Source organism: Rhinatrema bivittatum, chromosome 1, assembly GCF_901001135.1.
Source record: "Rhinatrema bivittatum chromosome 1, aRhiBiv1.1, whole genome shotgun sequence".
Lineage (NCBI taxonomy): Eukaryota > Metazoa > Chordata > Amphibia > Gymnophiona > Rhinatrematidae > Rhinatrema > Rhinatrema bivittatum.
This window is the reverse complement of record NC_042615.1, coordinates 509,367,594-509,511,772: the sequence shown is the minus strand read 5'-3', so window position 1 is coordinate 509,511,772 and position 144,179 is coordinate 509,367,594. Positions and strand designations below refer to the sequence as shown.

Below are 144,179 nucleotides of genomic sequence, written 5' to 3'. Positions count from 1 at the left end.
CCCCTCAGCCATCTCTTCTCCAAGCTGAACAGCCCTAACCTCTTCAGCCTTTCCTCATAGGGGATTTGTTCTAGCCCCTTTATCATTTTGGTTGCCCTTCTCTGCACCTTCTCCATCGCAACTATATATTTTTTGAGATGTGGTGACCAGAATTGTACACAGAATTCAAAGTGCGATCTCACCATGAAGCGATATGGAGGCATTGTGACATTTTCCATTTTATTAACCATTTGCTTCCTAATAATTCCTAACATTCAGGCCGATTCAGTAAAGTCCGCAGGAGAGTGGAGCGTTGCTCCTTGGCTCGTGGTTGTAGGCGGCGGTCGATGCGGGCAGCCATCTCGATCAAGGCGTTGAGGTCCTCCGGCAGATCTCGAGCAGCAATTTCATCCTTTATGCGTCCGGAGAGGCCTTCCAGGAAAATGGCCTTAAGAATATCATCTTGCCAACCTACTCCCTGGGCTAAAGTCCGAAACTCCATTGCATAATCTGCCAAGGAGTGAGCCCCCTGACGAAGTTGCCGCAGGTCAGACGTAGCTGTGGCTACTTGGGCGGGCTCATCAAAGGCCTGGCGAAAGTTCGTGATGAACAGTTGTAAGTTCGTTAATGAGGAATCATTGTTTTCCCAGAGGGGAGAAGCCCAAATTAAGGCTTTCCCATCAAGCAGGGACAGGATATATGCCACTTTCACCGCATCCGAGGGGAACTGCCAGGGCAACAAGGAGAACCGTACAAACCATTGGTTCAAGAAGCCGCGCAGGCCCTTAAATCACCAGCATAACGAGAGGGTGCCGGTAGCTGAGTCACAGAGGAGCTGTGACCCTCGGGGGCCCCGCCAGCGGAAGGCAAGGACTCCAGGCGCGAGGATAGCCGTTCCACTGTGGCTGCCAAAGTATCCATGCAGCTCTGGTGTTGTAGCATCCTCCGAGCCATCCCGGGCAGATCCGAGGGAGCGGGTGCATCCGCCGAGTCCATGGCCTTGTAATCTGTTATGGGAGTCTCTGTTTAGTGGACCCTTGGGCCGACCTGCTGGAGACTGGGAAAGGTGGTCAATGTCCTCTAGTGAATAGCAGGCCGGGAGGCAGATCTTCAGGCAGGACGTAGTGCTCTTCACCCTGGAAGCTGGTACTCCCCGGGAGGAGCCCTAGGAGCCCAACCGCTGGACTAGGTGGCTTCACTCTTGGAAGCCGGAGCACCCCCCGGGAGGAGCCTGTAGGGACCCGGCCGCTGGGACTTAGGTGGGTTGTGGATCAGGAGAGGTAACTGGAACCCAGACTAAGTAGCAATACTGTAACTGGGTTCGGTTCTGGAACCAGACAGGAACTGTAGCGAGACTCGGGTACTGGAACCAGGCAGGAACTGTAGCAGGCAGGCAGGAACCAGCAGGTACTGTAGCAGCAGGCAGGCAAGAACCAAGCAGGTACTGTAGCAAGCAGGGCAGGAACCAAGCAGGTACTGTAGCAGGAACGGAGCGACGAAGCAAAGTGAGTCACTCCAGGGGCACAGCGCAACAGGAAACCGGGAGGCTAACCCGTTGCAAGGCAAAGACTGGATGGCCGCGGCCGGCTTATCAAGGCCGCGTCGTCTGACATCAGGAGTTGGGCGGAGTCACCACTGGCGGGAAACGGCTTAGAAAAGCACCCAAGTGGCGCGCGCGTGCGCCTAGGAGCTGGGCGTCCACGGGAGGGCTCGCAGCGGCGCAGCCCCAGCGGGGATGCCGCCAACCAGGCCTCTGGAAGTGGGAGCAGGTCCGGGAACCTGGAGGTAAGGGCCTGGCCGCGGTGCTCGCGGCCAGAACCGCAACACAGCCGATGCTCAATTTTGCCAGCATCGGTTCTTGAGCCCGCTGACAGCCACGGGCTCGGAAACCGGATGCCGGCAAAATTGAGCATCTGGTTTTCAGCCCGACAGCCGCCGGCCCATTTAAATTTTTTTTTCTTTTTTTCTTTTTACTTTTTTTACCCTTCGGGACCTCCGACTTAATATCGCCATGATATTAAGTCGGAGGGCGCACAGAAAAGCAGTTTTACTGCTTTTCTGTGCACTTTCCCGGTGCCGGCAGAAACTAGTGTCTACCTTTGGGTAGGCGCTAATTTCTGAAAGTAAAATGTGCGACTTGGCTGCACATTTTACTTACTGAATCGTGCGGGCATACCTAATAGGGCCATCAACATGCATTTGCATATTGAGGGTGCTATTAGGTGCCGCGGGTTGGACGCGCGTTTTCCACCCCTTACTGAACAAGGGGTAAGGGAAAACGCATGTCCAAGAGCAGGTTAACAGTGCGCTCCAACGGCTTACTGTATCAGCCTGATTCTGTATCAGCCTGATTCTGTTTGCTTTTTTTACTTTTGCAGCACACTGAGCCGACGATTTCAAAGTATTATCCATTATGATGCCTAGATCTTTTACCTGGGTGGTAGTTCCTAATATGGAACCTAACCGTGTAACTACAGCAAGGGTTATTTTTCCCTATATGCAACACCTTGCACTTGTCCACATTAAATTTCATCTGTCATTTGGATACCCAATCTTCCAGTCTTGCAAGGTCTCCTGTAATGTATCACAATCCGCTTGTGATTTAACTACTCTGAATAATTTTGTATCATCCGCAAATTTGATAACCTCACTCGTCGTATTCCTTTCCAGATCATTTATATATATACTAGCCGTTAAGCCCGTAACAATGGGCTACATTTAAAAAAAAATTTTCGGTCCATTTCCTTCCCACTTCCTCCCCCCTCTAGTCTCCCCCTCCCCCCCCTCCCCCTCTCCTCCCCCCCCTCCCTCTCTCCTCCCTCCCTCTACTTCCCTCTCCTCCCTCCCTCCCCCCACTCTCATCCTCCCTCCCCCCTCACACTCTCCTCCCTCCCCCTCCCTCCCCCCTCACTCTCTCCTCCCTCCTCCCTCCACCTCACTCTCTCCTCCCTCCCCCCTCCCCTCACTCTCTCTCCTCCCTCCCTCCCCCACCTCACTCTCTCCTCCCTCCCCCTCCCCCCTCACTCTCTCCTCTCTCCTCCCTCCCACCTCACTCTCTCCTCCCTCCCCCCTCACTCTCTCTGCCCTCCCCCTCCCACCTCCCTCTGTCCTCCCTCCCCCTCCCCCACTCCCTCCTCCCTCCTCTCTCTCCTCCCTCCCCCCACTCTCTCCTCCCTCCCCCACCTCACTCTCACTTCCCTCCCTCTCCTCCCTCCCCCACCTCCCTCTCACCTCCCCCCCCCCCCCTCCCTCTCACCTCCCCTCCCTCCATCTCATTCTCACCTCCCCCCTCCTCCCTCCCCCCACCTCATGCCCCTCCCCCACTCTCTCCTCCCTCCTCTCAGCTCACTCTCTCCTTCCTCCCCTCACTCACTCCCCCTCTCTCACTCCCCTCCCCTTTCAGCTCATCCACACCCGGCAGACAGGGGGTGTCCCTCCCTCGTGCGCGCCGCCGCCACTACTGCTCCTCCCTCCCTCGCGCGCGTCGCCACTGCTCCTCCCACTCCTGCTTGTTGTCGTCGTCGCCGCCGCCACGGCTACTGCTCCTTCCGCTCCTGCTCGTCGCCGCCACTCCTGCTCGTTGCTGCTGCCGCCACCGCTCTTCCTCCTAAGGAGCAGGCGCCATTTTTTTTTCAGGCATGCTCCGCTCTGGCCGACGTGCTGCCCGCGCATGCGCAGTAGAGTTGCTCTCTACTGCGCATTTGCAGCACGTCGGTCAGGGCTCCCTTATCTAGTAGATTGAAAAGCACCGGTCCAAGTACAGATCCCTGCGGCATTCCACTGTTTACCCTTTTCCACTGAGAAAATTGACCATTTAATCCTACTCTCTGTTTCCTGTCTTTTAACCAGTTTGTAATCCACGTAAGGACATAGCCTCCTATCCCATGACTTTTTAGTTTTCTTAGAAGCCTCTCATGAGGGACTTTGTTAAACGCCTTCTGAAAATCCAAATACACTACATCTACCAGTTCACCTTTATCCACATGTTTATTAACCCCTTCAAAAAAATGAAGCAGATTTAAGCAAGACTTCCCTTGGGTAAATCCATGTTGACTGTGTTCCATTAAACCATGTCTTTCTATATGCTCTACGATTTTGATCTTGAGAATAGTTTCCACTATTTTTCCCGGCACTGAAGTCAGGCTTACTGATCTATAGTTACCCGGGTTGCCCCTGGAGCTTTGGGGTTACGTTGGCCACCCTCCAGTCTTCAGGTACAATGGATGATTTTAATGATTGGTTACAAATTTTAACTAATAGATCAGAAATTTCATTTTGAGTTCCTTCACCACCCTAGGATGCATACCATCCGGTCCAGGTGATTTGCTACTCTTTAGTTTGTCAATCTGGCCTACTACATCTTCCAGGTTCACAGTGATTTCGTTCAGTTCGTCTGACTCATCACCCTTGAAAACCATCTCCGGAACTGGTATCTCCCCAACATCCTCATTAGTAAACATGGAAGCAAAGAATTAATTTAGTCTTTCTGCAATAGCCTTTTCTTCCCTAAGAGCCCCTTTAACCCCTCGGTCTTCTAATGGTCCAACCGACTCCCTCACAGGTTTCTTGCTTCGGATATATATATATATTTTTTTTTTGTATAAACAATTTTTATTGAACAAACAGAATAAACAACCACACCGCCAGGGGGGGGTTTACACTGCGCCTCCCCTGGCATCAATTCCATACAATATAATGAGATGTTCAAATAATAGCCACTTTTCTCCCCCCATTCCCCTACCCTCCACCCGCTGAATATGTAGGGTATGACCAAAATGAGTCCAGATAGGTCTATTACATCCCACTATCCCCTTGTCAGCTATAATGTTTCACCCTCCCATTACCACCCAGCCCTCCCTTCCCCCCACCCATCCCGCCCTACCTCCCCAGTATACTAAAATAATAAGTAAAAAATGTCACAAGTGGATGATTCTGTAGTTCCCCAACGCCTCAATGGTTAAGAATTAGGCTCCTCGCCCGATGTGGTAAAGCCTGTATGTAGTCATGCCAAATCTGAAGAAACTTCCCACGCTGCTGCGGACATCCAGCTGACGCCATATGATCCATCTGCATCATGCGATGTAAATGAATCCTCCATGTCCAAAAAGAAGGTCCCTCTACCTCTTTCCAGGCAAGTAAGATACTCTTTTTCCCCACTGCAAATGCTTTTCGCAGAAACCAGCGAGTCCCAAATCCCCGGATTAAAGGTCGAGGAATACAATCAAAAAGAATCAGATAGGGAGAAAGAGACAGGTTGATACCCAACAATGTACTCAGATAGCCCACAATTCGTCCCCAAAAACGTTGAATCACCGGGCAAGCCCAAAAAACATGTGTGAAATTGCCCGGCATACAGCGGCATCTAGAACAGTTAGCATCAGGTACCAACCCGGCATAATGTGCAACCTGTGGGGTAATATAAGCTCTGTATAACAACTTCACCTGCATTTCTCGATAGTACATATTAGTCGTAGTTCGGGTGATCGTGCGCATGCTGGACCGGAAGACCCCAATGGGCACTTGAAAGACCCCGTCCCGATTCCATCTACTCACTGCTGTGGAAAACACATCTTTGTTTAAACCCTGGAGAAGACTCTGATAATAGCGAGACAGGGAAGGCACATGAGGACTACTCAACTGAAAGAAAGTCTCGAGAGTTTGAAGTTGCGAGAGGGATTTAGATATGTCTGGTAATGCTCTCCAATAATGGCTAATCTGTAGATACCCAAATAAATGAGTTCCTAATAGCCCATAAAGTGATTTAAGGTCAGTAAAGGAAAAAGGCGTCCCAGAAGCATCGAGCAAGTGTCCCATTAACGTAATCCCTTTTCCTGCCCAATGGCGAAATATCGAATTCTGGGTGCCCGGAGTAAAATCTGGGTTTCCCCATATAGGGACCAAATAGGCACAACAGGCGGAGATACCCAGCTGTTTGGTCATCACCTGCCAAGCGAACCGTAATGGCGCTACAAGTGGGTCTTGTCGGACCGATAGAGCCAACTCCCGTTTAGGACACATGAGAACAAAATGAGGATCTAATGGGTCAAGTAATGTCTGATCAGCCAACAAAACTACCGAGGTAGAGGTCCCCAAAATCCAGTCTCGGACAATGCGCAAACTCGCCGCTACCGAATATCGATACAAATCAGGGACTCCCATCCCCCCAGATCCCCACTTGGATTTCAACCAGCGCAACGAAATGCATGCTTTTTTCCCCTTCCAAAGGAAGGTTCGCAGCAGAGTATCAAAACTCCCCAAATCTTTCCGCTTAATCAGGAAGGGAAAATTCTGTAATACGTATAACCATTTTGGCAAAATGATCAATTTGAACAAATTAATACGCCCACCTAAAGAAAGTGGGAGACCCCCCCACAAGGCCAATCTATCGCGCGTCATACCAAGCAATTTTGGGATGTTTAAGGAATATATCGTGGTCGGGTCTGTGGATATATAGATACCCAAATATTTAAAGGAACTCCCAGCCGCCTTTAAGGGGAAAGTCCCCTGCCAAGTCTCAATTAAGGTGGGCGGGTACCCCAAAGCCTCGGATTTATCCCAATTTATACGTAAGCCAGAGAATGTTCCATAGTCTCCAAATAAAGCCAGAAGAGTTGGCAGGGAGCGTTCCGGAGAGGTGAGGAAGACCAGGATATCATCTGCAAAAGCAGAATATTTGTAGATCTCTTTTGTCTTTTGGGTGTAAAACTGTATTCCCCGGATGGTTGAGGTGGCCTGCATCGCCAACAATAGGGGTTCTAAGGTGAGCAGAAATAAAAGAGGGGATAACGGACACCCTTGTCTGGTACCTCTATGTATAGAGAATGAAGCAGATAGCATGCCATTCACAGAAATCCGAGCTTGAGGGGCACTATAAAGTAATTGAATGGCTTGTAAAAAAAACCCCTCGAACCCCATTTCCCTAAGAACTTGAAATAAAAACCCCCACTCCACCCTGTCAAAGGCTTTGTCAGCGTCCAGGCTTGCCATCAAAAAGGGAAAACCGGATCGTCAACATAAGGTCATTGCCGCTGTTATCCAGCGAATATTGGTCAGGGCATACCTTTGTTTAACAAATCCCACTTGACCCGGTTTGACCAGGTTAGGTAGCAGAGCTCCCAAGCGGTCGGCTAATATAGTGGCGAGCAATTTATTATCTACATTTAACAGAGAGATGGGCTGATAAGCCGTGGGCTCCAAGGAATCCTTTCCAGGTTTGGGGATGAGAGTCACGTGGGCCATATTACCATAGGGTGGGAACGAGCCCCGTTCCACTAGCTTCGAGAACACCTCTGGAAGGAAATTAGTGAGAGGTTGTACCAGACATTTGTAAAATTCGGAGCTAAAGCCATCTGGTCCTGGAGCTTTAAGTTTTTTAGCGTTTCGTATGGCTTTTCGCACTTCCTCCTGAGTGATAGGCTCATTGAGCCATCGTTGTTGCGCCACGGTAATCGAAGGAAGTGCTATCCGGGCGGAAAAATCCTCCCATCGATCCTGATTCCAAGTACCCGCTTGATAAAAAGTGGCAAAATAATCCTTAAAAGTTGCTAGGATATCGGGAGTACTATTAACTACCCGACCTGTCCCAGATTTCAGAGCCGAAATATGGCGTGACCCCCCCACCGACTTCACCAGAGAAGCTAACAATTTCCCAGTCCGATTCCCATATTGGTAAAGTTTAAAGCGATAGTGCTGGACGCTTTTTTTTGCCCTTTGATGTAACAATGAGTTTATCTCAGCCTGTAAGGAGACATATAAAGTAGCAGAGGGAGTAGCTATTAAAGCTTTCTTTGCCTTTTGAAGCTGAGCGCTAAGCTGTAAAAGTCTACTGTCAACCGACTTCCTCCAATGTGCTACGTAGGAAATGATGTCGCCCCTCAGGACCGTTTTAGCTGTATTCCAAAACAAAACAGGGTCTCCCAGATGCTGTGCATTATTGGTTGCAAAGTCCTCCCACCGTCCCTTAAGATACTCCTGAAAAGCCGTGTCCTCAGCTAAAAAGTATGGGTACCTCCACTGTCGCTCCCTCCGTTCAAGGGGGTTCGCCTGTAACTCCAGCCATATCGGGGCGTGATCGGATATTAAAACATCCCCGATCCCCGCTGACAGAACCTGAGAGAAGTAGGAAGCACTCACAAAAAAATAATCTATGCGAGATTGGGTCGCATGAGCCCGTGCGACATGTGAAAACTCTTTATCAAAAGGATGAAGCATTCTCCACGAGTCAATCAAATGAAGAGTGTTTTCCAGCGCCAGGAGATCTTTGCTAGGGGCCCCAGTATGAGGTATAGAGGAGATCCTATCCCATGCCGGGTCTTTCAAGGCATTAAAATCCCCTCCCACCACCAGATGCCGACCTACATAGGGGAGAAGCACCTGACGTAAATTTGCGTAAAAACTCGCCTGCTGGGAGTTGGGAGCGTAAACGCAGCAAAATACCAAGGGGGCGTGATAAAATTCCGCCTCCAATACCAGATATCTCCCATTGGGGTCCTTTAACACGTTAAACACTCGAAAGGGAATATTCTTCCGTACCAACAGCGCCACCCCCCCAGATCTGGAGGTTGTCGATGCAAAATACACCTCACCCACCCAGCCTTGCCTTAATTTGACATGTTCTTCGTCTGTTAGATGAGTTTCTTGGAGCATGACTATATCTGCGGAATGTCGCCTCATGGCTTGTAATATCTTATATCTTTTGACAGGGGAATTTATGCCACATACATTCCAAGACACTATTTTAGGCCCTGAATTAACCATTCTCTAAAAGAAAAAATCGAGGAAGCACAGTATGTTCTTGTTGTGTATAGGGAGCTGGCCATCCCAGCAGGACCAGGTCCCCCTCCGAATCGATCCACCCACTCGTGAATACAAAAATTAGCAATCCCCTTTCCCCATCCCCTAATACCACCAAGACATCATACTCCCTAAAGCCCCCAGCTCCCACCCAGCCCCCCCCAGCCCTACACCCCTCCCCTTCCCTCCCAGCACAGCCATTCCCCCCCGCCATAGCTATGCGTACAATAAACCCCCCCATTGGATCACGTTTGACTTTAAACTCCCAACACCCCCTCCCCCATCCACCTCTGTCCCTCGCCCCTCGTCCTCGGAAGCTGCTATATCTAGATGGATGCCCCCCAACAAATCTAAACAGAGGATTTGCAAGTAAGGATGAGAACGCCATACAATGAGGGAAAATAGAGAAAACGAAAAGAAGTATTCCAACTTAGCATTCTCTTCCAAAGGTTACAAGAAAAAGGTCAAACCCAGGTTTGGTAGGAAAACTGTATTTAAACAAGGTAATGCAACTGAAACCCCATAAGGGGTCCACTCCCTCTCAGCCAGCAAGCAAGCATGCAGCGAATGTTTAGCTCACAAAGGCCCACGGAAACGTCTTCTGTGACCAACAGCTCCAGGGAGGAACACAGCAGTTGTTAGGCCTTGATTTGGTGTGTTATCGGGTGCCCAGCTGCAGTGCCACCCTAGGATCCCTTGTAGATTATCTGCCACAGGAGCATAGAAATCGACCAGGACACCTATCTGCTCCCACTCAGTACAATTTAGAATGTCTGCTAACCAGAGAGGGAGCGTAGGAACAGCCATCCGTTAGGAATTGGGCCCGATACTGGAAGCAAAAGGAGCCCCCGCAGTAGTATATGTAATCGCTCTGCATTGTTCGTTGTGGTGACATTGTCATTTAAGCTTGCCAAGTCTTCAGTTATGATGCTGCATCGCCAAATCATGCATGAGGCGGATAACCATCTATTAAAAACCTATTGACCAACAATAAACCTAGAAGAGACTTGTGCCTCTCAACAAAAGCGTAAGCCTACAGGCAACGAAGGTCAGAACTGCACAAAAAAAACTGGCCCCCGACAGCCGCTCCAAACAGTAGGGTTTTTTTTTTTTTTTTTTTTCCTTTGCCTGCACTTTTAATCATTGATCCGGCAGTCCCAGGGCGATCAAGCCACCCAGAAGCAGGAAACAGAAAGCAACTTAGTTCTCCGGCAGTTGTACCGTGCCGCTAGAGCAAACCGCCGTTACTCATAAGCCTGCAAATGTAGACCAGACCCACGCCACAAATTAATCAGGGAGGGGGGGAAGAGCTGCTCGATTCCCGCTGTAGCCCTGCTATGTAGTTTCGCAACTCCCCCACTTCTGTGAACCAGCGAGGCCCAGTCGGAGCCGCCACTCTCACCTTTGCCGGGTATACAATGACCGCCCGCTGGCCCAGATTGTGAAGCTGCGTGCACAAAGGTGCCATAGCTCGGCGCCGTGTGGACAGAGCTACCGAGAAGTCTTGAAATACCAAAATCTTCTGGCCTTCGAAGCACAGGGCCGTCCCCTTCCGCAGCGTTTGTAGTATTTCCATCTTGTGCACGTAGTTCAAAATCTTCGCGATGACGACGCGGGGTTTATCTGTTGGCGCTTTTTTGTTGCCGAGACGGTGCGCTCGCTCGATCCGAAGAGGCCCACCCGTTTGACTGAGAGTTAACTCGGTTGAAAGCCAGCGTTCCAGGAAACGGGGCAAATCGTTGTCTACCACAGATTCTGATAGGCCCACAAATCGCAAATTCGACCTACGGGACCTATTTTCCAGGTCCTCCAGGCGCTCCGTGTGGAGGGCCAGCTCCGTCTTCATCTTGTCCACATCGGACCGCGTGTCACGGAGGCCATCTTCCGCGTCCGATATCCTCTGCTCCGCCTCGCTAAATCGCTTCTCATAACCCGCCATGGAAGAGGTAAGATCTTCCATTTGGGTAGACAACTTTTGGAATTCCGGTTGTAAAGCCGCGACCACCGCCGCCTGCACCTCGGCCCAATTTGCCGGCACCTGGGATTCCAGAGCCCCGCCATCAGCCTCCATGTTGCTGTCAGGGGGTCTCTGTCGATCTTTAGGATTTTCTTTCTCCTTTTTTGCGAATCTGGTCGACATTTTTATCACTTTCGATTCCGAACTGTAAGCGCTACTCACACGTCGCAAAAGGGGGAAATTTGAGCCCGATTTTGAATGTGGATGGGGTTGGAAGCGTTTCCTAGGAGCTCCCGAGGAAAAGCTACATCCGCCTTCCCTCAAGGCGTCACGTGATCCTCTCGGATATATTTTAAAAAGTTTTTATTATGAGTTTTTTGCCTCTATGGCCAACTTCATTTCAAATTCTCCACCAGCTCCAGCCTCCCCAGCTGTGTCAAAGAGACCATGTAGATGGGTCACAGCCATCTGGCCAGTAGGGGGCACCACATATCCCAATGCCCACTGAAAGTGGGAAACTCCAATGCTTAGGGTCCGGTGGGGAAGTGACCCTAGGCCTTTCCATTCCAGTTCCTCAATTACTATTGCCTATCACTATAGATTTGGACTCCCTCAGCTTTCCCACTCAAGCATTTGTGGACTCAGGTTCTGGTGGGAACTTCATTATGAAAGAACTCATGGACCACTCCTTATTCCCATCATCCAAACGGACTCCCCATTAATAATTTCCTCGATCCATGGAGACCCTCTCCTCAGCCAGCTCACCTTAATTACCACACCAGTTCCTCCATCAGGAAAGAATCACCTTCCATGTGATCCCCAGGGCCATTCACCCCATCATGCTGGGCTTACCCTGGCTGCAAGAAAACCAGCCACAATTCGATTGGGCTACCTAACAACTCTCCAGGTGGAGCCATGAATGCATGAACTCCTGCCTAGAGCTGGTAAAACCTCCTCACTGCCTAACCTGGGCAACCACCCTCCCGGGGCTTCCTCTGCACTAGGCAGATTTCAAGGATGTTTTTTTCTAAACAATAAGCTGAGACACTACCACCTCACCAGTCACCTTTCTTTCTTTGCACCTCCTCTCGCTATGGATGGACGCCTGGCTGCCGCGGCGTCTGCCTGCCGTCCTCTCCGGCGTCCCCGGACCGGCTTGGGCGCTGCCTCCTGCCATGCTCCGCTGGTACCTTAGGGCGCGCGCGCTGCACGGCCCTCACTCTTATTTCCTACTTGGTGCGAACCTCAGGGGCATCCCCCTGTGATGATGTCACGCTGCCCGGATATTTAAAGCCTACAGTGTTTGCTAGCCTTTGAGTTAGCAAGGGAGAATCTTACGGATGGGATTCACTCTCCGTACCCAGCTACTCTGCCTCTCCAATTTCCATTGGATTCTTAACGCTAACGGGGTACCCGCTTCTCAGGGGCCTCACTTGCTTTTCAGGTCGCTATCAGGAGATCGGTACTTGCTCCTCGAGGGCCCATGTTCCCTGACTCGCTGCCTGCTCCTACCTTCTCTTCTGCCTGGAATGATTTGCTATCTTCAACACCAGTGACTACTACCATCTTCACCTCAGAGCTGTTCCCTGGAATCAGGTACTCGCTCCTCGAGGGCCTGCCTCCTTTCCAACCCTAGTGCCATCTCCTACTTGGAACCGCTGTGTGAGTACATTACCTTCAAGCCTCTCAGGGACCAGGCACTCGCTCCTCGAGGGCCTGTTCTCCCTATCCTGGGGTTCTCCATACTGGGGCTTTGTGCATATTCCACTGTACTCATTATTCTCAGTTCTTTCCACTACAGCACTGCTACCGGAGGAGTCGTTGTTCCAGCGCCTGAGGGATACTAGCCCAGCCGGGCTACTTCTGCTGCTCACTACTGCCACCTCTGGTGGCTTCATCACATTGTTTAATAAAAGATCAATCTCGGTGTTTGTGTGTCCTAAGCTGAGCCTGACCTGTGCCCCTCACGGGACTTCCCCCTGTGAGCGTGGTCAGCTGCCACAGTGTCCAAGGGTCCACCCAAACCTCACTAATTATAACACACACCTCCACAGGAAAGGGTCTACCCCTCGTCTATTCCCAAGACTCAAACCATGACAGAGTATATCAAGGAAAACTTGGAAGCATGGCTTTATCCACCCTTCCTCCTCTCTGGCTGGAGCTGGCTTCTTCTTTATGGTGAAGAAAGATGGCTCTCTCAGGCTCTGTAATGATTATCTGGGCCTGAACGCAATCATGAAATAGGACCGCTACCCCTTACCGTTAATCTCCGAACTCTTCGATCACCTCCAAGGCATGAAGATCTTTACCAAACTAGACCTCACAGGGGCATACAAACTGAATGGTTGAATGCTTTATTACACCCTGCATACACCACAAAGAAACCTTCGTTCTTCAGATAAATGTTTATTATCTGTACCATCAATTAAAACTGTGCTTCTAGCAGAAGTCAGGGAGTGAGTCATCTCGGTAGCAGGGCCAAAATTGTGGAACTCATTACCTGAGGAACTTAGACTGCAAAAAGATTTAAATATCTTTAAAAAACAATTAAAAACGCTTTTATTCAGAAATGCATATGATTTGGGTAAACAATTCAATGTGTCTGTGCAATCCTTTTACTGGCTATTTCTTATTGTTTTAAAGCTATAATATCTTGCTTTATTTTGTTATGTTGATTGTTTTACATTATGAGTCCCAGACTCAAAACTGCTATAGAATTGACCTGGACACAATAGTCATCACACTCATTTAACAACTAGCATTGATTAAAAACTATGTTACCGAACCTAATGGCACCTGTGTAAACTGTTAGATTTTAATAAAATTACTTTTTGTGCCTTACTGTAAACCGTTGTGACGGTATCCACCTTAATGACTGTATAGAAAAGATTTAAATAAATAAATAAATAAATTATGTTGGTCTTATATTATTTTATGCTTTTATTTGTATTATGATTCTGCTTTTTATGCTTTTATTGTATTATTATTTTTACATTTTTATTGTATTATTATTGAGTTTTATTATGTTCTTATATAGTGTTCACTATATAATAGAGTGTACACCGTCAAGATTGTTCCAGATTGACGGTATATAAAACAAATAAATAAAAAATAAATAAATGTGGATCAAGGCAGGCGTTGAGCGGAAAACGCCTTTCAATGCCCATGATGGACACTATGAGCATCTCGTCATGCCCTTCAGCTTGTGTATCACACTAGCAGTTTTCCAAAAGATGGTCAATAAAATTTTTCATGACCTCCTTTATACCTGTGTAGTCATGTACTTAAACGACATTTTAATTTTCTCTCAACACCTCAACACCCACCGCCGAGATATACATACAGTGCTGCAACGCCTGTGAGAGAACAATCTGTTCACCAAGCTAGAAAAATGCATTTTTGAGCGGGAAGAATTCTTCTTCCTGGGATATATCGTTTCACATGGTAAAAGCAATCAGAGATTGGCCCCACTACATAGGCTTCTGTGCTATACAGAGATTCCTTGGATTTGCCAACTATTACCGACAATTTAACCCAAACTACTCCACCTTGGCGGCTCCCCTCACTGCTCTCACCTGCAAGGGCACCAATACTAAGGGCCTCATTTTCCAAGCACTTTACCGCGTGCGATAAATTCGCAAATCGCGTTAACAGCTGTTAACGCGAATTAGTTATTTGGTATTCAGGGGGCGGAGCATATGTAAAGCGGGAACCTGTGTATCGTGTGCGGCGAAACAGCCGCATTGTTAGCGCGGCTAATAACTACAACTCAAACCTCGCGTTATGGGCCTGAAAAGGATTACCGCCATCCACGATAGTTCCGGACAGCCTGTTGTGTGAGAGAGAGAGAGAGAGAGAGAGAGAGAGAGAGAGAGAGAGAGAGAGAGAGAGAGAGAGAGAGAGAGAGAGCACGCGCCTTACTATAGTGCCTATGCCCTACATAGGTATTTTAACCCCTATGGGAGGGCCACCTACTAACTCGGGGTGGGGATTAGGTATGAGCGTCGGGGGTTGGGGGCCACTTTCGCATTCCACATGAGACCTACGGACAGAACAGTGGTCTCTAGTGCAGATTTGCTGGCTGTCGGAGTGAGGACGCTCACTCCAAGAAGTGGTTTGGGCAACGTTCTCTCTACCTAGCTTGATGGACACTCTACCTGGGCAACAACATGCTAGGTGGAGAGAATGTTGGCCAAATCTCCGCTTGGAGTGAGCGTCCTCACTCCGACGGCCAGCAAATCTGCACTAGAGACCACTGTTCTGTCCGTAGGTCTCATGTGGAATGCGAAAGTGGCCCCCAACCCCCGACGCTCATACCTAATCCCCACCCCGAGTTAGTAGGTGGCCCTCCCATAGGGGTTAAAATACCTATGTAGGGCATAGGCACTATAGTAAGGCGCTCTTGCTCGCTCTCTCTCTCTCTCTCTCTCTCTCTCTCTCTCTCTCTCTCTCTCTCTCTCTCCCTCCCCTGAAACAGGCTGTCTGGAACTATCGTGCACCACGATAAGGGAAACCGGCAAATATCGTGCACTGCGATAAAATTCTGAAAGAATCATCGTGCACTGGGAAAACATCACGTGCGGCGCTACTGTTTTCGTGAATGGCGAAAACATCGCCGCACGCGATTTTTCCCCACTGCACGAAAGAAGCCTCATTTGCATTGGTAACGCCCCCTAATGCGTTACCAATGCGATATTGGAAAATAAGGCCCTAAGTCTGGGATTCTGAAGCCTTAAAGGCATTCTAAGACTGTTGCGTGCCCCGTCCAAGGCAGGCCCGCGACTGGGTCTACTCACCTCCGGCGACTAGCTCCCAGTCCTGGCCCGTCTCCCCTCGTGACTGTCGGCAGCTGCCTACGCTCCCGAGCTTCCCCTGCCTCCTCAGCCATCTCTGGCTCCACTACGGACCTCCCCAGCTCCCGGTGGGTCTCCCCACATGTGCCGCGGGGAGACTCCCCCGTCCAGCATCCTGCTGCTCTTTAGGCGTGCACGTGCCTTTCCGTCTTTTAAAGTGGCCGGAGCGGGAATCCAACCTGCGGCCCTGGATGATGATGTCACCGGGCCCTGCTTTATATAGGCAGGGCCCACCACTAGTTCTTTGCCTTGGCAACAGGTCTCCACGCTTGTCATGTGCACGTTGCTTGTTCATGACTTCGTTTCTGGTTCCTGTTCCTGACTTCATTCCTGGTCCCTTTCTAGTCTAGTTTGGCCTGACTTCTGGCTTTCACTCTTGCTACGCTTCAGATCACGCTCAGGACTGACCTCTGGCTTTGACCCTCATTCTACTTGACCTCCGTACCTTGCTTCACCCACTGCCTGCCTAGATGCCCTTGTCTCCTGGTATCTTCCTGGACTCGGCCTTCTCAAGCTCCAACCTACTACTACCTGGGCGCCACTTGTTCTTGTTCCTGGCCCTTCTTGACACTCGGGTCTCTAGTTCCCTGCCTAGTCCAGATCTGCTGCAGTCCTCCTATTACCTCTTCATGTTCCTGGCTCACTAACACCTCTCCAACTGGGAGTCATCTGACGGAAGCCCACCTAAGACCAGCCAGCCCTGGCACCTAAGGGCTCAACCTGCGGGGAACGTGAGCTGGTATTGGCGAAGCTCCAGCCGGCCCTTATCTCCCAACCAGCTCTGCATCCCGACGGTGGGAACCTGTAGGGCTCCCTGCGGGTAACGTCAACCCCACCCTGCTGGTAACATCAACCCCACCTCGGGCCAAGGGTCCACCTCTGATGCAACAGGTTGCCAAGGCCATGGACTCGGTGGAGCCCTCCGCCTTCCAAGCCATTCTGGGCCTGGCCCTGAAAATCAAGGAACAGCAGCGGTTCCTGGAGGCGCTGGCTTCCTCCGTTGAGTGCCTCCATGCCCAGCTTGATACCCACACGGGCTCTCCAGCACTGACATTTGCACCAGTCAGCCCTCAGCCGTTGCCCTCACCCTCTAGGGCTCTGTTGGCCCAACCCGCTCCACCCTGTTTTAATGGGGATTCCAGACTCTGCAGAGGGTTTATCAACCAGTGCTATATGCAGTTTGCCCTGCAGCCTTCTATCTTCCAGGATGAACTCACAAAGGTCACTTTCATTCTGTCTCGTCTGGAAGGCAAGGCGCTGGCATGGTCTTCTCCCTTCTGGGAGTGTTCAGACTGTCTCCTTCAGGAACTGTCATGCTTCGTGGCTGTCTTCCGTCGAACCTTCGATGATCCTGGAAGGCAGGCAGTGGCTAGCTCCAGCCTTCTACATTTACTGCAAGGTCAACGAGCTCTCAACGATTATACAATCGAATTTCGGTCCAAGAGGATTGCCTCCGAGCCATTTATTTGGATGGTTTGTCAACCCAGCTTAAGGATGAGCTCACAGCCTGCAAGCTTGCCTTCTCCCTTGAGGACCTTATTGATCTAGCAGGCCGCATAGACCATCACCTTCAACAGCGTCACCATGAAGTTCGGACGCCCCGACAATCCACTGTGGAGTGTTCCCGTTTGCCACCAGCAGCAAGGTCCGCTGTTAGCAGACCTCCGCCATCTGCTAAAATTGAAGAACCTTTGCTAAGACAGGCTAAGAGAGAATTTGAAAAGAAGTTGGCTGTAAAGGCAAAAACTCACAGTAAAAACTTTTTAAAATATATCCGAAGCAGAAAGCCTGTGAGGGAGTCAGTTGGACTGTTAGATGATCGAGGGTTTAAAGGGGCACTTAGAGAAGATAAGGCCATCGCGGAAAGATTAAATGATTTCTTTGCTTCGGTGTTTACTGAAGAGGATGTTGGGGAGGTACCCGTAATGGAGAAGGTTTTCATGGGTAATGATTCAGATGGACTGAATCAAATCACGGTGAACCTAGAAGATGTGGTAGGCCTGATTGACAAAATGAAGAGTAGTAAATCACCTGGACCAGATGGTATACACCCCAGAGTTCTGAAGGAACTAAAAAATGAAATTTCAGACCTATTAGTAAAAATTTGTAAGCTATCATTAAAATCATCCATTGTACCTGAAGACTGGAGGATAGCAAATGTAACCCCAATATTTAAAAAGGGCTCCAGGGGCGATCCAGGAAACTACAGACCGGTTAGCCTGACTTCAGTGCCAGGAAAAATAGTGGAAAGTGTTCTAAACATCAAAATCACAGAACATATAGAAAGACATGGTTTAATGGAACAAAGTCAGCATGGCTTTACCCAAGGCAAGTCTTGCCTCACAAATCTGCTTCACTTTTTTGAAGGAGTTAATAAACATGTGAATAAAAGTGAACCAGTAGATGTAGTATACTTGGATTTTCAGAAGGCGTTTGACAAAGTTCCTCATGAGAGGCTTCTAGGAAAAGTAAAAAGTCATGGGATAGGTGGCGATGTCCTTTCGTGGATTGCTAACTGGCCAAAAGACAGGAAACAGAGAGTAGGATTAAATGGACAATTTTCTCAGTGGAAGGGAGTGTACAGTGGAGTGCCTCAGGGATCTGTATTGGGACCCTTACTTTTCAATATATTTATAAATGATCTGGAAAGAAATATGATGATTGATGAGTGAGATAATCAAATTTGCAGATGATACAAAATTGTTCAGAGTAGTTAAATCACAAGCAGATTGTGATAAATTGCAGGAAGACCTTGTGAGACTGGAAAATTGGGCATCAAAATGGCAGATGAAATTTAATGTGTATAAGTGCAAGGTGATGCAGAGTATTGGTAGTGGAGTACTGACTTAGGAAGGTTCCTACCCCTTCCGAGGAGGCATCAACTTCGATAATGAAAGGCCGCCTGGGGTTGGGATGGCGGAGGCAAGGTTCGCTGAGGAATGCGGCTTTTAGGTTGAGAAAGGCCGTAACTGCTTCAGGCGACCACTGTTTGGGGTTGGCCCCTTTTCGGGTAAGAGCGGGAAGCAGAGACACCAAGGTGGAGTAGTTCCGGATAAAGGATCTGTAGTAATTAGCAAAACCTAAAAACCTTTGTAGCGGGCGGAGATCTGTGGGCTGGGGCCAATCGTGGATAGCTTTGAGTTTCTCAGGATCTATGCGGAACCTCTGACTGGACACCACATATCCCTGAAAGGGCACTGTTCTCTTTTCATATAAGCATTTCTCGAGCTTAGCATAGAGTCGGTTCTCACGCAGCCACTGGAAGACCCGGACGACATCCTTGCGGTGCATTTCCAGGTCCTTGTAAAAGACCAATATGTTGTCTAAGTAGTCTACAACACAGTCATATTGCATGTCCCTAAATACCTCATTCATCATATTCTGGAAGACGCCGGGGCATTGCAGAGTCCGAAGGGCATCACAAGATATTCATAATGCTCGTCCCAGGTGTTAAACACCGTCTTCCATTCATCACCCTCTTTAATGCGAATCAAGTTGTAGATGCCCCTGAAGTCGAGTTTAGAGAATATCTTGGCTCCCTGGAGCTGGTCAAAGAGCTCAGAAATAAGCAGTAGAGGTTAGCGATCCTTGAGGGTTATGGAGTTTAGGCCTCGGTAGTCGATGCATGGTCGGAGGCTACCATCCTTCTTCCTGACAAAAAAGAATCCTGCCCACGCCGAAGATGTAGAACAGTGTATGAAGCCCTTGTTGAGGTTTTCGCAGATGTACTCCAACATGGCTCTAGTCTCGGTAGGGGATAATGGGTAGGTACACCCACGAGGGGGCTCTGAATTAGGCTGCAGGTTGATGGCACAATTGAAAGTGCGGTGAGGAGGCAGAGTATCTGCTGCTTTCTTTGGAGAATACGTCAGCAAAGGTGGCATACTGAGGCAGTAGGCCCAGTAACCGGGTAGCAATGGTGACACAGCAGAGGGGCATGACTAGTTCTAAACACCTGGAGTGGCATACGGGGCCCCAGTTGGAGAGCTGCATAGTGGACCAGTCAACTCTCATGGGAAACCGGTCTCCTATATGCATTCCCTCCATTTCCACTTCTCTTGAAGACTCTCGTGAAGCTACGTCAGGACAAGGGAAGCATGATCCTGATAGTACCTCACTGGCCATGTCAAGAGTGGTTTCCGATTCTTCAGGACCTCTCCATTCGCAGGCACATTCCCCTGGGGAAGGACCCACTTCTGATCATGCAGAATGGGTGCCTACGCCACCCCAGTCTTCAGGCCTTGTCCCTGACTGCCTGGATGTTGAAAGGTTAATCCTGCAGCCTCTCAAACTTTCAGAACCAGTTTCCCGTGTCCTGATTGCTTCACGGAAACCTTCCACGAGAAAATCTTATCTTTACAAATGGAACAGGTTTAAATCATGGTGTTCTTCACTGTCCCTAGATCCTTTTCCCTGTTCTACCACAAAGTTTTTAGACTATCTCTGGTTCTTGTCAGAGTCAGGTCTGAAAATTTCTTCTATCAGAATGCATGTTAGTGCAGTAGCTGCCTTCCATAAAGGTGTCGGGGATGTTCCCATTTTGATACAACCCCTTGTAACACGTTTTCTAAAGGGCTTGCTCCACCTCAAACCTCCACTGCGCCCTCCGGCCCCTTCTTGGGACCTCAACCTGGTTTTGGGTCGGCTCATGAAACCACCATTCGAGCCTCTCCAATCCTGTGATCTTCGCTATCTCACATGGAAAGTGATTTTTCTTTTAGCGATCACATCAGCTCGCAGAGTTAGTGAGTTACAGGCCATAGTTACCTACCCACCTTATACAAAACTTCTGCACGACCGGCCAGTACTCCGCACTCATCCGAAGTTCTTGCTTAAGGTAGCATCGGAGTTTCACATTAATCAATCCATTATACTACCCACCTTCTTTCCCAGGCCCCATTCCAATCCAGGAGAACAGGCTCTGCATACCTTCGCCTACAAATGGGCTCTAGCATTCTACCTAGACCATACAGCTGCCCACAGGGAGCATGCTCAATTGTTTGTTTCCTTTGCTTCATCAGATTGGGTCAATCTGTGGGTAAGCAGACTCTCTCTTCCTGGTTAGCGGGCTGCATTTCCTTTTGCTATCAGCAAGCAGGCATTCCACTTCAAGACCATGTTAAAGCACACTCTGTCAGGGCCAAGGCAACTTCTGTAGCGCACCTTCGCTCGGGGCCGCTTCCTGATATTTGTAGGGCTGCTACCTGGAGTTCTCTCCACACCTTTACAGCCCATTATTGTTTGGATAAGGCTGGAAGACAAGATTCCATCTTTTTGCAACTTGATGTAACACCCTTCCGCTTGCCCGTTAGGGTTCAGGATGCCCTTTACCAAATTCCACCCCAGTTGTTGTGCCTGTTGCACGTCTTTGGATACATTTGGTGCATATTCGGACATCCTCAACTCGGTACTCACCCATATGTGAGGACTATCATCCTGCTTGACCTGTGAGAAAGCAAATGTTGCTTACCTGTAACAGGTGTTCTCACAGGACAGCAGGATGTTAGTCCTCACGAAACCCACTCCGCGGTGTTGGGTTCGTTACTTTTCTTATTTTATTTCTTGGCACATACATTAGCTTTTGAACAAGACTGAAGGGGGACCCCTGCTGGTTGCAGGGTTAGTGCCATCCTGGGCATGCCCAGTAGGTGCCAGTCAAAGTTCTAGAAACTTTGAAAAAAGTATTCCGTGATTGGGCTCCATCCTGTGATGTCACCCATATGTGAGGACTAACATCCTGCTGTCCTGTGAGAACACCTGTTACAGGTAAACAACACTTGCTCAACAGTTGGTCCCACCCCGGAACGCTCATGCCCCGCCCCTTTTCCATCTCCTTATTTTTAGCGTGTGCATGCGCATATATGCGTGTAAATCTTGGCTTTTAAAATCCACGTTGCTTGCATGCAGCCTACATAAACGCATATGTGGGCATTTTTTCTCGACCAATGCTTTTAAAAATCAACCTCTTTGAGTTTTTTAGTGCACACTTATCTCCAGGAACTTGAGTTTGCTCTCCTCCATCTGGGTCCAGTCATCTTTCTTCTTAAATATCTACTATACTAGCTTTAATGAAATAACTAAGAAATAATAGCTATCTGTCACCATTTATCTTCTAAAATTTACTATCTACCCTGTAACCGTAGGGGTAAATTTTCAAAAGGTTACATAAAACAAAAATGCACACAATCACACATATGTGAAGCATAATAACATGATAATATAGTAATGACGACAGAAAAAAACCAAATGGTCCATCCAGTAGGGATGTGCAGCCAGAAAGTATTCGTTTCATTCGGGATACGTATTCTTCGGGGGCATATTCATTGCATTCATACTATGGCGCCCTGTTATGTTGATACGTGCATTCGTTTTCCGGTTCCCATTAAAGTCAATGGGGGAAGTATTTGCAGCCCATTTTTTTGGGCTGCAGAATTGAGGTTTTATTATCAATTTTGATGAAACTTCTGGGGAGCAATCATCAGAACAACAAAACAGCTCCAAGGTTCTTAGACTGTGGCAAAGTGGCACCAAAGTGGCATGAATAGCCTAAAGTACTTTAAAGGGGCAAAGGGGTACCAGGAGTGGCAAAAAGAGTGCTTTAATAGAGGCAAAAAGCAGCAGCGAGAGTGTCAAAAACACACCACAGCTTCAAAAGAGAGCACCGATAAGAGATGCATGAACCCTCTAAGGCAGCACGACAGGCAAAGCGGCAAGACAAGTGGCATCAACATCCTACAGCACAATGAAGGAGGAACATACATAGCAAGCAGAAAGACTAGCACCAACACACTGAGCAACCATGATATTGGCAAGAACACCACAAGGAGTTAAGTGAGTCATCTGGTGTATGGCAGCAAGGCACAGAGGCAGAGGGTAGATACAGGCTGGCTACACCCGGGGAGAGTTCCCTTTCCTTTATGCAGGAAAGGGCTCCCTAGAATGGGTTCGCCCCTAGAGTGGGGTGTTTCCTTTGGCGTCTAGTGAGCTCTCGCTGGGCTTTTAAAATCTGGTAGAGTTAGCAGATATACAAAAGAGAATTTTCAAGGCCAAGGTGGAGGAGGTTACCATGTAAACAGCGTTTCAACATGTGTCAGAGTATAGATAAAGGATGGCTACACCCGGGGAGAGTTCCCTTTCCTTTGAGCCAGGAAGGGCTCCCCGGAATGGGTTGGCCCCTAGAGTGGAGCACGAGCCTTCAAAGCGTGGCGGCCTCGAGCAGGGTCTCACTGTGTTGTGTTTGCCACAGTCTAAGTACCTTGGAGATCTTTTCTTGTTCTGAACATGGGTCAACAGGTGATAAGAGATAGGCTGCAACAACAGGGAGAGTTCCCGCTCCCTTGAGCAGGAAAGGGCTCCCTGGAATGGGTTGGCCCCTAGAGTGTATAATGGTACAAATTGTTAGGATTTAAGCATTTGCAAACAGATCATGACTTCATAAGCAAGACGGAGGAAGTTCTCTTCTCTGCCCTGAAACTAAAGAAAACTGTTTGTTTTATTTAAGGATCCATGCTGTGAAGGATTACTAGTTTGAATTGCCAGAGACTGAGGTTTCCCTTTGCAACGAGGGTTCAGCCGTTAGGACTGGACATAAGGCATGGACGAATAGGCACAGCAGTCGAGGACAGAGATCAAGCCCACATAGGAACATAAGGCCTGGACAGACAGGCACACCAATCGAGGTCAAACACTTGTAGGAACATAAGGCCTGGACAAACAGGCAAAGCAGTCGAGGACAGAGGTCAAGCCCACGTATGGACATAAGGCCTGGACTGACAGGGACAGCAATCAAGGTCAAACACTTATAGGAACATAAGGCGTAGACAAACAGGCACAGCAATACAGGACAGAGTCAAGCCCACGTAGGGACATAAGGGCTGGACTGACAGGCACAGCAATCGAGGTCAAACACTTGTAGGAACATAAGGCCTGGACAGACAGGCACAGCAATCGAGGTCAAACCCTTGTAGGGACATAAGGCCTGGACGAACAGGCAAAGCAGTCGAGGACAGAGGTCAAGCCCAAGTAGGGACATAAGGCCTGGACTGACAGGCAAAGCAATTGAGGTCAAACCCTTGTAGGGATATAAGGCCTGGATGAACAGGCACAGCAATACAGGACAGAGTCAATCCCACCTAGGGATATAAGGCCTAGACGGACAGGCACAGCAGTCGAGGACAGAGTCAATCCCACGTAGGGACATAAGGCCTGGACAAACAGGCAAAGCAATCGAGGTCAAACCCTTGTAGGCACATAAGGCCTGGACAAACAGGCAAAGCTATTGAGGTCAAACTCTTGTAGGAACATAAGACCTGGACGAACAGGCAAAGCAATTGAGGTCAAACACTTGTAGGAACATAAGACCTGGATGAACAGGCAAAGCAGTCAAGTACAGAGGTCAAGCCCACGCAGGGACACAAGGCCTGGACTGACAGGCAAAGCAGTCGAGGACAGAGGTCAATCCCACCTAGGGACACAAGGCCTGGATGAACAGGCAAAGCAGTCGAGGACAAAGGTCAATCCCACCTAGGGACATAAGGCCTGGATGGACAGGGATAGTAATTATTTTTTCTTAATTTATTTATATTCTTATTTTCAAACGTTTCCAGCACTTCATAGTTGATTACACTCAGGTACTGTAGGTATTTCCCTATCCCCAGAGGGCATACAATCTAAGTGAAACCCTTGTAGGACACAAGGCCTGGATGAACAGGCACAGCAATCGAGGTCAAACACTTGTAGGAACACAAGGCCTGGATGAACAGGCACAGCAGTCGAGGTCAAACACTTGTAGGAACACAAGGCCTGGACTGACAGGCAAAGCAGTCGAGGCCAAACACTTGTAGGAACACAAGGCCTGGATGAACAGGCACAGCAATCAAGGTCAAACACTTGTAGGAACACAAGGCCTGGACTGACAGGCAAAGTAGTCGAGGACAGAGGTCAATCCCACCTAGGGACACAAGGCCCGGACTGACAGGCAAAGCAGTCGAGGACAGAGGTCAATCCCACCTTGGGACACAAGGCCTGGATGAACAGGCAAAGCAGTCGAGGACAGAGGTCAATCCCACCTAGGAACACAAGGCCTGGATGAACAGGCACAGCAGTCGAGGTCAAACACTTGTAGGAACACAAGGCCTGGATGAACAGGCACAGCAGTCGAGGTCAAACACTTGTAGGAACACAAGGCCTGGACAGACAGGCACAGCAATCGAGGTCAAACACTTGTAGGAACATAAGACCTGGACAAACAGGCAAAGCAATCGAGGACAAACACTTGTAGGAACATGAGGCCTGGACGAACATGCAAAGCAGTTGAGGACAGAGGTCAAGCCCACGTAGGGAAATAAGGCCTGGACAGACAGGCACAGCAATCGAGTCAAACACTTGTAGGAACATAAGGCCTGGACGAACAGGCAAAGCAGTCGAGGTCAAACACTTGAAGGAACATAAGGCCTGGACGAACAGGCAAAGCAGTCGAGGACAGAGGTCAATCCCACATAGGGACATAAGGCCTGGATGGACAGGCATAGCAATACAGGACAGTCAAGCCCACGTAGGGACATCCCTGGACTGACAGGCACAGCAATCAAGGTCAAACACTTGTAGGAACATAAGGCCTGGACGAACAGGCAAAGCAGTCGAGGACAGAGGTCAATCCCACCTAGGGATATAAGGCCTGGATTGACAGGCACAGCAATTTTTTTTTTGTAATTTATTTATATTCCTCTTTTCAAGCTTTTCCAGCACTTCATAGTGGATTACACTCAGGTACTGTAGGTATTTCCCTATCCCCAGAGGGCTTACAATCTAAGACAAACCCTTGTAGGGACATAAGGCCTGGACGAACAGGCAAAGCAGTCGAGGACAGAGGTAAATCCCACGTAGGGACATAAGGCCTGGACGGACAGGCACAGCAATGTGGGACAGAGTCAAGCCCACATAGGGACATAAGGCCTGGACAGACAGGCACAGCAATCGAGGACAGAGGTAAATCCCATGTAGGGACATAAGGCCTGGACAGACAGGCCCAGCAATCGAGGTCAAACCCTTGTAGGAACATAAGGCCTGGACAAACAGGCAAAGCAGTCAAGGACAGAGGTCAAGCTCACGTAGGGACATAAGGCCTGGACTGACAGGCACAGCAATCGAGGTCAAACCCTTGTAGGGACATAAGGACTGGACGAACAGGCACAGCAATACAGGACAGCGTCAAGCCCACATAGGGACATAATTCCTGGACTGACAGGCACAGCAATTGAGGTCAAACACTTCTAGGAACAAAAGGCATGGACAGACAGGCACAGCAATCGAGGTCAAACCCTTGTAGGAACATAAGGTCTGGACGAACAGGCAAAGCAACCGAGGTCAATCCCACCTAGGGACATAAGGCCTGGACGGACAGGCAGAGCAATAAGGACAGAGTCAATCCCACCTAGGGATATAAGGTCTGGACGGACAGGCACAGCAATTTTTTTAAATTTATTTATATTCCTCTTTTCAAGCTTTTCCAGCACCTCATAGTGGATTACACTCAGGTACTGTAGGTATTTCCCTATCCCCAGAGGGCTTACAATCTAAGTCAAACCCTTGTAGGGCATAAGGCCTGGACGGACAGGCACAGCAATACAGGACAGAGTCAATCCCACATAGGGACATAAGGCCTGGACGGACAGGCAAAGCAATCGAGGTCAAACACTTGTAGGAGCATAAGGCCTGAACAGACAAGAGCCTTGTCATTTTGATCGGAGAGACAAAGAATTGATGTTTCATTGTTTGAGCTGCACAGCGCATCAAGTGATATCCCTGAAAATTAAGTGCACAAGAGAACAATCAGGATGTGGATTTAGAATTGTACGGTGCATGCAATTCCCCTGATGCAGCCCTATTGAAAGAGGGCGAAACTCGGCCAGAGTCGGGCTTGTTTGCACAATTTTGTCTCTAAATAATAAAGAAATCCAGATCGGACATTTGGCTGCTTATTCTGTATTGTTGCCTCCACGGCTTTGTTAGGCAGCCTTCCTTGTTGTTTCTTCAATCCTATGTGGGGACATAAGGCCTGGACGAACAGGCAGAGCAGTCGAGGACAGAGGTGAATCCCACCTAGGGACATAAGGCCTGGACAGTGGATGGACAGGCACAGTATTTCAGGTCAGGCCCTTGTAGGGACGTTCGGCCTGGACAGTGGACGGTCAGGCACAGCATTTCAGATCAGGTACATGTGCTGCAGTGCTTATATTATCTGGAGCATAGGAGGCAGTTGGAGCTGCTGTAAGGCTTTCAATTACTTTTATTTATCTTGCCATTCACAGGGAAAATTTGGAAACCCAAGCAAAGGCAGGTTTACTTTCAAAAACACTAGCATTTCCATCAACTCTGGTGCCAGCCTTGAGCGGTGAGGGCTCATGATATCCCCTGTCATTGAAAAGACACATTCACTGGGCACACTGGTTGGTGGACATGACAGATATCGCTGAGCCACTTTGGCTAGGTGTGGCCAGACAGTGGACTTGTGTGCCCAATATGCCAGCGGATCTGTCTGCATGTTCTCTGTCGGCTCTGAGAGATACAGTGTCACTGACAGCTGTGCTGGTGTCTCCTTTGCTTGGGTGGGCTGAGAGTCACTCATGCCAGCTGCTTTCTCTCTCACCCGTCGCACAACAGATGAATTTTTATGGGCAACATGCCTTTGGCATTCTGAAGTGGAGGAGGAGGAACTATCTGTCGCTGACACAGTGCTGCTCCTGCTTGGGCTAGCAGCACAACTCTCTGAAGTGCCCGCTGTTTCCACTTCTGCTTCACGCCTAATCTGTCTCTGCCTATGGCGCTCCTGTTCACGGACTTTTGATAACAGCAGGTTCTTCACCAATAAGAGACAATCGTACTGTAGGGCGAGTTTCCTTTTCACACGGGGATCACAGACTGTGGCGAGCATGTATGTGTTCTGTGCTGTTAAAGGCCTTAATCTCTCTTCCACCTGCTTCTGCAAAACATCCAGACAATGCAGCACCTCAACTGTCATTCCCTCTTCCTGTTTAAAGGCCTCCAAATGTTCATCCAGGAAATTAACTATAGGGATGATGTCAGCCAAGGTGGCACTTCTGGAACTCAGCTCCTCCATGACATCCTTGAAGAGCTGCAGGATTTTTACCAGCTGACTCATGACTAACCAATCATGATGCCCTAGGGGATTCTGCACACCTATGTCCATTGTACCAGAAAGTTCATGAAGGGGTGTCTGCAGCTCCACTAACCTCTCCAGCATCATAAAGGTGGAATTCCACTGGGTGGCAATATCTTGAATGAGACACTTGTGAGGCATCTCCAAATCAGTCTGCTCTTGTCGGAGAATCTGCCCCGCCTTCACACTTCTGTGGAAGTGCGCTGCTATGTTCCTGCACTCTGTATTAACCTATGCAGATATTCATTCTTTTTGTCATTGGAATCCAACCCCAGAGCTGACTTCACTCCCAGGTGCAGAGTGTGTGCAAAACATCGGATGTTCTTAAAGCGCCCATCATTTATTGCCTTAACCATGTTTGCACCATTGTCTGTGACAAAGAACCCTGCCTGAGGATTCCTGTCTCGCTGGTGTAGTTGCCAGCCCTCCAGCATCTGTTGGAGGGCTGCGGTATGGGCCTGGTCCTTCAGGTGGGTATGCAGTAAAAACCACCTCCACCCTGATACTTGTTCAGTAATAGAGCTGCTGGCTGCCCCTGCCTCAGCCAGGTCCCTCCAATGTGCTGTCCAGGAGAGGTAAGAGTGTGCAGCATTCATGGCGGTCCAGATATCGCAGGTGAAATGCACTCTCCCCTCTGCCTTAGCTAGCAGCGCTTGCATGCGACTGTGACACTGCTTGTACAGGCTGGGGATGACCTTTCTGCTAAATGTGGTTCTGGAGGGGACTTTGTAATTTGGAACTATAACCTTCAGAAAACGCTTGAAACCCACATTCTCCACTAACTGCAAGGGCTGGTCATCAAAGGCAATCATTTCCCCAATGCTCCTGGTTACAACTTTTGAGGCTGCCTGCCTCCTATACCGGGATAGCGTTACCGCACTCCACCTCATTTCCTCCATGTTGGGTTGTCGCTTCTGCCACTTGTCAGGGGGTTGCTGGCCTGCTAGAAGGGGATGAGGGCATGGGCTGACTCTATTGCTTTTGAACCACTTTACAATGCTTGGAAGGGGTCCCCTGACTGGTACTGCCACCATCCCCAGATGGCAGTAATCTTGTTGGGTGTTGCCTCTTCATATGATGCGTCGTGCCAAAAATTTGTAACTTATCATTAAAATCATCCATTGTACCTGAAGACTGGAGGATAGCAAATGTAACCCCAATATTTAAAAAGGGCTCCAGGGGCGATCCGGGAAACTACAGACCGGTTAGCCTGACTTCAGTGCCAGGAAAAATAGTGGAAAGTGTTCTAAACATCAAAATCACAGAACATATAGAAAGACATGGTTTAATGGAACAAAGTCAGCATGGCTTTACCCAGGGCAAGTCTTGCCTCACAAATCTGCTTCACTTTTTTGAAGGAGTTAATAAACATGTGGATAAAGGTGAACCGGTAGATATAGTATACTTGGATTTTCAGAAGGCGTTTGACAAAGTTCCTCATGAGAGGCTTCTAGGAAAAGTAAAAAGTCATGGGATAGGTGGCGATGTCCTTTCGTGGATTGCAAACTGGCTAAAAGACAGGAAACAGAGAGTAGGATTAAATGGGCAATTTTCTCAGTGGAAGGGAGTGGACAGTGGAGTGCCTCAGGGATCTGTATTGGGACCCTTACTGTTCAATATATTTATAAATGATCTGGAAAGAAATACGACGAGTGAGATAATCAAATTTGCAGATGACACAAAATTGTGCAGAGTAGTTAAATCACAAGCAGATTGTGATAAATTGCAGGAAGACCTTGTGAGACTGGAAAATTGGGCATCCAAATGGCAGATGAAATTTAATGTGGATAAGTGCAAGGTGATGCATATAGGGAAAAATAATCCATGCTATAATTACACGATGTTGGGTTCCATATTAGGTGCTGCAACCCAAGAAAGAGATCTAGGTGTCATAGTGGATAACACATTGAAATCGTCGGTTCAGTGTGCTGCGGCAGTCAAAAAAGCAAACAGAATGTTGGGAATTATTAGAAAAGGAATGATGAATAAAACGGAAAATGTCATAATGCCTCTGTATCGCTCCATGGTGAGACCGCACCTTGAATACTGTGTACAATTCTGGTCGCCGCATCTCAAAAAAGATATAATTGCGATGGAGAAGGTACAGAGAAGGGCTACCAAAATGATAAGGGGAATGGAACAACTCCCCTATGAGGAAAGACTAACGAGGTTAGGACTTTTCAGCTTGGAGAAGAGACGACTGAGGGGGGATATGATAGAGGTGTTTAAAATCATGAGAGGTCTAGAACGGGTAGATGTGAATCGGTTATTTACTCTTTCGGATAGTAGAAGGACTAGGGGACACTCCATGAAGTTAGCATGGGGCACATTTAAAACTAATCGGAGAAAGTTCTTTTTTACTCAACGCACAACTAAACTCTGGAATTTGTTGCCAGAGAATGTGGTTCGTGCAGTTAGTATAGCTGTGTTTAAAAAAGGATTGGATAAGTTCTTGGAGGAGAAGTCCATTACCTGCTATTAAGTTCACTTAGAGAATAGCCACTGCCATTAGCAATGGTTACATGGAATAGACTTAGTTTTTGGGTACTTGCCAGGTTCTTATGGCCTGGATTGGCCACTGTTGGAAACAGGATGCTGGGCTTGATGGACCCTTGGTCTGACCCAGTATGGCATTTTCTTATGTTCTTATGTTCTTATAGATGTCCCATTTGCTTGCCTTTGCTAATATCCCTGGCACAGTAATTACATCGAGCAAAACGCGGGTCATCCATCACTTTAAAGTGGCTCCAGATCGCAGATGTCTTTCGTGATCCTCCCTTCTCGAAAGCCTTGGGGGTGGATGTTGGCACTGGAGCTGAGGTAGTGGGTGCACCCTGAGAAGCAATGCCAGGGGCCTCAGTCACCCTCTGTGCCTGCGCTGACTGCTCTTCCTCCTCCTCATCAGTTTCATCTCTCCCCTGCTGCACTGAAGTGGAGACTAAGACAGGACTTACTGATCCTCCTAAAGCTTCGTCAGCTATTACTTCTTCCGTTTCAGATGAGAATCCCACACAAGATGATTCTTCATCTGAATCAGAAGCAAACAGTGACTGCGCTACATTTTCAATGCTAAGTGTTAGTCGAGACTTCTGTCCCCCTGCTGCTTTTGGGTGTTGATATTTTGTCTGGCATGACTCAGCCTCCCCTTACCTCACCTCCAAAACTACAGGGCCAGAAACAGGTGGTGGCGATGGCGATGCATCATGGTCAGATTTCATTTTTTTCTGGATGGAACTGCCTGCCCCTACAAAGAGTTTAGATTGCGACAGGTGCCTTTTTAACTTTAATGGGGGAGTGGCACTAGTGTTTTTTGAAGTGCCTCCTCTGCCAGTACCAATCACTTGACTACATCTAGCTTTCCCTGACATTATGGATTTAATGTCACTGCATAGTGCCTACCGGCTGCCCACTATCACGGTGCCTTGCTATGCACTAATGTAACATGTGTGTGGTGTGCACACACACGCAGCTTGCTTGTAAGCATAAAAGAGGCAGACTGGGGATTTTACTGCACAGACCATCCCAATAATAAAGTTCAGTCTGTTAAACTACCCACTGCCACGGTGCCTTGCTGTGCACTAATGTAACGTGTGTTATGTACACACACACACAGCTTGCTTGTAAGCACAAAAGAGGCAGACTGGGGATTTCACTGCACAGACTGTCGCAATAATAAACTTGAGTCTGCTGAACTGCCAGCCCACTGGCATTGATGCCCAGTGCACAGAGAGACTGAGCGAGTTCAATTAAACAAATTCAGTTTAAAAAAGCTGGAATTGTTGGCACAGCAGGAAAAGGGATGAAATCTATTTTCCAATGCAAATTCTACCAAAATTGAATATATCTCTCCCAGCCACAACACCAAAATCGTGACTCACAGGAAAGGGTCGGACAGGTTGGCATGGATACCGGAATGCAGGGTATGAGCGCTGACATTTTGTGAAATGATTGCAAATGGCGGCAAAGAAAAGCGCGCGTGCCGCGCAACATATTAAACTGATGATAAGTTATATTCGTGGGGAGTCGCAATGCGTTTTGCCTCCCCACGAATACAACGAATATTGACATATATGTTGCAGATCACCGATATGGCGAAAACGAATGCACACCCCTACCATTCAGTCTGCCCAGGAAGTTTCTAATGGTAGTAACTGCCTCTCTGTGTAGGTTACCCCCATCATTTTTCTAAGGGTAATAACTGCTGTTCCGTGCAGGTTACCCCCAAGCCTTATGTTAAGGGTAATAATATTTACAATCAAAACCAGCAACTGTCAAACTCATTAAAAAAAATTACCGCTAGCAACATTTTAATGGGTAATTTAAATGATAATTCAGGCAATGCTGCTTGAATGTGCCGTGCTTTTGGACTTAGCCATAGAAGCGGTCCTGTGCTTTTTCTCTAATGTTTGCATATCTCTCCCTAACCATTAAAGTCGGGGCACAGCATTGGCTGTTGTCTGAATCCAATTCCCTTTGTTCTCCCTGCTACTGAAGTGGAGTGCTCATTTACACACAAAAGTTCAAACTTTCATGGTGATTTGCAACTTGTGTTTGGCAGATTGGCTTCTCTGGCTAGGTATAAAGGGCAGCAGACTAGGGGGTGGGTTGTAAGTGTACAAGGGACAAACTGGCCCATACTGGGGGTTAACTGGGACATACTGGGTTATACTGAGAGGTGGGAGTGAGTATCAGAGGCATATAAGGCCATACTGGAGTTTTCCTAGGACAGGCTGGGCTATACTGAGGTTTAACTGGGACAGACTATGCCATACTGGAGGGTGGAAATGAGTGTATTAGGGCCATACTGGAGAGTCCCTGGGACAGAATGGGCCATACTAAGGGGTGGGAGAGAGTGTACCTATGGGGCCATATGAGGGGGGGGGGGGGAGAATCTATTTTCAAAATTACTCTAATGGGCTTATGGATACTCATGTCAAAACAGTTGATGAGGGAGAGAAAACAGAGGCGGAGGAGGAGGTATCCCTTACAGGGAATTTACAGTACTAGGGCCCAGTTTTTGGGTTTGTCAGAGGAGCAAGTCAGGCACAAGTTCAGATTCAACAAGGAAATCATACTGTACCTATGTCAGTAGTCAAAGCAGGATTTGCAACATTCCACCCACAGGGGCCACACCTTGCTTGTATTTGTCAAGGTACTACTATCCTGGTATTTTTTGCCACCGGCACCTTCCAGACACCTTTAGTGGATCACAGCTGGAATAAGCCAGTCTGCTACCTCCATTCACTTCCTGAGTGCATTTCTCTTTTCTTTAGAGCAGACAGCAACAGCAAATAATGACTGACTTATACAATATAGCATGCTTCCCCTCTGTCTTGGAAGCTATCAATTACACTCAAGTCCCTATAAAGGAACCATGGGACGAGACCACCTTCTGCAACTGCAAGGGCTTCCACTCCCTCAAAACGCAGGTGTCCTGCGATGCTAAAGGCATCATCTTGAATGTTGTACACATGTTTCTGGGATCCAGTCATGATGCCTACATCTTCTCACAGACAGGAATTTATGAACACTTTCGGGAAGGGTACATCACCGGAAGCTGGCTTTTAGGTAGGAATGCACTTACCACTGCCACCACACAGCAACTAACCTCTGTATTTGGGTCTCTCTCACATCTAGGTTGACTTCCAGCATTGACCCAGAAGGTCCGCTCCAACCTGGACCAGAGAACTACCCCACTGCCCAACACTAAAGGATATCTAACTCGGATCTTCTCTGTGTTCTCTCCTATAAGTAATAGAGGATATCCACTCAAAACCTAGCTCATGACCCCACTAGCTAACCCGCAGACTGCTGCAGACGCTCACTACAAAAGGGCCCACATGCAGACCCAGGCAGTCATCGAGAGAGTCTTCAGCTTACTCAAAACGTATTTTGGCTGCCTGGACAGATCTGGGGATGTTTTCTCTACAGCCCCTCTAAGGTCTGTGAGATGTTTCTGGAAGTAGAGGAGGAAGAGCAGGCACACAACCTAAGCCAGGAAGAATTGAATGAGACATATCACCAGACTCAACAGAAGGCTATTCAGGAAAGGAACACCAGGCGCGAACAAAAGTACGCTGGATTTTATAAGATACGCGCGTAGCCGCGCGTATCTTATAAAATCCAGGGTCGGCACGCGCAAGGGGGTGCACATTTGCGCGCGCTGCCCATTCCCTCCGAGGGAACTTTCCTTCCGCCTCCCCCCCACCTTCCCCTCCCTTCCCCTACCTAATCCACCCCCCCAGCCCTATCTAAACCCCCCCTATCTCTGTCACAGAAGTTACGCCTGCTCGAAGCAGGCGTAACTTTGCGCGCGCCGGGCCGGCTGCCGCGCACCATGCTCGGGTCCGGGGGCTGGTCCGGAGGCCGCGGCCATGCCCCCTGATTGCCCCCGGGCCGACACCACGCCCACGGCACCGCCCCCGGATAATGTGCCGACCGCGTCACGCCCCCCCCGACACGCCCCCCGATGACGCACCGTCCACGTCACGCCTCCCGACACGCCCACCCCAAGAAAGCCCCGGGACTTACGCACGAGCCGGAAGCCTATGCAATATAAGCTCGGCACGCGCAGGGGTGTTTTAAAAGGGTTACGCACGTACCTTATGCGCGTAACCCTTTTAAAATCCAGCCCATAGTGTGCTAAGACATTGTAGAAGGTGAAGGTGCATTTATTTACATGGTGTGCTCAATGTGATGAAATATAGATAAAAGACATTTAGTGCTTAAAACTTACTCTTAAAACATTAACATAGTTATCTAATCCTAATGTTATAAATATACTATTATTCTTGATTCCCTTTATAGCCATGTTATGCTAATTTAATTGTGCGAACAGACCTATAACCGTCAGCTGACACGTTATATCAATTTGAGCTGGGGATCAATCATCACACTGTATTCATAACACAACCCTCCTGCTCTATATTTTACCACTAATTAGCGCCACCTCTTTCTAATTGACCTTCATAATAGGCATCATTGTGCGGCAACTTGTACCAACTTTTCACTCTGCCTTATTTTTAATCATCGGTCAGTCCATATTTTTTGAAAATTTTTTTGTGCTTAAAACTTAAAGTGCTCCGTGCTTTTACTTTTCTTGATAAATTATAAAGTCTCACTTAACTTGTGATGCCGATATTTCAAGCTGTTTATGCCCAGGTTACTCATCCGATAATAAATGGCAACGTGATGACTCTCCACATTGCCGTGTCTGTGCCCCGGACGAGATCGTCCTTCTTCAAGGGCAACATTCTGCGCCAAAAAAAACTTATATTAAACGCTGAAATAACTGTATTAACACTGTCCTCACCTGCAGAACTACTTACTCAGTCTTTCCACCATTGTAACGTCTCGGCGTTTTTTTTGATCTTCTCTTCCGGTTTACCACTTCCCGCCACCATTTTAAACCCCTTGCATACGTGACGTCACCACGTTTTTCACAGTCATTATAAAGAATACCACTCGATCATACTGTTTAAACCATTTGGGCTCACTGTCCGCATCCAGAATATCCATTGTTGCTCCTTTAAATTAAGCACTGTATTGGGATCACCCCCACGTTGTTGTAAAGTTACTACTTCCAGAACTCGCCATGTCAGCTGTTGAAAACTATGCTGTTTTTCTAAACAATGGGCCACCATTGGAGCCATGAGTTTACCTGTAGCTATGCAACTGCGATGTTCAATCAAGCGCACACGGATTTGGCGTTTTGTACGTCCTATGTAATACAGGTTGCAGGGGCACACTATGATATATATCACGTGAGATGTATCACAACAAGAATACTGTCTTGATTTATGTACCTTACCATATTTATCAATCCATTCTACCCCCTCGATCACTTGACTACATAAAGAACAGTGTTTACATGGCCAATGCCCTGAGATTTTATTCATATCAATTGGGCTATCAATAGACAAGAAAGAATGCGTGACCAAATCCCCCACGTTTCTACTTCTACTATACGCTATGATTGGAGATTCTTTAAAAATATTATGAATCCTCAAAATTGGCCAATGATAGCGAATCAACTTAGCTATGTTATCTGATAGATTAGAATAAGGGATAGTGCAAACTACCCTTAAACCTTCACTTTCTTTAGGTGTATCAAGAAGTAACCATTGACGTTCCGCATTGTATGCACGCTTGTAAGCTTTTTTAATATATCGCGCTGGATAGCCTCGTACAAGTAGGCGTGTTTTAAGAATGTCTGCTTGCCGAACAAATTCAGCCTTTGTGCTGCAAATTCTCCGTATCCGGAGAAACTGCCCAATCGGAAGGTTATTACGTAACTGTTGAGGATGGAAACTAGAATAATGTAATAGGGTATTCCTCTCGCACTCCTTCCTGTATAATGTGGTAATGCAACGTCCATTGACCAAGCGGATAGCTATATCCAAAAAATTAATGGCTGTACAATGGTAAGTGCTGGTAAATTGTAAATGTACATCAAGGGTATTTAACCACTGCAAAAAAAGTTCTAATTCCTGTACACTTGAATGCCAAATGAAAAATACATCGTCGATGTACCGTGTCCAATCAGAGACTGGTTCAAACTGTGTATGAGAAAACAATTTTTCTTCTTCAAATTGTCGTACGTATAAATTGGCCAGACTTGGGGCCATTGTTGCGCCCATTGCTGTGCCACTGATTTGTTTGTACCAATTATTCAAAAAGACGAAAAAATTCTCACATAATGCCAGTCTAGCTATAGCCATTAGGAAAGAAGTTGGTATTCTGTGTGGACGTTCTCTGTTCTCTAGATAGTTTTCTAAAATTACTAAAGTGTCTTCCTGCGGTATCGATGTATACAGAGATTTTATGTCTAAAGTGACTAATATAACTGAATCTGGCACTCGGATCTTCTGTAATTTTGATAACATATGCTTAGTGTCTTTGCAATAGGATAATGCTTCTTCTACCATTGGATGTATGATCACATCAATGAGGGTGGAAAGTGGTTCCAGGAGGGATCCTATCGTGGTTACAATGGGGCGCCCCGGCGGATTCTGCATATCTTTGTGAACTTTGGGAACCATATACAGAGTCGGAGAAATTGGAAATTTTACTCGCAAAAATTTAAGTTCCCTGCTGGTTAAAAAACCTTCAGCAAAAGCATCTTCTGTTAGTTGATCAATTCTAGATTGTAGTTGTGCAGTCGGATCTTGAGGTAGTGCTTCATACGTGGACGTGTCTTGCACGTGTTCCATGACCATGGCCTCGTATTTATCCCTAGCTAGAATGACCACTGATCCTCCCTTATCAGCTTTTTTGATAATTATGGTATTCTCCATTTTCAACGAGTGTAGAGCCTCTGTTTGTGCACGGCTTAAATTGTATCGTGGGGATGTTTTTGTTTGCTCAATTTTTTCTAAATCTAACATAACTAAATCGATAAATGTCTTTATTGCAGCATCTATAGTGCCAGGTGGCATCCACTTTGATTTAGGAAATACTAATGAACAATCTTTCTGAGTCTCTGTTTTAGAAAAAAACAGTCTTAATTGTAATTTCCTAAAGAATTTATACAAAAATCGGCGGCTCATGAAAGCATCATATGATTTATATGGAACGAAAGATAATCCTTTCGATAAAACCTGAGATTGAAAATCAGTTAAGATGATATTGGACAAATTGATTATGTTGGATACTTGGTTTGAGACCTCGTCCATGGGCGGTCGGTCAAGTCTGGAGCTGGTGGTTGTCGTGATGTCCGAAAAAACCTCCTATTTTGAGGCCGAAATGATGATCGATAATTTCTTCGCCCTCGCTGTTGTAATTGAGTGTCTGATTGGGGAGGGTGAATTCCTTCTTCTTCAGATGTAGAGGACGACATGTCATCCGAAGAGCCCGCAAATGCTACTTTTCTGGGAGGCCCTATTTTTTTACGCTGCCAAATATAAATTTGTCCTGTTGCATAGTCTTTTTCGTCCCGTTGAAATTTTTCAATCTTGCTTTGCTTTAAATCCGAACGAAATTTATCTATTGATTGATTCATTTCTTGTAAATGCTGGTCATAGATTTCCAATGACTCAGCGTGTTGTAAACCTTGTTTGATGCCATCACACTCGATACGTACTGTTTCACCAATTTTGTTAGTGGTCTCAATCAGAAGCAACATGATATCGAGCGAACATTTGTTTAAAATCTTAATCCACCGATCTACAAATTCTTTATCATCGGCATAAATAGAAGGTGCTATACTCATACGGAGACCACGTGGAATCATTTCAGTTTTCACATATTGTAACAGGGTTGCTGAATGCAACTCTAGCCGAGTTAGACGTTTCTTTGTTGTCAACAGTTGGTCCCATGTATGAATCTCACTAGCGACTTCATGATCTTCCAACAGAAGATGACCCTGAAGGGCTTGGGCGATTTGTTGGTCTGAGTAGCTATACACGTTGGACCACATGTTTGTGTCAGTATCTGGAATAAATTGTGCGAACAGACCTATAACCGTCAGCTGACACGTTATATCAATTTGAGCTGGGGATCAATCATCACACTGTATTCATAACACAACCCTCCTGCTCTATATTTTACCACTAATTAGCGCCACCTCTTTCTAATTGACCTTCATAATAGGCATCATTGTGCGGCAACTTGTACCAACTTTTCACTCTGCCTTATTTTTAATCATCGGTCAGTCCATATTTTTTGAAAATTTTTTTGTGCTTAAAACTTAAAGTGCTCCGTGCTTTTACTTTTCTTGATAAATTATAAAGTCTCACTTAACTTGTGATGCCGATATTTCAAGCTGTTTATGCCCAGGTTACTCATCCGATAATAAATGGCAACGTGATGACTCTCCACATTGCCGTGTCTGTGCCCCGGACGAGATCGTCCTTCTTCAAGGGCAACATTCTGCGCCAAAAAAAACTTATATTAAACGCTGAAATAACTGTATTAACACTGTCCTCACCTGCAGAACTACTTACTCAGTCTTTCCACCATTGTAACGTCTCGGCGTTTTTTTTTGATCTTCTCTTCCGGTTTACCACTTCCCGCCACCATTTTAAACCCCTTGCATACGTGACGTCACCACGTTTTTCACAGTCATTATAAAGAATACCACTCGATCATACTGTTTAAACCATTTGGGCTCACTGTCCGCATCCAGAATATCCATTGTTGCTCCTTTAAATTAAGCACTGTATTGGGATCACCCCCACGTTGTTGTAAAGTTACTACTTCCAGAACTCGCCATGTCAGCTGTTGAAAACTATGCTGTTTTTCTAAACAATGGGCCACCATTGGAGCCATGAGTTTACCTGTAGCTATGCAACTGCGATGTTCAATCAAGCGCACACGGATTTGGCGTTTTGTACGTCCTATGTAATACAGGTTGCAGGGGCACACTATGATATATATCACGTGAGATGTATCACAACAAGAATACTGTCTTGATTTATGTACCTTACCATATTTATCAATCCATTCTACCCCCTCGATCACTTGACTACATAAAGAACAGTGTTTACATGGCCAATGCCCTGAGATTTTATTCATATCAATTGGGCTATCAATAGACAAGAAAGAATGCGTGACCAAATCCCCCACGTTTCTACTTCTACTATACGCTATGATTGGAGATTCTTTAAAAATATTATGAATCCTCAAAATTGGCCAATGATAGCGAATCAACTTAGCTATGTTATCTGATAGATTAGAATAAGGGATAGTGCAAACTACCCTTAAACCTTCACTTTCTTTAGGTGTATCAAGAAGTAACCATTGACGTTCCGCATTGTATGCACGCTTGTAAGCTTTTTTAATATATCGCGCTGGATAGCCTCGTACAAGTAGGCGTGTTTTAAGAATGTCTGCTTGCCGAACAAATTCAGCCTTTGTGCTGCAAATTCTCCGTATCCGGAGAAACTGCCCAATCGGAAGGTTATTACGTAACTGTTGAGGATGGAAACTAGAATAATGTAATAGGGTATTCCTCTCGCACTCCTTCCTGTATAATGTGGTAATGCAACGTCCATTGACCAAGCGGATAGCTATATCCAAAAAATTAATGGCTGTACAATGGTAAGTGCTGGTAAATTGTAAATGTACATCAAGGGTATTTAACCACTGCAAAAAAAGTTCTAATTCCTGTACACTTGAATGCCAAATGAAAAATACATCGTCGATGTACCGTGTCCAATCAGAGACTGGTTCAAACTGTGTATGAGAAAACAATTTTTCTTCTTCAAATTGTCGTACGTATAAATTGGCCAGACTTGGGGCCATTGTTGCGCCCATTGCTGTGCCACTGATTTGTTTGTACCAATTATTCAAAAAGACGAAAAAATTCTCACATAATGCCAGTCTAGCTATAGCCATTAGGAAAGAAGTTGGTATTCTGTGTGGACGTTCTCTGTTCTCTAGATAGTTTTCTAAAATTACTAAAGTGTCTTCCTGCGGTATCGATGTATACAGAGATTTTATGTCTAAAGTGACTAATATAACTGAATCTGGCACTCGGATCTTCTGTAATTTTGATAACATATGCTTAGTGTCTTTGCAATAGGATAATGCTTCTTCTACCATTGGATGTATGATCACATCAATGAGGGTGGAAAGTGGTTCCAGGAGGGATCCTATCGTGGTTACAATGGGGCGCCCCGGCGGATTCTGCATATCTTTGTGAACTTTGGGAACCATATACAGAGTCGGAGAAATTGGAAATTTTACTCGCAAAAATTTAAGTTCCCTGCTGGTTAAAAAACCTTCAGCAAAAGCATCTTCTGTTAGTTGATCAATTCTAGATTGTAGTTGTGCAGTCGGATCTTGAGGTAGTGCTTCATACGTGGACGTGTCTTGCACGTGTTCCATGACCATGGCCTCGTATTTATCCCTAGCTAGAATGCAGGTGAGGACAGTGTTAATACAGTTATTTCAGCGTTTAATATAAGTTTTTTTTGGCGCAGAATGTTGCCCTTGAAGAAGGACGATCTCGTCCGGGGCACAGACACGGCAATGTGGAGAGTCATCACGTTGCCATTTATTATCGGATGAGTAACCTGGGCATAAACAGCTTGAAATATCGGCATCACAAGTTAAGTGAGACTTTATAATTTATCAAGAAAAGTAAAAGCACGGAGCACTTTAAGTTTTAAGCACAAAAAAATTTTCAAAAAATATGGACTGACCGATGATTAAAAATAAGGCAGAGTGAAAAGTTGGTACAAGTTGCCGCACAATGATGCCTATTATGAAGGTCAATTAGAAAGAGGTGGCGCTAATTAGTGGTAAAATATAGAGCAGGAGGGTTGTGTTATGAATACAGTATGCTAATTTAATTTCCATATTATCTAACATGGACAGTTGCAAATATTATATTTTATTCTTGGTTCTCTGTAAAGCCATGTTTCGCTAATTTAATGTTTCATGTAAACCGATATGATGTTCCCATAGAATGTCGGTCTATAAAAATGTCAAATAAATAAATAAATAAATAGTGCTTCCTTGACCTCCCTCTTTTACATAGTTGAAACTCAGTTCCTTGGCCTGACAAGGTTTCGAGCTCCTACATAGTGGGTTCTTTCACAGCTGGTTATACTTGGAGGACCTGGGAACTGGGGGCCGTAGTACATCTTGATATATGCTGGAAGGTCCTGGAGGCTGTGAGGTGGCAGAGAAGAGGGGCTGAGAGCTGTGGTAGATCCCTCGGAGAGGGGGTGGCAGGGGTGATGCTGGAGGTGACCTTGGTATGGGTGGCAGTGTTGGCACTAGAGGAGGTCGTATCATAATGGATGGTGATGGAGCAAGAGGTTGAGCTGACAGCAGGGTAGGTGGAACTCCAGCCTACGGAGGAACCATCCAGGGTAGTGGTGCTGCAAAGGCTAGTGGGGGGCTGCATTCGGGGAAGCATCACATAGTAGCGAGCATTCAATGTGGGTTTTAGGTGGCGGGGGGGGGGGCATATTCTGCATCTCCCTCCACACTATGGTCTGGGCCTCCATTTGCTCATGAATGCCCGCTAGCTCCAGCTGCACGCCCTGTATCTCCTCTAGGATGACATCCCTAAAGCCCTGCATGTCAGTCCTGGGGCCTGCAACCTTCTCCACCACTCTGGCATTCAATCCCATTATACACTTCTCCGCTGGAGTGGCTTGTACATCCTCTTGTGTAGCAGTGCCAAGGTCTTTATCACCTGATCTGGGCTCCTCCTCAACAACAGCATGCCACCAGAGAACTCCCACATGTGACAGAGTGGCATTAGACTGGATGTCTGTCTCCTCCTCCATCACAGGGGTTCGAGCTCAGGCAATGGGTGTTCCTCAGCTGGTTCTCCTCCTCACTGTTCTCTTCTGGGCTAGCAGGCAGCACCTTTGAATGCTGCTTTGTCCATCGGAGGCCACTGGGTCCTCGCCTGGCTTCTCCCCTGCAAAAAGAAAAAGTGCACTATGAGGGAGTATATAGCTGTCTCCCCTCCCTGTTCGTTTATGTCCCACATTGCGACTGTGTTGTCTGTCTGTATCAATACAGTCTTGTATGAGAGGCAGTCCATGAAAGCATAAAGGGCATATCTGATCGCTTAAAGTTGTAAAAAGGTTATTTGACAATTTTTTTTGAGCGGGGTCCACGTACCTTGAGTTTGAAGGTTGTTGACGTGGGCTCCCCATCCCAAGTTGGATGCATCTGTGGTTAGAGTTGCTTGAGGAGTTGGCTGTTGGAACGGTAAACCGGTCCGCAAAGCCGATTGGTCTGTCCACCATTGAAGTGAGAGATGTAACTGGTTGCTGATTCGAATCAGGGTCAACATAGGCTGAAGAGCTTGCAATCATTGAGACTTCAGGGTCCATTGAGTCTTTCTCATGGATAACTTTGCCATAGGTGTTACATGGACTGTGGACGCCATGTGGCCTAGTAACGTCAGGAATTGATGAGCAGAGGTGAAATTGCGGGTGCTCAAGTAGTTTGCAAGATTTGCTAGATTGTTTGCACGGTCGCTTAGAAGAAAAGCTTTTGCGACTGTGGTGTCGAGGTCTGCTCCGATGAAAGTAAGAAGTTGAGATGGGTTCAAATGTGATTCCTGATAATTGATTAGAAACCCCAGGGAATGCAAAAGAGATATGGTGGTCCGAAGGCAGCAAAAGCTCCTTGTTTGGATGGATTCCTGATGAGCCAGTCGTCTAGGTAGGGAAAAACATGAATGCTGTTTTTTCTCAGATGTGCAGCCGCAACTGCCAAGCATTTTGTGAACACCCGAGGTGCTGAGGCCAGTCCGAATGGAAGGACTCAGTATTGGAAATGTCTTTTTCCCCACTACAAATCATAGATACTTTCGATGTTGTGGGGAAATGAGGATGTGAGCGTAAGCTTCCTGAAGATCCAGAGAACAGAGCCAATCCTCTCGTTACAATAGGGGAAAAATGGTTCCTAGGGAAACCATGCGGAATTTTTCTTTTTGAAGAAATTTGCTGAGATTGCGGAGGTCTAGGATGGGTCGGAGACTGCCTGTTTTCTTTGGAATTAGGAAATAACGGGACTAGAACCCCCTGCTGTGTTGAGACTGAGGAACGGTTTTGATAGCCCTGGTAAGCAGCAGGGTAGAGAGTTCTGATTGTTGTTGAGATATTATGATATTGTGCGACCACAGAGGAATGGGTGGAGACTCCGGGGGTAACTTTTGAAATTTTAAACGGTACCCCCTGTTCAGGATAGCTAACACCTACTGATCTGTGGTGATGAGGCTCCATTGATGTTGGAAGTAGTGGAGTCGACATCCAATAAGTAGATTGGGTTGAGGGTTGTTGAAAAGGCTGCTGTTCTCTGGTATGGATTTCAAAAACTAGATGCTGGTCCTGTTTGTGGGGGTGGCTGAGTTTTTGTCTGCTTTGGTTGACGTGGACGTCCTCTCTGGGATTGACGGAAAGGGCGTGTAGAAGTAGTAGGCGGATAGTACCTATGAGGCCGATAGAAGGGCCTTCTAGTGTCATGTCTTGCAGGTTTTCGTACTGAGGATGGTTGGTCTGATGGCAGCTTAGACAGCTGGAGGAGTGTCTCGTGATGATCTTTAAGCAAAGAGACAGTAGCTTGGATTTTCTCTCCGAAGAGGTTGTCTCCTGTACATGGCAGGTCCACCAGTCTCTCTTGGATTTCCATTCTGAGATCTGAGGCCTTCAGCCAACCCCATCTACGTGCACTAATACCTGTTGCTGATAGACGGGCCGATGTTTCAAAAGAATAATATGCGGCCCTTACTTCATGTTTCCCTGATTCCAGCCCTTTGACAATAAGAGCATTGAGTGCTGTTTGTGGTTGTTGTGGGAGGGTATCCGCTAAATCCTGTACTTGTTTCCATAAGTTCCTTTGATACTGTGTCATATATAACTGATATGCAGCTGTATGGGACACAAGCATGGATCCTTGGAATACTTTCCTCCCTAAAGAATCCAGAAATCTATGTTCCTTTCCTGTAGGAGCAGATGAATGTGGCTTCTGCTTCCTTGCTTTTTTCTGGGCTGATTCAACAACAAATGAATGATGTGGCAACTGTGGTTTTTGAAAACCTGGTGTATGTTGAACCAGGTATGTTGCGTCCGTTCTCCTATTGATGGCAGGCACAGAACAAGGATGCTCCCATAGGTGATGCTGAAGCTCTAAAAGGATTTCATGGATGGGTATCGCCATGACCTCTTTCAGTGCATCTACAAACTGTAGTACTTCAAGTGTCTTATGTCTGGTATCCTCTTCAGCCAGCAATTCAAAGGGGATGGTATCAGCCTTTTCCTTTATGAAATGTTGGAAAGATAGGTCCTCTGGTGGGGATTTCCTTCTTTCCTCTGGTGGAGAAGGTTCAGATGCGAGGTCATCAGTATCAGTGTCAGTATCAGTATTAACATCCTCCCAAGGATTGAGCTGAGGTTGGAAATGGGATCCAGAAGGATATAAGGGATCCTGTGGAAGAGGATGTTTTTTCATCGATGCAGATTTTGATGGTTGTTTTGGAATCTGCTTTGGCATCGATGGAGGCAGAAAAGGCATCAACGGGGAACCAAAAGGCATTGATGGCATCGATGAGAACCGATGTGCAGAATCCCCGATGGACCAGGCAGTAAGGGCATCAATGAACCCAGGAATGGCATTGAGGGCATCGATGGAAAGCGGGGTTTTTGTAAGCCCGATGGTCCTGGAGTCAACATCTTCAGATATTGCTGGAGCCGTCGGTAGCTGCTTTGGTATGGTTGGCACCAATGAGGGCATTGGGGAACCCGTCGATGGTATCGGTGCCGGGAGACCACCGAGTAAGGCATCGATCTTTGTCAGGAGAGGAGCAAATATGGTCGGGTCTGGTGTCGGTGCTGATGGAGGCATCGGCGTCGATGGAAGTTTGAATTTTTGCCAAGCTTCGATGACTGCCTGTTGAATCATTGAAGTCACTTCTTCTCTGGAAATTGGGACTTTGTCCTCTGTCACAGGAGAAGGTAAGACTGGCGCTGCTGGCACTTCCACAGCAGGGTGTGGTGGCACAGCCTCTGACACCGTTACCGGTGAAGAGCACCTCGGTGCCTCAGGTACAGAGGATCATGGTAGCTCTTGTACCTGGACTCACTTTTTCATCGGTTCGAGATCCCTCGAAGCCGATGCAGACACCAATGGTTCCGAAGGAACGGAATTGGAACGGTGCCGATGGCATCTTTTTACCTCAATGTTTTTCAACAAAGGAAGGCATTATCTTCGGTGACGCCGCCGAAGATGAAGATGGAGTGATGTTTTTGAAAAGTTCCTCCATTTTATCCAGTCAGGCACGCCTGCCCTTCGGTGTCATCTGGGCACAGGTGGAACATGCGTGGACATCATGGCCTGATCCCAGGCAGAGAACACAAATCTCATGCGGGTCTGTAATCGACATTGTCCGGGGACAATTTGGACATTTTTTAAAACCTGTGGCCATTGTTGAAACTTTCAGGCCTGGTAACGGTCAATGGCTCACGGTTAGTGATAAAAGAGTATCCAGAATCGACGGAAAAAAGACTCCAAAGAGTACTCACTGAACGGGATGTCAAAGGGAAACCCGAGAGGGAAATTTTGTGACAGAAATCTTATTGTTATAAGTAATATTCCGTGAGGAAAAAACAGTGAGACGATCTCACAGAGCTCCTTCAATGCGAGGCTAAAAGCAGCACGGAAAAAAAGAGACTGAAGGGACACCCTTGTGGCTGCAGGGATCATGGCATGCTGGGCATACTCAGTGGGCTCAGTGTGCCAGCCAAAAGTTTCTAGGAACTTTGACAGAAGTTTTCCGTGAAAGGGCTCCATCGACGATGTTACCCATATGTGAGGACTATCATCCTGCTTGTCCTGGGATAATGGTCAAATCCAAGCAAGTGCTGAGCCCCACTCCCCAAAAATAGAAAACAAAGTTGTACTTATGCGGTCAGTGGCCCCCCTGAATTCCAAACCCACGGCCCCCCAACAGCAAGATCCCCCAGCTCCAGCCCCCCTGAAGGCAAGATCCCCCTGCCTCCCCAAGCCTGACAGCAAGACCACCCTCCTCCCACCCCAGCCTCCCAATGCTTAAGCCCTCACCCTCACCACTGCCCCCTCCTCCAAAGCCCCCCTTACCTTATCCTGGATCCTGCATTAAGGATGAATGTAAGCTTGCACCCATCTGGATCGGTGTCATTTTTCAAAATGGTGATGACCTGACCTTGCCCCAGCCATGTGACTGCCGTAAGGTCTGGTGATTGGACCCAAGCCATGGGGGGGGCCAAAGGGTGGGAGGTGAGTGGGTCTTGCTGTCTGGGTTTCTGGACAGCAGGGGGGTGAGGGGAACTTGCTTTCAGAGGGGCTAGAGCATTGGGAGTGTCCCAGTATGGCATGTTCTTATGTTTTTATGTACGGCCTGGACAGTGGACGGACAGGCACAGTGTTAGAGGTCAGGCTCCTGTAGGGACGTACGGCCTGGACAGTGGACGGGCAGGCACAGCATTAGAGGTCAGGCCCTTGTAGGGATGTAGAGCCTGGACAGTGGATGGACAGGCACAGCATTTCAGGTCAGGTACCTGTGCTGCAGTGCTTACATTATCTGGAGCATAGGAGGCAGTTGGAGCTGCTGCAAGGCTTTCAGTTACTTTTATTCATCTTGCCATTCACATTGAAAATTTGGAAATCCAAGCAAAGGCAGGTTTACTTTCAAAAGCTCTAGCATTTCCATCAACTCTGGTGCCAGCCTTGAGCGGTGAGGGCTCATGATATCCCCTGTCATTGAAAGACACGTTCACTGGGCAAACTGGTTGGTGGACATGACAGATATCACTGAGCCACTTTGGCTAGGTTAGCCAAACTGTGGACTTGTGTGCTCAATATGCCAGCGGATCTGTCTGCATGTTCTCTGTCGTCTCTGAGAGATACCGTGTCACTGACAGCTGTGCTGGTGTCTCATTTGCTTGGGTGGACTGAGAGTACTCATGCCAGCTGCTTTCTCTCTAGCCCCTAGCACAACAGATGAATCTTTATGGGCAACATGCCTTTGGCATTCTGAAGTGGAGGAGGAGGAGGAGGAGGAGGTACTAGCTGTCACTAACAGAGTGCTGCTCCTGCTTGGGCTACCCCAACTCTCTGAAGTGCCTGCTGTTTCTACCTCTGCTTCATGCCTAATTTGTCTTTGCCTATGCCGCTCCTGTTCACGGACTTTTGATAACAGCAGGTCCATCACCATTAGGTACTGTAGGGCGAGTTTCCCTTTCACACGGGGATCACAGACTGTGGCGAGTATGTATGTGTTCTGTCCTGTTAAAGGCCTTAATCTCTCTTCCACCTGCTGCTGCAAAATGTCCAGACAATGCAGCACCTCAACTGTCATTCCCTCTTCCTGTTTAAAGGCCTCCAAATTTTCATCCAGGAAATTAACTATAGGGATGATGTCAGCCAAGGTGGCACTTCTGGAACTCAGCTCCTCCGTGACATCCTTGAAGGGCTGCAGGATTTTTACCAGCTGACTCATGACTAACCAATCATGATGCCCTAGGGGATTCTGCACACCTATGTCCATTGTTCCAGAAAGTTCATGAAGGGGTGTCAGCTCCACTAACCTCTCAAGCATCATAAAGGTGGATTTCCACTGGGTGGCAATGTTTGAATGAGACACTTGTGAGGCATCTCCAAATCAGTCTGCTTTTGTCAGAGAACCTGCCCCGCCTTCACACTTCTGTGGAAGTGCGCTGCTATATTCCTGCACGTCTGTATTAACCTATGCAGGTATTCATTCTCTTAGTCATTGGAATCCAATCCCAGAGCTGACTTCACTACCAGGTGCAGAGTGTGTGCAAAATATCGGATGTTCTTAAAGTGCCCGTCGTTTGCACCATTGTCGTGACAAAGAACCCTGCATGAGGATTCCTGTCTCGCTGGTGTAGTTGCATGCTAGAATATTGGCTGTGGTATGGGCCTGGTCTGTCAGGTGTGTGTGCAGTAAAGCCCACCTCCACCCTGATACTTGTTCAGTAATAGAGCTGCTGCCTGATCTTGCTCTTCCTCCTCCTCATCAGTTTCATCTCTCCCCTGCTGCACTGAAGTGGAGGTTAAGACAGGACTAACTGATACTCCTAAAACTTTGTCAGCCTCAGCTATTACTTCTTCCGTTTCTGATGAGAATCCCACACAAGATGATTGTTTATCTGAATCAGAAGCAAACAGTGACTGCGCTACATTGTCAACCCTAAGTCTTAGTCGAGACTTTTGTCCCACTGCTGCTTTTGTGTGTTGACATTTTGTCTGGCATGACTCAGCCTCCCCTTCCCTCACCTCCAAAACTACAGGGTCAGAAACAGGTGGTGGCGATGCATCATGTTTAGATTTCATTATTTTCTGCATGGAACTGCCTGCCCCTCCAAAGAGTTTAGATTGCAGCAGGTCCCTTTTTAACTTTAATGGGGGATTGGCACTAGTGCCTTTTGAAGTGCCTCCTCTGCCAGTCCCAATCACTTGACCACATCTAGCTTTCCCTGACATTATGGATTTAATGTCACTGCCTAATGCCTACTGGCTACCCACTGGCACAGTGCCTTGATATGCAGTAATGTAATGTGTGTAGTGTGCACACACAGAGCTTGCTTGTAACTACAAAAGAGGCAGACTGGAGATTTCACTGCACAGACTGTCCCAATAATAAACTTGAGTCTGCTAAACTACCCAGTGCCTACTATCACAGTGCCTTGATATGCACTAATGTAATGTTTGTGGTGTGCACACACAGAGCTTGCTTGTAACTACAAAAGAGGCAGACTGGGGATTTCACTGCACGGACTGCCCCAATAATAAACTTGAGTCTGCTGAACTGCCAGCCCACTGGCACTGATGCCCAGTGCACACAGAGACTGAGTGAGTTCAATTAAACAAATTCAGTTTAAAAAAGCTGGAATTGTTGGTACAGCAGGAAAATCAATGAAATGTATTTTCCAATGGAAGTTCTAGGAAACTAGCTAAAAAATTGAATATATCTCTCTCACCCACAACACCCAAATGGTGCTTGCTTGCAGCCTATCCCAGAGGGTGAATTAAACAAAATGGCACTGCTAGCAGCTTCTCTCCCTGGCACAGAGAGACCGTCTCAGATCACCTAAATAAACTACTTAAAAAACAAACAGGGCTAGCTGGCACTGCAGCCAAATAAAGAATAAATATCTTTCTCTCTTAAGTAACTAGCCTAGCTAGCAATTCAATACAGATTTCAGAACTCAGACTAGCTCTGAGTGCAGCCATCTTCCACAGAGACCACCTCCCCACACCAAAGAAAGTGCGTGGCATGCCACTTGCTTAAGTAAATATAGTGCTGGGTCATCAGGAAAAGCGTCACGAAGCGCTGAATGATAGCGCGATTGGCTGCATTCAGTGCATTTCAAAAAATCTTATCGCTGATATGTTGCATTCTGGTATCCATGCCAACCTGTCCGACCCACTCTGACAGGGCTGTGAGGTCACTGATGACTCACAGGAAAGGGCTGGTTTTTGGCTCTGGATACACCCAAATGGCGTTCTCCAATTGCAAATGGCGGCGAAGAAAAGCGCACGGTGCCAAACGTATGGAACGGATGATATGTTATATTCGTGGGGAGTCGCGATACGTTTCGCTTCACCATGAAAACAACGAATAGGGACAAATACGTTGCAGATTGCCAATACGTCGAAAACGAATGCACACCCCCTAATGGTTACATTTGGTTACATAAACCAGTGACGGCTGGATCTGATGCATGCTAAAACTCCTATGTCTGAACCCCAGATCCACTTTAATTAGCAATGTCATCCTTCTTCCATCCCCTGTGTAAACAGTTTGTCAGAACTTGTCTTTCAGTACCAGTTCCTGGGTGAAAAGCTTGTCTGAGCCAGTTAGTTCAAACCATGGGAAAAAGGAGACTGACTACCACCTAAGTCTACTCCCCCTTAATATCTTGGTCCACTCCACTGGGGACGGGAGTAAGTACAGTGTCTAGGTAGGGATGTACCTTGGAGAGGCTGGGTGATACTGAGCTGCTGTCTTCTGCCTGAAGCAGCTGCCATTCTCCGTGTTATAAAATCAGGGGTCGGCACGCACAAGGGGGTGCACAGTACTGCAACTTGCGCACGCCGAACCTTCGGGGAAACCAGCTAGCTTTCCCCGTTCCCTCCAAGGCCGCTCCGAAATCAGAGCAGCCTCGGAGGGAACTTTCCTCCCCCCCCCCCCCACCTTCCCCTCCCTGTCCTGCCCCCAGCCCTTAAAAAACCCCCCTTACCTTTGTTGTGGAAGTTATGCCTGCCAGAGGAAGGTGTAACTTGCGTGCGCCAGCCAAGTGCCGGCACGCTATCCCCTGACCTAATGGCCGTACGGAGGCCTCTGGCCATGCCCCCACCCCCAGACCGCCCACTCCCTGCCCCTTTTTTCAAGCCCCAGGACATACGCGCGTCCCGGGGCATTATGCGCACCACTGGGCCTTTTGAAAATAGACCCGGTGTGCGTAGGGCTTTTAAAATCTGCCCCTAAATTTGGCCTTAATTCAGGATAAAAAGTTGATTCATAGGAAAATAGGGCAACTGGAAAATTATGCTAGATACCTAAATTTGAGGTTTCTGAATTTTCCTAAGACTTCTTTTCTGTCTTCACGAGATTTGTTAAAGAAATATTGTTTGGAGATTCTTGGAATTCCCAAGGCCAATTTTCCACCTTTGAACAAAGTCTTTTTTTTTTTACCACCGGGATCCAGACCCAGAGGAACTCTGGATTCTTCTGAGACTTTGAATGCTCATCTTCAAGATCTGGACATTTCCGCCTTTCTAAATACCTTTGAGATTGCTTTAGAAGAAAGAGGGACTCTGCTTGTATCATTTGTTTTTGAACAAAATTTAAATATGTTTTTGAAATTGTTTTTCCGCAAATCTCAGGAACTATTCTAAGACAAAAAAAAATGGACATATCCTGATGTATCTCAAACTACTCAGGATAGGAGGAAATTGTTTCTTGCTATGCATCAAGAAGTGTTGAATTTGGTTGATACATTTCTTCTTAGATACCCCTGTAAATGTATTATTAAGTATCTTGGAATTAGGTACCAATTTTTTCCCCCTGATCAGTTATGTTTCTTTCTTGATCAAAAGCAAGTGATCGTGAGCACATTTGTTGAATCTTAATAGATGTTTAATCTATAAGTCTCTGGTTCTTTATTGCTAAGCCTTTACTTCGATATAGTTTCATATCTAGTTTCCCTATATATTACAATTCTCCACCTTCTTATTGGGGGACTAATGTATGTGAATGTATTTGTTTTATTTTATTTCATTATTTCCTATGTAAATGTTTGTTTTTTGACAAGATTGTTCTTGTTCATGCATATTGAAAAGCAATTAAAAAAAAAAAAAAGGATGATGACACGGTACCTTGTTACATGTGCATTCTTCACAAGAAATGACATACTCTGTTATATCCAGGCTCCATCTGAGCCCCAAAATTCACGAGCAACTAGTTCTTTAGTTTTGTAGCAACCAATAGGGAATAAAGGCAACTTCGAGGTACTTCCAAATGTGAAGAGCCCTTGGGTACATAGAATCAATCCTTTCTGTAAAGGAATGTTTCTTACCAGCTCCATACAGTATCCTCTTTTCCCTTTTCCAGTTCCTGCAGTTGGATCGGTGCGAACTCATCTTGATGCAGGTTTCCAAGTACTACCTCCATCAGATCAGAATTACTGGTTCCGAAGGCGAAGCTCTCTGGTTGGAGGATTGTGGTGGAAGTTTCCAGTTCTGCAGATTCTTCCCGTTCTCTCCAGGTCAAAGCATCTACCTTGCTGTTCATGAGCCTGGGCGATATGTTAATATAAAATCACAGAGCCGGGACTGGAGCGGGGGGGAGAGAAGAGGTGGTCGTCTGCCTCAGGTGTTGTCAGCAGGGTTGCTTTAACATATGGGCATAAACACACAAAGCTCCACCCTGATGACTCTACTGGCCAGTGCCCTGAATCTTAGGCAGCCAAGAACAGCTCCTCCACTCCCAGGTAGCATGCAAGGATCAGTTTGGGGCAGAGATGAGCCTGGAGCAGTCAGAGTAAAGTGCAAAGAAAAACTGCCTAGTCCCTAATCCAGCTTCTCCTCTTCTCTTGTTCACCACTGCAGGGAGCAGAAATGGTGGGGATTGGGGGTAGAGGAGTTTTGAAACTGGAGTGAATAGCAGAACAAAGAAAGAATTCAGTTTGTCTGCATATTTCTATTTCTAATTTGTGATCCCTTATACTGTATTTGGTGAGGGTGTGTGTTCTGTATGTGTGCTACTAGGCTCTTCAAGAGAGGGATTTGGTCGAGGTACCTCATCGGTGGGACTAATCGAGGCAAGCTTGGGGGAGCAGTGAATTGCAAGCAGTAGCCCAGTTGAATTATTTTCAATACCCAGCGGTCTGATGTTATTAGGGACCGTGCTGAAAAGTGATTGCATATTCTGCCCCCAACCAGAGCAGATGGCTGTGGCTTGGAATCTTTCAAACACCCTGCTGGTTTTTAGGGTTCGTCTGCTGTTGTGGTTTTATTGCCTGCGGTATCACTAATGTCCTCTGTGCAATGGTTGTGGAGGCTGTGGGCAAGGTTGCTCGTAGACTGGTTTCCTATACTGGGTATATTGTTTATAGGGCTTTCAATGGTAATAAGGTTTTTTGTACTGTGAGAACAATCATCTGAATGGGCTGGGTTGTCTGTTTGCAATGTGAGGGATTGCACCACCACATTTTGTTCTTTTATTTGCACTACTGTTTTACAGAGCTTGTCTCCAAATTATCTCCAAAGCACAGCAGATCTGCTAGTTTTTTGTTTGCTCGTAACCAGGCGGTCCTATGGGCCGCTACAGAAGATGCTGAGGTTCTTGAAGTTAAGAACATAAGAACATAAGAAAATGCCATACTGGGTCAGACCAAGGGTCCATCAAGCCCAGCATCCTGTTTCCAACAGTGGCCAATCCAGGCCATAAGAACCTGGCAAGTACCCAAAAACTAAGTCTATTCCATGTAACCATTGCTAATGGCAGTGGCTATTCTCTAAGTGAACTTAATAGCAGGTAATGGACTTCTCCTCCAAGAACTTATCCAATCCTTTTTTAAACACAGCTATACTTACTGCACGAACCACATTCTCTGGCAACAAATTCCAGAGTTTAATTGTGCGTTGAGTAAAAAAGAACTTTCTCCGATTAGTTTTAAATGTGCCCCATGCTAACGTCATGGAGTGTCCCCTAGTCTTTCTACTATCCGAAAGAGTAAATAACCGATTCACATCTACCCGTTCTAGACCTCTCATGATTTTAAACACCTCTATCATATCCCCCCTCAGTCGTCTCTTCTCCAAGCTGAAAAGTCCTAACCTCTTTAGTCTTTCCTCATAGGGGAGTTGTTTCATTCCCCTTATCATTTTGGTAGCCCTTCTCTGTACCTTCTCCATCGCAATTATATCTTTTTTGAGATGCGGCGACCAGAATTGTACACAGTATTCAAGGTGCGGTCTCACCATGGAGCGATACAGAGGCATTATGACATTTTCCGTTTTATTCATCATTCCTTTTCTAATAATTCCCAACATTCTGTTTGTGTACAGAATGGAAGAGATGCTAGTTGCCTTCTTTTAGGTCTTGTAGTGGCTGGGGTGTTATTTGTTCGTCAGTCTCAGAGCATACAAAGGGTTTGAGTTGTTGTAAGCACTCATAGATGTACTGTACCATAGAACATTGATACTGCTGAATGTGTGAGGTTAACATGGTGCTCTGAAAGTTCTTTCTAGCAAAGTCATCCAGGATTTTGTTGCCTTTACCTGTAGGGGTGTTTCCGTGGAGTTTCAATTTCTTCATCCTCTTCATGGCTACAACTGATGTATGAGGTAATTGCACCAGGCCATAACATTGAGACTTTTTAAGACAAAATTTTAAGTCTAATTTTCTGGCACCGGGAGAGATTGGCTGTGGGGACTCCCAAGATTTGAGAAGTACGGAATCTAAAACTGTACGAGATGGCAGGGCTGCTGGCTCAGAAGAAATGTCTAAGATCTTCAGTATTATGAAGACCTCCTTGTGGGGGTCCGGGATTTTCCCGATTTCCACTTTTAGAGTTTCTCCCATTTTTTCTACAAATTTAGAATATATCAGATCCTCCGGAGGGGAAGAATGTTCTGGGGGTTCCTCTGGTTCGTCAGACAGAAGGCCTATAGATGAGGTCGGTGACAATTGTGGGGAGTGGTAAAACAGAAGGGAGTCTACTTTACCTGGTTCTTCCCTAGGGGCAGGGGAGCCTTCTGGTAATCTAGAGCTCTTCGGACTATCTTTTATGGGTGAAAAATAGTCTCTCCCCTGTTCTTCTCGGCTTTGGTTTGGGATGGAAAAGTGAAGCTTTGGTGGGCTGATGTTCGGGTGCAAGGAGAAAAGCCACCTTATTATTGAAGAGATATGTTCCATCGCCTCTGCTGATCTCCTAGTCAAAGAAAGTGGCCCTGAAGAACAGCATTTCTTAGAGTTGGGCTTCTTCATGTTTTCACTCAACACCACTGAGAAGTCATAATAGACCTGAAGACCACTCTGGGATGATCCTGAAGAAATAATCAAAGGTGAGCTTGTTGGAGATGACCATAGTATGGGCATATAAGTTTGTAGGACAGGTTCCACTTCCACTGTGACGTCTTTGTCTTGTTGTGGCTTCCTTCTTGGTGATTCTCTATGCGATGATTGCTCCCTTGTCCTGTCATGATCATGGAACTGATGGACAGGTCATAAATGTAGCTCTTGCATCATCTGCGTGGTCACTGAGCTTGAGTTTTCTTTGGGTGGCTTCAGGCGGTCACTGCGTGGTCACTGAGCTTGAGCTTTCTTTGGGTGGCTTCAGGCGGTCTTGTGTCGCATGGCGGCTTGGATGGCTTTATTTTTGGTGCGTCTACATCGCGTGGAGTTAACTGCTTTGTTTCCAATTGATGTGTGTCACGTGGTTTGGATGCTGCTGTGCAGTGCGTCGATGGTGCTGTGCACAACAGGCGCATTGCCAGCGCACAGATTTTTATTGTAATTTTCCCTACAGGAGAAAGATAGAATCTGTCTGCAAGAAATCAGCAAGAACTTGCCAGCCATTGTCTCCGGATGATGCAATCTAAATTGTTAAACAATGCTATCTTTCAGTTCCTATTGACTGAAGGATTAACTCCTTGGGTGCAGTTCTTTTCTTTTGAGAAACACTGCTCCTCCCCCCCTTTTCTGTCTTTCTGTTAACTCTTGCTTGCCACTCATGGGGGAGGGAGGGAGAACTTTTGAAAAGAAAAAAAAAAAAAACTGGACTTAGTCCTGCAGTTTCTCTCTCTAGTTTCTATATGTTATAACTCAGACAGATTGATCAGACCTGCTGATCCAAATCTTTTCCCTCAACCTTCAATGCATTACTGCACTTGCCCTTCCTCGTCTCACTCTCTGTTAATCTTTTAATACTTTCAAACTTCGTTAATACTGAACTGAGATTACTGAACAGCGTGTTTAATTTCCTATTCTAATAATTATAAGAAGAAATTGTATTCTGATATTCCACATTGAAAGTAAGCTCAGAGTATTATTGATTGCAACCTGGAACAATAGTTGCAATCTATAAAGTAATGATGGGGTCTCCACTAGGAGGCGCTATGCTATTCTACCAGTTATATTATATTATTGTTTTAATAATTCTGTTGTATACTAGTTTTTATTTTTCAGATCTGCGGTCCTCATGTCTTAAGGACACTTCAGTTTTATTTTCTTTTTCACAAATTTTTACAGAATTCTGAACCTTAAAATTTTTACTGACAGAGGTTGCTACATATAAAGCAATCCCTCCCAAGCCTTTTCTTGCAAATCCAAATTGATTTTATTAAATTGAATGATAGAATTGATTCTCCAAGGTTAAGAAAGTAAGAATTTCACTTTAATCCTTACCTTAATAAATTTTTGCTGTATGCCAGTTTTTAATATTTTCCAGATTTATAGCCTTCCTGCCATGAGAGATGTGAAGATTAACACTTTGCAGTTTATTTTAACATTTTTCTAACACCTTTTGACTTTTGATTTTTGATCCTTGATCTAATTTTGTTTTTGATAACTTTTTGCTAAGATTTTTAGCTCATATTATGTGTTATCTGTTGTCTGTCTTGAGGTCAAGAAGACTATGAATGAATATTTGCAGGATGGATGAATATGTGTCAGTTTTGTGTAAATTAATATTTGCAGGATGAATGAATATGTGTCAGTCTTGTGTAACATATGTTAATGTAATGTCTGAAATACTTGTTTGTGATTCAGCTTACTACAAATGACTTTTCCTTTAAATGATTAATTTACATTTATTGCTATTTTACTGAATGAAAATTGATCACTGCATAAAAACTTTCTTGATAATGGGGTTACCCTCTGTTCTGAAAACTGATAATGGCTCTATTTACTGCAGCCATTCCTTTGCATGAATTTTGTCAATAATTGAACATTAAATACTTATTTGGCATCCCCTACAACACCACAGGGCAAGCCATTGTGGAGAGAGCCAATCATACCCTTAAGAGCTCTTGAAAACAAAAACAAAAAGGAGGGATTGCCCCTGGACTTCCCCCTAAGAAGGACTGGCTGAACAAGAACAAAGTATTGTTTTAAATCACTTTAAATCATCTAAACATATCACATATAAGACCACAGCCATGAGTAATCATTATGGGACTAGGGTTAGTCACCCACAGCCATCAGTTTTGTATAGAATATTTAATGTCTGGCACGGTCCTGTCCCCTTATCAAAGGGACGAGGATATGTTTCTGTGCTTGCTCCCACAGGTCCAATCAAGCCGTGGAGAGATGGAAAGGTGTCCAGGTCTACAGGACCCGATCCCCAACTTCTCCCTGAGCCTCCACAGCCCTCAGAAGGACAGAGACCGGACTCCTCGCAAAAAGCAGCACCACATGACCTGGGGACAGATCAAGGCCCTATCCAACCAATCTGCACAACTCTTAGAACAGCAAGGCCTTGAGAAAACTCCAGAGAACTTGTTAGCCGCCTTTTCTTGCCTGAATGCCTACTCATTAACAATTGTGTTCTGCACCCTCATCTTTTGCCTTATTTCTCCAGCTATGGCGATTTCAGAACAAGGACTCTGACAGAACAACATGTACATCCTCGATGCACAGAACTTTTCACACCTGTTGAATCGAACAGACTGTTGGATCTGCACACACATGCCAACCCAAGCCTGCGGAGAACGACTGATGCATGCTGTACCATTTAACCTTACAGTATGGACTAATTATCCTTTAGAGAGAGGTGTTTTCTTTAACTCTCCAGTTAATAATACCATACTACACATTGGTAGCTGTATTCAAGAGACTGCCGCTCTTTGTTGGGACTATGATACAGGGGATGGGAAAGGGACTTCAGGTGGGAAATATCCATATTGTAACCGAACCTTTGTATTAATCACTGAACACTTACATAATTATACCACATATATGTATGCAATTGGCAGATTTCAGGATGTGCAGTGGGAGACCCAAGCAAGTACAGAAAGTATAGAGGGGATGAAGGATTTACCCTTTGTAGTTATATAGCCCAAATGATAACCAATGACATGTCCACTAATCTGTTAGGAAACATATGGATGTTATGTGGGCGTAGAGCATATATGTACATTTCCCCAAGATGGATAGACAGATGCACTTTAGGCTACATCCTCCCCTCATACTATGCAGTCAAAAATTACCCAAAGCAAGGCTCCGTAACAAAGGGGAGGCGATAAATAATCCCATAGAAAAGTATACAGAAACTCAGATAGCTAGAAGCCTGTTTCCCCCAATGGGGACAGATATGAATTACAGAGACTTACACATCCTAGCTAACTGGACGACTGCCATATTTAATCAGACAGTCCATGCATTAAAACTACTCACAACAGAAGTCTCTCAGATTAGAGAAGTAGCATTCAGAACCGCTATGCCTTAGAAACCATTTTAGCTTTAAAGGGTGGTGTTTGTGCATTAATTGGATCTCATTGCTGTGTGTACATATCAGACTATAAAGCAAACCTCACACATACCATAGAGCAGATAGAAACCATGGTTGCTGATGCACCACTTTCAGACAGAATACCAACTTCTCCATGGGATTGGCTATGGTCCTGACTCCCTGATATTTCTGGTCTCAAAAGGGTGATTTCTATTATAATGACCATAATTGTCTTAATTATCTGCCTGTGATGCTGTATTCAGTGCATACCCAACCTCATATCCATACTGAAACCTTGCTCTCAGCCCGGATACAAAGATGTCTTGTAAGATGCCTAATAGGGAATCCTGAGCCCTGCAGCGTTGGCACACCACGCTGCACCAGCTCTGGGTGATATGGAGATTCAGGAGCTCATCGGCAGCTGGCACACCACGCCGAATCAGCTTTCTTCTCTCCATATTCTCCTTCCCCTATCTCCAGCCCATACCAAGACATAACAGATTTCAGTAAGGGTCTAAAGCTTTATTGAGCTGCCTAAACAAAAACAGAAAGGGTGAGATGTGGGAAATATGAGCTTTGCCAGCAAGCCATTTCATCAGGGTTAAACACTAACTTCCCTTCTCCCTGACATTTGCCTGAATAAAAGCATCACTTGTGCTTAAGTCTCTGCCTGGGAAAGGATACCTGACTGTCATGTATTTCTCTAGTTTATAATTAATCCTGATAGCCTGAAAGTAGGGCTGGGTGTTCCTTAGTCAGAGGCAGGACAAAGTCAGGAGGTATAGATTTCAGCAGCCAATGAAATGATCCGTGCACACCCCCTGAGCCAAAGCCAATAGTGTAGAGACATGTCTATTGCTATGGGGAAAGTAGCCAATCATGTAATGACACATCATCTGCCTTTGTATGAATGTACAATAAAAGAGGGCGCTGAATTGTGCTCAAGTCCTTTTCCTGCCTGCGATGAAAGCTGCCCGAAGTGTCTTCTTTTCCTCCATATTCAACAGTTTGGCCTTCCTTCTACCTTTCTTAATTCCTGGAATACATCTGGACTGTGCTTCTAAGATGGTATTTTTAAACAATATCTATGCCTGTTGTACATTCAACCTTTGTAGCTGCACGTTTTGTTTTTTTTCTATTTTCCTCATTTTATCAGTCTCCCTTTTGAAAGTCTGGTGCTAGAGTTGTAAATTTACTTATTGTCTCCCTTCTAATTATTAAGTCTAATTTGATCATAAAATAAAAAGAAACTTCTTTCTGAAGGTAATGCAAACAATGCAGTCTGTTGAATACAGACAAAAGCTGACAAATATATATATATAAACCAGATCTCAAAAGAGCTTATGAATTTTTATTTAAAAAAATGAGAAAAATCAGTGATGAGAGAAGCGAAAAATATGCTTTTACAGATCTGTGAGACCATGTCTGAGGGATTTTCATGGTTCTGGATTTCCACCGGAAGTCCCAAATCTTCCCAAGGCATGAGTCAATGTCCTAAATTTCCAGGTCAAAGATTCTTGTGTGTCCCTGCACATTAACCCCACTGGGCTGTGAGATGTCACCTGTTTTAATATAGACAAACAAGACAGGCAGTTATGGTTCTGTCAAAAGAAAAAGGAACAAGAAAACCCACATAAAAGGATAGCTGTCCCCCTGCTCAGGCTGTGATTTTGCTTGCTGTGTAAAGGAGATCTGCCAGGGGATGGAGTGGCTCACCTGTAACAGGTGTGCTGCGTGAAGTTGCTTACCTGTAGCAGGTGTTCTCCATGGACAGCAAAAAAAACCCAAACAGCTACACAAAATGGGTGACATCATCCAACGGCACCAAGTCAGTCCTTTTTTTTTTCTTCTCATAGCTCAGAAAGCAACTTCAGCTACTGAGCATGCATGGGACTTCTCGCGCTAGAGTCCCTGGAAGCGATTCTGCCTCAGTCTTTTTCCAGGCCAGGTAAACTTCCCAGAGAGGAGGCGGGGGGGACAGTGTGGCTGTTTGTTTTATTGTCCCCGGAGAACAGCAGTTACAGATAAGCAACTTTGTCTTCTCTGTGGACAAGCCCACCAAACAGCCTAGTTGACTCCCTAGTTGAGGATTGCTTGAAATAAATATCTTTGACTGACATTCTTTGTTTTTCCTGCAACCCATCTGATGTTTTGTGGGAAATTTGTTTTGATTATTTAAAAATGTTCTTAAGAACTACTTTTCCCAAATATACTGTCTTTGTGTAAATCCTTATCCCAATAGTAATGCTTTGCAAAAGTCTGTATTGTTGACCACATGGCAGCTTTACAGATATCTTGGATTGATAAGAGTTTATTTGCACGATCGATATAGACATTGCTCTTATTGGTTGTGGCATGTCCAAACCAACAGTTACATAGCAACGAGAAATGCATTGAGTCAAACCACCTTGATAATGTTTTGTTTTTTTGACTATTATAAATTTTTTAGCTGTGTTGTACGATATGAAAAGTTGAATTGATTTTCTGAGTGTCTGCACTGTCTAAATAGAACAAATGTGCTCTTCTGCAATCAAGGGTATGTAATACCAGTTCAACTGGTGTTGCTTGCAATTTTGGAAAGAACGGTGGAAATACTATTTCTTGATTCAGGTAGAACTGTGACAGTACTTTTGGCAAGAAGTTTGGGTGAGTTCTGAATAGTATTCTATTTTTGACTATCTGTGTGTATGGTGTATAGATTACTAGTGCTTGTACCTCACTTACTCTTCTGGCTGATGTTATTGCTATTAAAAACAAGTTTTCCATGCCACAAATTTCATTTCCATATTAGCCATTAACTCATATGGTGACTTCATTACCTGTGTCAACACTATTTAAGTGCCATTATGGTGCTGATTCTTTCAGTGGAGGATTTAGGTTATGTATACTTTTTATGATTCTGGCCACTACTGGTTAATGAGAAACTGGTTTTCCTTCAATCAGGTTGTGAGAAACTTCTACTGTATTTAAATGGACGCTGAAGGAATTTGGCTTTAGTCCAAAATCCATGAAGGGAAGTAAATACCAAAATATTTTCTTGATTGTATATGTAAATGGTTGATTTTCATTATTTTTACACCAGTTATTTTTTATTTATTGTATTTATATTCTGCTTAGTTAGTAAATCTTTTCCACTTGAAGTTCTATGATTTTTATATGGAAGCCTTTCTGCACGTTAACAAAATTTCATTAACTCTTTGTGGCAATTGTAATTGCTTGATTATGTTACTCTCAATATCCATGCTGTTAATGCTAGAGACTGAATGCTGGGATGAAGAACTGTTCCTCATATTGAGTTAACAAGTTTGGAACTGTTGGTAACCTTATCGGTATATCTACGGCTAGCCTGTGTAACCAAGGGAACCAATTCTGTTGAGGCCAGTAAGGGATTATCAGGATCTTTGTTCCCTTGTTCTTTCTTAGTTTTAGAATTGTTTTTGCTATTAGTGGTATTGGAAAACATGAATAGACTTATGTTGCCTTTCTATGGAATCAGAAGGGCATCCTTCACTCTCACATCTTGTGATGGTCTTTTGGTTCAATACTGTGGTAGTTTGTGATTGAACAGAGATGCGAAGAGGTCTATTACTGGTGCTCCCCAAGTCATGAAAAAGTTCTGCAGTATGAGATTGTCAAGAGACCATTTGTATGGCTGTAGTTGACGGCTTAATCTTTTGGCTATTATGATTTTTTCCCTAGTAGGCAAATTGCTGAAATCTGCATTTTCCTTTTGGTTGCCCATTTTCATACAGCTATCAATTTCTTGCAAAGGTGGTAGGATCCTGTTTCTCCCTGCTTGTTTGTATAGAACATGGCTACTTGATTGTCTATTTGTATTCATAGCACTTTGTATAAAGGAATGAATATCAAGACCCTCTTAAAAGACCAGGACCAGACATTTATTCTGGTTCACCTTAAGGCACCACCCAGAAGGAAATCCTGGTCCCAGGGTGTTTAGTTGAGCAGGCCCATGAAGGAACGGAGAGGCCCTGAGGTGGAGAAAGACAGATATCCTGCCAAGTATGAATATTGGAAGTCTTGATTTATGCTGCTGAGATAAGTAGGCTGTTTCTGTTATTGTTCTGCTTCACTGTGAATAACACATTTTCTGAGGAGAATGGCTGGAATCCAGACTGTTCTGTCTTCAAGCCTCCTTCTAAAGTCTAATACTGCTCTCAAAAAAATCACATATGGTGTAAGCAGTAGGATTTCTGTTCTAAGCGCCAGCATAGAACAGAGACCCACGACCAAAAAAAAAAAAGAAAGAAGAATTTTTTTCCCTAGAGCCTTGCTGCAGAGGCAACCAGGACTTGAGTAAAACAGGCTATGGGGGCTAGCCCTGCCTGACAGATAAGAAAAGGGTGGTGAGTTAGAGCTAGACAGGCTAAGGATTTTTCCTTCCTTTCTCCGAGGCCGAAGACAGCAGCCTCTGTAGCACCAGAGCACATTAAGCCAAAATGGAGTGTCTACTGGAGGTCCTCACAGAGGGACAACAACAACTACAGAACCGGCTGGTGCTACAGAAACAATTCAGTCAGCATCAGCTGTTACTGACCCAGAAAGCAGAAGTGCTACAAGCAACTATAGCAAAGCCTAACCCCTCTATCTCCCGTGATATTTAAGATGGCTCCAGGTGAGGAGTCAGACTGTTTCTTGGTCTATTTTGAGCAAACTGCCTGGCTGTCAGGATGGTCAGAATCTATGTGGACTACATACCTCAGGAATCTACTGACAGGCAGCAGCCAGATTGCCTTTCAAGCTGCAAAACCTGATGAATGAGCTAGCTAAACAGAAGTTAAAGCCACCAAACAGAGAGCTGGATGCACCCAGAAGTATACCTGCAACAATTTCAGCAGGACATCCTTCAAACTGGGAAGAGTCCACAAAACATTTTCTACCAGTTTAAAGATGCAGCCTGAGGGGAAAATAGGCTCTGAAGTAGTCGAGCAGTTTGTGGATGGCTTAGATCTTTCTATGCAACAGTGGGTATGCCAGCACCCAAAGATTATCATAGAGGCAGCCTTAGAAATAGCTGACACTTTCCATTTGGAACATCCAGTGCTACAGTGCCCCAGGCCGCCTGGGGGACCCAGATACTACAGCCCAAAAGCAAGAAACTGTCATGGGAACCAAGTCCACCACTCTGCTTCAGCAGTGAAAAGAGAGAGAGCCCTTCACCCATGACTGTCCTTGAGCAAGCAGTGACCCTATAAATGACAATGGAAGCACCTCACATGTTTGCAACTTTGTGAGCAGTCCCCACTTAGGTTTCTCTACCTTTGTGATTCCAGTGGAACAGATGGCTTTTCCCATGCAAGTGCTTGTGGACTTGGAAGCATTTCCAGAGGCCCCACACCCTTTGCAGTAGAAAAGGATCAGAAGACTCATCTGTATATTGTTCCCAGCATCCCCCGGGAGAGGACTCCATAGTTCACAGCAAGCGATCCAGTTTTTGAACTCCGCAGCCCCAGCTTCCAGAGGTCCTGCACCTTTTGCAGTAGAAGAGGACCGGAAGTGGACACCACTAGGTGCGCGAATCTCAAACCTTTCAATCCTTTGAGTGAAGATCAAATTAATGGTGGTTGAAGAGGATTGGTAAGTAAAGTTTTAGAAATTCTTGCACTTAAAAAAGTCTGGAGAGAGGTTTAATAGTGGGATATATTCTTTAGAGTTTGTGTGTTTCTGAGATAATAAGCAAGCCAGAGGGAGTTATTTCTAGTGTCTGTCTTTCCCTCCAACCCACTCCTTGCTCAACCCTTGATTTTTAGGTAAAATACATTTTCTCAGTAAAAATCTATCAGGCTCTTTTCTAAATCAAACTATTGCACCAGCCCTTATTGAGAGTTTAGTCAGCCCCTTGTAGGTCACTAGCAGATTAATTAGTGAATACACCTATAAATTTAAAGTATTCTAATTCCTACTCCCTTAGCAACCTAAACTTAACTAGGAACTCAACAAAATTAAGATGAAGGCAGCAGTCCACCAGCAAGAAGGGGGCTTTCCAGTCTTTTGCATCGAGTATCACATGTATGATTTTTTACCCGCCAGTGAGAGATCGTATGTGTGCACCCGGTGCAAAGAGCTCCTGGCTCTCAGAGAACGAGTCCAATATCTGGAGGTTAGAGTGGCAGATCTGTAGAAGCTGAGGCAGACAGAGAGGTACATTGATGAGACCATCAGGGACATAGTAGCCAAGTCCCAAATCAACTCTGATAGCCCCGGTGCTGCCTTGGATCAGAAATGTCTCCTAGTTGGAGAGCATTACCTGGTGTAGCAAGAAGTGATCCTGCAGCAAGGACTTGCTCTCCAGGTGATGTGTTGTTCTCTCGCATTGAGGACAAGTCTCCCAGGGCTACTGCCCAGGAGGGAAGGTTTAGGTCGGCCATCATATTTGGTGATTGGATTATTAGAAATGTAGATAGCTGGGTGGCTGGTGGACATGAGGACCACCTGGTAACTTGCCTGCCTGGTGTGAAGATGACGGACCTCATGCATCACTTAGATACAATTATAGACTGTGCTGAGGCGGAGCCAGCTGTCATGGTACATGTGGGCACCAACGACATAGGGAAATGTGGGAGGGAGGTTCTGGAAGCCAAACTTAGGATTTTAGGTAGAAAGCTGAAATCCAGAACCTCCAGGGTGGCATTCTCTGAAATGCTTCCTGTTCCACGTGTAGGTCCCCAGAGGCAGGCAGAGTTCCGAAGTCTCAATGCGTGGATGAGACGATGGTGCAGGGAAGAGGGATTCAGTTTTGTAAGGAACTGCACAACCTTTTGGGGCAGGGGGAGACTTTTCTGTAAGGACGGGATCCACCTTAACCAGAATGGAACCAGGCTGATGGCACTAACTTCCCAAAAGAAGATAGAGCAGCTTTTAAACTAGAACAAGGGAGAAAGCCGACAATCACTCAGCAGTGCATAGTTCAGAGGAATGTATCTTTGAAGGATACTAATGAAACAGGAGAGTTAGGGCATCCCAACAGAGAGGTTCCAATAAAAGCAAAAGTAGCCCATGTGCCTATAAGTAATGAGTCACCTGAGCTAAAGAATTCCAAATTATCCATATCAATGGAAAAGAAGGTTGTTATTACAAACAAAAAACGCACTTTGAAATGTCTGTATGCTAATGCCAGAATGAGAAGTAAGATGAGAGAGTTAGAATGTATAGTAGTGAATGATTAGAGACATAATTGGCATCTCAGAGACCTGGTGGAAGGAGGATAACCAATGGGACAGTGCTATATTAGGGTACAAATTATACCGCAATGATAGGGAGGATCAACTTGGTGAAGGTGTAGCACTTTACGTCCAAGAGGGCATAGAGTCCAACAGGATAAAGATCATACAAGAGACTAAATGCTCAGTAGAATCTATATTAGTAGAAATCCCATGTGTGTTAGATAGGAGTATACTATCATCCACCTGGCCAAAATGATCAGACAGAAGATGAAATGCTAAGAGAGATCAAGGAAGCTAACCAATTTGGCAGTGCAGTAATAATGGGAGATTTCAATTACCCCAATATTGACTGCATAAATGTAACATCAGGACATACGAGAGACATAAAATTCCTGGATGGAATAAATGACTGCTTCATGGAGCAATTGGTTCAGGAACAAACGAGAGAGGGAGCTATTTTAGATTTCTTAGTGTAATGCAGGATTTGATGAGAGAGGTAACGGTGGTGAGGCCACTTGACAATAGTGATCATAACATGATAAAATTTAAACTAATGACTGGAAGGGGGACAATATGAAAATCTAAAGCTCTAAAACTAAATTTTCAAAAGGGAAATTTTGATAACATGAGGAAAATAGAAAAAAAACCGAAAGGTGCGCCAGCAAAGGTTAAAAATGTACAACAGGTGTGGACAATACCATCTTAAAAGCGCAGTCCAGATGTATTCCATGCATTAAGAAAGGTGGGAGGAAGGCAAAACAATTACCAGCATGGTTAAAAGGTGAAGTGAAAGAGGCTATTTTATCCAAAAAAACATCCTTCAAAAATTGGAAGGAAGATCCATCTGAATAAAATTAAAAAAAAGCATAAGCATTGCCAAGTTAAGTATAAAACATTGATAAGGCAGGCTAAGAGAGAATTTGAAATGAAGTTGGCCGTACAGGCAAAAACTCATAAAAACTTTTAAAAATATATCCGAAGCAAGAAACCTATGAGGGAGTCAGATGGACCGCTAGATGACCAAGGGGTTAAAGGGGCTCTTTTGGGAAGATAAGGCCATTGCAGAAAGACTAGATGAATTCTTTGCTTCTGTGTTTACTAATGAGGATGTTGGGGAGATACCGGTTCCAGAGATGGTTTTCAAGGATGATGATTCAGATTAATTGAACAAAATCACTGTGAACCTGGACGATGTAGTAGGCCAGATTGACAAGCTAAAGAGTAGCAAATCATCCGGACCAGATGGTATGCACCCCAGGGTTCTGAAGGAACTCAAAAATGAAATTTCAGATCTATTATGTTGCACGTCCCAGCCGCACTGGTGCCATGGCCGGCCCTGCTCACCTTGGACTCCCCTCCGCAAGGCCTGGTCCATCCTTCCTTGCAGCTGCAGCCGCAGCCAGCCCCTGGCGTCCCGCGGCCTATCCCGGCCTTCGACCTCGCATTGCTCCTCATGTCAGGGCTCAGCGTCCTCACTGGCGTCGGGTCTGCCCCTAGGCCAAGCGTGGGAAACTCCTCCGTGGCGCACGACAATGACATCATCTGAGCCCTGTATATATGCTTTGGCAAACGGGTCATCTCATTGTTGAGAAGCTAGTTGCCGTCCTATGTTCCTGCGTTCCTTGTTCCTTGCCTGATCCAGTGTTACTGTGTTCCTGTTCCAGCACTTGTTCCTGTGTCTTCCAGTGCTCCTGTGTTCCCTTGGTCCTTCCTGTGCTCTAGTGTCTGTTCCTGTTCCACTTCCCAGGTTGTACCTTCTCGGACTGATTCACGGTATTGACCCCTGCTTGCCTCTGACCACGTTTGGACCGCTGCCTGGAACTGACCTGTGCTTGCCTCTAACCACGTTTGGACCGCTGCCTGGAACTGACCTGTGCTTGCCTCTGACCACGTTTGGACCGCTGCCTGGAACTGACCTCTGCTTGCCATTGACCATGCTCGGACTGATTCCTGGAACTGACCACTGCTTGCTACTGACTACACTCGGACTGATACCCTGGCTTTGACCCTTGCGCGCCACTCGGACACTCTCTTTGCTTCTCCCGTGACCACCAGGCCTGCCTGCTTTGACGCTAACCGCGGCCTTCTACAAGCTAGACCACTAGGCGCTGCCTATCCAATCCAGAGGACCTTCAGTTCCGGTTCCCTCCAGTATACTCTGCTCCGGTCTAGCTCACCTATTCTCCATTAGCCGCGCAACCTTGCTCGTGGTGGGCACACTTCTCCGGGAGATCCTCCGAGGCCCATCTAAGCCCAGGCGGTCCGGGTACCCAAGGGCCCAACCCGCGGAAACCCCGGACTGTTATTGGTGCAGCTCCAGCTTGCCTCTGTCTCCTCGTGTGCTCCGCCTACTGGCGGCAGGCGCCCTCTGGGACCTCCCTGAGGGCTGTACCAATCCTGTGCCAGGCCAAGGGTACACCTCCAGCGCAACATATTAGTTAAAATTTGTAACCTATCATTAAAATCATCTATTGTACCTGAAGACTGAGGGCGGCCAATGTAACCCCCATATTTAAAAAGGGCTCCAGGGCGGATCCAGGAAACTAGACCAGTGAGCCTGACTACAGTGCCGGGAAAAATAGTGGAAACTATTCTAAAGATCAAAATCACAGAGCATATAAAAAGACATGGTTTAATGTAACACAATCAGCATGGATTTACCCCAAGGTAAGTCTTGCCTCACAAATCTGCTTCATTTTTTCGAAGGGGTTAATAAACATGTGGATAAAGGTGAACCTGTAGATGTAGTGTATTTGGATTTTCAGAAGGCGTTTGACAAAGTTCCTCATGAGAGGCTTCTAAAGAAACTAAAAAGTCATGGGATAGGAGGCGATGTCCTTTCGTGGATTACAAACTGGTAGAAAGCCAGGAAACAGAGAGTAGGATTAAGTGAAAAACAGTAAACAATGGAGTGCCTCAGGGATCTGTACTTGGACCGGTGCGTTTCAATATATTTATAAATGATCTGGAAAGGCATACAGCGAGTGAGGTAATCAAATTTACAGATGATAAAAAATTATTCAGAGTAGTTAAATCACAAGCGGATTGTGATAAATTGCAAGAGGACCTTGCAAGGCTGGAAGATTAGGCATCCAAATGGCAGATGAAATTTAATGTGGACAAGTGCAAGGTGATGCATATAGGGAAAAATAATCCATGCTGTAGTTACACAATATTAGGTTCCATATTGGAGCTACTACCCAGGAAAAAGATCTAGGCATCATAGTGGATAATACATTGAAATCGTCAGCTCCGTGTGCTGCAGCAGTCAAAAAAGCAAACAGAATGTTAGGAATTATTAGGAAAGGAATGGTGAATAAAACGGAAAATGTCATAATGCTTCTGTATCGCTCCATGGTGAGACCGCACCTTGAGTACTGTATACAATTCTGGTCGGCTGCATCTCAAAAAAGATATAGTTGCAATGGAGAAGGTACAGAGAAGGGGAACAAAAATTATAAAGGGGATGGAACAGCTCCCCTATGATGAAAGACTAAAGAGAGGAGAAGAGATGGCTGAGGGGGGATATGATAGGAAGTCTTTAAAATCATGAGAGGTCTAGAATGGGTAAATGTGAATCGGTTATTTATTCTTTCGGATAATAGAAGGACTAGGGGGCACTCCATGAAGTTAGCAAGTAGCTCATTTAAAACTAATCAAAGAAAATTCTTTTTCACTCTCTGGGCCCAGTTTATGACTAGTTCGACCAGTTCAGACTATAGTGAGTCATCTCTCCTGGAGGCTTTCCCATTAGACGAGCTGAACTTATACATCAGGGAACCTAAATTGTTCAGACCACGCCGGCAACACCGGAGGAGAAAACTCAACTAGTTCCAGTTGAGGGGATAGAGTTCCACCTGGGGTAGAGGAGGTTCCCTAAACACTCCATGATCCCATAGCTTCACTAGAAGGCAATGGGGAGAGTAACCCAAATAGTTTTAGAGAACCCAAGAGGGAAGATGAGCTAGTCAGGTCTGCCTAGGAAATGGGTCCAAAGGTCATAATCAAACTTCCCTCTTATTCTTAATGATGAAGAAAGAGATAAAGCATTGAGCAGTCTGGAAAAATCTAGAAGACTAATCCTGTTCCAGGATGGGGGCTTGTTCTAGGAAGGTCAAATTAAGGGGAAGGATATATAAAGGAGTATATATTAAGATCCCCTTAAAAAACCAGGACCAGACATTTAGCCTGGTCCATCTTAAGGCACAGCCCAGAAGGGAATCCTGGTCTCAGGGTAGTTCCCTGAACAGAAAATTAAGCGTGCAGGCCCAGGAGGGAACAGAGAAGACCTGGGGTGAAGGAGGTCAGATATCCTGCTGAGACTATGAATTTTGGAAGTCGTGATTTATGCTGCTGAGGTGAGCAGGCTGTTTCTGTTATTATTCTACTTCATTGTGAATAAAGTATTTTCTGTGGAGAAAGGCTGGCGTCAAGTGTTCTGTCCTCCAGCCTGCTTCTAAAGCCTAAGACCCCTCGTACAGCATCAGTTTGTTTTTCAAGGTTTGATTGTCATTAGAACACTGAATATTGTTCTGAGTTCTAGTAGATTAATATGAATAATGGCTTCCTCTTGTGACCATTCTCCCCATGTACAGATTTTGTCAAGATGTTTCCCCCATCCATAATTTTCTGTATAGCGGGTGGGTGAAAACTCTGACCACAGACAAATTTTGTGGTCTTTGTCCATGTCAATGAACCTTTTACTTCTTTTAGTTGGATTTTGCAGCCAAGTGGTTGAATACTCTGATTCCATCTCTTTTTTAGATGCCATTGTGCTTGTCTCATTTTCAGTCATGCTATTGGTATCACATGTACTGTTAATGCCATGTGTCCCAGTAGTCTAAGTATTTTCTGGTTGTTATGCATTCCTTTGATTGTGCTTCTCCTGCTATGCTGATTAACTTGTTTTCTCTTTTCACTGAAAGGTATGCTTTTGTCTTGGTCATACAACTAGATATGACCAAGGCAAAAGCCCTTCTATACTTGCTGCTTTTCAATGTTTATTTTTCATACTTTATTACAAAACCTAGATAGTTCATTGTTTTTATTAGTAAACTGGTATCTTCAAGTGAATATCTGTAGGGTAGACTTGATATTAGACAGTCATCTAAGTATGGAAATACTAGTACATGCTGTTTTAAGAGGTCAGCTGCTACAACTGCTAGGCATTTGGTGAATACCCTGGGCATGACTACAAGTCCAAAATGTAATACTGGTCTTGTAGATATTTCCAGTGAGCCTTATTGATTGGGATATCTGCATATGTGTCTTTTAGATCCAAGGATGTAAGCTAGCACCCTTTTTTGTAGGAGTTGTAGTATTGTAGCTAATGAGTTCATTTTGAGCATTTCTTTTTTTTTTTTTTTAGAAAATTTAAATCTACAGGTCAAAGGTCTCCTGTTTTCTTTGGAATCATGAAATATCTGAAATAGAATCCTGTTCCTCTTTGTGTTTGGGGAACAGGTTGTCTTGTTTTTGCTTGAAGAAGTGATTGTAACTTTTTCTGTTATATGGTGAGTAGTTCTATTGAGTGTTATTGGTAAACTGGGGGATTTTGTGGTGACACATATTCAAAGTTTAGGAAATATCCTTTGTTTATTTTCTTCAAAACCCATTTGTCTGTTGTTACCTGACTCCAGTGATTCTTGCAAAACTGTAGTCGTCCCCCTACTTGTAGTTTGGGAAATGGATTTTGGTATTTTTCTTGAATGGCGACAAAAAGGACGGGGTGGATTTCTGTCAAGGTTGCTGGTTCTACCTCTGTTGAAAACTATTCTGATTTTATTGTCTAGTTTGTGGTTGTTGCCCTTGTTACTGTGTCTGGAATTGCTGCTGTCTGATGAATGGGCACTGTCTGTATGAATAGTAGGGATTATACTTTCTTCTTTATGTGTAGAATTATGACCTCTTGAATGGTCCTTGTTTAACTTCTTTGTATTGATGAGTCCAGGTGCAAAGAAATCAGAGACCGCAGAGCTGTATTCTGTTATTTTTTTTTTATTGCTTCTATTGTCTCTTTCACTTTATCTCCAAATAAGTTCTCATCTGTAAATGATATCTATTTTTTCATGGACATCAACTCTTAGGCCTGAAGCTCTTAGCCAAGCTAGCTTTCTTGATGCTATAGTTGTGGCAAATACGTTTATGGCAGTATCGCAGTTGTAAATTGACCACATCATATGTTTGGACCAACAAAACAGGAAGGGAGGTGATCTATGAAAGCCATAATGGTATTAACAAACAGGATAGATGCCAGATGACCTTTATATGCATTTATTGTGGTGGAGACGTAAAAATGCCTGACTCAGGCCGAGTTTCGCCACTACCCAAGTGGCTGCCTCAGGGGCCGACTTGTTCAAGGATTTGAACATGCATATATCGTATATTATCAAGGTTTAAACCACCAGTCAAAATATGTCAGTATGATACAATTCAAAAATGTAGGCTACAGTTTTGAATTGTATCATACTGACAGATTTTGACTGGTGGTTTAAACCTTGATAATATACGATACTCTCTTTCCCACTGTATCAATGAGCTTAGGTCTTTTTCTGGAAATGAATTTGAATAGGATTTTGTTTTCCTGGCTGTTTTCATCATGGACTCTACAATTACGGAGTCATAAGAGATTTGTACTCTCTTATGTCCAAGGCACTTTTGTATCCTATATTTCACATTGATGTTTTTTTTGCTACTGGTGATCCAGTGAAAGGTGTTTTAGATTTTTATTTGAACTTTCATTAATGCGTCATGCTTTGGAGCGCTTTATACTGCTTTTGTGGTTGGATGAATCTTAGGGCTCCTTGTAATTCACTGGTTTCTTCAGCAACCTCTACTAGGCTGAATGTCAGTGATTCTGAAATTTTCTGCAGAAAACTGAGGTATGCTGTATCTTCCAGTGGGGTTAAGCTCCTGGGTTGTTTGGGTGTAGAGTCTGATGGTGGACCTGATGATGGAGCATCTGTTTCTATTTGCTATGGAGTTATACAAATTCTGTGAATATTCAGATGTGATCTCTATGAATGAAATTGTGTCTGACTTTTGTTTCTTCTCTGTTTTTTCTTCTCTTTTTTTAAAAAAGGTGGAAGTTCTGCTTGAAGATGCTTTCACAACCTTTCCAGTATTGGTTGTGTGAAAGGCTTTTCAGTTTGAGGCATTTCCTTAATGTATGCCTTTAGGAAGTCTGCACCTAATTTATGCATGAAGGTAGGGGAGTCATTAGTACTAGGCACAAGAGGCCCATGCCAAGTCTCTTCCTTGATGCCCTGAGTCTCAAGCTGCGGGTGGAGCAGAAGAGGCCCTGCAAGGCCACAGTGTTTCCTGGAGCAGCCAAAGAAGAGGACCTGCAAAGTTGCCAGCAGCAGCGAAGCCCCTGCAGGGCCGATGGCATTTCCTGCAGCCAACGGCCAAGGAGCAGGTCCTGTGTGGCCGTCAGCATTTCCTGTAGCTTAAGAGGAGGTCCTGTGGGGCTGTCAGCATTTCCTGCAGCTGAGGAGGAAGCCTTGCTAGGCCACTGGCATTTACAGCAGCTGAGAAGGAGGCCCTGCAGAGCCACAAAAATTTGCAGCAGCTGGAGGCCGAGGAAGAGGGAAAAGTCCAGAAACTGCCTCTCTGTGTTTGTGTGCACCTGTATGTGTATGGGAGTGCTCCTATATATGTATGTGTGTCTGTATGTGTGAGAGTGCTTGTTTGTGTGTGAAGTGTCTGTAAGGAGAGTGCCTGTGTGCATGTGAAAGTGTGTGTGTGCGCGCACTCAAAAGTGAAAGTGCCTGTGTGCGTGTGAGGGTTACAAAGAGTGCCTGTATGTGTGTGAGAAAGTGTGTATGAGAATGACAGTGCCTGAGGTGTGTGAGAAAGAGAGAGAGTTTCTCTGTGTCTGTGAGAGTATGAGAGATAGTGTGTATATGAGAGAGATAGAGGTTAAAGTTTGTGGGCTGCCCTCCAATCTACAACAATCTCATGGTGACTGGAAATCTAAAGTTCCCAGGTATGGAGAGTGGGAGAATATTTTAACCTTATCAGTTTTAATTATTGGATGTGATGTGTCTTCTTTGAAATATTTTATTGGTATTTGTAATTTTTTTAAACATTTTTTATGTGTTTTTAATTATTGGATGCTGTTCTATTCATCAGCCTGATATGTTTTAATTGGTATGGTTGATGTTTTATATTTCTTGATTGTTTTTGATGTTTAATGAGGAATTATGTTTCTCTTTTTCCATTGCTGCACTGCAGAGTTTGGCTTGTAGTTTCCAGTTCAGTTCTTGTCTGTATATTTCTAATTATACTTTATGGTCTATTTATTCTGTGTATGGCGAGGGTCTGACTGGGTTCTGCATGTAGTTTCTGTGTAGAGATCTATAGCAGCCGGATTTATTCTGTTCTCCTAACAAGAGGTGTATTGGTGTTTTAGGGCCTGGTGATATTTGCAGTGTTGCCTTTTCATGGGTAGGGTTGTGATTGTTAAGAGTCTGGCAGCTAGTGTTATGGTATGGCAGATTTGTATTGATTCTGAGTACATTTTTTGCAGGTATTACACAGTGTAACTGAGGTGTGCTAATGTGTTGCTGTTACACCAGTGTTTGAGTAATATTTTTCTGTGGGGAATGGTAAGTGAAAGTGTCCTAGTTCTGATCTGCATTCTTTGTTGAAGGGATTTCTGTGATTATAGGGTACTGCAGAACTTGAGGCGCAGGGTTTATATTATTCTTTCCTATCCTATAAATACTCCAGACTTCACACCCAAAAGAAGAACTTTATTGATTGATGCTCTTGAATAATTTTAGTGGTAGTTTTACAAGACGGTTGAAACTAATCAGGGGTTTCTTTGTTGCATATAAGGTCATTCTATCTAGAGAGGTCACTGACATATATCCCCAGCACTCTGCGACAATGGTGCAAAATGTTTGTAGCAGTGCCTTCTGTTTTATGAGCAGGGTTATCCTGTCTCCATATGGATGGAGGTACTGTAAGAAGTGGGTATGGAGAGAATCATGGGGCCCCTGCCAGGACTGAACTAACTAGGCGGTTTTCCTGTCATAGGTCATACAGGATTATTGTCAGGTGACAGCTGCACGGGAATGTAGAATAGATATCATTTATAATTTAATTTTTTAAAGTATGATGTCCAAATATGTGTTTTTACAAGTTTGTTCTGGGGAAGGCAGACAGCTGTTGATCATGAGTTAATTATCAAAATCTAAGGGCGAGGGATAGGGAGAGCTTATGGGCTGTGCCCTGGATCTTTTAGGTCCCTAGCAACGCTGTTGCACAAAGGCATGACATTTCTATATTGGCTGTTGCGGTAGGAAGCCTGGACTTTAGAGTTTTGATGACTCCATTTGAGGATCCAATAAAGGAGGTAGATACGTTACTTTTATTTTATTTTTTTAATTGTATTTATTTGATTTATATTCTTTCATGCACTTGTTGATTGCATGTGTTTCCTTTTCCTTGTGTATTTTCTTCCTGTCTCAATCACATCTGAAGCCAATTCGCGGTATCTCAGAATGTCAATGCTGAGCTGGTGATGATGAAACTCGGCACTGGTGTTTCTGTGCTGAAGGTTCTTCTTTGTGTTTCTTCGGTGCTGGTGTTTTCTCAGCACCTATCATTCCCAGCATCAATGCTTTGGCACTGACAGCTCAGAGGAAAGCTTGCTCGGCACTTATAGTTCTCAGTTCTGAATTTTAGAGCTTAATGGTTCACTGCCGTCATTCTTGTTTCCAATGTTTTGGTGCTGATGGTTCTTTTACCTCCAACAACTGCTGGCATCTATATTTCTTCAGGATTCAATTAAATTGATGGTGAAATTAAACTTAACGGATGCCAGTTAATTTCCTTTCTTTTAGTCCTGCCAGACCAGTCCAGACAATCGGGTTTGTCCCTCCTACAGCAGATGGAATGAGAGGGCAAGTTCTTTTTTCTGACACTTCTTCCTATAAAGCCTGGTGCAGTAGGGAAGGCAAACTGATGTGAAGAATTCTTCCTAGACTTAATCTAAAACCTTCAAACACAGAGATGATCAAAATAAAAAAGACAAATTAAGAAAAAATTGACAAAAGCAATTGTATTTGGCTCCGCCTTTCTCCATTTTTTTTTTTCCAGGATGTATTGTCCTCTGGGGGGAAAAAAAGGGTGCGTCAAATTGCAGAGTTTTCTGGTTGAGAATGTATCTCTCCTTCCTCTTCCTCCTCTGGTGAGTCCCCAGGGGAGGTTCCTTCATCTCTCCCTGACAGGGTTGAATCCCTATCCTCTAGAAGCTTGTCCAGGCTGAGCTGGAGCTTCAACCTCTTTTCTGGCAATTCTCCCTCTTCCCAGCTCTTAATTCCTGGACTTCATTCACAATATGCTTTGTGTCTAATTTTTACAAATTCCACTGAGAAGCCTGTACCTTCCGTTGCCCTACGCCTTTGGAGTTTGGGGAGTTCCTTGCCACTAAACTGTATCTGCTCCAATGCCTCAAAGAAGTGCCTCAACCTATCTACTGCTGTTGCATTTGTCTCCAGCAACACTGGGTATAAATTGGCTGAACCACCTCTCTGCTCCTGCTGTGCGGTGCAGACCATTTCTTCCCCACCTCCCGGCTGCAGCCCTCCTTCAGCCCCATCACGCTTCTTACAGAATGTGCTTGCTACCAAAGCAGTGCTAAGATGTAACGTCAAAATTACCTTAGGTAGAAAAGAAGGCACTGTGCCCAAAGATACTCCTGAATCCGAAATCTGTAGGAAGGGATCTCGACACTACAGCACCTGAGGCTCCGAAAATCCCCTGGCTGAACAAATAGCCACCAGGAAAACCACCTTAAGAGTCAGGTCCTTTAATGTTGCCTTCTTTAGTGGTTCAAACAGAGCCTCACACAATCTAGATTCAGATTCCAAGATGGACAAAGCTGCTGTACCTGAGGACGCAAGTTGTTAGCTCCCCGAAAGAAATGTATGACCTCTGGATGTGTGGACAGAGGATACCCCTACACCTTACCCTGGAGACAACCCAATGCCACTACCTAGACTCTCAGAGAGTTAAAGGTAAGCCCCTTGACCAGACCTTCCTGTAGCTTGAGCAGGCTGCACTCCTTAACAGCAGATCAGGTCTCGAAGACCCTCCATATTCATACTTACGTCAAGGATGTAGACGGTTGCCTAGCCTGCAATAAGGTTGTAATAAACTGCTTCAGAATATCCCCTCCATCCCAGTCGTCGCCTCTCAAAAGCCAAGCCATGAGACAGAAGTGAACTGCTTGATTCGAGAATATTGGGCCCTGGAGGAGAAGATTCGACAGATGTCCAAACCTCAGCGGTCTTTCCATGACCATGCTGATCATATCTGTAAAATCATGGTCGACGTGGCCACTCTGGAGCTACCAGAATCATGTTGTCCGGATGTTTCTGTATCCACTGTAACACCTTGCCCACCAGAGGTCATGGAGGGAAGACATAAAAAAAGAATCCCCCGAGGCCACAGCAGAACCAGAGCAGCAATTCCTTCCACACCAGTTCCATTTGGCAGCCATAAAAACTGCAATGCCTTGATGTTCTCTTTGGTCGCCATCCAGTCCCTATGGGGATACCTCCCATCTTCCGTGAATGAGACACATCGCTGCCTCTGACAGTTCCCATTCTGGGGTCTAACTTCCTCCGACTGAGAAGATCTGTCTGAACATTGTCCCCTCTGGCAATATGAGAATACCGCCAGCCATTCCAAGCACTGCTCTGACCAGAGAATCAAATCGCAGGCCTCTTGAGCCACCACCTGACTTTTGGGTTCGCCCTGGCAGTTGATGTAGTGTCATTGCATTGTCTGATAGAACCTGTACCAAATGGCCGCATAACTGTGGCAGACCTGCAAGCAACGCATAGAAATGTAAGCAACGTGAAAGCACCACTCTCATCTCTAGCCAACTGATGGACTATGAGGCTTTCTGTTTCGACCACTGGCCCTTGCCGACTGATCTTGACACCCTGCCCCGATCCAGAGAGGCTGCCATCGGTGGTGACTATTACGCAATTCGGAACCTCCAATTCCATGGTGCGAGTAAGCCCCAAGAAAGACTGTCCCTGGCTCCCCTCTCTAATGGAAGGGGAAGATGAAACTATTTTGATAACTAATTCCAGCAGGAGAGAAGAGCCCACTGAAGAGGCCACATATTTGCAAACGCCCAATGCACTAATTCCAATGTCAATGCCAAAGATCCCAGGACCTGTAAATAGTCCGAAACCCTGAGCACCAAAAGCCTTAGCAGATGCTGAATCTGACTCTGCAAGTTCAGCAATCTCTCCTTCATGAGAAACACTCTCTCTGCCAGTGAAACGAACCACGCACCCAGAAACTCCAGAGACTGAGAGAGGACTAAATGGCTCTGTGCCAGGTTCACCACTCATCCTAGATACGGAAACTGCATCAGTACCCTTTGTACTGACTGACGAGAGGTCTTCTGATTTCACATGAATGTGCCAGACGCCCAAATACGGATGCAACAGCACACCCTCCTTTCGCAAATGCAGCCACCACCACAACCATCATCTTGGTGGTGATGCGGCGCAGTCACCAAACTGAAGGGAAGGGCCTAAAACTGAAAACGCTCCCCTAGGACCATGAACCTCAGGAATCTCTGGTGCTCCAGCCTGATGGCTATGTGCCAATATGCCTCTGTCAAGTCAAGAGATGCTAAAAACTCTCTCTTGTGTACCACCGCTATGACAGACCTCAGAATCTCCATGCAGAAAACGTGGAACCTTCCATTTTCAGAACCATGAAATAAATGGAATATCTCCCCGTTCATTGCTCCTCTTGAGGAACAGGCACTATAGACCTAAATGACGCAAGCGGTCCACCATGGGGAAACCACAGAAGCATCTTGAACCGGATGAGAAAACTGTAACGCATAGCCACTTATCATCACACTTAAGACCCACTGATCCTTTGCCATTTTGGCCCACTCCTCGTGAAAGAGTGCCAAGCACCCTCTGATGGCTGGAACTGCCAAGCGCTATCCAATTGCTGGAACAGAAGCGTGGACTTTCCTCGCTTCATTGTGAAGACTTCTCTCCTCCTGCACCCAGACCAGGGTTATCCCGGATGACTTCCGACCAACCCAAAAGAACTAAGGTCTTGTTGCAGTTTGCCTCTTAGGGCCCAAAGAATCCTCAGCTGGAAAAACCTCCGATTATCCTGAATCCAAGCCCAAGCAGGAAAAAAAAAAAGCGTGCCCTTTGACTTGTCCTCTGGCCCCTTGTAAACTTTGGATTCTCCCAGATGCTTCTTTATCTGTTCCAAGTCCTCTCCGAACAAAAGTCTTCCTTTTCATGGAAGAGCTCCCAGCTGAGACTGATCATCTGTTGACCAATTCCGTAGCCACAGCAATCTCCCGGCCGACATCGCAGACATTATAATCAGGCCAGATCAGGCCATACAGAGCATGAGCTCCATAGGCTATAGCTGCTTCCAAACATTCAGCCTGCTGCGCTGCCAGACCCGATCTAGCTTGCGTCTCCTGCAACTGCTGAACCCAACACAGAGAAGCCCTCTGCATAAAACTACTGCTGCCCATATACTCAGGGCCGACACTTGAAAACTCCTCTTGAGGTGAAGCTCCAGCTTATGATCTTTTACGTCCCTCAGAGTGGACGATCCCGCTAATGGAATGGAGATCTTCTTAGGGACCACTGACATTGAAGCGTTTACCTTAGGGACTGCTAAAAGGTCGAATGTCCCTTCTGGTAATGGCTAAAGCAACACCATAGCTTTGTCAACCCTTAAGCCAGACTTCGAAGTGTCCCACTCCTGATCTACCAGCTTCTTCACCAACTTCTGAAAAGGGAATACTTTAGGTGGACCACGCAAACCAGCCAATACAGGATCAGCTCCCTATAGGTCAGTCTCCTGTTGCGACATCTTGATCCCCAGCTCCTGGAACACAGGTGGAATCAAGGGCCAGCATTCCTCTCTTTGGAAAAGGGACCATTCCCTTCTGCTATTGGGCCCTCTTCTGGATCCTCAGCGGGTCTGCCCCAAGGGAACCCCCTGTTGCAGACTCTGGCACGTCTGAGTCAGCTGAATCCCCCGCTATAACTGCTTGCAAGGAAACACACAGAACTTGGCGAACGCTCACCAAGCTCTTCCTGGGCTGCGATTCAGCCCTGTATCGCGACCAGTATCGCGACTCAGTGGAGAAAGCGAGAGGCCCATCTGAGTCCATATCCAAAAGGAAATCGTCCGGGTTCAAGTCTCCCTTATCCAGGGGAAAATCATCATCTCCAGTGCCTCTCCAGTCATCTACTGTGCCAGCAAACAGCGGGAGACAGCCATGGTGAGAACCCCTGTCCTCCTCCACTGAAGCAGAAAGCCCTGCTGAACCAGCAAATATGGTTGTCGTTCCCACACTGACAACAGATGCCTCCGCGGATGGCCCACACACCTGGGAGATCATTACTGATCTAACTGCAGTGGTAGCAGACCATTCTGAAGTGCCTTCACCTCCCGAAGGCATCCATACCTCAGGCCTGCCCGATTCAGCCTCAAGTATGACTCCTCGCAAGTGCAACAAGTTTTGCAGCGTGCCATGCCACGAGGCTGGGCCATGCACCACTAACACTGCACTCACCAGGGGAGGCTGGAAAATAGCCCTGCACCGACCCGCCACTAAATTGCTGATTGCTGCTGCAAAATGATCTGCAAGCCCAGCTGCTGTGAGTAAAGAAACTCAAGGCACCTGCTGTCTTTTCTCTCTTTTTTTTTTTAAACAAACTTTATATTGCGGATAGCAACTTAGCCCTGGCCATAAGAAACAAAAGGAATTCTTCCCTGTTCCTCTGGGCTGAAACTGCAGAACAATTGGTGGGTCCCTAAGCTGCTTCTTGGGGGATGAGGGGATCTGTTCCACCAGATGTCCACACCACGGACACTCAGATCGAACTAAAAAAGGGGCATCAACCCCTTGCTTGTCTGCTTCAAACCAGAGAACATGACCAGACCATGACCTCACAGCTTCCTGGGTCATTCCAGCACTCTTATCATTGTTTTTTTCACTCCAGACTGCAGGTTTTGCACCATCTACCATTTGCTGGAGACAGATAAATACTAAGGGACTGCAGGTGGCACGCTGGGTTATGTACAGTCAGTAAAACTTTCTCTGCCTCCATCTGCTGGCAGGGATGCCAAACCCAGGAGTCTGGACTGATCTGGTACGTATAGGGAAAGTCGTGCTTGTAGTTGCCTAATTCCCAAGGGAGGATGGGTTGTGTCTACGTGCAGGGTCCAGCCATGCTAGCATTTCTGCTACTGCTGCCGCTATTTGGTTTTTTTTTTTGGTTTTGTTTTGGTTTTTTTTAAAGAAGACGCACCCAAGCTTTGACCAGTGTGGAAAATGCAGGAGCACTAAGCCCTCTGATCGCTCTGGGGGAGGAAGAGCAGTCCTTTCTGGCTGTCATCCAATTGCTGCTCCCTGACTCAGTCCTGGACTTGTACTGCCCCTAGAATCTAACAGATTTTCTCTCCTGCTGTACCAGTTGACCTACCATCTGCTGGAGGCAAAGGACTACTGATGCCTTCCCTGCTGCAGCAGACTATATAGGGTTTAGCATTTTATTTATTTAATTATTTATATGGTTTTTATATACCGATGTTTGGTTGGAGTACCATCTCCTCGGTGCACAAAGCATACAATTTAAAAATTCATTCTACATACATCAATAAAATCATATCTCAAACAATAAAAATTACAAAAATGAACTACTCATACATATATAGACAAGATTTCTGCATTATAGCTTTCAGAATATATCTCTTAGCTTGGATTGGTATTAAACGCCTGGTTGAAAAGCCATGTTTTCAAAGCTTTTCTGAAAGTTTTTAAATTGGATTCAAGTCTTAATTGTTCTGGCAGGGAATTCCAAAGCTTAGGCCCAGCTAATGGAAGGGCTCGATCTCTAACGGATGTTAATGTGGCTGAGGTTAGAGATGGAACATCCGGACAAAGAACTTGACTTCTGCCTCCATCTGCTGGTAGGAGGGAGAAACCCAATAGTCTAGACTAGTCTGGCTTGGACAACAAGGAATTTGGTGTTTTTTCATTTTACTCCGGTTACATCAGCTTAGTGGCTCATATTTTAGATGGAGTTCTCTGTAAGTCAGTGCCCTCGGGGATATTCTTCTGCAGGAGCCACAGTTAGTTATATCATGGTCCATCCGAGGCAATTAAGGCAGAGTGAACATAAATCCAAAATGGACATTTTGTGCCAATGTTTTTTATATTTTTTTGAATGGGCTTTTCCATTTTCTTTCAGAAAAGGTTTTACCTGTCAACATAGCCTAGTGGTTAGAGCAGTGGACTATGAACCAGGAGACCAGGGTTCAAGTCCTGCTGTCGCTCCTTATGACCTTGGGCAAGTCACTTTACCCTCCATTGCCTCAGGTACAAAAACTTAGATTGTAAGCCCTCTGGGGATAGAGAAATACCTACAGTACCTGAATGTAAACTGGTGTGATATCTCAATTGAGATCGAATGTCGGTATATAAAAATAAATAAATAAATAAATAAATAAACATGGTGACACCGTGCGAGAAGATTTTTCCAACCATTCACTGAGCTGACAAAATTAGACTGAGGCAGAATTGCGCATGGGGATGCTAGCACAGGAAGTCATGTGCATTATCAGTAGCAAAAGTTGAACTTTCTAAGCCATGAGAGAAAAAGGACCTGACTCAATACCATTGGATGACATCACCCATTTTGTATGGCTGTTTGTTGGCATTGTCCACAGAGAAAGGTAATCAGAATCAGATCTGCTAAGTATTTTTCCCATGAATACAAAATGGGTAAACCCCTTTAGTACTTCAAGCACTTCTTGTCCTAATTTTATTAGTGTAAGCTAAAATATGCTAGTAACAGGGGTCAATATTCATGAGTCATTTTATCTGATAAACAGCAGTAAAAGACAAACATTTAAGGCCATTTGAGACATTCCTGGGTACTTAATTCACTCTGCACCAGTCAGATTAAGACTCCATTCTTCTTAGTTTCCAACTATTCATTGAAAGAGCACCATCAAATGGACACAACCCCATACAGGAAAAGAAAACCAAAAATAGACTAGATACAAAAAAGACAAAACAAAGACCCAGGGAGGGGAGGAGTGTGCCTGCCTCAAAGAGCTTAAGATCCTTGCCCATGTGTTTTGTTTCTGTCTGCTGCATTTCCTTACAGTAAGAGGAACATGCTAGATGAGGGTATGAACAAAGGTATGGAACAAAGACCAAGACATACCCATGATCTCTGTTCTCAGCGGTCCATGTGGGAGCGTAGGTCAGTGGTGACAGGGTCATGCTGGATGGTCTGGTGCAGCATTAATGCTAGGAGCCCGGCTCGGTTTGTCATGGCCATGCGCACATTCCGCTCCTGCTCAAAGAGCTCATCCAGCTTGTACCACTACAGAGAAAGAGATAGATAAATTAGCACGGGATTTACTCAGAGAAATCAAGTGACTTGCCAAGTTCGGGCAGTGTGGAAATCAAAACCTGCATACCACTCGGACACGTTCCAGATCCACCTCCGCCCGACGCAGCTTCTCCCAGCAGTAGTGACGGTTGCACTTCCTCTTTGGAACACGGCAGAACTCGCCCGTCAATTCAAAAACATCTTTCACTAAAGGGCAGCCACACACCTCATCAGCTGGCACCTATAACAGGGAATACACCAAGCTGTGGGTCAGATCACCATCCTGGAGAGACTGTATGACAAAAGCAGTAACTACTCAAGTGAGAAGACTTTCTCAGTGTTATCTGAAAACTGAGCATTGGAGAAATTACTTACCTGATAATTTTGTTTTCCTTAGTGTAGACAGATGGACTCAAGACCAATGGGTATTGTGCTCTTCTGCTAGCAGATGGGAGACGTAGTCAGATTTCAAAGCCGTACCTTAGATTTGAGCACGTACATCTGTAACTTAGACTTCAGCACATATTTGCACAGGTACTTAAGCAAGTATTGCGTAGGTACTTGTGTGTGTAAGACTGCGACCTAAACTTGCATGCATATTTGCACAGATACTTGTGTGCATATGACCGCGACCTAGTCTTGAGCACACATGTGTGCACATCCTGGAGGGGTGGGCATACGCTGGGGTGGCGTTGGTGTGCGCACAGGAGGCCACCTAGAGCCGAAGTTCAGGAGAACTAGGCGCTGAGGACGAACAATGCCAAGTGCTTTGCTATCTGTGAGGCTTGCCTTCTTGACAGCAATTGAGAGCAATTCAATTTTCACTCTTTATCTGTTTGTGTTAATGCTGTTTAAATGCTCAAAGCGATTTGACTGCTACAGCTTTTGCCTCTATTGGGACATCCCCCTCGGACTATGGTGTCTCTGGAAGAGAGTGGAGTGGGAAGCGCAAAGGTCAGTTCTCCTCCTTCTTTGTTCCCAATGGCAGAAGCTTCCCCGAGACAGAAAGGTTGGAGAGAACAAGGTTAAGCCTATGGGCTCCAGTATAGACCCATCCCTCCTTCTGGATGGAATGCTTCCAAGGAGAAATTACATATGATTGAGAGCCGCATCGGACTCTGATGTGAAAATAGAAAATCTGAGCAATGTCTTGCTGAGTTTGTTGGCTCAGACCCTGAACACCCTCAGCAAGGCCCAAGTCTGTTGGCTCAGACCCTGAACACGCTCAATATGGCCGGAGGTCAATTTAAGTTAAGCATCCTATTTCTTTCCCCTGTATCCAATTCAAGAGTTATTTGGGCTTCAGTGAATGCCCTGGAGGCAAGGTTTAAAAAGGGGGAGAACCAATTTTCCTATATTCCATCTATTTTTTGGTTCCAAAAAAAAAAAGGAAGGGACATTTCATCCGATATTGGATCCAAAGAAGGTAAATGCAGCTCTCAAGGTTCCCCAATTCCGCATGGAGACTCTGAGGTCCATCATAGCGGTGGTACGCAAGGGAGAGTTTTTGGCATCTCGACATGACAGAGGCGTATCTGCACATAGGCATCAGGCCTGAGCACCAGAGATTCCTGAGGTTCATGGTCCTAAGGGGACATTTTTAGTTCCAAGCCCTTCCTTTTGGCTGAAGACGGCTCTGCGTACCTTTACCAAAGTGATAGTGATGGCGGCCACATTGCAAAAGTAGGGTGTGTTGGTGCATCCGTGTCTGGATAATAGGTTCATTTGTGTGAAATCAGCGGACCTTTGTCAAAAATCAGTACAAAAGGTACCAATGCGCTTGAAGTCTCTAGGATGGGTGGTGAACCTAGCAAAGAGCCATTTAGTCCTCTTTCAAACCCTGGAATATCTGGGAGCTCAGTTCAACATACTGGCAGAGAGAGACTGCTGAAATTGCAGAGTCAGATTAGGCTTCCGCTAGAGCTTTCGGTGCCCAGGGTCTGGGACTATTTACAGGTCCTGAGTTCAGTGGCATTGACATTGGAATTAATGCATTGGGCATTTGCGCATATGTGGCCTCTAGAGGGGGCTCTTCTCTCCTGCTGGAATCTGTTAATGGAAGAGTTTCATCTTTCTCTTCCATTAGAGGGGAAAGCCAAGGACAGTCTTTCATGATGGCTTATTCGCACTAATCTCGAATGTGGAGTGGAATTGAAGGTTCCCAATTAGGTAATAGTCACCACCGATCCAAGCTTCTCCGAATGGAGGGCAGTGTGTCAAGATCAGTCGGCACAGAGCCAGTAGTCAAAATAGGAAGCCTCATTTGTTTGCCAGCCCTCGGCTACTTCTCTCTCTTTTTCTATGTAGTCCCACCTCCAGTACCTGTTTGATATATTTCCTACCTGCAGTTCTGATGTAAACCGGTATGATGTGACCACTAATACCGGTATAAAAAGCTTTAAATAGATTAAATAAAATAATCTATCAATCAATAAGACAAGAGCAATGCATTTCACGTTGCTTGCCTGTCTGCCAAGGTTACGTGGCCATCCAGTATGGATCCTATTAGACAACACGACAACTGTAGCCTACATTAACCATTAAGGCAGAACCAAGAACCAGGCATTGGTTCTAGAGGCCCAGGAGTTGATTCTCTGGGCAGAGTAGCATTTGGAGCGGCATCTCACATCACCGGAGTGGTCAATGTTCAGGCAGATTTTCTCAGACAGAGAAAGTGAGATGCCGGAGAATGTCAGAGACAGCGATGTGACTCAGTCATGGAAGATGGGGGTATACCCATATGTACTTACTGGCGACCAAAGAGAACACCAATGTGTCGTGGTTTTACAGCCGCTGAAGAGAACACAGTACGGAAGGAATCAATGCTCTGGTGCTGCCGTGGACTCGAGGGATTCTTCTTCACATCTTCCCTCCATGGCCTTTGGTAGATAAGGGATTACGGCGGACAGAGAAATATCCGGGCAACATGATCCTGATAGGTCCATAGTGGCCATGTCAACCATAGTTCCCAGATCTGATCAACATGGCCATAGATTGGCCGCTAAGGTTAGGACATCACGCAACTCTTCTTCACAGGGCCCAATATTTTCGGGTCAGGAGGCTCACGTCTATCTTGTGGCTTTGCTTCTGAAAGGAAATGACTGAGACGGAGAGGATATTCCAAAGCAGTTATTTCCACCTTATTGCAGGCTAGGTGACCTTCTACATCCCTGACGAATGTGCAAATTTGGAGGGTCTTCGAGTACTAGTCTGCTGTTGACTGAGTGCAGCATCAACCTGTTCAAGCAACAATGTCGCATATTTTGGCTTTTCTACAGGAAGATTCTGATTAAGGGACTGGTCTTTAACTCTCTTGATAGTCCAAGTAGTGACACTGGGTTGTCTCTGGAGTAAGGTGCAAGCGTATCCTCTATCCACACGTCCAGATGTTATACGGTTCCTTCAGGGAGCTTAGAATTTGCATTCTCAGGTGCAGAACATTTGTCCATCTTGGAATCTGAATCTACACTTTAGAGGATTGTGTGAGGCTCGGTTTGAACCACTAAAGAGGGCAATGGTTAGGACTTGACTCTTAAAGTGGTTTTCTTGGTGGCTATTTGTTCAGCCAGGTGAATTTCGGAGCTCCACGCGCTGTTGTGTTGAGATTCTTTCCTACAGGTGTCAGGTCAGGGGTATCTTTATGCATTGTGCCTTCTTTTCTGCCTAAGGTAGTCTTGGTGTTCCACTTTAGTCAGACAGTGGAACTTCCATCTTTTCTGGATTTGGATTCCTCTACACCTCAAGCATGGGCGCTTAGGATCTTAGATGGGAGGCATGCATTACTGAGATATCTAAAGGTCACTTATGATTTCCGTAGATTGAATCACCTCTTTGTAGATCATTTTGTACTGTGGAGTGGTCCAAAGAAGGGAGTTAAGGCATCTTAAGGCTACAACTGTACGGTGGCTGAAGGAAGTGTTCGAGTCGACTTACATTTTTAAAGGGTGCCCAGTGCCGGGGGGTTTGGGGCACACTTGACCTGTTCTCAGGCAACTTCCTGGGCTGATTCACAACAGGTGGCTCCACATGAAATTTGCAAGACGCTACTGGGAGGTTGCATGCTTTTGCTAGGCATTATCGCTTGCATGTCGTGGCTCCGGCTTCCATGGGCTTTGGTGAAAGTGTTCTATGAGCGGAACCTATCCAGGGCCCAACCGAGTTAAGGGGAGCTTAGGTAAATCCCAAGAGTCTGGACTGATCTGGATACGTTCAGGGAAAGGGAAAGGAAAATTGGTTCTTACCTGTTAATTTTCGTTCCTGTAGTATCACATATTAGTCCAGAGATCCGGCTATTTACTGGGTGGCGGGAAGAGTCCGCCACTCGTACTGTTGCTTTGTATATAGTGTAGAGTTGTTGGAGGTTTTCAATGCTGATCACTTATGTTAAATTTCGGAAACAAGTTTTCTATTGTCTTTTTGGGCAGCTTCACCTTCCTCTGGCTTGTTGGAGGGGAGGAAGTTTGCTTAGAAGTTTATGGTTGTTGCTGTCATCTTGGCTGGGGTACAGGTCAATACTGAGGGACTGCAGGTGGCACACAAGGCTATGTACAGTGTCAGTGAAACTTTCTCGGTCTCCATCTGCTGGCAGGGAGGCAAAACCCAGGAGTCTGGACTGAACTGTGATATTACACGATCGAAAATTAGCAGGTAAAAACCAATTTTCCTTTCTCTTCCCTTCCTCCTTCCAGGACTTGCTTGCTGCCACTAAGTGGCACCCCAACCTAGGAAATCTTTCTGATGGGAGAAGACAACGTTTAGTGTGCTCCACCCTCCCCTTCTCTCCTCTCACCTTTGGGTCCCGTGAGTGCTCCGGACACAGGACCTGCAATCGCTTGCAGTAGGTCTTGCTCTGAGGATTGTAGACATCACAGAATAACCGAGTAGCCCTACAGAAACAAATGGAGAAATTACTTCCCTGATAATCTTGTTTTCTTTAGTGTAGACAGATGGACTCAGGACCAATGGGTTGTATGCTCCCCTGCTAGCAGATGGAGACGGAGTCAGGTTTCAAAGCTGTCACCTTAGATACACCCCTGCAGTGACCTCAGCCCTTCAGTATTCTCTTTAAAAGCCATTGTGGACATACTATTAAAATGGATAACTGTAACTGTAATCAACCAAACATAAATGCTGAATTACAGCAAGATTATAGATGCCATGAACTAGGGACTGGGTGATGGCTTACTCGTAACCTCTTGGAATCGATATTCATTTCACGGACAATTCCTTGGCACCGTTCTTGGGCAGCTGTGGGTGGGATGATGAGTCCATCTGTCTACACTAAGGCAAACAAAATTATCAGATAAGTCATTTCTCCATTTCCTATCGTGCAGCCAGATGGACTCAGGACCAATAGGATGTTCAAAAGCTACTCCCGATCGGAATGGGAGGCTGCCTGCGGTTCTGTTAGCACCACCCTTGCAAAGGCTGTCTCTTCTCAGGCCTGAACATCCAGGCGATAGAACCTGGAGAAGGTGTGTAAGGAGGCCCATGTTGCCGCTCAGCAGATGTCGACGAAAGACAGCAGTTTAGCTTCCGCCCAGGATACTGCCTGAGCCTTATGGCTTTCCTGCCTCTACAAAGGCTCCCGTGACCACCTCCTTGATCCAACGAGCTATGGTAGCCCGCAAAGCTAGTTCGCCCTGTCTCCTTCCACCGTGAAGAACAAACAAACAAGCAGTCCGTCTTGCGCACCAGTTCTGAAAGTTCCAGAAACCGCACCAAAAGCCTACTGACATTTAAATGGCAGAGGAGGTGGTATTCTTCCATGTCCTTGTGTCTATCTAGGGATGGCAATGAAATGGACTGATTCAAATGAAACTCTGAGACTACCTTGGGCAAGAAGCATGGAATGGTACGAAGTTGTAGTGCGCCTGGAGTCATCCGGAGGAACGGTTCCCGATACGACAATGCCTAGAGTTCAGAGATGCGATGAGTCGAGCTTATCGCCACCAGGAACACCGTTTTCAGGGTTAACAGGCGCAAAGACAGACTGCGCAGCGGCCGAAAGGACGGCCCTGCTAAAAACTCCAATACTAGATTAAGATTCCACAAGGGAACCGGCCACTGTAGGGGTGGCCAGAGGCGTTTTACCTCTTTTAGAAAACGGGCCATGTCCAGATGTGCCGATAGTCCATTCACCTCGCCCCTGAAACAGTAGAGAGCCGCTACCTGGATCGTCAAGGAGTTAAGGGACAAGCCTTTATTCAAGCCGTCCTGTAAAAATTCCAGAACCTGAGGGATTTTGACCGTCCAAAGGGCAACTCCACGCTCCTCGCACCAGGCCTCAAATACTCTCCAGACCCACACATACGCTAAGGACATCAAGAATTTTCGCACGCGGAGCAAGGTGGTAATTACTGATGCCGAATATCCATGCTTCATGAGACAAGCCCTCTCAAGGGCCAAACCTCTCAAGTCGGATCCTCATGAAAGACTAGTCTCTGCTGTAGCAGGTTCCTGTGCGGTGGGAGGCACGTGTGTGTGGGGGGGGAATCTCCACGTGTCTGCCTACCACAAGCTCCTTGGCCAATCCAAAGCTCTAGAAGGACTAATCCCCTGTGGTGCTCGATCCTGCGAATGACCATGCCCAGCAAGGGCCATGCAGGGAAGGCATATAGTAAGTCCTCTTCTGGCCAGGTCTGAACAAGGGCATCGATCACCAGGGACCGTCAGGCTCTTCTGTGACTGAAGAATCGGGAAACCTTCACATTGTGAGATGCAGCCAGCAGGTTGATGGACGGGAGGCCCCAGCAATCTACCAGTAGCTGAAAGGTTCTGGCCGACTATGCCCATTGTCCTGGATCCAGACTCTCCCTGCTTAAAAAGTCTGCTCTGATGTTGTCCTTTCCTGCGATGTGGGAGGCAGAGATCATCTGTAGATGCAATTCCGCCCATTCCATAAGGAGATCCATCTCCAGAGATACTTGCTGGCTCTTGGTTCCCCCCGGTGGTTGATACAGGCTACCGCTGTTGCATTGTCTGACATTATGCAGACCGCCTGACCAAGGAGTATGCCGCTGAACTGTAGACACACCAATCTGACTGCTCGGGCTTCCAGGCAGTTTATGTTCCAGTGCATCTCTTCCTTGGTCCAACACCCCTGGGCCGTCAATTCCTGATAGTGAGCTCCCCAACCCGGAGGCTCACGTTTGTCATGAGAACCAGCCAGGTCGGTGGAGACAGGCTTACACCTTTGCCCAGGTGAGCTTCCTGTAGTCACCACTGGAGCCGAGAACATACTTCCATCGGTAGATGGAGGTGAATCAAATAGTCTTAAAACAACTGGTTCCAACGTGTCAGCAGGGAGCATTGGAGTGGTCGCATGTGTGCCCTCACCCACAGTACTACCTCCAGGGTTGATGCCTTCAAACCGAGGACCTGAAGATAACTCCACACCTTGAGGCATATCGCATTCATCAACTGATGCACTTGAAACATCAACTTCCTTATCCGCGAGGGAAGGAGGAATACCTTGTCCTGCTTGGTGTTGAACTGGACTCTCAGATATTCTAAGGACTGGGAGGACTTGAGACTGCTTTTGTCCATGTTGATGACCCAACCAAGCTCCTGAAGCAGGGAAGTAACCCTGCTGGTCACCGGGAGACTCTTCTAATGACTTCATCCGGATCAACCAGTCGTCCAGGTATGGGTGCACCAGGATTCCTTCTTTCCTCAGTGCCACCACCATGACCATCATAATCTTAGAAAATGTTCTGGGGGTGGTGGCCAGGCCGAAGGGCAGCACCCGGAACTGATAATGGCGGCCCCGCACCGCAAGGCATAGGAACCACTGGTGATATTGCCGGATTGGAATATGAAGGTAGGCCTCAGAAAGGTCCAGGGAGCTTAAGAACTCTCCCAGTTGTATGGCCATTATGTCAGAGCATAGAGTTTCCATGCAGAAATGAATTACTAGTAGGTGTCAGTTGACACTCTTGAGGTCCAGGATAGGGCAAAAGGAAACCTCCTTCTTGGGTACAAGGATTAGATGGAATAATGCCTTGTATTTTCCTGGTGCATAGGTAGTGGAATTATAGCCCTCAATTTGAAGAGCCTTATCAAGGTAGATTCCACAGCCTGCTTCTTATGCTGTGGCACAGAGACATCATGAATATATACCGAGGAGTGTTGCGAAATTTCAGCTCATAGCCTTCTCATATGATATCCAGTACCCATTTGTCCGACGTGATCTCAACCCACCGCTGGTAAAAGAGGGATAGTCGACCCCCTATCTCCTCGTTCTGTGGATGGATCGGCAAAACTTCATTGAGGAGCTTGGGTCGAACCTTATTCCGAACCAGCCCCTCTCTTGGGTTGTTGACTCCGAAAGGATTGAGACTTTCCCCGAGAACTGAGATGTCTGAAATGTGGCGTTCCTGTAGGGCTGAAAGCGTTGGCAGCCCCTGGACCAAACCCTCATAGGCAAAGCGCACTGTAACTGCTTTCTCTTATTTTCTGGTAGCCGGGGCACTGGAGATTCACCCCACTTATTGGCCAGCTTTTCCAATTCACTTCCGAATAGGAGTGATCTCTTTAGGGGCATCTTTGTGAGGTTTGCCTTAGAGGTCGCATCCACTGACCAATTTCTCAGCCATAGCTGTCTTCTGGCCCCTACCACTGAGGCAAATCCTCTAGCCAAGGTACGGACTAGGTCAGAGCTTGCGTCAGCTAAATAGGCAGCAGTGGGCTCCATAGCCTCTCTGGAATGCACCCCTGAGTTATCCACCTCTCTCGAGAGAAGTAGGTAGGAGCGAGCCACCAGGGCATAACAGGAAGCAATCTGTAAAGTCATTGCTGTCGCATCAAAAGCTTGTTTAAGGATGGACTCCATCCGCCTATCATGCGCATCTTTTAAGGCTGCTTCTCCCTCCACTGGGATAGTTGTTTGCTTCGAAACGGCGAAGACTAGGGCATCCACTTTACGGAAATGCAGGCATTCTCTCGCTGCCAGATCCAGTGGGTATAGAGCTTCCAATGCTCGACCACCTTAAAACTCGCTTCCAGGGAGTCCCATTCCAGATCAATCAACTCCTGAATGGCTTCCAGCATCGGAAAATAGCAAGAGGCTCTCCATAACGACACCAGGATGGGATTCTTCTTTGGTTCCGTCATAGGGTCCATGCCAGGAACTCCCAAAGTCAGGGTCTGTAAAACCAGGATTGGCAATTCATCTCTATGGAAAAACCATAACATAGTCTGATATGGCTCCAAACCTGGTGGGATTTCCCCATCTTCCAAGGAATCTGGATCCCCTTCTTCGTCCATGGTGTCTGGGTCTCTGCCAGGGGCACCCTTGGTGAGAAGAGGCATGTCTCGAGGACTGCCGATAGGGCTGGGAGAGGGAGGCCTTACCGGCTGGGGTTCCACCCGGACAGGGGCAAATGAAACAGACTGCGCTTGTATGAAGGCCTTGAAAAAATTCCACCCAAGAGGAGGCCGCCAGATCTATGCCTAGCCCAGGAGGTACTGGGGTAGGTGCTGCTGAATTTCCTTCTCCCATGGCAGACCCAGCCCCGGGATTACTCAGATCCAGGGTGCTACCAGTTAAGTTCATGGCTGACCCATCCTCTGAATGGAAGGAGCCGGGCTTAGTAAAGTTCTGGGAGGGCAACTCTCCCTGGACCTCCTCACAGTGCTGACATAGGTAAGAATCAAGGTCAGAATGGGTAGCCCTAATATGGCAGGCGGCACAAAGGGAATGGCACTTATGTTTCTTTGGTGCCGAAGTCATTAGGAATGGTAACTGCGTGTTCAGCCGGCTATCACTTGAAATTGTGCGCACACTGATTTTGAGCAGCTCTGTGATTCGTGATGAGGCGCACGCATATTTTATTTATTTATTTATTTAAAATCTTTTATATACCGTCGTTATTTACCATCACAACTGTTTACAGGAAGGCACAAATCATAACATTAATTAATCGACGTTTAATAAATGTGTCAAAAATGGTTTCGTAACAAAGTGTGTACAAACATACAGCTATATGCGGAGTTAGTTTGTAATGTCCTAGTGAAACCTGTGTCATATTCTAACTTTACAAAGTTAACGGGGCGAAGTTGAGTCAACAATAATTACTAAGCTTAGCGCTTAGTTTGTGGTGTTTGCCTTTACTTACTTTCTCCGTTCTCTTTGTCAAACGCCTGTTTAAAAAGCCATGTTTTTAACATTCCTTTAAATAGTTTAAAAGTTCTTTGTAATCTTAACTCAAAGGGCATTGAATTCCACAGGATGGGTCCTGCTAAAGACAATGCTCGCTCTCTGACTTGTGTTAGTCTTGATGTTTTTACCGATGGAACAGTCAGGAGTGCTTTTGTTTGCCGATCTCAGATTTCTATGTGGTGCGTGCACAAGTAATGCTGTGTTGAGCCATTCTGCTTTTTCGTTGTGAATTAATTTATGTATAGTACATAATGCTTTGTATTGAACTCTTTGTTCTATGGATAACCAATGTAGTTCAGCTAGTGTTTCAGTAATGTGCTCTCTTTTCTTAGCTCGTACACCTGTTAACCATGTTCTGCGCCTAAGGAGACGTGCGCATATGGATGCACGTAATGGAGGGCACATATGTGCGCACATATGCGCGACGTTACATGCACAGCAAGTGTGTAGAGCCAGTATGCACCGCGCATACAGATGCTCTATGGCGGGCAATGGAGATGCACAGAACCGCGAGCAATATGACGCCACTGTGGTCTACCACGTGGTGTGCCCACAGAGCCTAAAGCGGGGCCTAGCCCATCGGGGGGGCCACTCAACCCGCTCGGAAGCCCACTTCCCCTTACCCCAACGAGATCGGGAACGTCGTCAGTGCGGCGTGCCCAACAAGGAGACCAGAGGAAGTCTTACTGAAGCCCCTCTAACGTCTCTGAATCGGAAGGAATCCTCTTCTCTCTTTACTTATCTGGGCTCAGTGCTTACCGGTTAAGTACAGAGACGTTCTCCAGCTGCGGGGGAAGAGGGCTTTGGCCGTCACCACCATGCTTGGCTTCCTGCACCTGCTGCCTTTCGGCTGCTTCAGCAGCAAAGTCCACGCCAGGAGCCGGCTACCGGACCAAGGCATACCTCTGAGGGATCTCGGAAATCGTCTCAGGAATTCTCAACTGGGGGACGGACCTTTAAGTATCATCGCAGAAGAGCGAGGCTCAATCTTGCTCCAATTTAAAAGTAGAATTTCTTCCTCTAAAGAGTATAGTGATCTCAACAGGGAAAGCACGTCCATATCTGCTAGGAGACAGAGTGATACTGAAGGGCTGAGGTCACTGCAGGGGTGTATCTAAGGTGACATCATCTTTGAAACCTGACTCCGTCTCCATCTGCTGGCAGGGGAGCATATAACCCATTGGCCCTGAGTCCATCTGGCTCACGTTAGGAAAGGGTGCACTGGCAGAGCTAGGTATGTAGACAACTCAGCAGGGTATGAAGGAGAGAGGAATATTGGCAGAGTTGTAATGGTTAGTGGGGAGCCTGCAGGGCAAGATTCGAGTACACTGGATCCTGTACTTACCCTTCAATTCTGGTTGGGTACATAGATCCAAAGGAGGTCTGGCTCTCATACTGGAGAAATACAGAAAGAGAAACACACATCAAAAACAGGCTAAGCTTTGCTAAAACAATCATACCAGGAAGAAGCCTGGTTGCCTCAAACCATAACTTCTTCTAAGGACAATTTAAATCCACAGGAGATTAAACACAACAGCTAGAGACAACGGAAAGCAAATGGAAGCATTTTTCTGAATAATGAGGTCAAGGACAAGGGTTCATCATGTGAAGCTGAAGGAAGGAAGCTCAAAAGGAATGTGCGGAAATACCTGTTCACTGAGAGGATGGTGACACTTGTAATGGAGGTTATAAGAAACAAAACAGAATTCACTAATATGTAGGACAGTCAGAAAGAGGCCAATTTTCAAAGGGTTTAGGTGCCTAACGTTGGGAGTAAATTGGCCCTTTAAAAAATTTACTAGGGCTGAATTCCTAAATTTAAGTTTTTAAGTTTCATGAGGCTCCTAAATTTAGGATACTAAAAAGTGGATGGCTATGGGAGCAGAGTTAGGGCAGGGAAGTCAGATGCTTAGCCCTGATTTTCAGCACTAGACACATAACTTTGGAACCCAACTCTAGGCAAATGAATAGCAGACCTAAATTTACATGAATTTTCAGCTGATAAATTAGTCCCCTAAATTTGCCTGAAAACAGGCACCTAATAGCCCAGCTTTTTTACAATATTGGCTTAAAAAGGGACCTTAGTGGCAAGACAATAGAGCAGGGGGACAAGAGATCAAGTGACAGCACAGCAGGCAAACTTATCCGGCTAACTTTGGAGGCATATTCATTAGTGCAGTCACACTACTGAATATAGCTGGCTATCTTAATTAACTGGCTGGCTATCTATAACCAGCTAACTTTAGGACAGCTCTTTTTAGGACAAGTCTTCGACCTGACTTAACCAGTTAAGTCATCTGGCTAACTCTAAATATCGGAGTTAGCTGGTTAACTTATCCGGCTAACTCAATTTATCCCAGTTATACTCCTGGACCACCTCTAACCTATCCAGCTAAATTCTAGCCGCCAAACATATTAGCTGGCTAGAATTTAGCTGGATAAGGGCTGTATATAGCCAGGTAAGCCATTTAGATGGATGACTATTTTGTTATCCGTCTAAATGGCTTTTGAATATGGACCTCTAGGTTTTAGGACATAAAAAAATGCTCTAAAGTTAAACATGAACAAACAAAAACATCATAAAAAAGGAACTTTTCCATTTCACAGCTTTTTGAAAATGTTATAATGTGGATAGTTCTGCAATAGGTGCTAAGGCTTTTCTAGTCATTTGGTATGTCTGGGAATATGACTTCTCCCTCTGAACTCTGTAATATTATTTCTAAGGGACTGACACACATGTTCCCCTCTCTCTAGCCCCAACTTCAGCTAGCCTGCCTTTGGGCACAACTAAGTATGCTGTGGCAGCACTCCCCAATTCATGATGTACCTTGGCATAGCAGCGCTCCATGTGACGTAGCGCCACCTTGGGGTTGATGGGGTGACCACAAGAAACACAGAAAATCTGGAAGTCTGTGTCATCACTGTCCCCTTCATTGATCTGCAAGTGGAGGTAGAGTACTCTTAACACATTAACATACAACCAAATATTATACAGCATTTGTGACTTTCATTTTCTCTGCTTTTAGGGCTTCCCACCCTAGAATCAGACCACTGCTGATTGGGCAATCAAGTCAGAAGGCGCTGAGGATAATAGTTCAATAACATCACAAAGGCACTCCACATTTCATACTCCCAACAGCAAAGCTATCATTTTTACTTTTAAACAAAAAGCTGATTTAATTGGCCTTTGGCTATTAGATTCTGATTGCTAGCACACAATAAGGGTGGAGAAGCCCAAACCACAATAGAGCCATTAAAATCGAAGGAAAGGGAACAAATGTTAATGTCCATCGTGTAACAAGATCTCTCAATCTTGAAAACAACACTAAAAATGTCATTGAAAGCATCAAGCAGAGCAGCAAGGGGGTGTGAGAATAACAAGACTTGGCTCTAAAGTAAACATCACGAGAGTGTAATATCACAATGGAAACAAAGAGAGGGGGGCAGGGAAATCTTACAGAAAGGACAGAAGAAGTATAAACAAACAGAACAGTGAAAATAAAATAGTCCAATCCATATCATCGAGTCCATTAGGGGACAGAGTGTTAAGAATGCATAGCCATCTTAGTTCTCCCTGAAACAGTGCCCAAGAGTAGTTGCCACCTCTAGTAGAAGGAGAAACTTTGTCAATGATAGAAAAACGCAGATCCTCAGGTGCATGACATACCTCAAGCCAATGTTGAACCAGAGAAGCATTCTCACGCAAATGACATAACTATAGATCAGAGTATGGACCCATATGAGTGGTTTTGCCAATGTAAAGCTTGTTACACAATACTACACCCTCTTCTGATGTTTACAATAGGACCAAGTCTTGTTATTCCCACACCCCTTTGATGCTCTGTTTGACTTTCCAATGATGCTTACCCTGAAGTTTACAAGATTGACAGGTCTTGTCACATGACTTGTCTTTGGTGCCTTTTTGTACTGTTTTTTAAACCTTGTTTTTTAGTTGCGTTCTTAATGCTGTTTCACTCATATATATTCAAATTTCTGGTAAGCTTTGATTGTTTTTTCTGTTTATACTTATTTATTTTCCTGCAAAAATAATTTACATAATTTTAACCACACTTTCCTCTTTTTTTCAGAAAGCCTTCAGTACTATGCTTTGTTAGGAATACATTCTCATCAGGAATTTAAACCAATCTACTGATTTTGTCTTATTGTCCTTTGTCCACTTCAGTCATTTTTAAATTTCCTCTTGTAGACTTGGTCCCTCCCGATGCAGTTTTCCGAGATGTGAACCATGTTGGGGGATCGCCAACTTGTTTCTCTAACGGTGACGTGATTCTTGTTGCAACTATAATAAATTATCTTTGTCAACAGCATAAATTGGTGGACATTAAAATTTGCTCCCTTACTTCCATTTTTACTAGATTCTGATTGCTGCCATATTGAGTGCCCTCAGTAAGCCAGGGTGGTGCAGTAGAAAACCAGTTCCAAAGAGAAGCTCACCTCTTTCTTTTCTAGCAACCCATCCTGCTCCTTCTGTGGCTAGCCCTGCACCTACCTCCTCATCTTCCCGCACAGCACTCTGCTTGGCACGGGAGATGATTGCCTCCAACTCATGGAAGCGCCGCTCCATTTCCTGCAGCCGGGTGCGGGCTTGCTGCTGCTCCCGTCGGATACGCTCCAAGAGTTTCTTGCCGTGCTCCTCCGCCACACATGGGCTCTGCTGCCACTGCTGGATGCGCTGTGGGAGAATTTCATAGATGCGGCTGTGGAGGGGTGGAAGAGTGACAAAAAGAGGAATCAGTCCAGAAGGTGAACAGCAGCACCTATCGCTTTTCCATCAATCTCTCTCTTTAAAGCCATTATCAAAATCTATTAAAGTACTTGGGAGCAGCCATGACACAGAGGAAAATCACATCAGTATAGAAAAATTGGTTCTCTCCTGTTAATTTTCATTCCTGCAGTAGCACAGATCACTCCAGACTCCTGGGTTTTGTTCCCTGCTGAGACTACCTTAGGCAGAAAAGAAGGCACCATTGCATAAAAATACCTCCAAATCAGACATCTGTAGGACAACACTTGGACATCTGTAGGACAGCACCTGGACATCTGTAGGACAGTGCTTGGAGCTCTAAAATTCTCTTGGCTGAACAAATAGCCACCAAGAAAACCACTTTAAAGAGTCAAGTCCTTAACCTTAGCTCTCTTTACTGATTCAAACCAAGCCTCACACAATTCTCTAAGGACTAAATTCAGATTCCAAGACAGACAAATGCTTCGCACCTGAGAAACATGCTCTTAGCTCCCCGAAAGAATCAAATAACATCTGGATGTGTGGTCAGAGGATACCCTTGCACCTTACCCCGGAGACAACCCTATGGCGCTACCTGGATTCTCAGAGAGTTAAAGATCAGTCCATTGACCACAACCTTTCTTTAGAAAAGCCAAAATATACTACACCAAGGCCTGAACAGGCTGAGGCTGAACTCCGTCAACAGAAGACCAGGACTCAAAGATCCCCTAGCCTGCAATAAGGTGGAAATAACTGCTTCGGAATATCCCCTCTGTCTCAGTCATTTCCTATCAGAAGCAAAGTCATGAGACAGAAGTGAGTCACCTGACCCAAAAATATTGGGTCCTGGTGGAAAAGTATCGACCAGTGTCCGAACCTCAGTGGCCCATCTATGGCCAAGTTGATCAGATCTGGGAACCATGGTCAACATGACCACGATGGAGCTATCAGGATCATGTTGCCCGGATGTTTCTCTATCTGCCATAATCCCTTGTCCACCAGAGGCCACGGAGGGAAAACAAAGAAGAATCCCTCGCATCCATGGCAGCACCAGAGCTCCGATTCCTTCCGTACAGTGTTCTATTTAGTAGCTGTAAAACCATGACACCTCTTTGGTCAGGACACCCTCATCTCCCATAAATGAGACACACTGGTGCCTCGGACAGCTCCCTTTCCCCAGTCTCTAACTTTCTCAGACTGAGAAAATCCGCCTGAACATTATTCATTCTGGCGATGTGAGATGCTGCCAGGCCCTCCGAGTGCTGCTCTGCCCAGAGAATAAACTCCTGGGCCTCTCAAGCCACTGCCTGATTCTTGGGTCCACCTTGAAGGTTGATGTAGGCCACCATCGTTGCACTGTATAATAGGATCTTGTGCTGGATGGCTGCATAACCTTGGCAGAGAGGCAAGCAATGCAAAATGCAACGTTCTCATCTCTAATCAACCACCGGCCCTGCGCAGACTGATCTTGCCACTCCACCCTCCATCTGGAGAGGCTTGTATCAGTGGCGGTTATTACCCAATTCAGAATCTCCAGTTCCGCATCACCCTTGAAACTGGTGCAAGTAAGATACCACAAAAGACTTCCCTGGCTTCCTTCTCTAACGGCAGAGGAAGATGAAACACTTCCAATAACGGATTCCAGCGGAAGAGAAGAGCCCCCTGCAGAGGCTGCATATGTGCAAATGCCCAATGAATTAATTCCAATGTTGATGCCATAGAACCCAGGACCAGTAAATAGTCCCAAACCCTAGGCACTGAAAGCTCTAGCAGAACCCTAATCTGTCTCTGCAATTTTAGCAATCTCTCTCTGTGAGAAACACTCTTTCTGCCAGCATGTTGAACTGAGCTCCCAGATACTCCAGTGTTTGAAAGAGGACTAAATGGCTCATTGCTAGGTTCACCACCCATCCTAGAGACATCAAGTGAATATTGTAACTTTTGTACTGATTGTTAACAAAGGTCCTTTGATTTTGCATGAATGAACCTATCATCCAGACATGGATGCACCAATACACCCTCCTTTTGCAGTGTGGCCGCCCCCACCACCCTCACCTTGGTAAAGATATGTGGATCCGTCGCTAGCAAAAGGGAAGGGCTAGATACCGAAAATTTTCCTTTAGGACCATCAACCTCAGGAATCTCTGGTGCTCTGGCCTGATTGCTATGTGCAGATACACCTCTGTCAAGGCGAGAGATGCCAAGAACTCTCCCTTGCGTACCCCCACTAGACGGATCTCAAGAGTTGGACCTCAGAGTTTCCATGAGGAAACAGGGAACCTTGATAGCCACATTTACCTTCTTTAAATCCAATATCTCTTGAATTGGATACAGGTGGGGAAAGAAACAGGATGCTTAACTTAAAATTGACCTCTGGACACACTAAGTGTGTTCAGGGTCTGAGCCAACAAACTCAGCAAGACATCTCTGTGAAAAAAAGAAAAACAGCAGAATCTGAAGCAGCTCTCAGTCATATGCAATTTCTCCCTCTTCTAGAGGTGATAAAGCCAGTTCCCCATTGGAATACTCTTCTGTTTCATGATCTACTTCTCCTTGAATATTACCAGGTACAGCATCCCTACGGCACTTGCCCACCGTGACTGACACATGGGAGGCCCGAGCATGCAATCCCTACATAGCAGATTGCTTCGCCTTAACTGGGCACCCCCTGCAGAAAGGTCTGCATGCCCTAAAAACATTCCACCCAGGAAGAGGAGGATGGATCTATACCGAAGCACATAGGCCCAACCTTGCTCTCTCCAACCTCTCTCTCTCAGGGAAGTTTCTGCCCTCAGGAACAAGGGAGAAGGAGAAAGTTTTACTGACACTGCTACTTAACCTCGTGTGCCACATGCAGTTTCTCAGTATTGACCTGTACCCAAGCTTAAAATTGACAAACAAAACCCACCAAATTTTTTTTCATCAAATCTACATCTTTTTATAAACTCCATTTACTAAAATACATCAAACCTCTATTAGACACATCTGCATTCCGAACAGTTCTTCAGTCACTGGTATTGACCAACACTGACTACTACAATTCCGTTTATGAAGGACTCCCTCAATCCATAATATGGCCACTTCAATTAGTCTACAATGCAGCAGCACAATTATTATCTAATACAAATTTACATGAACACATCTCTCCATTTCCTTTTAGTGTACATTGGTTACCTATCAAATGGCACATACAATATAAAATTCTATCAACCTTACACAATCTCATTTATAATAACAATAACACTTGGTAGTCTGTTAGGTTACATTTATATATCCCCTCCCAAAATTTAAGATAAAAAAAATCAATTACTGTTACAAGTCCCCTCTCCTAAAACTACAAGGCTTGTAGCGACACGCAAAAACGCGTTTTCTATCGGAGGCCCTATCCTATGGAACTCTATACCTCAAACCCTTATATCCATAGGCAATTATTTTTATTATTAACTTATTTAGATTTTTTATTTCATTTTTCGGCACTTCAAAGTGTACATCAAAGCAGATTACATTCAGGTACTATAGGTATTTCCCTATCCCCACAGGATTTACAATCAGTAAAGAGGACCGGAAGGCTCATCTGCATACTGCTCCCAGCATCCCCCGGGAGAGGAGTCCAGAGGTCACCGCAAGCGATCCAGGGATTGAATTCCACAGCCCCAGCTTCCAGGGAACCCGCACCCTTTGCAGTAGAAGAGGACCGGAAGCGCGCGAATAACGGCGCACAAATCTCAAACCCTTCAATTAGCTGAGTGAAGAACAATTTAATGGTGGTTAAAGAGGATTGCTAAGTATAGCTTTGGGAAATCTTTGGACTTATTAAAGATTGGTGAAAGATGAAATAGAGGGATATATTCTTTAGGGTTTGTGTGTGTCTGAGGTAATAAGCAAGCCAGAGATAGTTAATTCTAGTGTCTGTTTTTCCCACCCACTCAACCCTTGATTTTTAGGCAAGAGACACTTTCTCATTAAAAATCATACTATTGTACCTGCTCTTATTGAAAGTTTAATCATCCCCTTGTAGGACACTAGCTGATTAATTAGTAAATTCACCTGTAAATTTAAAGTACTCTAATTCCAACTCCCTTAGTATCCTAAACTTAAATAGCAGATTAATTAGTAAATACTCCTGTAAATTTAAAGTACTCTAATTCCAACTCCCTTAGTATCCTAAACTTAACTAGGAACTCAATAAAACTAAGATGAAGGCAGCAGTCTTTTGCATTGTGTCACATATATGATTTTTTACCCGCAGGTGAGAGATTGTATGTGTGCACTCGGTGCAAAGAGCTCCTGGCTCTCAGGGAACGAGTCAGATCTCTGGAGGCTAGAGTAGCAGACTTGGAGGAGCTGAGGCAGACAGAGAGGTGCATTGATGAGACCTTCATGGACAAAGTAGCCAAGTCCCAAATCAAATCTGGCAGCCCCAGTGCTGCCTTGGATCAGACAGGTCTCGCAGTAGGAGAACATCACCCTGGTGTAGCAGGAAGTGATCCTGTAGCAAGGACCTGCTCTCCAGGTGATGTATTGTCCTTTCGCACCGAGGACAAGTCTCCCAGGGCTACTGCCCAGGAGGGAAGGGTTAGGCCTGCCATCATAGTTGGATATTCAATTATTAGAAATGTAGATAGCAGGGTGGCTGGTGAACGTGAGGACCGCCTGGTAACTTGCCTGCCTGGTGCAAATGTGGCAGACCTCACACGGCATCACCTAGATAGGATTATAGACAGTGCTGGGGAGGAGCCAGCTGTCGTGGTACATGAGGGCACCAATGACATAGGAAAATGTGGGAGAGAGGTTCTGGAAGCCAAATTTAGGATTTTAGGTAGAAAGCTGAAATCCAGAACCTCCAGGGTGGCATTCTCTGAAATGCTTCCTGTTCCATGTGCAGGTCCCCCAGAGGCAGGCTGAGCTCCAGTTTCAATGCGTGGATGAGACGATGGTGCAGGGAAGAGGGATTCAGTTTTGTAAGGAACTGGGGAAACCTTTGGGGAAGGGGGAGATGTTTTCAAAAGGATGGGCTCCACTTTAACCAGAGTGGAACCAAGCTGCTGGCACTAACTTTCAAAAAGGAGATACAGCAGCTTTTAATCTAGAACAAGGGGGAAAGCCGACAGTCGCTCAGCATTGCATGGTTCAGAGAAATGTATCCTTGAAGGATACTAATGAAACAGGAGAGTTAGGGCATCCAACAGAGAGGTTCCAATAAAAGCAAACGTAGTCCATGTGCCTATATATAAAAAAATCACCTAAGCTAATGATTTCCAAAATATCCTTAACAACTGAAAAGCAGGTTGTTAAATCAAACAAAAAACACACTTTGAAATGTCTGTATGCCAATGCCAGAAGTCTAAGAAGTAAGATGGGAGAGTTAGAGTGTATAGCAGTAAATGATGAGATTGACATAATTGGCATCACAGAGACTTGGTAGAAGGAGGATAACCAGTGGGACAGTGCTATATCAGGGTACAAATTATATCGCAATGTTAGAGGATCAACTTGGTGGGGGTGTGGCACTTTATGTCCGGGAGGGTATAGAGTCCAACAGGATAAAAATCATACAAGAGATTAAATGCTCAGTAGAATCTATAATGGTAGAAATCCCATGTGTGTTGGGTAAGAGTATAGTGATAGGAGTATACTACCGTCCGCCTGGACAAAATGGTCAGACAGATGATGAAATGCTAAGAGAAATCAGGGAAGCTAACCAATTTGGCAGTGCAATAATAATGGGAGATTTCAATTACCACAATATTGACTGGGTAAATGTAACATCAGGACTTGGTAGAGACAAAGTTCCTGGATGTAATAAATGACTGCTTCATGGAGCACTTGGTTCAGGAACCAACAAGAGAGGAAAATTGGTTCTTACCTGCTAATTTTCGTTCCTGTAGTACCACGAATAAGTCCAGACCTTGGGTTGAGCCCCCTGTCCAGCAGATGGAGACTGAAAGGGTATCCTATATCAGGACACAGCCTACCCTGCAGCCCTTAGTATAACCATTGTCAAAGCAGATAAGTATAAAGATAACCAGTAAAGAGATCAAGCAAGTAACAAAAGAACTCAGAAAAACTGAACAATTGAAAAACATTGAATGGACTCTGTATATGATCGTTCTTGCATAGATATCCATTGTCATCAGAGAGATGCTTCCGGTGCCTCTAACTATAAACACAGATGATAGCAATATTCAGCATCCTGCAAAAAGAAAAAAAGACTTCAAGCAGCCGGCAGAAAAGTACAGGGAAGGGTGTCTGGACTGATCTGTGGTACTACAGGAACGAAAATTAGCAGGTAAGAACTAATTTTCCTTTCCCTGTACGTACCCGGATCAGTCCAGACCGTGGGATGTACCAAAGCTTCCCTACAGAGGGTGGGACCGAGACAGTCTCGCTCGAAGCACCTGCCGACCGAAGGAACCAAACACTGGCGCCTGAACATCAAGGCAGTAATGACGAGCAAAAGTATGCAGGGATTTCCACATAGCCACCTTGCATATTTCCTGTGAAGAGATCGATTGACTCTCCACCCAAGAAGTAGCCTGAGAACGCAAGGAATGAGCTTTTAGGACCTCCGGGACCGCTTGGCCTTAACAGATATAGACTGAGGAAATTGCCTCCTTCAACCACCAAGCGATCGTTCCACCGACTGATTGACATGAAAAGAAGAGACAACCTTAGGCAAGAAAGAAGGCACAGTCTTAAGGGAAACCCCTGAATCAGAAAACTGTAGGAAGGGCTCCCTACAGGACAACGCTTGAATCTCTGACACCCTTCTGTCGGAGCAGATAGAAACCAGAAAAACCGTCTTGAGCATCAGATCCTTAAGAGTAGACAGACGGGGAGGTTCGAATGGTGCCTCGCAGAGGGCCAGAAGGACAAGTGGTAAGGATAGGCGGATTCAAATGCTTGGCACCCTTGAGGAAATGGACATCTGGATGAGATGCAACCGCGTAACCATCAATATTGCCTAAGAGGGAGCCGAGAGCGGACACCTCCACCTGCAACGAACTGAAAGACTGGCCCTTGAAGAGGCCTCTCTGAAGGAAAGAAAGAAACAGAGATACCTGAGCTGACCGTGCCGCAAAACCCATTTCTGCACAGACATTTTCAAAAACTTTCCAAACACGAACATAGGCAAGTGAGGTAGATGGCTTACGGGCTCGCAGTAGAGTGGATATAACTTCTTCTTTGTATCCCTTTTTTCTTAGTCTCTGCCGTTCAAAAGCCAAGCCGCTAGACAGAAGCGATCCGCCTGGTCGAAAAATACGGGACACTGCCAGAGCAGGCGTGGAAGATGGCCGAGGTGGAGAGGACCGTCCGTCGCCAGGTGTACCAGATCCACAAACCACGGTCTGCGAGGCCACTTGGGCGCCACAAGAATGACCGGACCCTGTGAAGTTCTATTCTTCTGAGAGCCTTTCCCACCAGGGGCCAAGGAGGAAACACGTACAGGAGGACGTTGTGAGGCCAGGGAAGGACCAGTGCATCCACTCCTTCCAAGCAGTGCTCCCTCCAGTGGCTGAAGAATCTGGGAGCTTTGGCATTGCTCAAGGTAGCGATCAGGTCCAGGTGAGATGGACCCCACCTGCAGACGATCAGATCCATCGCTCCGTCTGATAACCCCCATTCGCTGGGATCGAGACGCTGACGGCTCAGGAAATCGGCTTGTACATTCTCCTTGCCTGCTATGTGGGAAGCTGCTAAGCGATCTAGGTGCTGCTCTGCCCAGGCGAAGAGCTTGCTGGCTTCTAGGACCACCAGACGACTCCTGGTGCCCCCCTGTCGATTGATATAGGCCACCGTGGTGGAGTTGTCCGAGAGCACTCGCACCGCTTTGCGGCGGATAAGAGGAAGAAAACCCTTGAGAGCCAGTTGAACCGCTCGGGCCTCCAGCCGATTGATGTGCCAGAGGGATTGGACTGGGGACCAGTATCCGTGTGTAGCCTGGAACTGACAGACTGCTCCCCACCCGGAAAGGCTGGTATCCGTCGTGACTACGATCCACTGCGGGGTCTGTAAGGACATTCCCTTGAGGAGGTGCGCTAGCAATAGCCACCATTGTATGTTGGTGATGGTAGAGTCGGAGGGAGGGAGAGTCGTTTGAAACTGTTCCAACACTGGCTTCCAGAGGCATAGCAAAGCTTTCTGTAATGATCGCATATGCGCAAAAGCCCAGGGAACCAGGTCAATAGTGGAAGCCATGGTCGTGGGAAGTGGGAGCGAGAGAAGGTTGCGCACTTGGTCCATAAGTTTGAGCGCCCGAGCGTCCGGCAGGAGCACCTTGCCGACCTGGGTATCGAAGCGAGCCCCCAGAAATTCCAGGACCTGGGAGGGCTGAAGATTGCTCTTGGAAAAATTGACTACCCACCCGAAGGAGGTGAGGAGAGCAAGGACCTGGTCAACCGCTATCGTACAGAGAGCCTCCGACTTGGCCCGCATGAGCCAATCGTCCAGGTAAGAATGGACTAGGACTCCCTCTCGACGGAGAGCGGCCGCCACCACCACCAAGACCTTTGTAAAGGTGCGCAGCGCAATGGCGAGGCCGAAGGGTAGCGCTCGGAACTGGAAGTGTTGGCCCAGAATGTTGAAGCGAAGATACTTCTGATGCTCGCGTCGGATAGGGATGTTTAGGTAAGCCTCCGCAAAGTCAAGGGAGGCCAGATATTCGCCCGAGCGAACTGCCACTATCACCACCCTCAGGGTTTCCATTCGAAAATGGAGTATCCAGAGGGCTCGGTTGACTCTCTTGACGTCCAAAATTTTTTTTGAAGGAACTGTCCTTTTTTGGGCACGATGAAGTAGATGGAATACTGGCCGGCGGCTTGTTCCTCCACCGGGACTGGGACTATGGCACCTAGTCCCTGGAGCCTGGCAAGAGTCTGGCAGACAGCCGCCCGCTTCCGGTGTCCGCAAAGGGAGACTATGTACAGATCCGGCAGGTTCCGAGAAAACTCTAATGCGTAACCTTTCTCTATCACCTCGAGGACCCACTGGTCAGACGTGATTTTGTCCCATTCCTCTAGAAACAGGGAGAGACGTCCACCTAAGTTTGGAACGGAGGAATGGGCCGGCCGGATCTCATTGGGAGAAGGGCTTTGCGGTTGAGTGTTGTGTGTTGCCATCTCGGAAGGCATGGCGGCCCCAAAAGTAATGAGCCCAGGACTGGGAACTGGAGGTGGTCCCCCTAGGAAAGGAACCCCGCGCCCTGTTATACCTCCGCTGACCTCTGAAAAGGGAACGCGTAGGGAAAAAAAGACCTAGTCTGTTTATGGCGGTCCTTGGCAGCTTATGGAACTTGTTCTCACCCAAAGATTTAATAAGCTGTTCCAGATCTTCTCCAAAAAGCAACTTACCCTTGAAAGGCAGTGTGCCCAACTGAGACTTGGAAGAAGAATCCGCCGACCAACTGCACAGCCAGAGGAGACGTCTGGCTGACACTGCGGAGACCATCGCTTTGGCCTGCACGCAGAGTAAGTTGTAGAGAGCATCCGCTCCATACGCCACAGCACCCTCCAGTCGTTCAGCCTGCTCCGCCTCTGGAGACGGGAGGTCCTGGGTGCCAAGCAATTGTTGGACCCACCTAAGACTTGACCGCTGCATGAGACTGCTGCAGATCATCGCCCGGACTCCTAAGATACACTTGAGATAAATTTAAGTTTGCGGTCCTGGACATCCTTCAAAGCTGTGGCTCCCACCACCGGAATAGTGGTATGCTTGGTGACAGCAGATGCAGAAGAATCCACCTTGGGAATTTTAAGCATTTCCAGGCAATCCTCGGGAAGAGGATAGAGCTTGTCCATAGCTCTACCCACTCGGAGCCCCGTCTCGGGAGCCTCCCACTCCCGAAGGAGCAGCAGCTTGTGCATGGGATGGAACGGGAAAGTGCGTGGAGGCGCCCTGAGTCCCGCCAGGATCGGGTCCACGTGAGCTAGCATTGCGGTCGTAACCGTATCCTCCGGAGGGACTTCAATCCCCAGCGGGGGGATTTTAGCAGGAGGAGGACCTGGGGGGAGAGGGGGGGGGGTTTCCTTCTCCTCTTGCAAGCTAGCCAAATAGGATTTGTGCAGTAACAGCACAAAATCTGATGAAAAACATGGCCTGGATTTCCCGGAGGGGGGGGGGGGGGGTGTCGGGGACCTTATCCGGAGAGGGTACAGGGCTTAAATTGGGAGGAGAAACAAAAAAAATCTGGCTCCTCTCCCTCCTGCAGCCCCAAATCGGGAGCTGCACTGATACCTAAGATGGCCGCCGCTCCCGCGGTTTCCCGAATCGGGAACGGCCTTGGCCATGCAACGAGACGACCGCCCCCAAGTCGCTGGCTGACTCGGTGCCACGGAGGGACCCTCCCCACCTGGCAGGCACCCAGAACAAAGCCCATCATGGGAGAGCCGCAAGGCAGGCTCCCCGCAGGCTAAACAAAGATGAGAACGCGTCATGACTGAAGGAAAGAATCGCCCTGAGGCAGGGGAAATCAGCTGAGCAGTGCTGCCCTGAAGGAGCGAGTGCAAGAGAACAAACCCTGCACGCTCCCTTCTCTGACTCAGAGGTAAAAGAAAGCTGCCAATTAAATATCTGCCCTTTATTTATGTAATGTCTCTTGTTCTTGTTTTTTTTTTGTGTTTTGTTTTTTTTTTAAATTACAGGGGAATGAAACTTCTCTGTTAGTATAACCGGAGAATTAAACGTCCCAGGGGCCAAGGCAGCTGTATAGAGGGAGTGACTGGACCACCAGTATCGCTCCAAATACTCAGGTCACCGGGATGGGAGCCTAGGCTGATAACTCAAGGGGCAAGCCCCCCTAGGCTCCCCAAGAGCAAGGAGACAGCGTTGTCTCCTAAAATGACAGAGTTTCTTCAAACTTTTTTTTTTGGTGGTTTTTGAAATACAAATAAAAAATAATACTTGCTTGATCTGATCAAATAGAGAGAGAGAAACCCACACAGAGTAAGGTAAAGCAATAAGGAAAGGGAACCACAGGGTGAGCTGCCTGCATCTGCTGGAGACAGACAAATACTGAAGGGCTGCAGGGTAGGCTCTGTCCTGATATAGGATACCCTTTTAGTTTTGTTCTGTCTCCATCTGCTGGACAGGAGGCTCAATCCATGGTCTGGACTGATCCGGGTACATGCAGGGAAAGGGAGCTATTTTAGATTTAATTCTTAGTGGAACACAGGATTTGGTGAGAGAGGTAACAGTGGTGGGGCCACTTGGCAATAGTGATCATAACATGATCAAATTTAAACTAATAACTGGAAGGGGGACAATAAGTAAATCTACAGCTCTAACACTAAACTTTCAAAAGGGAAACTTTGATAAAATGAGGAAAATAGTTAGAAAAAAACTGTAAGGTGCAGCTGCAAAGGTTAAAAGTGTTCAACAGGCATGGATATTGTTTAAAAATGCAATCCTAGAGGCACACTCTAGATGTATTCCACACATTAAGAAAGGTGGAAGGAAGGCAAAACGATTACCGTCATTGTTAAAAGGTGAGGTGAAAGAGGCTATTTTAGTCAAAAAAGCATTCTTCAAAAATTGGAAGAAGGATCCATCTGAAGAAAAAAGGATAAAACATTAGCATTGTCAAGTTAAGTGTAAAACATTGATAAGACAGGCGAAGAGAGAATTTGAAATGAAGTTGGCCATAGAAGAAAAAACTCATAATAAAAACTTTTAAAAATATATCCAAAGCAAGAAACCTGTGAGGGAGTCGGTTGGACCATTAGATGACCGAAGGGTTAAAGGGGCTCTTAGGGAAGATAAGGCCATTGGAGAAAGACTAAATTAATTCTTTGCTTCTGTGTTTACTAATGAGGATGTTGGGAAGATACCAGTTCCAGAGATGCTTTTCAGGGGTGATGAGTCAGACGAACTGAACCAAATCACTGTGAACCTGGAAGATGTAGTAGGCCAGATTAACAAACTAAAGAGTAGCAAATCACCTGGACCGGATGGTATGCATCCTAGGGTACTGCAGGAACTCAAAAATGAAATTTCTGATCTATTAGTTAAAATTTGTAACCTATCATTAAAATCATCCATTGTACCTGAAGACTGGAGGGTGGCCAATGTAACTCCAATATTTAAAAAGGGCTCCAGGGGCGATCCGGGTAACTATAGACCAGTGACCCTGACTTCAGTGCCGGGAAAAATAATGGAAACTATTCTAAAGAACAAAATCATAGAGCATATAGAAAGACATGGTTTAATGGAACACAGTCAACATGGATTTACCCAAGGGAAGCCTTGCCTAACAAATCTGCTTCATTTTTTTGAAGGGGTTAATAAACATGTGGATAAAGGTGAACCAGTAGATGTAGTGTATTTGGATTTTTGAGAAGGTGTTTGACAAAGTCCCTTATGAGAGGTGTCTAAGAAAACTAAAAAGTCATGGGATAGGAGGCAATGTCCTTTTGTGGATTACAAACTGGTTAAAAGACAGGAAACAGAGAGTAGGATTAAATGGTCAATTTTCTCAGTGGAAAAGGGTAAACAGTAGAGTGCCTTAGGGATCTGTACTTGGACCAGTGCTTTTCAATATATTTATATATATATATATATATATATATATATATATATATAAATGATCTGGAAAGGAATACGACGAGTGAGGTTATCAAATTTGCAGAAGATACTAAATTATTCAGAGAAGTTAAATCTGAAGCGGATTGCGATACATAACAGGAGGACCTTGCAAGACAAGAAAATTGGTTCTTACCTGCTAATTTTCGTTCCTGTAGTACCACGGATCAGTCCAGACCATGGGTTGAGCCTCCTGTCCAGCAGATGGAGACAGACCAAAACTGAAAGGGTATTCCATATCAGGACAGAGCCTACCCCGCATCCCTTCAGTATAAAACACTTTCAAAGCAGATATAACTCCCAAAAGATCAAGCAAGTAACAAGAAAAACTGATAAATTGAACAATTGAAAGAATTCTGTATAACAAACGCTCTTGCATAAAGATTTATTTTCATCTGTGAGATGCTTCTGGTGCCTTAAGTAACAATAAAAGATTCAGGTATCCAGAAACCTGTAAAGGAAGAAACTTCGAGCGGACGGAGCAGATCTAGCACGGGAGGGTATCTGGACTGATCCGTGGTACTATAGGAATGAAAATTAGAAGGTAAGAACAATTTTCCTTTCCCTGTACGTACCTGGATCAGTCCAGACCGTGGGATGTACCAAAGCTTCCCTAAACAGGGTGGGACCGAGACAGTCCCGCTTGAAGAACCTGCTGCCCGAAGGAGCCAAAAACTGGAGCCTGGTCATCAAGGCAGTAATGACGAGCAAAAGTATGCAGAGATTTCCAAGTAGCTGCCCTACATATTTCCTGCGGAGAGACCTATTGACTCTTCACCTAAGAAGAGGCCTGAGAACATAAGGAGTGGGCTTTTAAGCCTTCGGAACTGATCGGCCCTTACAGATATAAGCAGACGCAATAGCCTCCTTTAGCCAACATGCAATAGTGGCCTTTGAAGCATTATTACCCTTATTTGGGCTACTCCACAGGACAAACAGGTGATCCGAAATCTGGAACTTATTTGTAACCTGGAGGTAACATAGCAAACATAGCAACATAGCAAAACCCGTTTTACATCCAGGCGCCGCAGATCACCCCCAGATGTATTTGCGATGTCTTCAGAAGAAAAGGTCGCGAGTTCTACTGACTGATTGACGTGAAAGGAAGTAATGACCTTTGGCAAGAAGGAGGGTATTGTCTTGAGGGATACCCCAAATCAGAAAAACGTAGAAAAGGTTCCCTGCACGACAAAGCTTGGAGCTCCAGGAAGACGGTTTTGAGAGTCAAATCCTTAAGTGTAGCCCTCCGCAGAGGTTCGAAGGGAGCTTCGCAGAGAACCCGAAGAACCAAGTTAAGACTCCACGAGGGACAAGTAGCCCGTACCGGCGGATTCAAATGTTTGGCCCCCTTGAGGAAGCGGACGATATCCGGATGAGTCGCCACTGTGTAACCGTCAATATTGCCTAAGAGGGAGCCGAGGGTGGAAACCTGCACCTGCAAGGAACTGAAAGACAAACCCTTGGAGAGATCATTCTGGAGGAAGGAAAAGACCTGGGAAACCCGAGCCTTACAAGCCAACACTCCCAAAGCGGTACACGCATTTTCGAAAACCTTCTATATCTGAACATAAGCGAGAGAGGTTGCCGGCTTCCGGGCCCTCAACAGAGTGGATATAACTTCTTCCTTATATTCCTTTTTTTTCAATCTCCGCTGTTCAAAAGCCAGGCAGCTAGACAAAAGCGATCCGCCTGATCGAAAAATACAGGACCCTGCCGAAGAAAGTGGGGAAGATGACCGAGGCGGAGAGGGCCGGCCGTGGCGAGGTTCACCAGATCTGCGAACCACGGTCTGCGGGGCCACTCTGGAGCCACTAGAATGATGAGACCCCGATGGAGCTTGATTCTTCTGAGCACTTTGCCCACTAGTGGCCAAGGAGGGAACATGTATAGGAGAATGTCGTGAAGCCAGGGAAAGACCAGCGAATCCACTCCTTTCGCGCAATGTTCCCTTCTGCAGCTGAAGAACCTGGGAGCTTTCGCATTGTTCATCATGGCCATCAGATCTAAGTGTGGGGGACCCCACCTGCAGACGATCAGATTCATCGCTCTGTCTGACAACTCCCACTCACCAGGATCTAACTGCTGGCGACTGAGGAAATCGGCTTGAACATTCTCCTTCCCCGTAATGTGGGACGCTGCCAAGCGCTCTAGGTGACGTTCCGCCCCGCCCAGGTGAAGAGCATGCTGGCTTCCAGAGCCACCAGGCGACTCCTGGTGCCTCCCTGCCGACTGATGTAAGCCACTATGGTGGAGTTGTCCGAGAGAACCCGCACCGCCTTGCGATGGAGTAAAGGAAGGAAGACCTTGAGAGCCAGATGTACCGCTCAAGCTTCCAATCGATTGATGTGCCAGCGAGATTGGACTGGGGACCAGTATCCTTGTGTAGATTGGGTCTGGCACACTGCTCCCCAGCCGGAGAGGCTGGCATCCGCTGTGACAACAATCCACTGCGGCGTCTGAAGGGACATCCCCTTCAGAAGGTAGGTAGACGAAAGCCACCATTGCAGGTCGGCGATGGTAGATTCGGAGAGTGGGAGGGGTGTCCGAAATTGCTTAGACACCGGCTTCCAGCAGGATAGCAAAGCTTTCTGTAACAGATGCATATGCGCAAAAGCCCAAGGAACCAGATAGATAGTGGAGGCCATGGACCCCAGGACCTGGAGGTAGTCCCAGGCCGTGGGCAGAGCAAGAGAGAGAAAAGTGCGCACTTGATCCTTGAGTTTGAGAGCCCACGCGTCTGGAAGGAACACCTTGCTGACTCGCGTGTCGAATCGCGCCCCCAAAGATTCCAGGGTCTGGGATGGCTGAAGCTTGCTCTTGGGAAAGTTGATTATCCACCCAAGGGAGGTCAGACAAGTCAGGACCTTGTTGACTGCCAGCTTGCAGAGAAACTCCGATTTGGCCCGGATGAGCCAATCGTCCAGGTAGGGGTGGACCAGAACTCCGTCCCGACGAAGAGAGGCCGCCACTACCACCATGACCTTGGTGAAAGTGCACGGCGCCGTGGCAAGACCGAATGGGAGCACTCGAAACTGTAAATGTTGGCCCAGGATCTCGAACCGGAGATACCGCTGATGGTCGAGGCGAATCAGAATGTGCAAGTAGACCTCCGTCAGGTCGAGCAATGCCACGAATTTGCCTGAGCAAACCGCCGCTATTACAGCCCTCAGGGTTTCCATTCGAAAATGGGGGACGTTGAGAACCAGATTGACTCGCTTGAGACCCAAAATTGGACGAAAGGAGCCTTCCTTTTTGGGAACGATGAAGTATATGGAATATTGGCCGGACCCTTGTTCCTCCACCGGAACTGGAACTATGGCACCCAGTTCCAGCAGCCTGCTCAGGGTCTGGTCGACCACAGGCCTCTTTTGACTTCTGCAAGGAGAGATTAGGTGAAGGTCCGGTAGGTCTCGAGCAAATTCTAATGCGTAGCCTTTTTCTATTACCTCTAGGACCCACTGATCCGTCGTGATCTTGACCCATTCCTCGAGAAACAGGGACAGCCGTCCACCTAAGTTTAGAACGGAGGAATGGGCTGGCAGTATTTCATTGGGAAGAGGACTTTGTGGCCGAGTGTTGCTGACTACCATCCCAGAAGGGTCGACGTCCACGAAAGGAATGAGACCAGGATTGGGCTCTGGAAGTATTGCCTCTTAGAAAGGAGCGCCGTTGACCTCTGAAGTGAGTGTGGGAAGGAAAGAAAGCCTTTGACTGTTTCGGACGGTCCTCCGGCAGCTTATAAACCTTATTCTCCCCCAGAGATTTAATAAGCTGCTCTAGGTCCTTACCAAAAAGCAACTGACCCTTGAAGGGGAGAGTGCCCAACTGCGCTTTAGAAGAGGCATCCGCAGCCCAGTTTCTCAGCCAGAGGAGATGCCTGGCCGAGACCACGGAGACCATGGCTCTGGCTTGCACCCGTAGAAGATCGTAAAGAGCATCGGCCCCATATGCAATCGCGCCTTCTAGCCGATCCGCCTGCTCCGCCTCTGCAGATGGGAGATCTTGGGTGCTGGGAATGGAAGATTGGGCATCCAAATGGCAGATGAAATTTAATGTGGACAAGTACAAGGTGTTGCATATAGGGAAAAATAACCCTTGTTGTAGTTACATGATGTTTGGTTCCGTATTAGGAGCTACCACCCAGGAAAAAGATCTAGGCATCATAGTGGATAATACTTTAAAATTGTCGGCTCAGTGTGCTGCAGCAGTCAAAAAAGCAAACAGAATATTAGGAATTATTAGGAAGGGAATGTTTAATAAAACGGAAAATATCATAATGCCTCTGTATCGCTCCATGGTGAGACCACATCTTGAATACTGTATACAATTCTGGTCGCCGCATCTCAAAAAAGATATAATTGTGATGGAGAAGGTACAGAGAAGGGCAACCAAAATGATAAAGGGGATGGAACAGCTCCCCTATGAGGAAAGGCTGAAGAGGTTAGGGCTGTTCAGCTTGGAGAAGAGACGGCCCCTCCCCGCTGGTTAAACAATTAGAACACACCCTGTCGTGGGAGAGCCGCGAAGCAGGGTCTCTACATGCAATACAAAATGGCGATCGTGGCATCGGGGGGGGGGGGGGTGTAAGGAACTGCCGCGGGAACGGCAAAGTGCTCCTGTGCCTGGCTGCTGCGAGTGGGAGAGAGAGAAACTGCTCTCCACTCCTTCTCCAGTAAGCTGCCATTCCTTGTCCAAGGTTACTGATAGTAAAAACCTTTTTTTTTTTTTTTAAACAGCTTAAAGTTACAGAGAAATTTTGCTTCTCTGACAACAAAAGACCTGAGGCATGAGACTTCTCAGGGAGGCACTGGACCACCAGTATCATCCCAGAGCCAGGCAAGAGGCCACCGGGAAAAAAGGGTCCTAGGCTGAAGAAATCAAGGGGACAGGACCCCCCTAGGCCCAAGCAAGAGCGAGAAGTCAGAACAAACTGCTCCTGAAGACTAAACTTTTTTTTTTTTTACACTTTTTAAATACTGGGAATTAACAAATACTTGCTTAATCCTTATAACTAGAGAAAGAAGGAAGAACGTCCGCAAACCACAAACTGCTACAAAGAAAGGGAACCCACAGGTTCTGCTATCTGCATCTGCTGGAGACAGAGAAATACTGAAGGGAAACAGGGGGAGCACTGTCTTGATATAGGATACCCTTGGAGATTTTCTCTGTCTCCATCTGCTGGAAATGAGGCTCAACCCACTGTCTGGACTGATCCGGGTATGTACAGGGAAAAAAGGATACCTCCCTGCTCCACTAGGCTTGCAGTGCAGAACTGACAGCAGGCTCCACCGCTGTCTCTTGGGGATGAGGGATCTGAATCACCAGATATCCACCCCACGGACCTTCGTACCGAGCTATCAGAAGGGTCACCAATCTCCTGCTCGTCCGCCTCAAACTAGGGGGGATGGCCACACCAGGACCTCACAACCCCCTGGGAGGATCCAGAAATTTTCCTGTCTTTTATTCTTCTTTTCTTTCTCTTTCTCTCCACACTGCAGGTTTTACCCCATCTACCATCTGCTGGAGACAGAGAAATACTGAGGGCTGCAGGTAGCACACTGGGTTATGTACAGAGTCAGTGAAACTTTCTCTGTCTCCATCTGCTGGCTGAGAGGCAAAACCCAGGAGTCTAGGCTGATCTGGGCATGTACAGGGAAATCACACACACTACCTTGTATCAGACTGGTCCACACTTCCACTAGCACCGGCAGCCAGCCAGGTGTAGCTCTACAGGATACAGCATCCAAAGAGAAGTTGTGCGTGATCACATCAGACACAAGCTCAAACAGATACATACTCCCACACCGCCCCCAATTTCTGTGTTGTCACTTCATGTGCTCACACTCACGTAGCCTCCCCCTCCCCTTACTTGGCTGCCAGTTTCATGCCACAGTCATCTGAGCAGTATTTGGAAGTGGCACGGGCGGGCTGGACACAGCTGGGCCCCAGGCATTGGCGGGAAGAGGTCATGTCCCTGCTCTCTGCTCGCTCCGAGTGCCGGCTTTTCTCTCGATGCTTCTGCTTTTGTTTATGCCGCCTGTACTTCTCCTCTTTCTGAAGCGGGGCAGAGGAAACAGGAGAAATGACAGTCAGGTCATAGGCTCTGGGCAGAGGCAACATGAACATCTGTCCATGCTACTAATCCATAGCAGCATTAGAAAACCCTGACCCAAACTCTATTAGTACAAAGCATCCCCATGATAATGACATCACAGACTATCTTGCTTCAGGGATGTCATCACATCCAAGTGACCATCTGACACCCAAAATTTCTCTCTTGAGTAGACAGTAGCACTTTGTTATGTAGTTGTAATTTAGGGCAGGGAGCTATTAAGGAAAGGCGTCTGACCCACAAGATTTGTATCAGAGCTTATTAGTAAACCAGGTCTCAAACCTTGTCAATTTTTAAGTCTGTCCAGGTTCTCCTACCAACTATTACCAAAAGTACAATAAATTAGTACATCGTCAGCATACATCAAGTATTTACATCCTGCTTAGCTATTCACCTGAGTGGCTCTATAAACAAATCAAATAATGTGGTGACAGTATGGAGCCTTGAGGTACTCCCTACTGTAAGATCCATGGCACTGATAGCTGATCCCCCAAACACATTTTTGAAGTTTACTTTTTAGGAAATTTGAAAACTACATTATGCGCAGGACAAGATGCTTTTCATTGGACCAATTTAATAATTCAAAGGCTCTTGTGCTTGAGCTTTTGTCTTGGTCTAGTCTACAAACCTTTTTTTTTTTTTTAAACTGTGAGGTCAGGGTGCAGCTTACCTTTTTGTCAGACTTCTTCTCCCGCCTCTTGACATGTTTGACCTTTACAGCTCGCTTGCGCAGCACAGGATCGAGAAAGGGAGTGTCATCTGTGTCACTTAGCCAGGGCTGTGAAGACACAAGAGAAAGATAATAAAAACCAAATAAGGGCATAAGATTTCCTGGCTTTGCGTGTGACCTCAGGAAAATCACATCATCTCCCTTTGCCTCAGTTTTTATTCTGGTTCTGTCACTAACTCTATGTATGTGACCTTGAAGGGATCATTTTATCTCCCTGCTTTCTTTTGTTTCCCATTGGCTTTTATACTCCATTACTGAGTTGTACAAGCACAAAATATGTATAAAATCACTACATTTTAAACATTTCACTGCACAATATTTTTTTCCACTATATAAGAACATAAGAAATTGCCATGCTGGGTGAGACCAAGGGTCCATCAAGCCCAGCATCCTGTTTCCAACAGAGGCCAAACCAGGCCACAAGAACCTGGCAATTATCCAAACACTAAGAAGATCCCATGCTACTGATGCAATTAATAGCAGTGGCTATTCCCTAAGTAAACTTGATTAATAGCCGTTAATGGACTTCTCCTCCAAGAACTTATCCAAACCTTTTTTTGAACCCAGCTACACTAACTGCACTAACCACATCCTTTGGCAACAAATTCCAGAGCTTTATTGTGCGTTGAGTGAAAAAGAATTTTCTCCGATTAGTCTTAAATGTGCTACTTGCTAACTTCATGGAATGCCCCATAGTCCCCCTAGACAAGCCTTCCCATAACACTCGTCCTTGCCTCATCCTCCACGGACCTTCTCTTCCTAAGCTCAGATGCCTAAGCACTTTTTCTTCTGCTGCCTAAGCTAATTAATATATGTATATTAGTTTCATTAATTCTATGGTAACCCTCCGCTACCCTCCCCCCCCACCTTCCAACCCCAGTTTTGACACGTTACTCCCCATGCTTAAGCTGTATCCAAGTTTTTCTCTCCCCCTGTTCTATGTAAGACAACTTTGTCACTGTTTTATGGTTGCAATGTAAACCGGAGTGATAATTAACTCTGTTATTTGAACTTCGGTATAGAAAAGTTATAAATAAATAAATAAATAAATAAATAAATAAATAATAGTCCTTCTATTATTCAAAAGTGTAAATAACCGAGTCACATCTACTCGTTCAAGACCTTTCATGTTCTTAAAGACCTTTATCATATCCCCAAATTTGCCAAACAAATTTAAATATTAAAGTTAACTCACCCTAAAAACTTTCTGTGACAATAGTTTATTACCCTTTCAAAAATATCCGCATGCTTGATAATATCATATCAAGGGTGAAGGCTCAGGAAAGATTCCGGACAATACACAGCAGTATATCTCAAAAAAATTCTATACACAAGCAAAATTTAGGCTTCTCACCCTATTTTAATCTTTTAGATCCTGCTCATTGAAGGAATTATTTCCTGATGCCCCTTTTTACATATCTTAGTTAACTAGACCCAAATATGGTATAAATATGGTATTAAAAATTTTGCAAGTAATTAAAAGTATATGAAAAAATGTTCCACTTGTGGAACGTTGGTACCTAAAACGTACCAACGCGTTATAGGTAAAGTGTAAAGGAAAATTGGTTCTTACCTGCTAATTTTCGTTCCTGTAGTACCATGGATCAGTCCAGACTGCTGGGTTATGCCTCCCTTCCAGCAGATGGAGTCAGAGAAAACTGAAAAGGCACCCCCATACATATCGGTGTGCCACCTGCGTCCCCTTCAGTATAATCATTATCATAGCAAAAAGAAGTCCATAACTAATGACTAGATCAAGTAAAGCAAACTGTCTTAGTAGAACAGATTGAGATAAACCTATCTGTATATGCTTTTATCTTAACCTATGTTTTGGGTTTTTTTTTTAAACAAAAACGAATGCTACTATGCATGAAAAAACAGTAGAAAGGTTTTCCTTAGAAACATCAATATCTGCGAATGGAAAGAGAGAAATATCGAGCGGACTCTACTGGATGAAATGAAAACTTGCTGGGCGGGCATCTGGACTGATCCATGGTACTACAGGAACGAAAATTAGCAGGTAAGAACCAATTTTCCTTTCCCTGTACGTACCAGGATCAGTCCAGACTGCTGGGATGTACCCAAGCTGCCCTAAATGGGGTGGGACCCAGAGAGTCCCGCTCGAAGCACACTGCTGCCAAAAGAATCAACATCCGGAGCTCGGACATCTAAGCGATAATGTTTAGCAAAAGTGTGCAACGATTTCCAAGTTGCTGCTCTGCAGATTTCTTGAGGAGAAACACATTGGCTTTCAGCCCACGACGCTGCTTGAGATCAGATAAAATGAGCTTTAAGCCCGTCCAGTACTGGACATGCGTGACATATGCACTTGGAAGCAATAGCATCCTTTAGCCAACGGGCAATAGTGGTCTTTGAAGCCTTACTACCCTTCTTTGGACCGGACCATAAAATGAAAAGATGATCAGACAGTTGAAAAGGATTAGTTACTTCCAAGTATCGAAGGAGTACCCGTCAGACATCCAGCTTCCGCATCTCCCAACCTTGAGGAGAAGTCTTATCCACGTCTGGAAAAGCTGGTAACTCCAGAGACTGATTGACATGGAAAGTCGAGACTACCTTCGGAAGAAAGGAAGGCACTGTACGAAGAGAGATGCCAGAATCCGAAATGCGTAAGAATGGCTCTCTACACGACAAAGTCTGGAGTTCGGAAATACAACAAATAGCCACCAGAAAAATCGTCTTAAGAGTCAAATCCTTTAATGTGGCTCGTTTAAGAGGTTCGAACGGAGCAGAACAAAGACCGCGGAGTACCAAGTTCAAACAGCCCATAACGGCGGGTGCAACTGTTTAGCTCCTCGTAAAAAACGAACCACATCGGGATGACCAGCAATGGAGGACCCGTCAATCTTACCACGTAAACATCCTAATGCTGATACCTGCACTCTTAGTGAGCTATAGGCTAAACCTTTCTTCAAACCTTCTTGAAGAAAAGCAAGGATGTGAACTATGGTGGCCTTTCGCGGGGACACCTTCAACCCGCTGTACCAAGAGTCAAACACTTTCCACACTCTGACATAGGTAAGAGATGTAGAAGTCTTACGAGCCCTCAAAATAGTAGTAATAACCGCCTCGGGATATCCTTTCTTCCTTAATTGCCTCCTCTCATAAGCCAAGCCGCTAGACAAAAGCGATCCGCCTGATCGAAAGATACCGGACCTTGACGCAGTATATTCGGTAGGTGACCCAAACGAGGAGGCTCGTCCACCTGTAGGTTGATTAGATCTGCAAACCACGGTCGCCTTGGCCACTCCGGGGCCACCAGAATGACCGGCCCCCGATGATATTCTATGCGTCGAAGAATCTTACCCACTAATGGCAATGGAGGAAACACGTATAGGAGAATGTCTAGGGGCCATGGTAGGACCAGAGCATCCATGCTTCTGACCCGTGTTCTCTTCTGCGGTTGAAGAAATGGGCCGCTTTGGTGTTCAAGCGAGTTGCCATCAGGTCCAGTCGAGGGATTCCCCATCGGCGTGTGACTAGTCGCATCGCTTCGTCAGACAGCTCCCATTCTCCGGGATCTAGCTACTGCCTGCTGAGGAAATCCGCCTGAACGTTGTCCACCCGGCTATATGCGAGGCCGCGATGCGAGACAGGTGGCATTCCGCCCAAGCCATCAACTGGTCTCCTTCGGAGGCTATCGGGTGACTCCTGGTGCCCCCTGACGGTTGATGTAAGCGACGGTGGTTGCATTGTCTGATAGTATCCGAACCGGCCAGTGACAAACGAGTGGCAGAAATTGGCGGAGCGCTAACCTGACCGCCCTGGTTTCTAGCCAATTTATGGACCACTTTGCCTGGAGCGGAGACCATTGACCCTGCGTCGATCGGGACTGACAGACCGCTCTCCAACCTGTCAAGCTGGCATCGGTTGTGACAATGAACCATTGGGGAGTTTCCAGGTCCACACCCTGTAGTAAGTGATGTGGAACCAACCACCATTCCAGGCTGGACCTCGCTGGTTCCAGTAATGGCAAGGGCAGATGAAACTCCTCCAACTTGGGGTCCCAACAAGAAAGAAGTGCCCTCTGCAAGGGCCGCAAATGAGCAAAGGCCCACGGTACCAATTCCAGGGTAGATGCCATAGAACCAAGAACCTGCAAGTAATCCCACACCGTTGGCAAAGGTAGATCCAATAGGGTTCTTTCCTGGGTCATCAATTTCTCCATTCGTACTAGTGGTAGGAAAACTTTCCCCACCGCAGTATCAAAACGTGCTCCCAAAAATCTGGGACGGAATCAGGTGACTTTTGACAAAGTTGACCACCCAGCCTAGGCAGTGCAGGCGATTCAAGACCGACTGTACCGCTGTCTTGCAAAGATCCTCCGATTTCGCACGAATTAGCCAGTCGTCCAGATAGGGATGCACAAATATCCCTTCCCTTCGAAGGCTCGCCGCCACCACCACCATCACCTTGGTGAACACGCGTGGGGCCCAAGACCACGCGCCCAAGACCATGAACCGCAGAAACCTCCGATGATGCACTTGGACTCCTATGTGAAGGTAAGTCTCCGTCAGATCCAAAGAGGTCAAAAATTTACCTTTGTGGACGGCCGCAATGACGGTCCTCAAAGTCTCCATGCGAAAACGAGGTAGCCGAAGTGCCCTGTTGACCTTCAAGTCTAATATCGGACAGAAGGAGCCTTCCTTCTTGGGGACCACAAAATAAATGGAGTACCTGCCGGTCTGGTGTTCATCCGGTGGAACCAGGACGATCGCTCCCAGAGCCTTCAATCGACACAGGGTTTGGAGTACCACCTGCTGTTTTGCCCGAGACTTGCAAGGAGACACCAAGAAAAGATCCTGTAGCGGGCGAGCAAAATCTAAAGCGTAACCGTGTTCTACAATGTTTAGAACCCACTGATCCGAAGTGATCTTGATACATTCCTCGCAAAACAGAGGAAGACGACCACCGATCTCCGGAATGGAGGAATGGTCTGGCGCACCTTCATTGGGTAGACTTGTTTGCGGAGAATCCTTGGGAGTTTCAGTCATGAGGAGGCAGTCTTCCCCGAAAGAAATGAGCCCAAGCCTGGGACCTCGTCGATGACTGCCTCACGAAAACGGCGTTGACCCCGAAAATGACACCAAGATGAACTGAAGGGGCAAGAAGATCTGGGCTTGTCCTCAGAGAGCTTGTAAACTTTATTGTTCCCTAAGGACTTAATGAGATGTTCCAGATCACCATATAAAAGCTTTCCTTTAAACGGGAAGGAACCCAGCTGAGACTTGGAAGAGACGTCAGCAGACCAATTGCAAAGCCAAAGAAACCTCTTCGCTGACACTGCCGAGGACATCGTGCGCGAGGAGGTATGTAGGAGATCATACAAAGCATTCACTGTATAAGCTACTGCCGCCTCCATACACTCCGCCTGTGGAAGCTCCTGAGCTGTGAGCAACTGCTGCACCCATTTCTGCATGAGACTACTGCAGACGGCCACCCTGATGCCGAGCCCCGACACCTAAAAAATCCGTTTGAGAAGAACCTCCAGCTTCCTATCCTGGAGATCCTTGAGCGCTGCCGCTCCCGTCACTGGAATCGTTGTGCGCTTGGCAATCGCCGAAACGGTCATGTCCACTGTAGGAATCTTAAGAAGATCTAAGGACTCGTTTGGAAGCGGATAAAGCTTTTCCATGGCCTTATTAACCTGCAGACTGATCCCATTCCCAGGTCATAAGCTGTAAGAGCATCGGGTGAAAAGGAAAAGTTCTAGGGGGGAGCCCGAAGACCCAACAGAACAGGATCCCCCGAGGAAGGTGCCACCACTGGCTGCGGAGCCTGAATATTGAGTTCTGTTAGCACATGAGGGATCAAAGGTTCCAGCTCCTCCCTGCAAGATAATCTTAGCACCCGCAGGTCATCCCCTTCAACCGGAGTGGAATTGCCAACGTCATCGCCCGTGTCCGCAGAGGGAGGGGAGTCTTGTGGTGCGGGATCTGGGGGGGTTAGAGGGTGAAGTTACCACTGCATCAGGAGCTGGACGGGGTAGCCGGGCCCTAGGAGCCTCCTGACCCTCCACAGGCCTAGGGATCTTTGGTGGAGGAGGATCCTGCAAATTAAAGTCTGCCTCTGCCTCCATATAATCTTTGTGTAGCAACAACACAAACTGAGGAAAAGAGGCGCTGCCTCTTTAAGGCCCCCCCCGGAGGCAAAGCCGGAGGAGGTGGGGAATCAAGCCCCGAATCATGAGGTCTTTCAGGGCTTAAATTAGGAGAAGACAGCTGTGGTGGGAAATCCCCTACCCCGGAGCCCTGCGCAGCATCGGAGCCTGTGTCAGCCAAAATGGCCACCGTTCCCACGCTTATCGGGGACGGGGCAGGCCGTGGTTTCTGAGCCGGCAGACTCCTTCCTAACCATTGTGACCGTGGAAGAGACAATCTTTTGCCTGCAGCAGGTAACTGTAAAGGGCCTTCTCCTCTGGGGATACAGCGGGAGCAGAGGCCTTTGCGGGAGAGCCGTGCTGCTGGCTCTCTACAGGCTGAGCACCATGATCCCCATGGCATGGTAAGCTGAGCTGCAACGGAAAAATCAGCTGGGTATAAAAATTACCCCCTCCGGAGACCCGGGAGATCTAAACAGGCTCTCTCTGTTTCTTTTTTTTTTTTTTTTAAACTGTGCCAGTCAACCAGGGGAATGATACTTCCCTGGGCTCAACAGATTAATAGGAGCTCCCAGCAGAGGAATTAAATGTCTCTGGGCCGCTAGGGGGAGGGACCGGCCCACCGGTAACCCCCCCCCCCCCCCCCACTCACCGAGCTTTGCAAATATTCTCCGGGTATTTAGGCTGTAGGGCACAGAGCCCAGTCTAGCCTGTTACCAAGTGGGGGAAGAGACTGAGACTGCCCCCCCCCCCCTTTGGGAGTATCTGTACTCCTTTTCCTTTTTTTACTATGCTACTTACTAAAAGTTGATCTTGTCAAAGGCAACTAAGGGTGCAAAGACCCCTCTCACTTGTTTAACAATCAAAAAAATTTGTAAAGGATCAGGACCACAGGTTATGTCATCCTTCATCTGCTGGAGTCAGAGAAATACTGAAGAATCAAGGGTGGCACACCGGGATATCAGGGGGTGCCTTTCAGCTTTTTTCTCTGACTCCATCTGCTGGAAGGGAGGCATAACCCAGCAGTCTGGACTGATCTGGGTACGTACAGGGAACTAATATAATTTAAAAAAGAAAACTTAGAAGTAACCTACATTCATACTTCAAAAATATTTGAGAAGTGGGTATAAAATATTATTTCTTACTACTTTCTATATCAGCACCCAGCAGTAAGAAACAATATTGTACTAATTAATACAATTAAGCCAGGTTTCTGCAGTAGGCTTAATTGGAAACTTCCAGTGCTTGGCTTTTAAGCCATTTTGCAATTAGGATATAAAACATTTTACAGATGATACCCATCTCCTATATGCTAGCACTGATGGGAGTTTGCCCTTTCAACTCTGTCCCAAATATGTTTCTCAGTTCTAATTCCAGTTCTGTCACTGACTTTCTCATTATAAACTCAATCCCTCTTGGGTAAGGTCAAGGAACAAGCTGAGAGCTGCAGAACTCACTATACATAGTAAATATCCTGATCATGAAAACAGGCCAACACCTCCTTACCAGGTTCTGGTCATCGAAGGCCCCTGAACAGAATTCTTGATAAAAATCCGGGTCGATGGGGGGAAGGTCATCATCAGACAGTGAATCAGCCAGGGTCACAGAGTCTGTTTGGTCCTTGTACACCTGCAGCTCATCATCACGGACACGCAGCATTTTCTGGTGTACCAAAAGACAAGACAAAAAGAGAACTAGTGATGAGAATTATGATCAGCTAAACAGATCGGAAAGAGCAAAGAGAGGACCAGATACTTTCTATATAGTCAGACAGTGGCAAAAAAATTCCTGAAGATACACAGGAACTTCCTCATCACAAAAGAGGTAATTAAACTGCATCTGTGACTGCCCAGGAAGAAATAAGGAAGATGCTACTTGGAGATCTTGCCACTGGGATTAGCATGGGATTGAGCCACTTCCTGTAGAGGTGAAAGGAAAATTGGTTCTTACCTGATAATTTTCGTTCCTGTAGTACCAAGGATCAGTCCAGATTCCTGGGTTTTGCTTCCCCTCCAGCAGATGGAGACAGAGAAGTTTTGAAGGACTCTGCCATATATACCAAGGTGCCACCTATAGTCCGTCAGTATTACTCAAAAACAAAGCCGAATGGTACCAAAACCAAGCTAACTATATACAGTAACCTAACAACCTGAACCGGATCACTCACCCCAATTGGGCCCAGAACCCATTGAACATGGAAAACAAGATTGATCTGCAGACCAGAAATAAACCAATGCTGAAACAAGCGGACTCTCCATTACCTCTATGCTAGGGCGGGACTCTGGACTGATCCGTGGTACTACAGGAACGAAAATTATCAGGTAAGAACCCATTTTCCTTTCCCTGTACGTACCTGAATCAGTCCAGACTCCTGGGATGTACCAGAGCTTCTCTTACCTGGGATGGGATCCGGCGAGGCTCACTCTAAGCACACCTTCTCCAAATCCTCCCGCACCCGGGGCCTGGACATCCAGCCGGTAATGCCTGGTAAAAGTAAGCAAGGATTTCCATGTAGCTGCTCTACAAATCTCCTACAGCGAAACCTGTTGGCATTCTGCCCACGACGATGCCTGCGAACGAGTAGAATGTGCCCGGAGACCCACTGGTAAGTGTTTGCCACGTAGCAAATATGAGGAATTTATAGCTTCTTTCAACCATCAGGCGATCGTCGCTTTAGATGCCATATTACCCTTTTTGGGGCTACTCCAGAGCACAAAGAGATGATCCGAGACACAAAATCTGTTGGTAACTTCCAGATAACGCATCAAAGCCCTGCGAACATCCAACTTCCTTAAGTCCTTAGAAAGCGGATCTGCCCGGTTCAAGTCTGAAAAGGACGGGAGTTCCACCGATTGATTTAAATGAAAGAAGGAAACCATCTTTGGGAGGAAGGAAGGAAGCGTTTGCAAGGATACCCCAGAATCGGAAATCCTCAAGAAGGGCTCCCTGCATGATAAAGCCTGAATCTCGGACAACCTTCGAGCAGAGGAAATCGCTACTAGAAACACCACTTTCAATGTAAGGTCTTTCAACGTTGCTCTCTTTAACGGTTCAAAAGGAGCTGTGCACAACGCCATAAGGACTAAGTTTAAGTTCCAGGGCGGGCAAGGATGTTTCACCGGTGGGCATAAATGCTTCGCTCCCCTAAGGAAACGAGAAACATCTGGATGCGCAGACAACACTACTCCCTGTATAGCACCGCGTAAACACCCAAGAGCTGCCACCTGCACTTTTAAGGAACTACACGACAATCCTTTAGCCAAACCAGCTTGAAGAAAACCCAAAATGTCCGGCATGGACACCTGGGTAGGAACAATCGCATGGTCGTCGCACCACGATTCAAAAACCTTCCATACACGAACATATGACAGGGAAGTGGAAGTTTTACGCGACCTCAAAAGCGTAGCCACTACAGCATCCGAATATCCTTTTCCTTTCAGATGCTGCATCTCAAAAGCCATGCCGCTAGACAGAATCAATCGGCCTGGTCGAAACAGACGGGCCCTTGATGCAGCAGGTCCGGAAGATGCACAAACTGTAGTGGGCCCTCCACCACTAGATTGACCAGATCCGCAAACCATGGCCGACGTGGCCACTCTGGAACCACCAGAATCACTTCTGCTGGGTGTAGTTCTATCCTTCTGAGAACCTTGCTGATTAAAGGCCAAGGAGGGAATACGTAAACCAGGACATTCATCTGCCAGGGAAGAACCAGAGCATCTACCCACCTCTGCTCTGTATCTCTGCGGTGAGCAAAGAAGCGTGGGGCCTTGGAATTCTTAAATGTTGCCATCAGATCCATGCAAGGTGTGCCCCACCTGTTGAAGATGAGCTGAAAGGCTTCATCGGCCAGCTTCCACTTCCCTGGATCGAGATGATGTCGACTGAGAAAATCCGCATGAACGTTGTCGTCCCCTGCTATATGGGATGCCGCTATGCTGACAAGGTTCTGCCCCGCCCAGGCAATTAACTGGCAAGCTTCTAGCGCTACGGGCTGGCTTTTGGTCCCTCCTTGACGATTAATGTAAGCCACCGGACAGTACTCGGACTGACTTCCCCCTGAGGAGCAGGAGGAACGCCTGTAATGCCAGCCGCACCGCTCTGGTCTCCAGATGATTGATAGACCATCGGGACTCCTCTTGGGACCACTGCCCCTGCATAGACTTCCTCAGACAAACTGCTCCCCAACCGGAGAGACTGGCATCCGTAGTGACCACTGTCCATTCCGAGACCACTAAGGGAACTCCTCGGCATAGGTTGTCCGAACACAGCCACCAACCCAGACTACATCATGCGAATTCTGTAAGAGGCAGGAGGAGAACAGATTGTTCAGAAACCGGATTCCATCGGGAGAGCAAGGCGGATTGTAAAGGCCGCATGTGGGCAAAGGCCCATGGCACCAGCTCCAGAGTCGATGTCATGGACCCCAGAACCTGCAAGTAATCCCAGACTTTCGGAGGATGCTTGGACAACAAGGCACGCACCTGATCTTGCAACTTTACAATGCGCTCGGCCGTCAGGAACACCCTCCCCTGCTGTGTATTGTACAGAGCTCCCAGAAATTCCAACGACTGGGAAGGAATCAGATGACTTTTGGCTAGATTGACAACCCGAGCGCCCGTAATAACTGGAGCACCCGGTCGATCACTGCTTGGCAAAGCGCTTCTGATTTCGCTCAAATCAGCCAATCGTCCAGATACGGGTAAACCAAGAATCCTTCCCTGCGTAGTTAAGCTACCACCACCACCATGACCTTGGTGAATGTCCTGGGTGTGGTAGCAAGAATGAAGGGGAAAGCTTGAAACTGGTAATGACGACCCAGGATAGAGAACCTCAGGAACTTCTGGTGATCGACCCGAATCCCGATGTGCAAATACGCCTCCGTCAGATCCAGAGAAGCCAGAAACTCCCCCCTGCCGAACTGAAGCAATGACGGATCGTAACGTCTCCATGCGGAAGCGGGGAATCCGCAGACACCTGTTGACCTGCTTTAGATTGAGAATGGGCCGAAAGGTCCCTTCCTTTTTGGGTACCACAAAGTAAATGGAGTAACGGCCCCTTCGTTGTTCTGCCAGAGGAACAGGTGTAATTGCGCCGAGGTTGAGAAGGCGCTGCAACGTCACCTTTACCGCCCGACACTTTGTTGCATAACCGCATGGAAAAACCAGAAACTGATGGCGGGGTCAGCGTGCAAAATCTAAAGCGTAGCCATGTTTTATCACAGATAGAACCCATTGGTCCGACGTGAGTTTGGTCTACTCCTCGTAAAACAGAGGCAGCCTGCCTCCTACTACCAGAACCGAGAAATGGACCGGCCACCCATCATTGTGAAGGCTTTCCAGTTTGTGTGGACTGGGTGCTACCAGATCTTCCGAAGCGTCGCCCACGAAAGGACTGAGAGCAGGGCTGCTGTCTGTTTGAATTCTACCTAAAAGAAGAGGAGGGTGCTCGAGATGTTCAGGACTTCCGACCCCCACAAAACCGAGAATTAGAAGAAAAGGAACCTCTCGGCTTCGGCCGATCCTCCAGTAACCAATGAACTTTATTGTCCCCCAGAGACTGAATGAGGTCCTCCAGTTCCTTACCAAACAGCAGCTTGCCCTTGAAAGGCAAGGATCTCAGCTGGGATTTGGAAGAAACATCCACCGCCCAATTTCGCAACCACAACAGACGACGTGCTGAGACGGCGGACCTCATTGTCTTGGCCGATGTGCGAAGTAAATCATAAAGGGCATCCGCACTATAAGCAATGACAGCCTCCAGCCGCCCAGCCTGGAGGGCTTCCCCCTCTGATAGCGATTCGTTGGCCTGCAGCTGTTGCACCCAGTGAAGGCCCGCTCTCAAAGAAAACCTGCTACACATAGCCACTCGGACCCCAAGCACGGAGACCTCAAAAATCTTTTTGAGCTGCAGTTCCAACTTTCGATCCTGCAAATCCTTGAGGGCTGTGGAACCAGTAACCGGAATGGTGGTCTTCTTTGTGACCGCCGACACCGCCGCATCTACCCTGGGCACACGAAGAAGATCTAAAGCCTCCTCTGGCAGAGGATATAGCTTATCCATCGCCTTAGAAACCTTCAGGCCCAAGTCAGGGGTGTCCCATTCCAGGAAAGGCAAATCCGTGGCTAAAAAATGGAATGGAAAAAACGTAGGTGGACCTCGTAAACCTAATAACACGGGATCCGTAGCTCCTAGTCTGGATTCCTTCTGAGGAGACTCAATCCCCAACTACTTTAAAATAGCTGGAATGAGGGGCCCAAGCTCTTCTTTCCTAAAGAGACGGACCACTTTTGGGTCATCACCGTCCACCATATGTGAGCCATGCGGAGCACTCTGCCGGGGGTCTGAATCCCCGTCACCCCCCTTGATCCTCAGAACTGGAAGATGAATCTGATGCCAGCTGAGGTGCTACAGACCGTAAAGGCCGCTTGGTCTCCGAGGGACCCTCGTCCTCCTCCCGCCGGGAACGTTTCATTGGCCGTGGGAGAGCGCCATGTAGTATAGCTTGATCAGCATGCCTCTTTTTGCCTGCCCTCCGGGCTTTGAAAGCTTTATGCATTAAAAGCACAAACTCGGAGGAAAATGAAGATGCAGATGAGGCATCGAATCCCCCTCAGGGACAGCCTCCGAGGCTTTAGAACCAAGCCGCCCCGATTGGCCCCCTTCAGGTACCGTCCGTTAAGGGGATAAATGTGGCGGGAGATTCCCCTCTCCCGCCGCTGACAGCTCTACTGACCTCACTGCCGCGAGGGAATCAAAGATGGCGCCTGTTCCCGCGTTTAGCGGGGACTGACCAAGAGAAGGGGGCTGAAGCTCCCCAAAAGCACCGGAGATAGTCTGGACCCTTAGGACGACCCTCGCAGGGGTCGCGAAGGCTTCCTCTCCCCCGGAGAGACAATTTGAACAGATGCCATCCCTCGAGAGCTGAGCTCTCGCTGCGCCGCACGCCCAACATGCCAACCTGCGCGGCATGTCAGTCAGAAAAAAGAAACAAGTCTCCCCATAGCCAAAAACAGACAAAAAAGCGGCGAAATGCAAGAAAAAACACCGAAACATGAATGTGAGGAAAGGGAGAGTCAAAGGAGCCAGAAAAAGAAATTTATCAAAACTTTTTTTTTTTAAACTTGTCCTACCGCCTCCGGGTCTGCTTGGCGGGAGTGAGCCAGGCTCCCCGGTATCACCCCCAAGGCTGAACAAAGAAAACAATAGGGCCCTTGACCCTGAGCTGCAGCTGCCTCAACAACCAGGGGGGATGGTCCCCTCAGGACCAAACAACCTCCTGGGAGGCTGAAGACTCTTTTTTTTTTTTTTTTTTTTTTTTAAATATCTGATGACTAACTATCTGTCACTATCCTAACCTCTCCTATCTCACACAAAGTAACCAGACCAGACTGTAGGTTTTGCACCTCTACCATCTGCTGGAGGCAGAGAAATATTGTTGGACTGTAGGTGGCAGAGTCCTTCAAAACCTCTCTGTCTCCATCTGCTGGAGGGAAGGCAAAACCCAGGAGTCTGGACTGATCCAGGTACGTACATGGAAGGAGGAATGGACCACCTGGAATGCTCTACATCACTTCTATACCAAAGTTAGCCAATCAAATGGGGATACTCTACCAGACCTGATATTGAGGTGAGAGGCAGACCATGCAACAACTTTTGCTCTGCCTGTTTGAGGATAACCCCTTTATGATGCGGGATTTTGTTGAGGTCAATTTACAAGCGCTGAAATGTGCTCATTAGTGGAAAGAAATATAGCTAATGGAAGGACAGAAGAAGAAAAAAATAGAAAACAAAACAGAACAAAGAACTGCAGAAAGTACTTTCAAACAAGATACTGTATGCTATCTGTAGGATGCAGCAGCAGCAGCAGCATGGGGGCACCCTGTACTGGGTTTCTTCTCTACTTGAATTCAAGAAGCAGCCATTTTGGGATTGTTTGAATGGAAGTGATGTCACATTTGTTCACGCTTAGGCCTTGTTGTGACATGGCTGTTCCAACTCATTGCAGCCACTATGAATCAGTTTAATGTCCCAGCATATGTGAGTTTATTTCTTTTAATTCATTTTATTTTTGGTCAGCTGACATGGTTTCGATTTTTTTCTACATTGTTCTATAAACATGCCTTTACTAGCTAATGTATGAAAATTGGTTCTTACCTGCTAATTTTCGTTCCTGTAATACCACAGATCAGTCCAGAGAAGTGGGTTGTGTATCCTTACTAGCAGGAGGAGACAGAGAGCAAAACTTTGGGCACTGCTACATATACGAGAGTGCCGCCTGCAGTATTGGCCTGTACCCAAGCCCACACTAACAGAACTAACTAGCGGAAGAGGTTGAAGCCCAAACAGATCGACAACCTCCTTGCTACCAAAAACAAAAGGAAACAACATGAAGAAACTGCTCCATTGAGAAAATCTGCCACACGGAGCTCCATATCAAAACACAGTAAATCTCAAACAAAAGCAGTCTTTCAGTATCTGAAGAAAGGGGTGGGCCTCTGGACTGATCTGTGGTATTACAGGAACGAAAATTAGCACGTAAGAACCATTTCATTTCCTGAACATACCCAGATCAGTCCAGAGAGTGGGATTACCCAAGCCACCCTACACTGGGCAGGAACCCAAAAGACCCGCGCGCAATACACTCTCACCAAAGGACGATTCATCAGAAGCCTTAACGTCCAATCGATAATGTTTAGTTAAAGTGTGTAAGGAAGACCACACTACCGCCCTACAAACCTCCTGAGGCAACAGGAGTTGACACTCTACCCGGGAAGTAGCCTGGGCCCTGGTGGAGTGAGCTCTGAAACCCAAAGGCACTTGCCGCCCTCGGGCAATGTATGAGGAGCCGATAGCTTCCTTAATCCAACGAGAGATGGTCGCTTTAGACGCCTTTTCACCCTTTTTTGGGCCCCCAAAAAAGAGGAATAAATGATCTGAACGTCTGAAGTCATTGGTAACCTCTAGATAGTGTAACAAGGCGCGCCGCACATCCAAGAGATGAAGGTCCGTGCCCTGAGTGGAGTCCCGAGACCACCGAGGAAAACCGGGAAGCTCCACCAACTGATTGACATGGAAGGCAGAGACCACCTTGGGAACGAAAGATGGAACCATGCGCACACAAATTCTATCGTCGTGAATCCGAAGAAAGGGATCCCAACACGACAATGCTTGCAATTCTGAGATCCGACGGGCCGAACAAATAGCCACCAAAAACACCGTCTTTAAAGTCAGAACTTTCAGAGACACCCTGCGGAGAGGCTCAAAGGGAGCTCCGCAAAGAACCCGGAGCACTAAATTCAAACTCCAATCGGGACATAAAGGACGGTCTGGAGGCCAAAGATGTTTGACCCCTTTGAGAAAACGAGCAATATCCGGATGGGCAACCAGTGAACCTCCATTCAACTGACCCCGCAGGGCACCCAGCGCTGCCACCTGAACCCGAAGGGAATTGAACGCTAACTCTTTAGCGAGCCCTTGCTGCAAAAATTCTAACACCCGGGTGACGTCCACCGTCAGCGGATCGCAGGAACGTTGGAGGCACCACATCTCAAAAAGCTTCCAGACTCTAACATATGCCATAGAGGTGGCCGGACGGCGAGCTTGGAGAAGCGTGGAAATGACCTGCTCAGAGTAACCCTTCAAGCGTAAACGTTGCCTCTCAAAAGCCAGGCCACGAGAGAGAAGTGATCCTCCCGATCCGAAAATATGGGTCCCTGGCAGAGTAGATGCGGTAGATGAGCCAGCTGAAAAGGACCCTCTAGAGCCAAGCGAACCAGATCCGCAAACCACGGGCAACGTGGCCACTCTGGTGCCACCAGTATCACCCTGCCCGGATGGAGCTTGATGTGACGGAGAAGCCGACCTATGAGGGGCCACGGAGGAAAGGCGTACAGAAGAATCCCCATGGGCCAGGAACACACCAGCATGACGAGACCCACAGAGCCCTGCTCTCGCCGACGGCTGAAGAATCGTTCCATCTTCGCATTCGCCCTGGTTACCATCAGATCCAATTGCGGCACGCCCCGGTGCAAATGAGGTTCCACGCGTCGTGAGAGAGAGTTCCCATTCCCCTGGATCCAGTTGCTGTCTACTTAGAAAATCGGCCTGTACGTTCTCCACTCCTGCGACATGAGAAGCTGCAATTCCCCTGAGATGGCATTCCGCCCAGGTGAACAGGAGGAGTGCCTCGAGCGCCACCACGGGACTTCTTGTCCCTCCCTGCTGGTTGATGTAAGTCACAGTCATCGCATTGTCGGGGAACACCCGAACCATTCTGTTGTGTATCCAGGAGAGGAACGCTTGTAGGGCCAGCCGCACCACTCTCGTCTCGAGTCGATTGATGGACCAGGACCCCTCTGTCGGCGACCAGAGCCCTTGAGCAGATTTGTCTGCACACACCGCTCCCCAGCCGGACATCCAAGAGATGAAGGTCCGTGCCCTGAGTGGAGTTCCGAGACCACCGAGGAAAACCGGGAAGCTCCACCAACTGATTGACATGGAAGGCAGAGACCACCTTGGGAACGAAAGATGGAACCATGCGCACACAAATTCTATCGTCGTGAATCCGAAGAAAGGGATCCCAACACGACAATGCTTGCAATTCTGAGATCCGACGGGCCGAACAAATAGCCACCAAAAACACCGTCTTTAAAGTCAGAACTTTCAGAGACACCCTGCGGAGAGGCTCAAAGGGAGCTCCGCAAAGAACCCGGAGCACTAAATTCAAACTCCAATCGGGACATAAAGGACGGTCTGGAGGCCAAAGATGTTTGACCCCTTTGAGAAAACGAGCAATATCCGGATGGGCAGCCAGTGAACCTCCATTCAACTGACCCCGCAGGGCACCCAGCGCTGCCACCTGAACCCGAAGGGAATTGAACGCTAACTCTTTAGCGAGCCCTTGCTGCAAAAATTCTAACACCCGGGTGACGTCCACCATCAGCGGATCGCAGGAACGTTGGAGGCACCACATCTCAAAAAGCTTCCAGACTCTAACATATGCCATAGAGGTGGCCGGACGGCGAGCTTGGAGAAGCGTGGAAATGACCTGCTCAGAGTAACCCTTCAAGCGTAAACGTTGCCTCTCAAAAGCCAGGCCACGAGAGAGAAGTGATCCTCCCGATCCGAAAATATGGGTCCCTGGCAGAGTAGATGCGGTAGATGAGCCAGCTGAAAAGGACCCTCTAGAGCCAAGCGAACCAGATCCGCAAACCACGGGCAACATGGCCACTCTGGTGCCACCAGTATCACCCTGCCCGGATGGAGCTTGATGTCGGCGACCAGAGGCCTTGAGCAGATTTGTCTGCACACACCGCTCCCCAGCCGGACAGGCTGGCATTGGTGGAGATTATTACCCAATCCAGAGGATCCAAATCCACTCCCCAGCCCATATTGTCTCGCGACAGCCACCATGATAGATTGAGCCTGGACTTGGGAAGCAGTGGCATTGGAAGATGGAACTGTTCCGACACCGGACTCCAGCGCAACAAAAGCGCATGTTGTAAGGGTCGTAAATGAGCGAACGCCCAGGGAACCAAATTCAAGGTGGAAGCCATGGAGCCCAGGACCTGCAGATAATGCCAGACTGTGGGATTCTTCCTCTGCAGCAGAGCATGGATCTGTAACTTTATCAGGTGATCCTCTGCCAGAAACACCTTGCCTTGCAAGGTATCGAACTGCGCTCCCAAGTAAATCAGCTCCTGGGTGGGTTCCAAATGGCTTTTCTGCAAATTGATGACCCAGTCGAGTGACTGCATGGTGACCATCAATGTTCGTACTGACCTCTCGCAATCCTCCCAAGACTTGGCGCGAATCAACCAGTCATCCAGGTAAGGATTGACTAAAATCCCCTCCTTGCAAAGGAAGGCTGCTACCACCACCATCATCTTGGTGAAAGTCCGAGGGGCTGTGGCGAGACCAAACAGGAGGGTTTGAAATTGGAAGTGCTGACCCAAGACCTTGAATCGCAGGAACTGCTGATGATGCAGCTGAATCGGAATATGAAGATACGCCTCCGTGAGATCCAGGGACGCTAGAAACTCTCCTTTTCGCACTGCAGCCATAACCGTCTGCAGGGTTTCCATCCGAAAACGAGGGACCCGCAGACAACGGTTGACCTTCTGCAGATCGAGGATGGGACGAAACGTGCCATCCTTTTTGGGAACCACGAAGTAAATCGAGTACCGACCCCGTCCCTGCTGAGCTTCCGGAACGGGGACAATGGCTCTCAGCTCAAGCAGTCGTTGCAGAGTGTCCTGTACCCGCGTCACGCTTGATGCGAGAGACCACATAGAACTCGATGAACACCTCCCGAACCGAACGCGAGAACTCCAGGGCGTAACCATCTCTGATCACCTCCAAGACCCAGTGGTCCAAGGTAATTCTTGCCCATTCCATGTAAAAGATGGATAATCTGCCTCAGACAGCTTTGACGACGGAATGGGTACTCATGGCTTCATTGGGCGGGTTTACTGCTTCCCGCCCGAGGTGTCCAGAGTCCCTCCCAGTGCGGCAACCACCGCAAAAGGACTGCTGGTGTCCCCACGCTTGTTTAGGACCAGATGGAGCGGTATATCTGCCAGATCTAAAGCGGCGAGAATCCCAAAAACGAGCTCGAGGGGGAAAAACCTTCTTTGACATTCTTTTGTCCTCTGGCATCCTATTGCCCTTGGATTCCCTGAGCAGCTTGACCAGCTGATCCAATTCCTCCCCAAAGAGAAGCTTGCCCTTAAAGAGAAGGTTACAAAGTTGGGATTTCTAGGACAAGTCCGCTGCCCAATTCCGCAACCAGAGAAGGCGACGAGCTGCCACCACTGAAACCATGGACCGAGCCGAGGTCCGAACGAGACTGTAGAGCGCATCCACTCCGTAGGCAATGCCCACCTCCAAAACGGGCAACCTGCAGTGTGCCACCGCCTGCGTCCCCAGCATTGGCACCAGCCTCCTGGACCCAGCACAGGCATGCCCTCTGCATAAGACTAGCGCAGACTGCCGCTCAAAAGCTCAAAGCGGATACCTCAAAGACCCGCTTCAACTGGATCTCCAGCTTGCGGTCTTGAATGTCTTTTAAAGCGGCAGATCCCGCTATGGGTATCGTGGTCTTCTTCGTGACCGCAGAGACAGCCGCGTCCACCTTTGGAATTTTCAGGAGGTCCAGAACATCCGACAACAATAGATAGAGGTTTCCCATAGCCCTACCCACCTTTAAACCCTCATCCGGAACATCCTACTCGCGGGTCACTAGCTTGCGGACCTTCTTAGGCAAAGGGAATGAGGTTGTCAGTCCCCGTATGCCATCGAGGACTGGATTAACCCCTTCATTATCGGATTCCTCCTGAGAAACCGTAAGGCCCAGGACATCCAGTACCTGGGGAATAAGCGGACGCAGCTCATCTCGCTTAAACAAGCAGACAACACTGAGATCATCTCCCTCCGCCGGAGGGAGGTTGTCCCCATCAGGATCGTCCGGGTCCATGTCTACCAGATCAGGATTCTGGTTCAGATCCGACCCCAGAACCGGCGCTGTACCTGACCCCAGACCTGAGGCCGGCGCCAACCCTGACCCAAGGCCTGGTTCTTGAGAGCCCCTGATACCATCATCCCCCAGTCGGGGGCGGTCAATTGGGCACTACTGAGTGGTTGCGGTCCTTCCCTGCTTCAGGGGAGGTTCGGCGGGGTCACCAGCCTGCCCGGGTCTTTTTAGTGACGCTTGCCTCCGTGCAAGGAAAGCCTGATGCATTAATAAGATAAACTCTGGAGAAAACTCCCCCAGGTCCGCCTCCTCATCTGGAGGGTCCTGTGGTGCTGGTTCCCCAGCCCCCAAAACCGAATCTTCTCCCATGGAGGCCGAAACGGGAAGTGAATCCTCCTCCCGCGATCCACGATCCACGACATGTCACCCCCCCCCCCTGAGGGGGAGGGGCCGCCCCTGACGAGCCCTCTAATCTTGAAGAGCAGACCGGGCAAACAGACGCTGAATCTAAGGTCTGCCCACACGCCCCACACATGCAGCAGATCGCCAATTTGCGCGGTGCCATGCCGAGCCGCGCAGCCACACGTTCCCAAAACTTGTGAGGAGAAGTAGACCTGAGGCAGGCAGGCAGGCGCGCGGGAAAAAACAGTAAATAGGCCTCCAACGCAGTAACCGCGCTGTTCAGTCAAACAGGTGCTGAAAACGCAGCCCGGACCTGGTACACTTACTCACTCCCTTCGCAGACAACCCGGGTCCCCGGGAGTGGAAGGAGAAAAGAAGCCCCAACTCACACATGCTCTCTAAACAACCTCTGCACAGCAGGCCCCCCCCCCCCCCCGGTGCCGACTCCTTACCTCAGATGAAAGACCGACAGCATTGAAGAAACTTTTTTTTTAACTAACTGCCTTTATTGACTAACTGATGGAGCCAGCACAAACAGGGGTCAAAGGAGCAGCTTCGGGGGTAAGTAGACCAGGAGCCCCTGGCCTGTACTCCCCGAGTCGGAGCGGGCGAAACACTGGCAGGTGTGTCTAACCCCCCGGACGCCTGGCTTCCACTGAGGGATGGCCCACGAAAGTGCCTAAAACCTCAGGAAGCAAACGAAAGGGAAAAAGAAAAAAAACAAATTTCTAACTACACTGAAAATTAACTAAGATGCAGGAGTGCACCCTACCACCTGCTGGAGTCAGAGAAATACTGAGGGACTACAGGCGGCACTCTTGTATATGTAGCAGTGCCCAAAGTTTTGCTCTCTGACTCCACTGCTGGTAGGGATACACAACCCATTTCTCTGGACTGATCTGGGTATGTTCAGGAACTATGTTTAACATTTTGCTGTATCATGCAATTTCAGAGAATCTCAGATCATGTTCTGGACAAAGAAGTTACAAAACCCAATACACAAGACAGAAAAATAAGCCAAAAAGCCACAGCTGAAAAACAAACAAACACACACACACACACACACTACAAAAAATTAAAAAAAAAACAATCGCCAAAAACACAAAAAAATAATCAGATTCCTCCTCCACAGACACCAAATCCACTCTCTTCCAAAAAAAAAAAAAAACAAACAAAAAACAAAAGAACCCCAACAAATCTGAAACTATTTCACCTTTCCTTGGGAAAATGTTTCCACTGGCAGATGTGACAGATGATGCCTATATCCTCCAACCTTGCTACTGGTACTCACCCGAGCTCGGACTTGACACTGCCGCAGCCTGCACTTCTGCCGGATCTTATTAGGGCCTCCAAATTTTTTCATGTCACGGCAAAAGTCACACTGGCCGCAGTCTTCAGTGCGACTGCAGGACTCACACTCCCCACACATGCGTGCAGACCGCTTGATCTGTTGCTGGAAGTGGGAAAACGTTTAAAGAGCATATCAGAGGGGAGAAAAGAGAGGTCACTGGCAACACAGAGAAATCCACTTTTAACACATACTAAAAAAAAATCAAAGGAATCAGTGGGAATCCCAACATCCTATGCCTTGGCAACTGTATATCGCCAATAGACACTTTAAGGGCAGCACATACCAGCTACTCAGCCTTACCTTGGGGATTGATCCTTTCTTACGGTCACTCTTTATCTCCTGCATGCGGTTCAGCCTCTCCTCTCGCTCTGCCCTCTCTCTCTCTGCCTCCCGCTCTCTCTCCTTTGACTTCTTGTGCCGGTATTTGATCTCAAGGCTTGGATCCTTTTCTATAGAGACATTGGGTAATGAGAAAAGTCTTAAACCTCAATCTACCAACACCCACTGAAATAACCAACAACTTAATTTCCTATTTGTAACTTCGGGGGGAGTCATTTTCTCTTTGTGTTTCAGTTCTAGTCCCCAGCTCTGTTATTGACACTCTGTGACCTTGAACGAGTCACTTTATCTAATTTTAATTTACAACTCTGCCATCTCTCTTTATCTCAATTTCCCCATCTGTAACTGGTTGACGATAACATTCTACACTCTGGGGCGGATTTTAAGAGCCCTGCTCGCCTAAATCCGCCCAAATCCGGGCGGATTTAGGCGAGCAGGGCCCTGCGCGCCGGTGAGCCTATTTTACATAGGCCTACCAGCGCGCGCAGAGCCCCGGGACTCGCGTAAGTCCCGGGGTTCTCCGAGGGGGGCGTGTCGGGGGGCGGGCCCGGTCGTCGCGGCGTTTAGGGGGCGTGTCGGCAGCATTTTGGGGGCGGGTATGGGGGCGTGGCTACGGCCCGGGGCGGTCCGGGGGCGTGGCCGCGCCCTCCGTACCCGCCCCCAGGTCGCGTCCCGGCGCGCAAGAGGCCCGCTGGCGCACGGGGATTTACGACTCCCTCCGGGAGGCGTAAATCCCCCGACAAAGGTAAGGGGGGGGCTTAGACAGGGCCGGGTGGGTGGGTTAGGTAGGGGAAGGGAGGGGAAGGTGAGGGGAAGGCAAAAGGAAGTTCCCTCCGAGGCCGCTCCGAAATCGGAGCGGCCTCGGAGGGAATGGGGGTAGGCTGCGCGGCTCGGCGCGCGCCGGCTATACAAAATCAATAGCCTTGCGCGCGCCGATCCAGGTTTTTAGCAGATACGCGCGGCTCCGCGCGTATCTACTAAAATCCAGCTTACTTTTGCTTGCGCCTGATGCGCCAGCAAAAGTAGGCCAATTCGCGCTATTTGAAAATCTACCCCTCTTTGATATGGAAGAGGACAGGCAGCAGGGGTTGCAAGGGGTTGTTTAAAATTATTTCATTATTGACGTTTAAATGTATTAGACTAAGGAATTTTACTTCCTGCTCATTCTGTTTCATTGTAAACCGGTTTGATATGCATTTTATGCAGGAAAATCGGTATAAAAAAACTTTAAATAAATAAATAAATAAAAGAAATGTGCTGCCAAGTCATCTGTTCCAGAGATTGCTGCATGCTCACAACCAATTTTGAAGTGAGCATGAGATTACATTTAGAAGACAGAGAAAGAATCATCACTGATTTCTTGGGAAACTGGGGAGTCAGTAAATAATTTGATAAATAAATAAATCATGCCCCTTTCCAATGGATGCAGGCTCCTCACCTCGACACTGTAAGCAGTACCACTCCCGGATAGCTTTGGCCATCTTTTCCGTGATACTGATGCAGTAGCCATGGAACCACTCATTGCAATTATCACAGCCACTGGAAGGAAACACAGAATGAATATTTTTTTAAAAACCTCTAAACTAACCAAAAGTGAAGTAATTTTAGTAAGGCTTAATAATATCAAGTAGCTGTTTTTAATCAGGAGATCCTCTCAAAATGAAACCTGAAATACTGAACTATATTTTGCCTAGTACATAGATGAAGCTTAGGTCCCACCTATGCAACCAAAGAGTGAATTTAATCATTTTATGACAACTCAGGGAAGCTCAGAATTGCCATCCCTTGTGTGAATCGCTTTATCTTTCTGTCCCTCTGTCACTGACACTCTGTATTACTTCAGATGAATATGAGTCCGTTTATCCAGTTATACTTGTGTGCTAATAATTAAAACATTAATGTTTCATGTTTCTCTCTTATAGAAGATATCATGTAGTCTGGGAAAAAGAAACATACTCCCAAGCTATTCCATCTAGAAGTGCCTAAATGGTTTATGAAAGATTCTAGTAAAGAGGGCTATTCTTACATCATGAAGCAATTGATGTCCGGCTTGCGGCAGATGCAATACACTGGGGCGTTCTCACTGTTCTCTGACTTGGCTTCCCCAGCAGCTGGGAAGTCAGGGTCAGAAAATTCAATGTCCTGAAAGAGAAAGGATGAAATTCTGCCACCAAAGTCACACTCGATCATGAAAATTCTATCTGCCCAAGAGAAACTGGCTAACAGCCTATGGCTTGGATGCAAGGTAGTTTCCAGTTCTTCTCTAGGATATAAAGAGGACAGCACTACTTCTCCCATTCTGAAGTTGCCCTCAGGTCCAACAAGGTTGCCAGACATTATCGCTGTCATCATCCTGCACCCCTGAGGTGGCAGCACATATATTTTTTTAACCTATTACATTGTTCTAAGCATCCAGATTTTTTTTGGGACGAAAGATGACACACAAAACTGTTACATAAAATTATGCAACTTTTAAAATCAATAATAATAATCAACAACCTTTAGCAAACATTAAAATATTGGCCGAAGCGCTTCTCTCTGCAACTCAACGATCTTTGTCACGGAAGAGACAATATGCAACCTGAGTTTTCAGCCAATAAGTTACTCACCGCTCTTAGCCGAAAAAGAGGGTGTGCAACCTAAGCCTCCTGGGCGAATAAGAGACACACAATAAAAAGGGCCCAGGCACCCAAGAAAATAAAGAACCGGGGATCCGACCCCGGAGGACTCACCATCTCCCACTATGCCCCTTCTCCCTTGTTATTGTTATTGTTCACTCGGCAGTCTTTCCCACACCAGGCCGCAGTCTTTCCTCTCTATCTCCACCTTTTCCGGTCCTGTCGCCTAGCAACTGCTGCTTCCCGTTCCGCGTTCCAAGCCTCTCTCTGGTGAGCCCCACAGACTTCTCTGTTCTTCCTAGGGTCTGTGTGGCCTTTTGCCAGGGTGAACGGTGACAAACTGGACTGCAGCCACCTTTGGTTCGGGCAAAAGAAAGCTTAATTGTGGCGTTATAAGACTTCCATAACCATTTTTTATTTGGGCAAAATAATGTATTTTGAGGATACTGTGAGAAAATAAGTGTAACGACGGCCAATCCACCCATTAGGCAAACCTATGTGAGCGCAGCAATTTTGGGAACGGCACTAAGCACTTATGTGCATGAGCACACTAGGGTCTGTCCTGATGTCCCTATTGGACGGTGCTAGATATATCAGCGCTCTGCTTCCTGTTCTAGTCCCTTCACATACCGATGCAGAAAGGTGAATTCTGCTAAACGCAGCTCTTTATCGGTATTTCAGTGCACGATTTATGAGCGTAAACAAGTTTTACGCTCACAAATGTGCGTTAAAAAATGTGAGTAATGCGTAGCACCCTCACATGGAAATCCCATGCCAATGAGGACATTAAGCACTACTCCCCGATGCAGAGAGCTGCGCTGGCTCTGACCAAAGTTTTGGCGCTGATGCAATATCATGTGTGCAAAAAAAAGTGCGTCAAACTTGGATGCATGTTTTCTGAATGCATGCACATCCCCTGTCTTGGGTGCTCTATGTAATACTCAAATGAGCTGGTGTGCGAAAAGGGACATGCAATGGATAAATTGTGTGTTCCTAGTGCATCCATGGCATTGAGTGCCCAGGAGAAGTGGCTGTGCACAGGTAAGGAAAATGGACACTGAATTTTCCAAGCATCCATTTTCCTAACTGCACAGCCACGAGTTAGGAAAATGGATGCTTGTAAATTGAGCTTCCCTTTTCCTAACCTGACGGCTGTTAAGGTTTTTTTTTCAGTTGCCTTCTTATATCGCAATGATATTAAGTAAGAGCAACCACAGAAAAGCTGTATTTTTTGCTTTTCTGAACATGGCTTGGAGTACCTCAAAACTTAACACCAGTTTTGGGCTGGCATTTTTGAGGGTTAAAAAATGTGCATTAGGCACACTTTTCTTTTTTTCTTTTTTTTTTACATCGGGGGTAATAGCTAATAGCCTCATCAACATGGCATTTGTATGTGATAAGCGCTATTAGCTACGCACCAGTTTGGACACGCCAATCCCGATGTTGCATTGAGCATATGTCTAAACGCGTCCAAAACACGCGTCCAGCCACACATGTAGCGGCGTGCTGAGCTCAGCGCCCAAGATTGCGTCAGCCCCTTTGTGTTAGAAATTTTACTCCTGTTCAGCAATGGGGTAAAGATTCCGGTGCTGCTGTGCTGGCACTTAAAATCGCTGGACTGGCAAAAACAAAGAAGTTTTTTCTGCTCTGGCCAGAATGCCAAATAAATCCTGATTTAGCCAAATAACTCCATACTTAGCTGGATAAGTCTAGTGAGATACATGCTAAGATAGTAAGGTGCTGTCGGGTCCTCTGAAGGGCCTGTTCAATAGATGCTTGGTGGCGCAAGATTGGAGAAGTGTAGTGGTCCTGCTTTACAAACTTGGGAGCAGCGAAAGAGGCTGGAAACTACTGGCTGGTTAGCCTTACCTCGATGATGGGAAAATTAATGGAGACTCTGCAGAAGGAAAAGATAGTGAACTATTTACAATCCAGTAGATTAAAGGCTCTAAGGCAACATGTTGCCAAAGGAGGGTCGTCTCAAACAAGTCTGATTGATTTTTTTGATATGGTGACTAGAGAAGTAGGAGAAGCACTTGTTAGTTGTTATAGTTTATTTGGATTTCAGCAAAACTTGATATGGTCCTATGTAGGAGGCTCTTGAATAAAATGAGAAGCCTGGGAGTGGGTCCTTAGCTGGTTGAATGGATTACAAACTGGTTGATTGACAGATGATAGCAAGTAGTAGTAAATAAGATTTGAGGAGAGAAGCATATAAGTGGAGTGCCTCAAGGATTGATTCTGGGGCTGGTTTTGTTCAATACCTCTGTGAGGTTTGGCAGCTACTTTAACAGAAGGCATAGAGGTAACCTGCACAAAGTGCCAGTTACTATCCTTAACAAGGCACGAGAGTAACCTGCACAAAGCGGCAGTTACTACACTTAACAGAAGGCATGGGGTAACCTGCACGAAGCGGCAGTTACCACAAAAAAATAAAAATACTTGCTGGGCACACTGGATGAACCACTTGAGTCTTTTACTGCCATTATTTGATATGTTACTATGTTTCTATATTCAGTGCCAAGGAGTGCAATAATCCAAAGGAGCTGTACATGATAGGGACTGAAAGGCTGATGTGACGGACCAGGAGAGAGACCTTGGGGTAATAGTGTCTTTTGATCTGAAGGTAGTAAAGCAATGTGTCAAGGCAGTGACTAAGGACAGAGGGATGCTGGGCTGCACAGAGAGAGGTATAACCAGCAGGAAAAAGGAAGCGATAACATGTCACCTGGAGTATTTATTC

General features: G+C 46.6%; 1 protein-coding gene across 2 annotated transcripts; it reads right to left on the bottom strand.

Moving 5' to 3' along the window:
* Positions 1 to 59,522: 59,522 nt before the first annotated feature.
* On the bottom strand, positions 59,523 to 141,707 carry CXXC1 (CXXC finger protein 1). 2 transcript variants are annotated; one of them, XM_029611530.1, is made up of 15 exons: positions 141,551 to 141,707; positions 140,845 to 140,960; positions 140,257 to 140,357; positions 138,780 to 138,928; positions 138,420 to 138,581; positions 124,759 to 124,914; positions 117,072 to 117,179; positions 116,159 to 116,343; positions 97,480 to 97,687; positions 95,797 to 95,907; positions 94,315 to 94,364; positions 87,597 to 87,693; positions 82,896 to 83,048; positions 82,637 to 82,798; positions 59,523 to 59,753 (listed from the first exon to the last, which is right to left on the bottom strand). In XM_029611530.1, exons 1-14 carry the CDS (start codon positions 141,551 to 141,553, stop codon positions 82,652 to 82,654), a joined length of 1,746 nt encoding a protein of 581 aa, XP_029467390.1. In that variant the 5' UTR covers positions 141,554 to 141,707; the 3' UTR covers positions 59,523 to 59,753; positions 82,637 to 82,651. The 2 variants fall into 2 exon arrangements, with proteins under 2 accessions (XP_029467390.1, XP_029467398.1); XM_029611538.1 differs by lacking the exon at positions 141,551 to 141,707 and adding an exon at positions 141,428 to 141,536.
* Between the last annotated feature and the right edge of the window lie 2,472 nt (positions 141,708 to 144,179).

What these genes read in the sequence shown, in the direction of transcription:
- CXXC1 (XM_029611530.1), bottom strand. An exon ending in GTACTGCTTACAGTGTCGAG is followed by an intron (nt 138,929 to 140,256) that starts GTGAGGAGCCTG and finishes ATGTCTCTATAG; the next exon opens with AAAAGGATCCAAGCCTTGAG. An exon ending in CTGTGCGGGAAGATGAGGAG is followed by an intron (nt 95,908 to 97,479) that starts GTAGGTGCAGGG and finishes CTCCACTTGCAG; the next exon opens with ATCAATGAAGGGGACAGTGA.